Source organism: Amphiura filiformis, unplaced genomic scaffold (genome assembly GCF_039555335.1).
Source record: "Amphiura filiformis unplaced genomic scaffold, Afil_fr2py scaffold_22, whole genome shotgun sequence".
Taxonomy (NCBI): Eukaryota; Metazoa; Echinodermata; class Ophiuroidea; order Amphilepidida; family Amphiuridae; genus Amphiura; species Amphiura filiformis.
In genome coordinates, this window is record NW_027305486.1 from 1515125 (window position 1) to 1659303 (window position 144179).

Here is a 144179-nt window from a genome sequence, read left to right on the forward strand (position 1 = left end):
GACTGTGAATATAGCACTTGGGTCAGGCTAGTCATAATAACACAAAGTGTTTCCATTTAAGAATCGCATAAAATAAGTATGTAAAACATTTTCACTTTACGCACTCAGTTCTTTGATATAAATACCGTTACGTTTTAACTGTGGCATTAATCATATGCAGGCTATTTAAAAACCTTTCTCGAACCATGCAATTATATTTCAGTACGGTAACCTACTTTTTCACAAAAATAAAGATCACATTCGAATTCACATCAAGGTTCACAATTTCTTTTTTATTTACACTGACGATGAAAATGACAGGTAATAGAATAAATATCAAATGATAACCTATAGGTCTGTTTAATCCTTTTGTTATGAAACATTGGAATTCTAACAAAGAATAGTTTGCACTACCTCCCAAATGTGTTGTTTCCTTGAATCATATAGCACGGTCAAAGGTCAAGATCAATAGAAACAGCGACCGCTGGCGTCCTTATAATATTGCCGTCTATATAGGCCTACTCATTAGTGGGCGTGTAGGCCTACAATATATGACTCAATGGGCAACAGCGTATCATTAGGTCTATGTGTACCATAGTAATAGTAGGTCTAACGAACCATTCTTGACAGCAGAAACTATTCTTTATTTGAATTGTCACAAACCACTGAGAAAAGTTTCATCAAAATTATATAGAGTAGGCCTATGTTTTGACGACTGTATAGAGCCCAGGAGCTATAGAGGCCAAAATTTAACTTGGGATCTTTTTGCTCGTGAAGGATAAGTTGTACATAGTTCAAACTACCGGTACACATTTTCTGAATCTGTGTGACAAGAGGTATATTTGAGTTTGAGCAGTTTTGAATTTTTATCCCAAGGTAAACTTTGACCTTTATATATACCCGAATTGGCCAAGGAGGAACATCCAATTTGGCATCTATACCCCAATCTTACTTTATACCACCCAAAGAGCACAACCCCAACTATAGTTTCTATATATAGAAATTAACACTGCAAAAACAAGTGTTTATATTTAAACACCATATTGTGTTTATCAGAGCAACACTTAATAAACACATAATTCATGTTAATGGTCCAACACTAATGTTCATAAATTAACACTTGGTGTTATATTACAAACACTAATGTTTGTAATATAACACCAAGTGTTAATTTATGAACATTAGTGTTAGAAAAATTAACATTAGTGTTATACCATTAACATGAATTATGTGTTTATTAAGTGTTGCTCTGATAAACACAATATGGTGTTTAAATATAAACACTTGTTTTTGCAGTGAATACACTGTTGCAGCCAAACTAAAATGGGCGTTCACATTGACTTCCATTTTTCAACCATTTCTTGTTGTATGGAGGGGGGGGGGGAGATTGGTACCACAATTTCGAAAAGTATACAAAAAGTCCCAAAATTTCAGCATTTGAGAGCGTAGCGATCAAAAAAATCAGCTTATTTACGCTTTTTTGGACAAAAAAGGTCAAAATTTTGGGAAGTCCACTTTTTACAAAACCGCCCCCCCCCCTGGAAAAAAGTCCACTTTTTCAAAATCAGCACCCCTCAAGTGAAATTCTGCGTACGGGCCTGTGTTCTATTGTCACCACTAAGCCCTCTTTTCAAAAGTTCTTAACAAATTTGTGATCCATTTGTTTCTATAGGCCCTTAAATTCACAAAATATAATTATTTTTCTTCAAATTTTTTGTATCTTTTTGAAAATCTTTCAGGCCCTATGACAATGTTTTAGACAACTTTTAGTTTTAGACAACGTTATGATCCCATTTTTTGGGGCGTCTCTCAGGAGACCCCCTTTTTCGGCCCTCTCATCCAAAGAACCCATTATTAATGCAAGAAAAAATTACATTTTGGTGTATTTTTTTTGTTTTGGCTGCAATTCGATGAACACGTCCCTATATGTCGCGTAGCTAATAAAAGAAGTTTAAAATGACCTATGTCGCCTAATTTTGCCATCACCAAATTCCCGATAGCTGTAGTGCCGAGAAACAAGGGGCGGGCGAACCTGCCCCTACGGCGAATACTCCCCGCTCTCCCCTATGTCATTTGTGGGTTTTTTCAGATGGGAGTAAATTGCAGGTGGAAGGGGGGGGGGGTGCAAAATCAACATATTTTGCGACTAAATCAACTGGTATAGGCTACGCGGTACTCGAAACATGTTTAGTATTTATACAGTCATGTTCGCATGCAAATGAATGCTAAACACATCGTGTGCAGAGCGGTTACGGTGTGGTTTTGCCAGGTCTCGACACCCCCAGCAAACACAAAACGTTTAAATGTCGGGTTGGGTTATAGCCTAATAAAACGTTTCAATAACATTCATAAAACATCACTTGAAAACTTGATGAAAAATATTCAAACGTAATGTTATTAATTGTGGTCAAAATACTTAAATCCTTGAATTTCATCAAGTCTTAACATTCATCACGTCTGCTTAAACACTATCTTGTGTTAAAAATATAAACATCTTCATATTTCTAAACGTGTTTTGGTGTTTATAAATTAACACCCCTATACCTTCACTGTACAAACAAGTGTTTATGAAGTGTTAAAGTGTTATTAAGTGTTGCTCTGCTGTTTTTGCAGTGCAATGGTAGAGGAAATGTCCAGAAACGTACGTTTTGACTGGTCTTGATGTTATGAAATTCTTATTGTTACTTTGCATAAACGTTTGACAAGAAACGTTTTGCAATAACATTTTGACAATATTTTAAACATTTAATTTTTAAGTGTTTTTTTTTTCATATAACGTTTAATAAATGCGTATTGGTTTGGTCAAAAGGTTATTAAAACATTTTGACAAAAACCAAAACGCGTTTATAACCATGATAACGCTTTGTGTTTGCTGGCCCCACTATAATATACCCCTAAAAGGCAAACTGGATAAACAGTTAACATGGTTAAAGTGTTCACATTTCATTTTTGCACACGCCACTGTGTATTCATTGTTAACATGGTTAAGGTGAGGCCCCAAACTGCATTGAAAGGTTTTAAGGAGTTTTTCAAAATTTCTAGCGTGAAAAGTAACAGCCATGGCCGGATTTACATTTTTGCTGGCCGACACCAAGGCACGGCAGCATGACTGGCTATCCGCATGCGCGCGAAAAATTTGTAATTTTGAAGCTAAAAATGGTCAAATATGGTTGAAATTGGAACAAATTCGCGCACAACTCACAAAATTGAGCACTTTTAAAGCTCAAATATAATGGTCAAATGAATCACACACTTATAGACATCACTTTTGGCCCCCTCTAGATCGTGAGTATTTAGATTCGTGACCCCTGGGCCACTTAGCCCCGTGGTAAATCCGGCCCTCGTAAGAGAAATCAGAATCAGTGGCGTATAGCCAAGATCTTGCCTCCCCCTTCGTGCCACGAGGCTCGTCCTTTTCGTAGAAAATATATTTTTTTAAAGCTAGCTGTCAAAATGTTAAAGGGCTGTTTACATTAAGGATCGGATAGCAACGTTCATTGCACAGTATTTTTGGTGGGACATGAGTAACGAAGCTAATAATAGGTACTTAGTTAAAGTGTATGCAGCTGGGATGAAAAGCCGTCGATCATATGAAAATTTAGACCGTTCGTATTGAAGATAGGCTTATAGATTTTCCCCCCAAAATAAACATTTGGGTCTTTTTAAGGAAAAAATGTATATCTTCAATAATGAAAGGTCAAAATTTTCAATTTATGGTCGGCTTTTCATCCCAGCTACATACACTTTAAGAACATATCATTAGACTTACCGAAGTTTACTTCGAAGACTGTTAAATATCAAAATTTAATAATTTGCCATAAAATGGGTATTATATCATCGCGAATCATAATACAAAAATTGATATCAGAAGGACAATCCTCGTATTCAGAATGCAATTCGATATGTCTGATGTGCTCTCCGGTCCCACAAAAATACTGTGTCAACCTGAGACGAATATTCGTCTCAGGTGTCAACGTTGCCATCCAATTCCTTTAGGAACCCCAGCAAACGCAAAATGTTTTCAGGACGTGTTGAAAACATTTCGTTTTGATAACATTAAATGTCGGATTGTATCAAAACAAAATGATAGAGCTGTCAAAATGTTATTGTTAACTCTTACAAACTTAGCAACTTTTAAAAATGTCATTGGAAAAACGTTTTGTGTCTGCTGGGAGGTCAATCCATCTCTGGTTTCTGGTCCGACTGTTCAGTTGCGTATCAAGCGCGAGCGGAGGACAAGTTAGTGATGGTTGGTGGTAGGTGAGGGTGTCAAAATGACAATTATTTGCTTCATTTTGTCGGGCCCTTTTGTTCTTCCTTACCTTTCCTCAACGCTACTACGCGTTTTTATTCGTGTACGTAGAGACACCTATTTTTTCAAACAGTAGTTACGCCCCCATCCCAACAATCCTATGGCAATTGACGTATTTGTTTGCTTGGGTCTAGTAATATGCTGTACTCCCATCAAAATTGTGGCGGGACTAGTTTTCCATTTTCCAGTCTTATCAATGAACTTTTTTTCTCAAAAAGACTTATCTCTATATATGCCTGAATTTCAATTCACCTTTTCGCTAAATCCCATAAGCCTTTGCTGGTATATCTGAGATGTCGTCATTTGATGTTATCGTTCGAAGTGCGCAGTAACGATGTGCGCATATCGATGTGACGACATCAGAGGTCTACCTGCAAAGGCTTATGGGATTTACCGAAAACGGTATTTAAAAAACCCTGCTATGAAATGATGTCACCCGCGATATAAAACTGGCAACTTAAGTCCTTCTGCAATTTATGGAATCGGGAGATGTTACAGCGTACCGCCCACTCCTGACGTCCCACAATGATCAAACGTACCCTACTGTTATACACTCTTAGAAAAAAGGGGTTCTTGGATGTCCTAGGTAGAACTCCAAGAGAAATGATTCTCGAAAATAGTTGTATCTGACCTTTATAGGTCTTGGAACTGGTTCTAGCCTTTACAGAACACACTTAAAACCAATTTTGTAAGAGTGTATAGTTGACAACAAAATCACAGCGTCAATTAATGGAAACGGATCCCTTTGACATGTTTCTTATAAAAAAAAAATCGTTTTCTTCAACCGTTACATAATGCTCATAAAAATATATAGTGTCTATATCCATAAAATGTCGCTATTACCTTCATGTAAGCATACTCAAGAGTTAGCTTAGTATCAAGACAGCTGAATATTACATATAGGCTACAGGCTACGGAATAAAGCTGTCTAAGCCATAAAATGAAGTCTTGGCAATAGGCTAATTTCGTGTATGCTTACATGAAGGACAGATAGACAAAAATGTTTCTGAATCTCAAAAATTGTCATCATCAGTAAAAACAGACAGAATGTAGAATGTCTCTTTCAGCACGTGGTTCAAACTCTTGTAGCAGGTCGTCCAGGTCATCTTCTAAGTCTTGAGCGTTTTCAAGCTGGAGGGAAAAAAGAAAGAAAACTGGAATTAAAAGTTAACTTCGGGGGAAATGGTTCAAACCCAATTCAAAATTCGGTGACACTTACGCGTGATTAAGATTCTTGGAAACTAGCTTTGCGAGAAATATGGTCGATTCTCCTGCAAGACCGTGGGGTGAACATTATTCACGCATTTTGATTCTATGTTTAATGCCCGGGTTTAATGCTCCACGAAATATGACGAGTTCTTTAAAGGCACAAATTGGAAATGCTTATTTCCCAGGGAAACAGCAGGCCAGACAGTAACAAAAGCGTATTATATTTAGGATTTTGTTTGAACTCGGATCACCATGCATCATTTCCATTTCGTGAGATCTTCAGCACCTTGCACGTAAATTAAAATAGCGAGTCTAATTAATTTAAAATTAACGTCTCAGTTTTGAATTGTATTTTTTATTTTTGCCACTTTTCCACCAAATAGAATATTCTTATTACCAATTGGCACAACTCGTAGATCAGGAAAGCCCCTAGTGTGGCCTCATCGTGGTTATCCTGGATCTCTATGTTGATAACATGGACGGGAGTTTGGGAGTCTTGTTCTCTGTTGTTGAAATCTGCAGATAGAGAATAAAGGAAAACATAAAAACAAAATGAAAGCAACTTGTGACAAACAATGAGTATCGTAATTAGAGGCGCCAAAATATTTGACTCGAATATTCAGTGGCTCACTGAACCCATTTAATGGATCAACGAAAGGACATCTGCCTTATATGGCTGGACAAGGGACGCAATATGACATTAACAAGAGCAGCAGACGAAATAAAGAAGGACAAGACAATACAAAAAGGACAAGACAAATGTAAACATGACAAAATGGAAAAGAAAATGAAAACAAGGACAGGACAAGAAAAAGATAAACAGGACAAAAATGAAAGTAAACAGGACCCCGGGGACAGGAAAATACAAAGGTAAACGGGACAAAGGACAAGATTGTACACAGGACATAAAGGACAAGGCAATGGTAAACAGAAAAAGGACAAGGCGAGGATAAAAAGGTCAAGAGCGTACATCAGACTTAAAGGACAAGGTAAATGTAAACAGAAAACGGACGGCACAGATAAACGTGATAACAATGTGGACACGACAAAGATAAACAGGACAAGGGCGTACACAGGACACAAAGGACAAGGTAAAGAGAAAAGAACAAGGTAAAGATAAACACGACAAAAAGGACACGACAACAAAATCAGGACAAGAGCGGGACAAAAATGTCATAGTCTGTGTTACAGACCGTGTATCTATATTATCCATAGGGAGAGAAACTAGGCCTACTGGGAACCACACACTCTCGGAAACCACAGTGGTGACTCGCCGCGAGCCGCTTCGCGACTGGAATTCGCCGCTCACCCCCTTGATCGCGAGTCCGACACTATCTACAGCCTGTCTCAAAAAAAATTGTGCAAGTGAAAAGCGCCCTCTGTGGCAATTAGAAAATGATGTTGTGACATAATGCTAACATCGACGTCAAGGGCATAGTCTTAGCTCTCAAATGCCGTTTAGTCTGTTCAATTTGCTTGTTTTAATCTCGAGATATGCTTACTTAACAACGAAAGGGTAAAATCACAATTGTGCCACTTTTACTAGGGAAGAGGGCTGTACATGTAAATCAATGATAGCATCAAGTTTATCAGGAGTTTCTTCGTGAACTCAAAAGAATGCATCAATTACACAACAATACAAAATTGTTTTTAATGTTTTATCATGATAAAGGTATAATGATTCTCTTTTTCCTCTTACGACAAATTAAACGATAAATAAATATTTCACATCCTGCTGTAAAATTAAATACATGTGCATGGCAATGATTTTACCATGGCAAATACTGTTCTTTTTGTCATTCAAGACATGTTAAAAGACAAACAAATATTACTCACTTATGGGTTAATGAACTTTGACAAGTTCATGAAATTTGACAAATTAATTTAATTAGACAAAATAATGCACGCGCGCTGGTGTTGATGCGTCTAATGCACGAACCCCGAAAGGGGGGGGGGTGCATTAGACGCATCAACATCAGCTATCATTCATTTACATGTACAGCCCTATTCCCTAGTAAAACTGGCACAATTGTGATTTTACCCTTTCGTTCTTAACTAAACATATCTCGAGATTAAAAAGAGCAAATTGAACAGAACAAACGGTATTTGAGAGCTAAGACTGTGCCCTTGACGTTGATGTAAGTATCATGTCACAACGGTATTTTCTAATCGCCAAAGAGGGCGCTTTTTACTTGCACAATTTTTTTTGAGATAGGCTGTAGAGTCAGTCTTTGACAAAGACTATAAAGCCAAGACAAAGATAAACATGACAAAAAGACACGACAAAGATAATCAGGACAAGACAAATGTAAACAGCACAGAAAGGACAAGATAAATAAGATATCTCACAGAAGACGAGCAAGACAGAAGATACAGACAAATGAGCAAGACAAAAAAAACACCCAAAGGCTTTACCTTCTAGAACTTGGTCATAGACTCTCTCTTCTACTGTGATAACCACATCAAATTGTTCCTTGCAGTGTTGAAATTTCTCTGGTCTTGACTTGATTCGCCTGTTTCTGTCCAGCATGTTCAGGATGCCATTCTGTGTATATCTGATTGCTCTGGTTAAGGAACTTTTGACATTATTTGATGTACATTTTCTTATATACTCTCTGAGACAAAATGCATGCAGGACACACGCACCCCACACACTCTAACACCCCCTCATACATAGACCCACGTCTACAGTGTAGACTCTACACCTACCTTTGATCAAATAGGCATAGGCTACTTGATAAATCACGAAAGCCTTAAAACACGTCTTGGTAATTGTGTCTTGCAATGAGACATGTCTTCAACAACAGAAACAGAATCGCGTGTGAAACAAGACACAAAGTCACGCATCTACGCACATGACGCAAGAAAATGTCTAAGAACGGTATCAGTTGGAAGCCGATTCTAAAGACACGTCTTGATTTTGTGTCTTCTAAAAACGGTGTCAGTTAGAAGCCGATTCTAAAGACACGTCTTCATTTTGTGTCTTCAGGCTTGACATGATTGCTGGAAGACAATTGTAATGTGATCAAGTAAAATCAGTCGGAAATATTGATTTATAGATATTGCTAAACAAAGGAAATAATTTCTTTTGTTGCCTATTGTTTTGGAAACACTTAAAATGTTCATATGTTAGGAACTAAAATGTTCAATTGCAATGGGGTTTTCTGCAATACGGGCATCATTGACGTGGCGTAGTCGAATTTTGTTCAGCTTGCGTGAGGATGGGGATTCAAGGATTACAAAAAAAGAAAAGAGCCTAACATCTAAAATATCACGGCGGCCAGCATCCCAGGGTGGATGATAGATGGATAGGAAATGAGTAAAAATCCTCGAATTTCTCCGATTGGCGGACCAAAATGGGGTTCCGTGGCCCGTCGTCCCCTGTCCTTATGTTTAGTTCCTAACAACCCCCCCCTTTTTTTTTGGCCATAAGCTATAGTTCCTCAAGACCTCACATTAATATCAACTAGAATTTCAGTGGCGTAGCGCGCATGGGTCATCATATTGGGGGAACCGACCATGTTTGGGGCACCAGGTCTGATGGGGGGGACACAAGCCATTTTTGGCAATTTTCCTACGTTTGGTAAACGAGGACTGGACTCAAGTCAAGCAAATTGCATCCTATTCGGTAATTACCAAAGTTTGAAATCGCTGGGGCCACGTGCCCCCCGTGTCACTATGACGCTACGCCACTGAGCCCCTTTCTGTAATTTGAACTTTAAAATCTACAATACACGACATTGGAATCTTACAATTTGTACCGTAGTATCATATTCATAAAATCATGCTTATGCGCAAGCATGAATGATGATATATATGCGCTAAGAATAAGTGTGTTTATGTAAATTATTTTGATACTATATAGTAATAAACACCTCAAAAGAAATAAGTCCCCCTCTGAACATGTCGTCATAACATCGTAAGGTTTCGCTTTGTACCAACAAAACTAACTTTGAAATAATTATATGACTGTTTACTAAGTGCTGTGTGAAAATGAGAGATTTCCATGACTTCAGGGCTGAATGAGCCTAAATTGAAGACAACAAGTGCCCTTTCCAAAAGTCACAAAGTAGGCCTATGCTTGTTAACTGCAAGGCGTATTGGGACAGGAATGGAACTGACCATCTTACAACTCACTGTGCTGAACTCTGCACCAAGGGGATATGCATGGCTGAATGATCAAGAATCGATACACATTACAGTAAATGTTCACTTGGTGAGGATTTTAAACTGCACTCAAACACATGGGGTTTTCCATTAGTAACAAGCCATGAATCAACTTTTGTGACAAGCATAGGCCTACTTTGTGACTTTTGGAAAGGGCACTTTTGTCTTCAATTTAGGCTCATTCAGCCCTGAAGTCATGGAAATCTCTCATTTTCACACAGCACTTAGTAAACAGTCATATAATTATTTCAAAGTTAGTTTTGTTGGTACAAAATGAAACCTTACGATGTTATGACGACATGTTCAGAGGGGGACTTATTTCTTTTGAGGTGTTTACATCAAATACACCGCCAATTTCTCCAACAATAAGTTATCGCACAACATTACTAATTTCTCCAATTCGAATAATCAATTTCTACAAAATTAATATGAATTTGTATTGGCGCAAGGTGAAATAAATAAATTCTCCAAGAACAACGGCATTAATTTCACCACCACTATGAATAAATTTCTCCATCACATTGGATAAATTACATCGTGCTGGAGACATTCATTCATTGTGCTGGATAAATTAATACTGGCATTGAATCAATTATTTTGTTTGACCAAAAAAAATCATCTTGTAGATTTAATCTAATTGCAGGCTGAACGCTAGTCAGTCGATGCCTATTGTTCAACAAGACCCACTCGGTCACTTAATTAGGCGCTTGAAACGATCGAATTCGGTGTTGAAATAAGCAAAATTTTTAGTTACACCTTTTCACGCAATAATTTTCTCGGTCAAATGAAAAGCAATAATTTTCCTTTCGTCGGTAAATGTCAGAAGAAAACAATAATGCTTGGTACTGTACCGTATATTTTTTTTCAAACCCTGGTGTAAAATTTAGGCTTCTAGTGTAAGATTTTCGATTTTCACAGGCTTCATTTTGCCCCGCGAGCTTTTTCTGGGGTTAACGTTTTTGCTTTTCAAAGTAACATAATTCGCTGACGAAAGATATTTCCTAACTTTCTAAAGCACACCATAATGGGCTCTATGTCATAGTTTTGTCAGAATTTTGGTTTCGATTGCACCATTTCAATTCCGACTACCAATTTTGTCAAAATCAACTCGCGAATGTACCCATGTGGATGGATGATTTTGCAAGCCACAATAAAAAAATATCGATTATTTCTGCTGGTTACCGGTATATTAGAAATGAAGCACTGGTTGGACATTTTGGGAGTCGCAAGTGTAAAAACTTCGGTGAAATCAATACGGATATTCTGACAAAACTATAATATATAGACCCACACGATGTGCCTTTTTTTATACAGAGGTGGGAAATATCCTTCTTTAGCGAATTATATTAGTTTGAAACGCTAAAATATCCGCAAAAAGCTCGCGGGCGCAATTAAGGTCTATAAAAATCAAAAATCTTACAGTAAAAGACAATTTCATGCCTAATTTTAACACCACGATTTTTTAAATGTATATCCAAGCACTATGTTTTTAACTGACATTACTGAAGGATAAAATATATTGCTATATATTTGACCGAGAAAATTAATTTCAACGCAAAAAGGTGTATTTCTGAATTATGCCGATTTCAACATGTATCGATCGACTTTTTGCGCGACTATGCATAACAAAAGAAGCTGTGACCAGCGTTCAGAGTGACTGGAGAAATTAATGTTTTTTAAAATTGTGTACCCCAAAATTATTCGCGTTTAAGGGATCTAGAATGAGCGTTTATGGCGTTTCGACAGTATTTTTTGTGGGACATGAGAGCACCTCAGACGTATCGAATTGCATTCTGAATACGAAGCATGTCTTTCTGATATCAAATAATTTTCATTTTTGAAATTCACGATATAATACAAATTTTATGACAAATTATTAAAATTTGATATTTTTCAAATTTTTGATATATAACAGTCCTCGTAATAAATTTTATAAATCTAAAAATATATTCTTAAAGTGTATGTAGCTGGGAGGAAAAGCCGACGATCAATTGAAAATTTTGACCTTTTATTGAAAATATGGATTTTTTCCCCCAAAAGACCTTTTTTTTTTTTTTTTTTTGGTGTTTTGGAAAAAAAAATCCATATCTTCAATATGAAAGGTCAAAATTTTCAATTGATCGTCGGCTTTTCATCCCACCTACATACACTTTAAGTATAAATCATCAGATTTATAAAGTTTACTTCAAGTACTGTTAAATATCAATTTTTAATGATTTGCCATAAAATGTGTATTACATTGCAAATTTCAAAAAATCAAAATTATTTGATATCAGGACATTCTTCGTATTTAGAATGCAATTCGATATGTCTGATGTCCCACAATAAATACTGTCCAAACGTTCATACCCCTTCACTTATTGAAATTATTCGATATTTGATTGAGATTATTTATGTTTCGGCGGTCATTTCAGTGGCCCCTTTTCTGTTTCTGTTTGATTTTTTTTTTTTTTTGGACTTCTTATAGACCACATGCCCAACATTTTCACTTTACTTCTCCCACTGATGCCTATACTTCTATTTGTTCCACTGAACTACTTGTCCCACTTACATAGACCCCTACCTTTGCACATAACTTGCCCCAGCCCAGTGCACTTAACTTGCCCCGCTGATACTGCACCTTACTTGCCCCACTGATAGATTCCTACTTTTGCACTTTACTTGCCCCACATAGACCCCTACTTTTGCATTTTCTTGTCACACTGATTTATCCATACTTTTGCACCTTACTTGCCCCACTGATAGATCCCCTTTTGCACTTTACCTGACTCACTGATAGACCCCTTTTACCTAGCCCACTGATAGACCTCTTCTTCGCACCTTTACCGGCCCCAGTGATAAAACCATTCTTTGGAAATATTCGTAATTTTGGGGTTTACGGGGAGCATTTGCCCCCCCCCCCCCCCACGGGAGCCGCCACTTCTTGCCGTACTGATAGACCCTTTACTTTTACACTTTACTTGCCCCACTGATAGACATCTACTTTTGCACTTGACTTGCCCCACTGATAGACACCTACTTTTGCACTTTTTCTTGCCCCACTGATAGACACCTACTTTTGCACTTTATTTGCCCACTGATAGACACCTACTTTTGCACTTTACTTGCCCCACTCATAGACACCTACTTTTGCACTTTACTTGCCCCACTCATAGACACCTACTTTTGCACTTTATTTGCCCCACTGATGATAGACATCTACTTTTGCACCTTACTTGCCACACTGATAGATCCCCTTTTGCACTTTACCTGACTCACTGATAGACCCCTTTTACCTAGCCCACTGATAGACCTCTTCTTCGCACCTTTACCGGCCCCAGTGATAAAACCATACTTCGGAAATATTCGTAATTTTGGGGTTTACGGGGAGCATTTGCCCCCCACGGGAGCCGCCACTTCTTGCCGTACTGATAGACCCTTAACTTTTACACTTTACTTGCAGCACTGCCAGACTCCTACTTTACTTGCCCTACTGACCTTTTGCACTTTATTTGCCCCACTAATACACTCTACTTTTACGCTTTACTTGCTCCACTGTTTAACGCATACTTCAACATTTTACTTACCCCACTGATAGACCCCTACTTTTGCACTTGACTTGCCCCACTGATAGACACATGCTTTTGCACTTGACTTGCCCCACTGATAGACACCTACTTTTGCACTCACTTGCCCCACTGATAGACACCTACTTTTGCACTTTACTTGCCCCACTGATAGACACCTACTATTGCACTTTACTTGCCCCACTGATAGACATCTACTTTTGCACTTTACTTGCCCCACTGATAGACACATACTTTTGCACTTAACTTGCCCCACTGATAGACACCTACTTTTGCACTTTATTTGCCCCACTAATACACTCCTCTACTTTTACGCTTTACTTGCTCCACTGTTTAACGCATACTTCAACATTTTACTTGCCCCACTGATAGACACCTACTTTTGTACTTTACTTGCCCCACTGATAGACACCTACTTTTGCACTCACTTGCCCCACTGATAGACACCTACTTTTGCACTTGACTTGCCCCACTGATAGACACCTACTTTTGCACTTTACTTGCCCCACTGATAGACACCTACTTTTTCACTTTACTTGCCCCACTGATAGACACCTACTTTTGCACTTTACTTGCCCCACTCATAGACATCTACTTTTGCATTTTACTTGCCCCACTGATAGACACCTGCTTTTTCACTTGACTTGCCCCACTGATAGACACCTACTTTTGCACTTTACTTGCCCACTGATAGACACCTACTTTTTGCACTTTACTTGCCCACTGATAGACACCTACTATTGCACTTTACTTGCCCCACTGATAGACACCTACTTTTGCATTTTACTTGCCCTACTGATAGACACCTACTTTTGCACTTTACTTGCCCCACTCATAGACACCTACTTTTGCACTTTATTTGCCCCACTGATAGACATCTACTTTTGCATTTTACTTGCCCCACTCATAGACACCTACTTTTTCACTTTACTTGCCCACTGATAGACACCTACTTTTGCACTTTACTTGCCCACTGATAGACACCTACTTTTGCACTTTACTTGCCCCACTGATAGACATCTACTTTTGCATTTTACTTGCCCCACTGATAGACACCTACTATTGCACTTTACTTGCCCCACTGATAGACACCTACTTTTGCACTTTACTTGCCCACTGATAGACACCTACTATTGCACTTTACTTGCCCCACTGATAGACATCTACTTTTGCATTTTACTTGCCCCACTGATAGACACCTACTTTTGCACTTTACTTGCCCTACTGATAGACACCTACTATTGCACTTTACCTGCCCCACTGATAGACATCTACTTTTGCACTTTATTTGCCCCAATCATAGACACCTACTTTTGCACTTTACTTGCCCCACTCATAGACACCTACTTTTGCACTTTACTTGCCCCACTCATAGACACCTACTTTTGTACTTTACTTGCCCCACTCATAGACACCTACTTTTGCACTTTACTTGCCCCACTCATAGACACCTACTTTTGCACTTTACTTGCCCCAATCATAGACACCTACTTTTGCACTTTACTTGCCCCACTCATAGACACCTACTTTTGCACTTTACTTGCCCCACTCATAGATACCTACTTTTGCACTTTACTTGCCCCTTTTGCACTTTATTTGCCCCAATCATAGACACCTACTTTTGCACTTTACTTGCCCCACTCATAGACACCTACTTTTGCACTTTACTTGCCCCACTCATAGACACCTACTTTTGCACTTTACTTGCCCCACTCATAGACACCTACTTTTGCACTTTACTTGCCCCACTCATAGACCCCTACTTTTGCCCCCCTGACAGACACCTACCGTACTTTTGTGCAGAAACAAGCATGGGTGGCAAGGTATCAAAAATGCAGAGAACATAATCATTATGGATTATGCAGATCAAATTGCAGGGAACATAATTGATTATTATGGATTCTGCAGACCAATGATCAATTAATTTCCCGGGTGGTGTGCATGTGGGGGTGGGGGTCTTCAACCAATTTTGTACGGGGATGTGCCACGCAGACTTTCGACTTCGGATGCTCTCTATATCTACTTTTTGCTGTTTTTACTACCCATCAGTAGTATAATACCTATAGGCCTACCATGAGTATTCAGTACACCAATTTTCAACAAAAAGCACCCGTACCAAAAAATCACACAAATTTGCCATAATTGGGCGATTTTAAGTGCACCTTTGCCAGAATGCGTACAATGGGGTAATGGGGGGAGGGGGTTGGTCTTCAACCAGGAAGAGACCCCCCCGGATTGATTTTATCGGTCAACAGAGGGCGATGTTACCGTTTTTTTCTAGGTTGCAATGAAAATAAAATAAGATTATATTCGGGCATGTCGTCAGTGGCGGCATCGGCACCAGAATTCTTTTTAAAGCGGAAATTTGAGTTTTTACGATCCGGGGGAAAGAGTTCTCACTGAGTAATGCCGTTGTTGACAACAGCGATCTCGTGATCATGTGTTTAATCCTTTTAGAATGCCTATAGTGTATACCGTAAAATGGGGTAACTTTGGGCACTTTTCAGAGATTTTAAACCACTGCTTCCAAACAAAACCAATTATAATTCTAATTAACTCTTTTTTGTGACATTAGGGTTCCCTTCTACACCTTGAAGTTGAGAAAGATTTTTAAATAATTTTGTAAGGGTGCCCTAGGGGTAAAGTTACCCCACCTTTGGGGCAACTTTGGGGGCAACTTTGGTCACAGTACATGTATTACATTCCATGAAGGAAAAAAAATTAAAAAATTGATCTTCGTTGTGTATGGGCAAATTGTTGTTTTTTGTGACATTTGACCCCTTACAAAATTAATCAAACACACACCCTTGCTCACAAATATCGATTTTTATTTTCCTGAAAAAAAAATGCTCATTTTTGGTCAAGCCTGCTTTTTTCGTAATTTTCAAGGAAATTAGACATGAGTGACTATTATTTCTTCCAAACATATTTCTTAACCAATTGACACCAAATATGACTAAAAACAATATTGCTGTACAAAAATATGACCATTTAAAAAAGTATATTTGACCGACCAAAGTTACCCCGCTGACCGAAGTTACCCCATTTTACGGTACTTAGCCTATTGATTTGCGAGTTGGCATGGGGATTTGAAACTGAACTGATGAAATATGGTGCAAAATGGAATAAAGCCGTGTATGCGAAGCGCACAAAAATGGGCACTTTGGGGCTAAAATGACCAAATATGAGGTCTATTTGGTCAGAAACCCACATTAAGGGGAAGGGGTTTGTAAATCTCCCGGGATCTAGGCCTACACCTATATCGGGTAGTCTATTAGTATTAAAGCCTTAATGTACGATCTTTTTTTTCAGAATATACCTTTTTTTTTTTTTTTCAAAACCGATTTTTTGGCATATTTGTAATACTTACACAAAGTCATGTTCCAACTTAAATCTATGAGCAAACTGTCAAATTCGCCCTATTTGTAGTAAAACGAGATGATTTTCTGTTGGTCCGACATATTGTCATAATTTTCAGATTATGATAACATGTCGGAACGATCGCAAATCTTTAACTCCTACGAAGCCGCTTTGGTTACGCTCCCTCCACATATGAGAACGTAACCAAACTGGTTGCGTATGACTGAGACTAATAAACTCTGAGGCCGCGCTCGCCGACCAAATCAAAAATGTGCGAGATATTTCGAGTGATCGAGGTGAAGTTTATGATGTTGTTTCTTTGCAAATTCCCAATGTTTTTCGAGTCCAAATGTATTGGGAACTTTCATGATTGCATATTATCCTTTTGGAAGAAAAAACAGAAAAATCTAAAAAGATCGTACATTAAGAAAACGTCAATGAATCTGTGTAACCATATTACAAGATCTTTTGTGTCATGTCACTTGGTACCTAAAATTTCGAGTCAAGTATCTAGGCAGGGCCTAATTATTCAGAATGACACCGAATTGTTTTTCGAGGGACGGTGCATGTGCAGCGCGAGCTGCTAAAGATTTCGCCTATTTTTAAGGGTTATCTAAAATGGGGACCAGAAATTTAGTGGGAGAGGCAAAGCTAAATTTTAGTCCCCATTTGGCAATTTTTAATCCCATTTTAGGGCCTACTCTTTGCCGTCCCCATTTTCTCCCTGAAAATTGTATGCCCCTGGTTCATATTTGTTTACCAATTTTGCAATATGTATCCCTATTTTCTAGAAAAACAAATGGACTTCAGGTTACAAAATTGACGGTGCTTTTCGCAGGTAGCGCACAACTTTCAAAAACATGTACCGGTATAGGCCTATACGAATTTTTGTTTTCATAACAGACCTATACGCAAAAAATCTTAAGCGACACATTCCCCCAACCTCAAAATTATGTCGGGCGAGATATCCGAGGTATTCAAATTTTGTTTACTGCCTTCTATCAGGAAAAATAAAGCTTTAATATATTTTTAGACAAACGTCGACAGGCATAGGATTCTGTTGGTTACGGGCTACGGCTACCATTAGTGGTTCATTGGTCACTTTCTCAATTTAAAATTCACCCCGACTTGCATAAATATTTATCGTGAAGTTCGTAATTTTTCAAACATTGATTTGACTGCCCTAACAGTTCATAATATCGAAGGGTTACGTTTCTCAGCCCGGGCTTCTTTGGGCAAACCCTGCACGATTTAGCCTTTTTTCTATAAGTTCAAAATAAGGGCAACATGGACATTGTCCACACTGTAAAAAACAACTCATAACACTTAATAAACACTAAAACACGTTTATTTTTATATTTTACACGTAAAAGTAAAGGCGGCATTGCATAGATAAAAAACACCATAACACGTTTTTGTGACAAAAATAACAACAGCCCAACACGTTTATATCACCGATATAAACATGTTTTAACATGTTTAAAAGTGTTCAATAAATCCGTCTGTAACGTGCTAATCATATACAACGCCTCCTATACTTTTACGTGTAGAATATAAATATAAACGCATTTCAGTGTTTATTAATTGTTATCCGTTGTCTTTTTTTTACAACAAAAACCTACCTTCATATTGAAACTTCAAACCTAATAAAAGATAACAGGCTATTGTTACTTTTTGAATAACTTACTTTTTTGTTGTCATTGTTAACCATGTTAACCTTAATTGCACCTCCAAACTTCCGATCCCGGGCTTCCGATCCATATCCCAGCTCCTCCTGGCGTCTCGTCTATCTTTCATAGCTCATACCATCATGCAGATGAAATCGTTTCTCGTCTCCAGCATCTAATTCTATCGGAACAGCTTGGTGTTGATGGTGTTCAGTCCTACCTCGTCTGGAGTTACTGCTAAAAGAAAAGTCCCCAACTTTTTCTGCACCACGCATCATGCAGTGAAGAAATGCAGCGGCGCATAATACTTTTTATGGCCTTTTCCACGCGCCCGGAAACAGAGGACGAACTTGATTTTGGATGTATCGATTGAATAATATTTGAATTGGCCACGTCTATACGATGACGCCGCAAAGCACTAGAAGTCAGGCACAAAAATGAAATGAAAATAAAAACACACGAATCTGGAATCGCATAAAACCCGAATTTAGGCAAAATCCTGAGATAACGCATCTTTAAAAATGTCAAGAAAGAAAATGCTAATTCCAAACCTATTTCAGCAGTAGGGCCTAGTCACAAGCATTAACTTTCAATTGATGAATATATACACGATGACGCCTGTCTTAAATATGTTAAAGAGGAAGTTCAGAGCAGTTCTTCTGGGGTGAACAAAACCTGCCTTGTTATCAAATTTATCAATGACAATGTTATCTCTGAATTTGACGGGTGATCATTGATGCAATAACATTAAAACATCCCTTAGCATCTGTCAAATTCACAGATACCCTTGTTACTGATTAATTTGATAACCAGGCAGGTTTGGTTCACCCCAGAAGAACTGCTCTGGCAGGGCTTCTACTTTAAAAAGGCGATAGGATCAACTCCACTCAGACCAGAACTGACCATGTCGTTTTAAAAATTGCAGAAAGTGCGAATCTTTCAGGTAAAAAGGACACACACAGTGAAATTTTGCAAGGCGCATCCTTTTAACCATGGAAGTTTTTTTCTTCTTTATGAACATTGGATTTGAGAACTGTCTTGAGAATTATTATGAAGAGTCAACAAATGGGTACCGTATAGTTTTTGAGAAGAACCTTCATGTAAATGCACGGGTTCCTCACAGAATTGGATGTGTTTGATAAAAAAATGGTTCTTCACAAAACATCTATTTGATAATAGAACCAGTTACCTTGTCGGTAATTGGTTCTTTAAACCATTTAGAACTAAACACTAAAACTTATTTTATACACTCACTTTATAAAAGGTTCCGTATACAACGGACAAAACCAGCACTACTAGAATAAAAGGGGTACTTCATGATCCGCACAGCCTCGTCCCTCCAAAAAAAGATTATTTACTTCACCAGAAACCTAGGACTACATGTTTGTATGCAAAAACTTTCTTGTAGATTTGTTTGTTTGACGAAGATATCCTTTTTTAAATTTAATTTTCCAGCTGTCGATGCATAACTTCCAACGCCTGAATCAACTTGAAAAAGCCTCTTTTTTCCTTGGATATTCATTGAACCATGGATATCCTAACGAGTATGCTGAAATCATGAAGAGCTATGAAGTACCCCTTCAATAACACAATCAGGGTGCATTTCGTTAACATTTACGACACACTGCATTGTCTTAACTTGACATCTAACCCCATCGATCGTATCTCTACCACAACTAGACGCATTGTAAATGTTGGCGAAATGCACAAAAACTCGCTTAAGTTCCAGTGAAATTTGACCAATTTGGAAACTTCTAGTAAAATAAGGTTACACTTGATTTCTACTAAATATTGCCATGCAGAAATCACGTCAAATTTGACTCTAATTTGTGTCAAATTAGACTAGAAATCTTATAGTGAGATCATTATTTTACTGGTACACTCTCAGAAAAAAAGGTGCTACTTAGAACCTTTTTTTGTCCTGTATTTAGAACCCTAAGCAGTAATAAGGTTCTAAAAGAACCTTAAAGGTTCTATAAAGAACCTTAAAGATTTGAATAGGCCTGGGAACATTCTAATTCATTCATTCAGGGACTCATCACAAAGTTAAGAAAGGTAAAACGTAGTGTTAACCTTTTTTGGTACTAAAAAATCATTTTCTTGGATAAAAACCTTTTTCTGTTCTACTAAGAACCCTTTGAGGTTCTTTCTTTAAGATTCTTTAAAGGTTCTTCAAGCTTAAGGTTCAACAAAGAACCTTTTTTCTTGGCTACACAACCTTTTTTGGTTCTACAAAGAACCCAACTGAAACCCAATGGGGTTCTTTGTAGAACCAAAAAGGTTCTGTAGCCAAGAAAAAGGTCTTTGTAGAACCTAGCTTGAAGAACCTTTAAGGAATCTTAACTAGTAGAACAGAAAAAAAGGTTTTTATCCAAGAAAATGATTTTAGTACCAAATGGGTTAATACTACGTTTTACTTTTCTTAACTTCGTGATGAGTCCCTGAATGAATGAATTAGAATGTCCCCAGGCCTACTTAAATCTTTAAGGTTCTTTATAGAACCTTTTAAGGTTCTTTTTAGAACCTTATTACTGCTTAGGGTTCTACATAGAGGACAAAAAAAGGTTCTAAGTAGCACCTTTTTTTCTGAGAGTGTAGTCAAGTTGGGCTGGACCTTTTAGCTTCAATTAAATCCCCCTTCTGATGCATCCAGAACATTAAAATCAAGAAAACTGACCATGAGTTTAGGAATTTCAAATGAATGCAACATTTCCACTTTTCCAGAGCACTAAGAATTTTAAGTTGATTGATAAAGTTTTTCTGAATGATTCAACATAACCAACGTAGGCCTACATTGTACATGTCTACCCTTTATCAGAAATCATGTACCGGTCTTTGGACAGCAAGTGAATTTGAACATGTCCAAACTGATGGCTCCCAAACAAAACAAATATCAAACAAATAAAACCAACAGGATGTATTGAAGAACACCATTATAAATTCCTCACAAAGAGAAACTCGACCCTTATAAATACGTCTATAATTGACAACGAATTCGGTATAATTTGAAAACACCCGGGAAACACCCGCATATTTTACAATTTATGTTTAAAAATTGAACTTTCTAAATGCAAGTTTTAAATTCCGTTTTTTTTTCTCTTTAAGGGGGTACTACAACCCTGGTCAATTTTGTGCCTATTTTTGCATTTTGAGCAAAAATAAGCACAAAATTGACCAGGGGTGTCAAAAGTTTTTTTTTTAATTTAAAACGCTAATATTGAACGAAATACATGTATACATGGTTTGTGAATACGGTTAGTATAAAAGCCAATGGTGTACTTTACGGCAGTTTCTTTTTGTGAGGTCTTTACATACATGGTACCTGCTATCAAAAGGCATGCTCCAAAAATACTAAAAATAGTGATGATTTCTTCAGAATTTGTTTATAATAACTTGTGTCAAACTACAACTTAAACCGGTGGGGCCTATAAAGAACTCCTTAATTTTCAATTTAGTAGACGACTCTCGATATGCATGTGGTACTAACTCCCAGCAAACACAAAAATATTTTTAAACAAGTCTGTTTTGATCAAAACGTTTTAATAACTTAAATATTTTTAAAACATTTATAAGGAAAACCATTACAACAGTTCAAAATGTTGTCAACTTATTGCAAAATATTTTTGGCAAATATTTTGTCAACACTTGATAAAATTTTGTTACAGTATTTTGCATCAAGTTTTCAAACATATTTTCTGAACGTTTTATACCATTTATATAACCGGCAACATTTAAGTATTTCCAATGAGTTTTGTGTTTGTTGAGCTGTTACTTTTAGTCTCAAAAGAAATTAAGGAATTTTAAACTATATATTCTATTTTTTTGTTTTTTTTTTTTTGGACACTGTTAAAAGTCCGATTTCCAACAATCACAACTAGACAAAAAGTCCGGAAATCCAAACTTCTCTAGGGGTGTGCACTGTGCATCTATTTTCTGGAATAGCCCAATACTTTCTTTGGCCAACCCAAAACTAAAACTAAATGTTAGCGGCAAACTGCCCATTTTCGTTATATTCACAGTGATGCATCACTTTCCCACGTCAACACAAAGCTCATAGGCTGGACCAAAACTTTTTCTGAAGAACTCGAACTATTAGGGCATACCTTTTGGGGGTACAAAACATTACAATACAATATCAAAAGAAAACAAAGCCACACTACTATTTCAAATTTTACCAATTTTATTTTTGATAAGTTTCATCTCATTTTGTACAAAATAACAGCAATCTGTGCTTAAAGAGGAAGTCCCACCAGAGCAGTTCTTATGGGGTGAACCAAACCTTCAGGGAGCGAATTGTCCTTAATCATGTTTAGCAAATGTTGCCAAACACATGACCCAGGCGTGATATATAAACATAGACATTAGCTAAGTTACTTGTCAATTGTCACTGATTTTAATCAAATTAAAATTTGATAACCAGGCACGTTTGGTTCACCCCAGAAGAACTGGCGGGACTTCCTCTTTAATATTTCAATTAAACATTACTGCCACCCTGTACTAGGATTATCTCAGCTGTCTGCTAGATATCTGCTAGTAAGTGTGGCAGGAAAGGAAGGAACCATTCAATCATTTGCCTTTACAATACACATTTACAGCTCTAGTTTCAAAGTCATTTAGGGCACAAAATATTTCAAGAATTAAGCTTCATTCAACCGGGAACTGCCTTTTAAAATGAGCAGGGGAGCTGTTAAAAGCTCCCCTGATATCTTCAAAGAGAGCTGCAAGAGAGTTAATGTGAACTGTTTACCATTGAGTGAATCACTGTGGAGAGCTATAAATCGCTGTCTTAAACATGCTAAATGAGACTTAAGGAGAGCTGTAGGGGAGCTATTCCTCTCACTCCCCTTAAAATGTCCCTGATTCAACGTATGGTTACTTCTTGTCACACAATATTTATTAGTATTTTACATAACACAAATCATATTAATCCTGACATCAAAGTTGCTGTACATGTACAGTAGGGCTGCATGGCAGAATTGATTGCTTCCTTATCATTCAGTATTTCAGTTTACTACAATTTGAGCCGATTTGGATTATGCCTCTCCAAAAGTCTTAAAAAAGAAAGAAAAATAATCCAGTGTAAATAGCCCGATATTCACTTTCATCCAAATTTCAGCCACATACTAATTTTTTACCAATTTGGCTCGATTCCCAAACCAATTATTTATTTTTCTGTGAGCATGTGACTTCATTCCATTAAAACTTGCTAAGTCCTGAATCATTCATTACGGTTGTCTACAGGTGTCCTCTTAACGCGGCTGTGTACTCTAGCCATTGTTTCTTTCTCAAAATTGAGTTTTTATGATATGTTTGTACCTTGTTATGTTTTTATAAATACAAGGAATGAAAATCCAGATTTGTAAACTCCAACTGCAATATTTTAAGGATTTTATTTCACTATTCCACTCGTGTTTGAAATTGAAAAGGAAAGAAAATCTTTGTTGTACCAGCAAGGTACACGCGCAAAACAACTCATCGCGTTGCGTGTCGCGCAATTTGTTAACGCTACAAATACGCTGACGCATACGCTGACGCTTATCTGCATGCGCGCGCATCTTATGGAAACACCACGGAAGCACTGATTTCACAAAAACCTAGTGGTCAAATGGCTCCGTTTTAGCTGATAAAATGTGGGTTTTTCAAGTTCTTTCCCCGATTTAAATGGCAAGTTATGAATGGATTTCGCTCAAACTTCTCAAGGGGCTGTGGATTTACCCGATGTTTACGTAATATAAGTTACAAAAACGAAAACTGTCGCATTCTCCTGTGAGATTCGATGAAAGTGCAAAATGTGACCACTTTAAACTTCAACGGCCATTATTTCAATGTTCATTTTCTCGGTAAAATGACGATTTAGGTACACGATAACTCAATAAATACAGCATCTATAGGTAAGCAAATATGATCATCGTAAAAAGCATGATCCACTCAAGAAACGGTTTTCTCATTTTTTTTATATTTTGGTCTATTTCCGATTTTGGGCATCATTTTTTGCTAATAGGCGTTTTTGAATATTAAAAAGTTCATTTTGATGCCTTATATGGTCAATATCTCAAAAAATAAAATAAAATATTTTGGAAAGAGTGTTTTTTTGTTATGATGTACCTAACAAATATTGCCAAAAACTCACTTTTTTGTGATTTTCTTCAAAATTGTTGTTTTTACCCCAAATCTGTATTTATATTAAGATTTATTGATGTCTTGCCTTCATAAAAATGTATACTTTTATATGTTTTATGCTGAATAATTACAAAGTTATTGCACTTTTACTACATGCATGTCTGAGAGTACACAGCCACCTTAATAGAACCTTATTAATTTCCCTTGGATATTAATCACTAATTTTGTGAGTGAATTTGTACAAGTATTTGGGCTTTAGAAAATGTTTTCAAGTATTGATAACCCAACCTGTGCGGAGTGTGGCAGTGGTTGAAGAATTTGGGTCAGTAAAGACACTTTACTCTTTGCCGTCCCCATTTTATCCCTGAAAAATTGGGGGTGCAAAATTTGCCAGGCTCCCCTGGCTACGCCCTATGGGTCAGGATTTTGGCACCAGCCCTGAAATTAAATCTTTGAAACCATTATGATTTTTTTTTCCTTTGCCAATTCTTACAGTTGTGGACTAAATTTCTAACCGTTGCATGATCACAGTCTTGTGGCAGATTTGCTGTAATTGTACCATTTTACCAAATTGAATGGCTTGTTGGTTTACAGGCCTGGAAAAAATGTTTATTTCCTAGGAATTAAGACAAATTTCCCTCCTTATCAGGATTTCCCACCATTTCTATATTCTTTATCTAAAAAAGAAAAGCATACTTTCCCCCAGATTAATTTCCCAGGAATGAGATTCTTAAATTCCCATTTTTTACCAGATCTGGTTGACTTTTTCCTGTCAGTTTGTACTCACCATTTCTTACTTCTGCAGAAAGGTTTCTTATAATTCGACATGTACAAGACAAGTGATACATCTCAACAGAACTACCATGGGCTATTCCATTTAAAACCCACACTACCCCTGTGGAAGATTTTGGAAATATCCTCCTCAGAGGGAGTATGAATTTCAAATGGAATGAACACATTGGGCAGCTCCTTTTGAAATGCACCCTCCCTCTGTGGAAGATTCAGGTTGAATCTTTCTCAGAGGGTGTATGAAATTCAAAATCTACCGGTACCTAATGTGTTCATTCCATTTGAAATCCATACTCCCTCTGTGGAAGATATTTCCCAAATCTTCCACAGGGGTAGTGCGAATTTCAATTGGAATAGCCCAATATAACTGCCTGCCCTACCTTTTCACTATTTCTCTCGCTCACTCTTTCTAGGTACCTCTCACATGTGACACTTCACAGTAAAACTTTTATCACAATTTGCTTTATGACCTCAATCTACATTTAAAGCATATTATTAAAGTACTATAAAAGTTGCATCACTTACCGTTACATAAAAAAAAATGTATTCTCCAATTATTGAAGAATGCAGAGCAAGAAGTACCCCCGGGAAGTACAGGTCTAAGTTTTGGGTAGGCGTTATACATGAAAATGACAGGTTTTGTTAAATGTCAACACCACAACTTTCATTTCTAACTAGTACAGTTTCTGAATCCAGCTTTCAATTTCATTCAAAATTATGGACCCAATTTTTTAAGAACTTTGTAACTTTCTTCACTTGCGTACTTCGTCCACTGCAGTCTTTAATAATTATACTTACATTACAAGCATACCTACCTGTACAAAACTGGCATCTCGGCCCTACATCCGATTTTAAGATGGAGGTCAAGACTGGGAGAGTTTGGATTGGAACTATTAACTCCAGCATTTTTTGGCAAAGGCCAACAATGTAATGGAACATTGTTCAGCAAAATATTCAGGAGGTACATTGTCCTGTCCATGGCATGAGCGACATGGCCATGGATGCAAACATGACAGAGTCCATGTACTCCCCCTGGTCTAACCTCTTTGACTAGGGTTATTTTACATGCATGTTAAATTGTTAACGGACATCTTGATTCATTTATACTTACGCTGAAGACATTCATTAACACCTCACGCCCATGGTGACTAACAACCACTGACTTTTACCAAACAAACCTAAAACAAAACAAAATTTTACATAACAAGCCCAGGTAGCTCAATTTTACAGTGGCAAGCAATAAAATTCTGTGTTTTTATGGGATACAAATCCTTATCCTTCGACTTCAGTTCTCTGTACATCTCATCGTAGGTAGTCTTTCCAAACTCGTAAACGTTAGGTTTATCCGGGGCTGATCCAGGAAGTTTAACGTTAGCGCCGGTGCCAAAGGATTGCACATTGAAACCCTTTTTGCTGAAAGAGAAGCGATGACAATGAGACAAAATTAATAAAAAGTTTCTTTTTCTGGCATCACTGCACATGCAGAGGCATAGATTAAATTTTTAAAGCGTACTAGGGTACTATCTGTGATAAATCAGAAATCTAAAAATTATCAAAAACCTGATTTTTTGCATTTTAAACATACAAAATAGGCCCCATTTTAATGTTTGCAGCTGGTGGCAAACCAGATGACGTGGGCTGGAATGCAAATAGTCTACTGTAATAGACCATTTTAATTTATCATCCCCTAATCCCTTTGACCATGGAAAATCAATCCTGTTCTGATCCAACAGCTCGGCTCTCCATTTCTCTGGGCAGGGCAGTCACTGGGGGTGTGTTATGTTTTATGCATGGAAAAAATAATGGTATGAATTGTTTATCAAAAAAGGGGAAATGCAGAGCAGTCTAGAATGCAAACCGATGAATGCGTGCCTGTACCGAGATAACCCTACAGGGTGATGAGTACAGTACTTAAGCAGAAGCAGAAGTAGTGTGCGTATTCACAGCCGGGGTCCAGGGGCCACTGAATTTATACACGCAATTACTTTTAAAAGACCGGAGGAGGGCCGCCCCCTGCTTTTACCCCGGGGGGCTGGCGCCCCCAAAGCCCTCCCCCCAAACTACGCGCATGAACTTGTGCTCATGCTCCCAACCCAAAGATAAACCCAATCTCAAGCATTCTCTCGGTCGGGCTGACGTCACACAGTGGGAAAATCCTCAACCAGTGTGCGCATGCACAGCAGCTAAAGGGAGTATCCCATCATGCATTGCAGTCTATCTGCTTGCTCCATAGCAAATGTATATAAAATATAAACAAGAGCCGCTTAGATATTGAGAGCTATGGATAGTTTCACAATACTTTAGACTTAGAGATCATAATTTTTCAAACAAAAGTGTAAGCTCCCCTGATATAAGCGAGTAATTGAAAGTTGAAGTGAGGGATTTTATGTACAGTTTCTATGGCATGTGCAGTTCTACTATGGTACTGCAGAGCATGTTGGGAACTTGGGATACACTGCTGTGGTGCGCATAAAAAATTCATGTGCAGTTCCCCCTCCTCAAGCTGGTTGCTATGCGTGCTACTGCTCTTGTGCAAAGGGGACAATAATATTAATAATAATAATAATTTAATCTTATATAGCGCATTTACAAACAAATCTCAATGCGCTTTACAAAGCATGGATACATAAAAGCATAAACACATGGCAACAATATTTAAATATACAGCATTAACCCTAACCGCCTAGGGGCTTTGTGGCGACGGGAAGGGAAAGAAGGAAAGAATAAAGAGAGAAAAGAAAGAAAGAAGTTGTTTGCTTTGGGTGGGATTTGAACCCGAGACCCTCGCATGCCAAGCACTCGGTCGGCGACACTTTGCCACGGGTCTTGGGCTTCACCAGCTAAACCGTGCCTATACATGTATATCACTTAGGGCGATTGCGTCATCACACCATGTGAACAGCGCATAATATATCAAGTAGTATTTTGTAGTATTCAGGAGGGTTAGGGTTAAGGAAGCCTATAACCTAACCCTAACCGCCATGGGGCTTTTTGGCGACGGGAAGGGAAAGAAGGAAAGAATAAAGAGAGAAAAGAAAGAAAGAAGTTGTTTGCTCTGGATGGGATTCGAACCCGAGACCCCTCGCATGCCAAGCACTCGGTCGGCGACACTTTGCCACGGGTCTTGGGCTTCGATGTCATTCTAATCGCCCCGATCCAGTGTTTAACATGTTAAAACTACAACTTACAAGCATGACACTCACTGATAATTAGTTTTACCCATCATAGTACTACAGCCTGGCACTACTACTGCTAGTGGGTACACTTTAGGGGGCTGTCATTTTCTTTGGAAGAGGGTGGGTCATGAATATACTGGGAGGGGGGTCATAGAATTTTTAGACCAAAAACAGGGGGGGGGGGGTTATAATTTCTTACACCAAAAATAGGGGGTTATTTATTACAATGACAATGCCAATGTAAAAATATTAAGGGCTGGTGGCCCACAATTTTCGCGCGCATTCTTTTATAAACTTGTATTAAACAATTACCAAAAATGCACAAATCACAATCTTTAGTTAAACTCTAGTTACATAATTCAAAATTTTTGCACGCTTTGGCTTTTGCACACCTTCTTTACCCTCATGCCCTTGTCAGTTATGATCAAAATTTTTACGCACTCCATAGTTTCTTCGCATTTTGCGCGCTCCACATCTTTAATAGTTCCGTCGGCATCGATGAATAATTTGTTGCAAGTCTGTGTAGGCGGATGGGGGGGGGGGGGGGGGGGTCATAAAAATTTTAGACCCAAGATTGGGGGTCGTAAAAAATTTAGCCCGTGAAAGGGGCGAGTTTAACGTATACATACATGCAGCCATAAAAAAATACTCGGCGGGTAGTCACCGACATTCATGACCCCCCCTCTAAATCCAAAGAAAATGACATCCTCCTGCACCATCTTGTCCTTTCAAAGTTTCAATAAAAATATTCTCGATTGAAATCAATTAATTGAATTATAATACAATTTTCTATTGAAATGATGCTATTTTTTTACCTTAGAAGATAGTGGGCCTCCATACTTCTGTTTTGATTACTTGAACAAACAATTGCGATTTTCAACTTGGGCATATTGGCAAGTTTTAGACGCTCTCTTTCAAGAAAATAAACAGATCAATGGACAAATATCATAGATATCTATTTCGTTCACAAATGTGGTTCGATATGGTTTGAAAACGCTTGATTTCAGCGGATTTCCGTGAAGTATTCTCGCGTTTCTGTAACAAGAAAATCCCAGTGCGTCATAGATAAGATAGGTCAAAGGTGAAAGCAATCGGAGTTTAGCGGAAAATTCCGGTTGACCATTCGGGTTTGACGTCATAGACAAGTCCATTTCTTATAATAGGTAGAAATAAAAAATTAAAGATTTACCTGAGATTTACTATTCTTAGGCATAACGTATTAAAATAGAACCACGTGAAGTTTCAATACATTTTACTTCTAAAATTTTGAATATAAATTGAAACGTCACCTATGGTCTTTGTTACCTCAATCAGCTTGTACTTTTAACTTGTCAGAAATATTACCAGGGTGGGTACGCTACTATTTACCTTTTTATTAAATTGGAAAAGTCCATAGCGAAGATAGACGAATATTCCCGAATTACAACGGAGATTACCGTGAAGAGCACGCAGGAGGAAAATGGTCGCCGTACTCGCGGATCTGGACAACTATTTCGGTGGATTTATTCGCAAAACACGGGATTCTTTTCAGTGATGCGTGGACCCCTCACAGGTAAACTTATTTTTAAATATTTTCTGCTGTTTATTTTTCACAAACCAAGCTGTTTTATGGCTTACAAGAACTACAAATTCGTATTTTGCATTGGGTTGCGCTGCAAGGCTTCAGCTCATGAGCTTTTCCGTCTTTATTTGTTGGGGTTGGCCACACATGCGCTATCGCGCTACGCATCCTACAATTATTTAGGGGTAGGTTAAGCAGCCTTTAAAAAAGGGCAATGTTTCATATTTCTTAGGGAACCAGCTTATTTGATGCTTTTATCAGTATGATCTCCTGAGCATTTTGACACCAATTTCATCCAAATCGACCAAAAAATGAGTTGGTGCTGGCCAAAATTAACAAGACAAGTTACACTACAGGGCCGGTCTGTAGCGTCGAACAACTGGATACAATCAATATAATGACAACGTACAGTGGCGTACCGTGGCCGCCCCAACCCGGGGCTGAAGAAGAAACAATTTTGCCGCCCTTCCTTAACATCCCGAAAAGGTTGACCCAATTTTTTTTCACGGTCGTTTGAAAAAGTGAAGAGCAAAAAAAAAAAAAAGGCTAATTTTTAGGCGCTAGCGCCTCTAAAAGCGACCTTTTTCAAATTTGTTTATACTTTTTCAATTTTGGCGCCTTTTTTCTTTGCTAATTTGTTTTGCCGCCCTTCGTTTTTGCCGCCCTGTTTTTGCCGCCTTCTTCTTATTACGCCGCCCTTCGCTTTTTGCCGCCCCCTACTTTTGACTTTGGGGCTAAGCGCCTCTAAGCCCCCAAAATACGTGCATGACGTATGGAAAAATATATTTTTGTAAACAATTTGAGGTCATTATCAAATTGATATTTTGTACAATTTGTACAGCTATCGAATCTACCCTATCACAAGCAAAAGTACCTGTAATGCTGTATGTAAAAAGTGCCCTTAAATACTGGACATCGCCAATATATAATTAAAATGACAAATTTGGGCGATCCTGACTTTTAGACCACCCGCGCTATCGAGGTTTAATATTCTAACAAGCTTAAACTAAAAGTTTCATCTAAGGAGTCAAGCTTTAAACTATTTAGCAAAAATATCCAACAAGCTAAAAACGATTTTTTACCCGTTTTTTAACAAGCTAAAACCAATTTTTGAAAAGAAGCTTAAAACGTCAATTTTTTCATCGTAAAAATCATCTAAAAAAATCTTAAAAAATACAGTTACCGTACCTACCTAATATTGCTAATCTATGTTTCCGATGATATCCAAGAAGCTAAAATATTGTGAAAACGGGCAGGGCTTTGAGTAATGAGGGAAATTTCGGGGTAAAATGTATCATGTTTTTCGAGAAATTCGCCATTTTGAATAAACAATGTAAATGCAGAATTGCGTCACGCAGTAAAACGCGCTTGAAAATGCATGATACGCTAGCGTAAATTACCGTCAAAACGAGCGTACATCAAGCGCTTGTGCTACGCGAAAACGATGTCTGTAGGTCAAAAATTAGCGAAGTTATGGGCAATGTCTGTTTTTAAAAAACTGCACTTTTCTGCGGCCATCATTGACAATACCGTACCTTACAATGACTTGCTGTACAAAAAAAAGCATGTACCGTAATGCATCATTACATTTTTTACCATGATGATCCATTTTACACAAGGGCGATTTTATTTTATGAAATCTAACTTTCACTGCAGTTTCTGGTGTCCAAATTTCAAATTTTTGTATTTCCCTATGGGGATTACACAAAAGCCATTGACTGTGAGCTACTGTGGTTGCAACTTTTTGGATTGAATGTCGCCCTCTATAATATAGCAATGTGGACATGTCTACCCCAGACAGAACAAGTTTGTATCAATTGGTTAGTGGGTCACGGTCTCCCAAGGTCATCCAGGGGTTATCTGAGTTCAAATTACTAAAAACTGTCACATGGGCACAAAACTTGGTGGGTACAGTCAACACTTAGAGTCAAATTTTTGGAAGGTCATTTCAGGGTCATCCAAGGTCACACAGGGGTCATCTGAGCAGCATTCGAATTAAGAAATTTTTTGAGGTTGTCCTCAACAAATGTTTTGGTTGTCCAAAAATATTTTTGGTTGTCCGAAACTTTTATGAACTTTTATAATGCTTTAGTTGCAAGTTTAAAAAACAGTACACAGCCGCCAATATTACAATGTATTTACTTTCCCCAAACTCATGTTGTTGCTAATAAAATTAAAAATATATTTGCCCAAGCCAGCTGTTTACATTATAACCGAATACCAATACATGCACATGGCCAAGGTTAGGTATAAAATATTGGCTACAATTTTAGGGGAGTTTTTTACTACAATCACCAACATTTTTTGGTCATGATTTCTTCTGAACATTTCAAGATTTATGCAATGCATTTTATATTAAGCTTACTCAGTAACAGCGGTGCACATTTTTGGCTCCAGCGAAGCGTTTGGAGCCATAGGCATCAGAACCGTAGGGTTACACATACAGTGTTGGTTTTTATGCTAAGGAATTTTTTGTGCTTGGTTTTAGGTTTTCAAATTGGTTTCTAAGTTTTGCTAAATTATTTTTTAATCGATTGCACTCCCGATAGAGTTGAAATTCAGTTGAGAAAATGTGATTTTTTGGTTTAAAAAAGCCACCATAACGAGTTTTTACTTGGTTCCCTGTGTGCTAGAGATTATTTTGGTCTGTATTTAAATTTAAGTTGCGTGAGAATGGCGCAAACCAACAGAAGTTTAACATTAAGGGTTTTCCGTCGTCACCCGATTCGCCTCGACTATTGCGCTTCTTTTCAACGCTGCGTACTCATTCGTCGTGCTTGGTGTTATGTTGCAGACATCGCAGAGAACGATGCGTGTTAAAGCGTGTCAATGCTATTTTTAAGCACCGGCGATAACCAGGGCCACAAAATAAAGAAAACAATGTTTGCTGAGCGCAAGAAAAGTGTCCGCTTAAATATAACATGTAGGGGGGAAGTGGGGCAAATTGGTCCACCTAATGTCCCATTTTGCCCCACCAGATTTTACTCGCTATAATACTAATACCCGCAACTTGCGACAAGTGACCACTACAAAACAAAATGTACATCGCCAAGAGTCTAGTAGACTTACGTTTCATTAAAAATTGGTGCCGGTCGGCTTCCGCTTCATTATTTTATTATGTGTCTTTACCCCACTGCAAGATTTTTTCTGTAACAGAGGCTGGGGTAAAATGGGACAGCTGGGGTAAAATGGGACGCCATTGATTTACTATGGGACTTTTTTTGTTGGGGCAAAATGGGACAGTTTGAGTTAGCACACAGTAAATCAATGGCGTCCCCATTTTACCCCAATTTGGCATATTTCTAAAAGAAAGCTTTTCTTATAATTTTCAAGAAAAAAGTTACAATTTTGTCTTATTTAATTGAAAGGGTAGCTTAGAAGTTATTTTTAATTTGAGAAACACTAATCCGGACCATTGATTCAGATATTGAGCCACAAGTCGTGACCTCTGCTTAGACAAGACAAAAAAATGGAATACTTATTTTGATGTGTTAAGCTTACGGCCCTCAGTTCCTGTTTAATGAAGAATGGTACTTTTAAACGGTTTGAAATATAAATAGACATTATATCAAAGTTATTTTGTTGCAAAAATGGGCAAAATGTGACTATTTTAAGGTATAAAAGTATTTCCGAAATCACTGTCCCAAATTACCCTGTGTCCCAATTTGCCCCAAGTTACCCCTAGGCCTACAAACCAAATTTTGCCAGCGTGCTTCCACTGATAACGGACCTGGACCCCTCCTCCAAAGTAGGCTTACGACAGTAGGGTCCAATGGTATGAAGTTATAGGCCCACCCAACAAACACAGAATCAAGTTGTTGTTTTTAAACATTAGGCCTAAACGAGTGTTGGATAAATTGGTTAATTCGTTTTAATAATATTTTGGCCTAAATGTTGGGTAACCACACCGCAAGTTTATAATCCAACATTTAAATCTTTAAAGCATTTTGTGTTATTGGGTAAAGGCCTACTACGTGCACTGAATTCATAATGCATGCGATATAGACAACACCATCAAAACTATTCAATTTCAAAAAAATGTGTCATACATTTACAAAAATAATATCATAGCCTAATAGGTCAAACGTTTTTCTACAGCTATAGGCAACCCAGTGTTTAACTTTGCTTTAATTGAACTGCTTTGTGATATGAATCCACCTCGAAATAATTCCAGTATTAGGCCTATAGTTTTTGTGACCAAAAAGTTTTCCTCTCGATAAACGGCACTAAGCATGCTAAGTAGGCTTATGCCTATAATAATTGTAGGCCTATTATAGTCAAACACTTCCGCCATGGTGTCAAACGCTTCGCTTTAACATGTTTAATAAATCCTCTTTTTGGTCGATCGAGTCAGGTGAACATGGTGAAAGCTGAAAATTCCTCACTTTGTGTAAGTTACTAACTTGATAACTCTTTGGTCCAATATCTTTGCAGATTGTAGAATGGGAGTCTTTCTTACACCCGTTTATGACCAAAATACACCAAATTAGTAAGAATATTAAGGCAAGAAATCTTAATAATCGACATCATTAGAATAATTGTTCCTATTATGGTAACTTCTTAGGTAACTTTTTATGCCTCCACCGGAGGTATTATGTTTCCTGGTTGTCCGTCTGTCTGTCTGTCTGTCTGTCTGTCTGTCTCTCTGTCCGTCCGAGCTTGCGAGTGCAATTTCTCAGAACTGGTAAGACGTACAGTGATGCAAGTTGGTGGAGGGATGGTTATTGGGAGTCTTCAAATTATAGGAGATTTTCGCATAAAATATGGTAATTAAGTACCTAATTTGCATAATTTATGCGTATATGCGTATTAAGCAAAATACCTTGTGAACAGATTATCTGGAGATCCGTATAGGGTACAGTGACGTAACTTGGTGGGAAGTAGCGTGGCCAGATGTTCTCGAACAGATTAGATTTTCAGTGCAAAATATGCTAATTAAGTACCTAATTTGCATAATTTATGCGTATTTGATGCGTATCAAGCCAAAAAACCTTGTGAACAGATTATCTGGAGGTCCGTATGGGTTACAGTGACGTAACTTGGTGGGGAGTAGCAGGGCCAGAGGTTCTTGACCTGATTAGATTTTCAGCACAAAATATGGTTATTAAGTACCTAATTTGCATAATTTATGCGTAACAAGCAAAATACCATTTTCTCGGAGACTAGGGTCGACGCTCCTCAAACTTGGTGGTGGGTGCATCTTGACCCTAGACAGAACAAGTTTGTATTGGTCAGTGGGTCAAGGTCACCCGAGGTCATGCAGGGTCATCTGAGGTCAAATTAGCAAAACTGCCGTATGGACATGAAACTGGGTGAGTACAGTCAACATTTAGAGCCAAAATTTTGGAAGGTCATTTTGGGGTCATCTGAGGTCAAGTTACTAAAACTGTCGTATGGGCATGAAACTTGGTGGGTACAGTCAACATTTAGAGTCAAATTTTGGAAGATCATTCCAGGGTCATCCAAGGTCACCCAGAGGTCATCACTGGTTAAAATGATATGCCTCAAGGAGGAGGCATTGTGGCCGACGCTTTGCGACGAGAACCGCGCAAGTCGAGAACCGCTCTAGTTTTACAGTGAAAACTTTCCTGCGTAAACAGACAATTCCTTTTTTGTGGCCATATGCGTAAACGAACGCTTATCCGGCATCAGATCGCGTGTATACCAGCGCTTGATACGCACTTCAAAATATCCATGTACGCAATTAACTACGCATGGTGTCGCAGAAAAATGCATTTTTGACCTATTTTGGTCAATTTACGTGAAAACAAGGTCCGGTACCCCCAATTTTTTTTTTTGCGCGATTTACAGAGCTTTTTATTTTTCATAACATATATAAAATTTAAAAAATTTGATCGATACAATTTTTTTCTACAACGCAAAAGGTGGTCTATTTTGAGAAAATTGATGATTTTGCCATTGAAGTGTACAGAGATTTTTGGAAATGTACACCTCTTTTAAAACGGCTGTAGCTCAAAAGTGAGGTCCGGCACCCCCATTTTTTTTACTGATTTATTATCTACACATATTAATGCACAAAATATGTCAATTTAAAAAAATTTGATCGAATGGTTTAGTTACGACGGTAAACCCTTAAAATGTCTTAAGATTTTAGTACTCTCAGGTTCAGATTCAAAAGTTATTTTGACTTTCTTAACTTTTCTTAAGGGATCCAAAATAAGCGTTTATTGCGTTTCGACAGTATTTTTTGTGGGACATGAGAGCACCTCATACCTATCGAATTGCATTCTGAATACGAAGCATGTCTTTCTGATATCAAATAATTTTCATTTGTTGAAAATCACAATATAATGACAAATTTTATGACAAATTATAAAAATTTGATATTTTTCAAATTTTTGATATACCAGTCCTCGAAGTAAATTATATGAATCTAATGATATATTCTTAAAGTGTATGTAGCAGGGAGGAAAAGCCGACGGTCAATTGAAAATTTTGACCTTTCATATGGCCGTGCGTCGTGAATTGGTAAATTCTCAATAGGGTGGTGTTGTTTCATATTTTAGTAAAAAATGACTTATTTGTAATAAGCAAGCACCTTTAATCATTTCTAATGCCATCAAATTTACATTCATTTTAAAGCCTATAGTGTACTCCTTAATTTGATACCAAACATAATATTCTGAGGTTTTTAATTAAAAAGTTGTAAGTAATTAAGTAAACGAAGACGCAGGGTGGTGCAATTGGGATACGGAATTGGGATACGGCACCATGTAGTAAAGTCTATGGGAGAAATGAGCACTCTAGCCTGCTCATCAAGGTTTTTCTATATTACAACAATGAATAAAGTCTTTAAATAAGATACTGCCTAAAGGTAGGCTTAGAGACAAAACGCAATCTCGCATTTCACGCCGTGAATCTCGCTTTTTAGTGCTTTTCTCGCTTTTAAAACGTTCATTTCTACCACGAAAATCTATTTCTGTGGCGCATGGTTGCAGAATTCGACAACCATTACAACTGATAAGCTTTAAGTTTGACCCGATTTTCCAGCCTGATTTTGCAAAAACGATCCATTTTCTGGCAAATCCAAGCAACATTGCAAGTGATATTCTTTATTTACTACACAAATCATTCAGTATATTGACCTTTTAAGCTGATTTATGAGGCAAAATTTGTGTATTTTTGGTCACTCGCCGGCGTCAGTTATGCTCAAGCAATGCAATGGTTAAATTCAGAAATAGAGGGCAGTATTTTATTTATTTAATTGATTAATTAATTTTTTGATTTTTGCCAATTTGGGGCATAAATCTCGCTTTTTATAGCATTTTGTTGTTGCCATCTCGCATTTTTTGGTCAAAAATTATGCTTTTTCTCTAAGCCTACCTAAAGGCCTAGAATGTACTCTTTAATTTGGTACCAAATTTGATGTTCTGAGATTTGAAATAAATAAGATTTAATTAAGTAAACGAAGATGCCGGGTGGTGCAAAATTGGGATACGGCACCATGTAAAGTCTATGGGAGAAACAAGCATTCATCAGTTCATCATGGTTTTCTACATTACAATGTAATGAATGAAATCTTTAAATCTCTACTTTTATACTAAAGATCTATTTGTTTTGTAATTAATTAATTAATTTTAATTAATTTTAATTAATTAATTTTAATTAATTTTAATTAATTAATTTTAATTAATTAATTATTTAATACAATTAATTAATAAATTAATTAATTTTAAATTAACACGGATCTTGGGACACCGAAATCTGAAGACAACCATCTCAGGTTTTTTTTAACTGCCATAAATCAATTGTAATTGATTTTAACAGGCCTGTATTAAAGTCATAATGTACGATCTTTTTTCAGAATTTACCTTTATTTTTTTCAAAACCGATTTTTTGGCATATTTGTAATACTTACACATGTTCTAACTTAAATCTATGAGCAAACTGTCAAATTCGGCCCTATTTGTAGCAAAACGGGATTTATTTTTCTGTTGGTCCGACATAAAGTCATAATTTTTTAGATTATGACTTTATGTCGGCCACTTATCGCAAAACCGTAGTCTCAGACAAAATTAGCTTGATTACGCCCCTCCACATGTGGAGGGAGCGTAACTCAAACTGGCCGCAGAGGAGACTAACTCTGAGGCCGCACTCGCTGTCTATAAATCCAAATAGTGCGAGATGTTTCGAGTGATAGAGGTGAAGTTTATGATGTTGTTTCTTTGCAAATTCCCAGACTCAGTACACCGGTCGATCTTACCGCTTCCGATGTTGATTAAGATACTTCTTGCATCGATCCCGAGATGCGGAAAAACCAATAGTCATTTTGTCCCACATAAATGAATAAATAACAAAGACCCCGATCCCCGGTGGACTCACCCAAAAGGTGACGCCACACCATATGATCGTCCCTTATCCTCCTTGGTCTCCGACTGACACAGACGTGCCTATCGATTGTTCATAGCACTGTGTATCAATTTCCCGACCGAGGCGAGATATACGGTTGTAGTTTCACACCTTAGGTAAAACCAAACCGGTATTGTTCGGCTGAGGATAGTTTTGACGGCATTTTCTAGCTTAAAAGTGACAAAAACAATCCAAAACTTAGCTACATATCGTGCCTCCGCTTGTATACGGGACACACGAGCAATTCAAAATGGCCGCTCGTTGACGCCATTCATTTTGTTTCCCACGTAAAACAACCATTGCAGCCTGTAAGTTACAATAGATGTTTGTACATACACATTGTATTTCATGTACGGTAGGTTATTGTTGCTATGTTAGGGTGATAACTCTAGCGTTATGTCTTCATTACCGTCCGATAAGACGAGTTAATCAGATATTCATACGGTGGGGATTGGTAGGGACCCGCCTGACATTTTAGTAATAAAGTTAGCCAGTCCTTACTTTACCACTAACGTTAGCGACCAGCCTCCGTGCTCAGGTTTGCTTACTGGGCTTGAGTCGCGTGTTGGGGGGGGGGTAGTGCCCCCCTCCCTTTTCTCCTCGCTTCGCCTCGGCCCTGTCGGGCTTGCCCTTCCCTGGTGACGGAGTGGGACCCACACCCGCTCTGTTTCACCCACAGGGAGTGCTCACGATCTTCTAGATGTCTTTCTTTTGCTTAGGACTCTCCGAGTTCCAGCTTGACGATTGGGATAGCTCCGTCATCGCCATAAGACGAAGAAGAAATCTACCAAGGGCACTGGTAAGGTCGACACGGTGGATTCTGCTGTGACAGCCCCTATGGGTCATGGCAGGTCTGCTTAAGGGGCTCCGTCCCCGGACAAGCAGGCGGTTCCTTCGGGACTGCTAAGCGCGTCCAAAGGCTCAGCAGCCAGCGAAAGCACTGACTATACGTCGGAGCAAAGTAGCAGGCAGCAGAGCGGTAACCACCAGCTTAAAACCCTAGCGGGTTTTGCAGCAGGAGGATACCAGTCGACACGGTAGATTCTGCTGTGACAGCCCCTATGGGTCATGGCAGGTCTGCTTAAGGGGCTCCGGTCCCCGGACAAGCAGGCGGTTCCTTCGGGACTGCTAAGCGCGTCCAAAGGCTCAGCAGCCAGCGAAAGCACTGACTATACGTCGGAGCAAAGTAGCAGGCAGCAGAGCGGTAACCACCAGCGAAAACCCTAGCGGGTTTTGTAGCAGGAGGATACCAGTCCTCTTGCGAAAATCCTCACGGGTTTTTAGCAGGAGGACACCCGCCTGTTGCAGGCATATCTCACGGGCTCAAACAGCCACAGTAGTAGCCAGCGACGGGCAGCATGCAAGGGTACCCGGCTTGCCTGGGTTGAACCCTAGCATGCATGGGTTCAGCAGAGACGATACCGCTGCTAACGCTGTGGGTGTAGTCTTAGCAGAACCAACTGGGGTTGTCACACGGCAGCGCCCATGGCGGGACCGCCGAGTGATACCCTGGGCCCTAGAATAGCTGCTGGCTGTCCACAGGGACTGGCTGGCGATTATTCAGGGGTTGGGCTCGCAGTCTCTCACGGGACAGCGACCCAGGTGCATGCGGTGGCAGCTACAAAGACGAGCTACGGCTTGACTTCAGTGGTAGCCGCTATGCACCGCCCATAGCTGCCGTGAGTGGTCCGCCACACACAGCGACCTTGGGCGGCTCTAGAGGGTAGAGTAAGTAGCTTGAACAGCCTAGCTGATCAACAACCCACTTATGTCCTCGAGAGCCAGCGGAGCGTGGGTGATCCATTATCGTCAATGGATCAATTACCCTCTCTTGATCGATCACTGTCAAATCAACAGAGCATAGCTCCATTGATTGACGCTGCCTATTCAGGTGGCGAGGTGATTGATCGGGGTATGCACGCCAGCTACCCGTGGTACTAGGCAAGCTCCCTCTAGCCAAGGGACAGCCGGTATAGCGGGGGTACCCATACACACGGCTTAATCCCCTTGCGGGGAACGCAGTGAGGCATGGGTACAGTGGTACACAGCCGGGAGCCCTCACGGGCACCTACGCTGGAACCACGCATACAGCGGTACACAGCCGGAACCCTCACGGGTACCCATGCTAGTACCAGCGCCCGATACACGCCAGCACACAGCTTGATCCCCAAACAGGGAACGCAGTGTGGCGAGGGTACAGCGGTCCACAGTTGGGAACGCCTCACGGGTACCCACGCTGATACCGCAAGACCGGTACCGCAGCACCGCTTTAGTCGCCACAGTCTCTGTGGCAACAGGGGAGGCGGTGCTGGTACTGCAGTACCATGGGGTTACCCTGGTGGCGGATCCTTTCAGGGTCAGCTGCCGGCTGGGTATGCCCCGTGGTACCCGCCGCAGGGTGTTTCTTCCACGGCCTAGCACCGTGGCAAGTGTCGCCCAGCGATGGCCACGCAGTACCAACATCAGCTGTGGACCAGGCCAGCCGGCATGGGGCTAACCCAGCTCGCTATCAGCGTATGCCCCGTGCTGCTAGCGCTAGGACGACGGCTGCGAGAGCATGCGGACCCAGTGGTGCCATGGCGGATACCTCAGGGTCTTGCGGGAGTACTCCCTCTTCTGCTGGCAGGTAGTCGGCGAGCCACACAGTGGTTATGCCTTCTTACCCGCTTTCAGATGCCCGTCCTCAGTTACCGCCATCATCGGAGCATGATACGGATACTGTGGGCGAGGGAAAGGAGTCGGAAGCTGAGTACGGTAGTGACATCACTACAATCTCCTTCCCCCGCTGCCCCGCGAGGGGAGCAACAGCACTGATCTTCCTCCGGACACCCCCTAAGGGGGAGTCCATGGAGGAAGACCAGGGGATCCTTTCAGTAGGATGCTCAGCTGCTGCTTCCTCACAGGGGACGCCTGCACTCTCATTCCCGGCAAACCTCACGGGTAGATATCGTGGGGGCTGTCGAGCTCAGTAGAGCTATGACGCCGCTGCTTGCACGCTTCCTCTGCGTAACGCGGGAGGACCACGGGACCTACCTGAGGGGATCCGAGAGGGACCCAGATGTCGCAAGCGTATCACGCCAGACAACATCTGAGCTCTTCCGCGAGGTGAGCCTATTAGCGGTGCTAACAGCTAGCCTCAACGAGAGCTCCATGGGCCTAGCCCATAGGGTGTCCACTCAGCGCGGGATGGGGCCTGCCACTCCAATCGCTCAACGCGATGGAAAGGCAGGGTCCTTTTTCTTTTGGATGCTTCTGCGCCACGGTGGAGGACCGTGCAAAGAAGCTACCAACGGAGCACTCTGAAGAAGTCGGAAACTGCCCTTACCATGGGTAGGAGCTCCGACTTCAGCAGGCCGTGCACCACCAACAGTACCCGAGCCCACTACCTCTGCAGCACCCATTTCTGGGATGCGCAAGGGTAGGACGGGCACAGCGGGCAAGCCCCGAAGAAGAGCCAACGCTCTTCCAAGGGAAGCTAGGCAGAGCATTCCTGGGGGCTCAGCGGTTTTTCCACAGGGGATCTCCCAGTGGACGACCGCTTATGGCTTTCGCCCAGAGGTGGGAAACCATCTCTTTGAGCGCCTGGGTATGGTCAGTGGTGAGTGGGGGTTACAGACTGGCAACCCAGTCTCCCCACATTCGTCTGCACATTTCAGAGGTCCACAGTAGTGCCGTCAGACGGCCCCCAGCGTCGGGCACTACTGACAGGGATCACACAGCTTCTCACGAAGCGGGCGATTGTCCCGGTCTACCCCCCGTTCTGCGGGTGATCTTGGAGCCATTGGCTCCAAGGAAGACCGGCGACGGGGCCCCATCCGAACCGCAGGCTGTTGAACAAGTTCTTCAGGCCCAAGAGGTTCAGAATGGGGACTCTCGCCGGTGCTAGCCTGCCCCATCAGGGGTATGGGAACAGCATCGCTAGATCTCTCGGACGCCTATCTGCATCTATGCCAAGCGCCTCGCAAGATCGGAGGCATCTGCGCTTCTAGGTACAGGATCAAAATTACCAGTTTTGATACCGCCATCCGCCTGTCCATCTCTCCCAGGGTGTTTACACTCTTGGTCAGAGCGGTGGCAGCGTACCTGAAGCACAGGGGTGTCAACATCAGTTGCTACCTGGACGTTTGGCTCATATACGGACGCACTCCACTGAAGACTACGGGTCTCATGGGGTTGATAGTCCGTAGGGTGCGGGACCCTGGATTTTTGATCAGCTCAAAAAGTCCAGCGTGGTCCCGACGCAGACACCACTATTTGTAGGGGCTCAGATCACCCTCACGGAGGGGTTCAAGGTGCTCTCACCCGAGCGGGTGACGCGAACATGGTGCGTGGGCCTGACTCTTGGCCGAGTCTCGGGCAAAACCCGCTGTGGCATGGATGAAGGTGGTAGGCCTAATGGCCAGTATGGTAGACCTCGTACTGTACTGCCGCTTCTACGCTAGGCTTACCCAACTACACCTTCTAGCCTGCTTGCAGGCCCAGTCGTCACCAATATCCCTCGCGGTTCCGTTGTCGGAGATCGCGCGAGAGGAACTCTGGTGGTGGACCCATCAGCCCAATTTGACCCAGGGTGTCAGGTTTCCTGCACCCCGGTATGTCACGTAGTGACGACCATAGCGCCAAAACGGGGCTGGGGGTCCACATCCACGGAGACTCCGCCTCGGCCTATGGGGGCCATAGAGACAGAGTTTCACATCAACCTCCTCGCTTACGAGGAGGTGATCGTGGAATCACATACCGTTGTCCTGACGGATAGCACAACCGTGGTAGCCTACCCCAACAGACAAGGGGACTCCGGGCCACCACGATTGAGCCTGCATGCACGACACCTGATAGGGTGGTGCAAGTTCAGGCAGATTACGATGAGAGCGATACACATCGCGGCGTCACCAGCATCCTCGCGCACAATCTGTCACGAGGAAGGGTGTCGGGACCAGTAGGATGGTGCCTTGCTTCGCAGGTCGCTCAGACGATCTTCAAGGGGATGTACCACCCCTCGAAAGATCTGTTCGCATCTCATCGCAATCATCCACTGCCGGTGTACTGCTGAAGGGTCGCGGACCCCCAGGCATTCACCGTGGACGCTCTGTCCATCGACTGAGGAGGGATGACGGCTTATGCAGTCCCTCCGATCTCACTACTCATGAGGGTGGTGGCCAAGATCGGGTGGGAAGACTGCATTGTCATTCTGCTAGCGGCAAGGCCGCTGGCACTCCCCGAGGTACCAGATCTACTCCGGATGCCCGGAGCGGAGGTACCCAGTCTATCACTAGAGCACCTGCAGTTAGCTGCATGGCCCTTACCAGGGAACGCGCAGCGGAGGGATACTTTTCATCAGAAGCTGTTTTTCTCATCGCCGGGCTAGACGGAAGTCTACCCTCCGTGCGATAGCCAGAGTCTGGCTCCATACTACGCTTGGTGCAATGAGACAAATAGCTCTCCCGCTAGAGCCTCTGTGCTGCTAGTTCCGGAGTTTCTGACAGAAAAGTTCCAAGCAAGACTTCAGCGGGCCACTGGGGCCAGCTATAAGTCAGCTGTCCTCTCCATTCACCGAGGTTTCGAGACGGGTCGACTATCATAGCCGATGGTTACCTTATTAGTCTACGCCTCGCCGGTATGTTCAACGAGTGTCTGCCAAAAAGGAAAGTGATCCTCCTAAGGGATCCCAACACAGTCTTAGATTACTTTAAGGGTCACCCTTTTGACCTTCCGTCCAAAAGCGGCGCTTAAATACGTAACTCTCAAGATGGCTTTCCGGTTTGGCGTTGGCTTCGGGACGGCGGTGCTGAGTTGCACACGGTCTCGAGGTTAGCTTCCGTATTCACAAACACTGGAGCGACACTGTTTCGGGCGCTCTGTTCTCGGGGCTACTGAACGGGCGCGGTGCATACCGACATTCGCCCCTCTCCAATCCCCAGGGTTGGGCAAGGTTCGGCTGAAGCCAAAGATAGGCTGGGGTGTCCGATAAGGCGCTGCAGCACTATTTCTTCCGAACACAAGCCTTGCGAGGGACTCACGACCGCATTCATCACCCTTACAGAGTTTTTCGCCCAGCCGCTGTCGCAATGGCTGGTCCAGGTGTTGGTGGAGTCCGGGATCGCGAAGGTTTCGCGTCCCCACGACCCACTCGACACGAGCTATCTCATCATCTTGGGTATACCGCTCGGTTGTCCCTTGAGGAGATCTAGCAGGCGGTGTCCCGGAAGCCACCTTCGCCTTCTCTCGATACTTCCGCTTACGTTAGTAATCAGAGACGGGCGGGAGGTTTACCGACATTGTTCGGGCGATCATAATACGGTGGTGTACGGGTACCAGGTTTTCAGACTATACAGAATACTCAGCATGGTAAGAACCAGTGTCGCTATTCTTAACCACCAAACTTATTAAGTAAGGAGGTTTATGTCTGTGATCGCGTGGTCTTTTTTTGTTTTCCCGACCGTTGGGGGAAAATATTTTCTGACCTCGCGAAAACCATCGTTACCCGCTCCCGATCCCTGATCATATGCTGACCAATCTTGTACCTCCATCCGTCGGTTACTTGCTAGATCGATCTTTCAGATGTTGATGCAAGAAGTATCTTAATCAACATCGGAAACGGTAAGATCGACCGGTGTACTGAGTCTAGTCCCAAACAGAAATGTTTGGTAGACTCATAACCGGTGCGATCTTACCTTTCCGATGTTGATTATCCCGACCCCGCCACCCCTACAAGTTTGGTCCGAGTAGGGGATCCCAAGTCGGATAAGGGATTTATCATATGGTGTGACGTCACCTTTTGGGTGAGTCCACCGGGGATCGGGGTCTTTGTTATTTATTCATTTATGTGGGACAAAATGACTATTGGTTTTTCCGCATCTCGGGATCGATGCAAGAAGTATCTTAATCAACATCGGAAAGGTAAGATCGCACCGGTTATGAGTCTACCAAACATTTCTGTTTGGGACTAATGTTTTTCGCGTCCAAATGTATTGGGAACTTTCATAATGATTGCATATTATCATTTTAGAAGAAAAAAAGAAAAATCTAAAAATTTAAAAAGATCGTACATTAAGGCTTTAAATAGCCATTTAATTAATTAATTAATAATAAATAAATAAATGCTACAGACCAAAATTTAATATTTGCTCAGCCTCGTTCATAATATTGGCATTTTAAAATTGGACATTTAAAATAAATATGCACACATTTATATTATAAATGATTATATTTTTTATAATTGCTCACTGCAGAGACTGTCTTTTGGAATTTGCAGGAGAGCATTTAATAGCTCTTCTGGAGCCTTCAAGGAGAGATGTTTAGAGCATTTACAATAAGGAGAGAATGATCAACTAAAAAAAGGAGAGCTAAAATGACTCTCCTACATGTATATCAGATTTAAGGAGAGCAGTAGAGAGTGATTGCTCTCGCTCTCCTCAGAAGGCAGTCCCTGTCACTGCATGTGAGCTATTAAAGAGTGTCAAGAGTAATAAAAATTCACTTGAATTTGGATAAAAACAACACAGAGCCCTAAACAGGCAACCTCTCTGGATAGCATATTTAGCAACAGAGCCTGAAAGTATTGCTAGAAAGAATCTGAAGTGAGTTAAACTTGTGGTTAATACCCATGATACCTGCAGTTTTTACATAAGTCAACAGAAGAGATTAGTTCTTTTAATTTTTTAAACTGAACAAAATTTACGTCTTTTATGTCGGCAATACTCGGCATGTTTCAGTGTACTGTGACATCACACCACAGAAAGTAGGCCTACCCTATTTAGGTGTAACCTTATCAAAGTAAACATTTTTAGGATGGTTGTTGCTTGCACTTTACAGATATATTTTAATGTTTTTAAGAATACACTAAGATTTTAGTATAAAGAGGCTCTTTTAGCAATTCAAGTATTATTTTTGTATTTTCCTCAAATTTTGATGGAAAATTTTGTAACGTGTCATTCCGTGTATCAAAAAAGTACATCAAGTAGGGGTAACCCTATCAAAGTATACATTTTTGGGTGGGCTAATGCCTCTACTTTGCACCAATAAGGTTGTTTTTTAGATACATGCAGGGGTCGCGCTAACCTGCGTTTCTGCGCGTACAGCGCATATTTTGAAGTTTGAGCGCATATATTCATTTTTGCATACCAGTTCAGGGGTTTTCATGCGCGCAGAAAAATGACAACATGTGAAAGAAAATAAAAGCTTCGATCTCCAATATTTACGGCCCGTCCAGAAATTATGTAACATAAAATGCAATGTAACATAAATGTTCAAGTGAAGTCGCCCGTAGCATTGTAACATAAATTAAAAATAGAAATAAAATACACACCGCCGCATATTTACACAGATTGCGATATTGTCTAGAATCACTGCTGATGAGTTATTGCAGTACTGAATGATGACACGTACGTGAGTTGGTAATTTCTAATTCTAGGGATCGGAAAGAAATGCTTGGCAGGTGGTGTGTAGAGATATGTCATCGGTGAAATACTGACGCAATGATATCGGCCGTGAAAGAAAAAAAAATGACAAAAATTTGCCCTTGAATTATGTTTTATAGTCAAAATACTCCACTAATTCAGTAAATATCATGATATTTGACCTAAACTTGAACTCATTTGCAATGAAATGTCATTTTTATTGAGTAAAGCATAGCTTCCATGTGCTTGCAATGGTGTTGAATTCTGCACTTTGCCGACATGGCCGAAGTTGAACTGCGTTTTATGGAATTCTGCGAACTTTTATGGCATAAAGCAACACTTTTATTAAAGTACACTGCTTGGGAACTTTCTTAAAAAGTGCGATAGTTGGTTAATAGCGAGAATCGCGGCATGAAAAGCGTGAGATTGTGTTTTTTGCCGGGCCTTGCTTAACTATGGTACAGGTAACACATCATTTTTCATTGTAACCAAAATCACAAAATCTGATACTGATATATTAAAACGGTACATTCAATACTTGACAGATTAGAGAACCCCTCATTTTAGGATTTGAGCGCATATTTTTAACACTTTCAGGGGGTTCAGGGGTTCTGAGAACCCCTGGTTTTAAAACCTAGTGCTACCCCTGGATACATGCTATGGTTTGGATGTTACATGTTTTTCAGGAGGTGCTACTTTTTGACAACTTTTTCATGCATATTTGGATTTTTACCTGATTTAGACTTACCCCTACTGAAAATTGGATGCCATTTTTGGAAAGATTGGACTTTTTCCATTCAGAAAATGTTTACTTTTGCTATGATAGGATCTATAATTTGGAAGTTATGAATGTTTGAATACAAAATGATGCGCGATCCTAGAAATTTACTAACGAAACGCAAAGGACTACCACTTCAAGACACACGGCCATATTGAAGATATGGATTTTTTTCCCAAAAAGACCTAATTTTTTTTGGTGTTTTGGGAGAAAAATCCATATCTTCAATACTGAAAGGTCAAAATTTTCAATTGATCGTCGGCTTTTCATCCCACCTACATACACTTTAAGTATAAATCATCAGATTTATAAAGTTTACTTCAAGTACTGTTAAATATCAAAAATATCAATTTTAATGATTTGCCATAAAATATGTATTAAATTGCGAATTTCAAAAAATCAAAATTATTTGATATCAGAATGACATTCTTCGTATTCAGAATGCAATTCGATATGTCTGATGTGCTCTAATGTCCCAAAATAAATACTGTCCAAACGTTCATACCCCAGCCCTTAACTATTTCTTTACAATTTAAATTTTAGAAATATTGAAGGAATGTAAAAAAATAGTCATGAAAAATTGAAAATTGTCAAATCTTGAATAAATCGGAACAAAATGAATTTCCTAGTGGACTATTTTCCTTGCGCAAGTGCAAATTTTTGCTTTTTCGGTAACGCGGTTAATTTTATCTCCCAATGATGTCATGCGTAATTATCCAATCAGTAGGCCTACAATGTACTGTCCTTAGAAAATGAGCCCCAAAATGAACCAATCACAGACATCGTAATGAACAGTCTTTGGCAGTGGAACAAGTAAACAAACAACAACCAAGATGTCTGCCTCCACATGAGCACACGTATGACAGATGTCGCCGGCGAAATTGCATCACAATAAGTCGTCAACATGGTTAAAACAAATGAAATTAAATATGTCAAAGGACAGATTGTTATCCTATTTGGTAAAAATATCCCAAAGAGAGATCGCAAGGTGTCTGGGATACTAGGAGTAGGAGCAGTACTACCTCTACGATCGATGCAACTTTCAGAAGTCGGAAACCACTCATCAGCCATGATCATGGAGTACATCATGGGTACATGTACGTAAAACCCGGGACGTAAACATGGTTAAGTCATACTGTAGTATTACTAGCCACTGAGTGTTCAAATTCAATCACCAAACCAAACATCCTTTTTCAAGGCTATAACATATCAACAACAAAAAAAAGAAGATAATTACGACGTCCCAAATATTTTCTCAAACATAAAAATAATGCCCAAAGACAAGTAATAATAATATAATATTGAATAAATTATGCCCACATTACATAACGCCTATCTGTCTGTCAGTTTACTCCAGAACTCTAGTTTTGAATTTGTACACGTTCTTACGCATTCCATGCTAGAGTGCTTTGCTATAGTTTTTCAGGCAGACAGCGGTGCAATTTTTTGCAGTTTGCACCGGAATTTGGATGAAATCATGAAAGTTATTTCGATGAGTCAACTGCATCTTTTGAGCAAGATTTGCCTTTTTGAAATGTAATTTTAGCAACATTTTTGATGCAATCGCCTGTTGTGATCGGCTGTGTTTACTTCTGAACTTCCATTGCTTTACATGGTGTCATTCTTCAGCGAAGTCGACTAGATTTTGAATGCAATGGTCTCTAATCTACAATGTAGAATGTGAAGCTATCGGTGAGCAAATTCTTGGCTGGACTTCTCGAGCAACTGTAGACCGCTTATTTTTTCGGAGACTAGGGGTCGCGTGTTCCTCAAACTTGGTGGGTGGGTGCATCTTGACCCGAGACAGAACAAGTTTGTTTTAGCAAATGGGTCAAGGTCACTTGAGGTCATTTGAGGTCAAATTAGTAAAACTGTCATGGCAAGAATTAGAAACTTGGTGGGTACAGTCAACATTTAGAGCCAAATTTTTGGAAGGTCATTTCGGGTCACCAGCTGAGGTCAAATTAGTAAATACTGGTGACCCTAAAAGGTCATTTTAGGGTCACCAGAGGTCACACGAGGTCAAATTAGTAAAAACTTTTGGACGGGCATGAAATTTGGTGGGTACAGTCAATATATACATGTAGAGCCAAATTTTTGGAAGGTCATTTCGGGGTCAACAGAGGTCATCTGAGGTCAAATTAATAAAAACTGTTGTATGGCATTGAACTTGGTTTGGTTCAGTCAACATTTAGAGCCAATTTTTGACAGATCATTTTGGGGTCACCAGCGGTCATCTGAGGTCAAATTAGTAAAAAATGTTGGACGGGCATGGCAGGTACAGTCAACATTTGAGTCAAATTTTTGGAAGGTCATTTTGGGGTCACCAGGGGTCATCTAAGGTCAAACGAGTAAAAAGTGTTGGACGGGCATGAAACTTGGAGGGTACAGTCAACATTTATAGCCAAATTTGGAAAGGTCATTTCAGGGTCACCAGGGGTCATCTTGAGGTCAAATAAGTAAAAACTGTCAATGGGCGTGAAGCTAGGTGGGTATCGTCAACATTTGGAGTCAAATTTTTGGAAAGACATTTGGGGGGTCAATAGGGGTCATCTGAGGTCAATGTAGTAAAAACTCTCGGATGGGCATGAAACTTGGTGCTGGTGGGTATGTCAACATTTAGAGCCAAATTTTTGGAAGGTCATTTCAGGGTCACCTTAGGTCATCCAGTGTCTATCTGAGGGCAAATTAGTAAAAACTGTCATATGGCCATGAAACTTGGTGGGTACAGTCAACATTTTAGAGCCAATTTTTGAAAGGTCATTTTGGGGTCAACAAGGGTCATCTGAGGTCAAATTAGTAAAAACTGTCATATGGGCTTGTAAAATGTAAATACAGTAAAAAAGTTGTGGCTGCGTAGGTTTGAATAATGATAAGTAAAAGAGTCCAAGAGCAGAAATATTTGGTGTCAAACCACATTTGTATAGATTTATTTGACCGTAGCAAAATTAAACAATTTTGGTCATAGACCTTTGTCAAGTGATCTATGACAAATGTGGTTTGACACCAAATATTTCTGCTCTTGGACTCTTTTACGTAAAATGTAAATAGGTGGATACAGCCAACATTTATAGCCAACATTTTGGGAAGGTCATATTGGGTCACCAGGGGTCATCTGAGGTCAAATAAGTCAGAATTGTCCTATGGGCATGAAACTTGGTGGGTACAGTCAACATTTGGAGGGTCATTTTGGGGTCATCAGGGGTCATCTGAGGTCAAATGAGTAAAAACGGTCGGACAGGCATGAAACTTGGTGGGTACAATCAACATTTAGAGCCAACTTTTTGGAAGGTCATTTTGAGCCAACATTTATAGCCAAAATTTTGGGAAGGTCATATCTGGGTCACCAGGGGTCATCTGAGGTCAAATTAGTCAAAACTGTCCTATGGGCATGAAACTTGGTGGGTACAGTCAACATTTGGAGTCAAATTTTTGGAAGGTCATTTTGGGGTCACCAGGTGTCATCTGAGGTCAAATTAGTAAAAACTGTCGGATGGGCATGAAACTTGTTACATGTAGGTATAGTCACTTTTTAGAGTCAAATTTTGGGAATGTCATTTCAGAGTCACCAGGGTCATCTGAGGTCAAATTAGTATTAACTGTCATGAAACTTGGTGGTACAGTCACCATTTAGAGCCAAAGCCTTATTCAGACATGGCCTACTCGCCTGTATATAATTATATTTTGATCCGTTTTGGCCCATTTGGACTCATTTCCAACCATTTCGATCCATGTCGCTAATTCCCTAAATTGATTGATGTATCATTGTATGCTCTGCAAATGGGATAGCTACCAATCTACCAGATGTACCTGTTGGGGGAATGTGATCTGTCACATTATACTCAAATGATTTCACCTGTTGCCCATTCGACTCCAAGAACAATTACTTTCACTGTCACCAAAAAGCGCAGAGCCACAGCGCCATTGGTGCTCTTGTTATGGTTGTCCTTTGGACAACTGCCTACAGCATTTTTGGTTGTCCGACATTCATTTCACTTATTTCGAACACTGCATCTGAGGTCAAATTACTAAAAACTGTCATATTGGCATGAAACTTGGTGGGTAGTCAAATCAACATTTAGAGCCAAATTTTTGGAAGGTCATTTTGGGGTCATCCAAGGTCACCCAGGGGTCACCTGAGGTCAAATGACTAAGAACTGACATATGGGCATGAATTTTTATTTTATTTTTTTAAATTCGAGTATAATCCCACCCCCAATTGTGAAAAATGTTCACATAAAAAACGGGTGGGACTATACTCGGACCAATACGGTACTTAAAACTGTTGTATGGGCATGAAACTTGGTGGGTACAGTCAACCTTTAGAGCCAAATTTTTGGAAGGTCATTTTGGGGTCATCCAAGGTCACCCAGGGGCCATCTGAGGTCAAATTACTAACAACTGTCATATGGGCATGAAACTTGGTGGGTAGTCAACTCAACATTTAGAGCCAAATTTTTGGAAGGTCATTTTGGGGTCATCCAAGGTCACCCAGGGGTCACCTGAGGTCAAATGACTAAGAACTGACATATGGGCATGAAACTTGTTGGGTACAGTTAACATTAAGAGTCAAATTTTCGGGGTCATTTGAGGTCACCCAGGGGTCATCTAAGGTGAAATTACTAAAAACTTGTATGGGCATGACACTTGGTGGGCGCAGTCAACATTTAGAGTCAAATTTTTGGAAGGTCATTTCAGGGTTATCCGATGTCACCCATGGGTCATCTGAGGTCAAATTACTAAAAACTTTCACATGGGCATGAAGCTTGGTGGGTACAGTCCACATTTAGAGCCACATTTTTGGAAGGTCATTTCAGGGTCACTAGGGGTCATCTGAGGTCAAATTAGTAAAAACTGTAGTATGGGCATGAGACTTGGTGGGTACAGTCACCATCAGCCAGGTAATTGTGCACAGGCGGGAACCACCAAAGTTTAGGGGTCAAAGGTCAAATTTCAATATTGATCCAATCAAGCTCAAATCAAACAGGCAAATCACAATGGGTTGTTGCAGGTTCATTTACTTCTACCAAAAGTAATCGCGAAAGCAGGCGGTCGCAAAAAGCAGGCGAGACTTGTGGTTTCGAGAACTGCCTTGTTTCTGTGTTTGATAATTGTTTACAAGTGTTTCTATTTATTTTTACATTCCATGTTACTGTCATGTTAAAATATAACAAAAATCAAGCTTTAGCACCACTGTATGGCTTTTCAGGGGGAGGGGGTGTCAAAATGACACACCCCTATTCCAGCCACAATGATTATTCTCTTGATTTGAGAGTAACTTGGAAAGTCAGGATAAATGAAACCAACTGTAAAACAAACAAAAACTAGAGTCAATAGAATCTGGGTACACAGCGAATAGCTATCTGGCAACCATATTTTTACCTTTTGACCCCAAAGTAAACATTGACCTTTGGGGTCATAAATATTTTTTACATGTTTAGAATGTCGTAAGAATCGTTCCTGTTGAATTTGAGCTCGATTGGGCCAATTTTAAACATTTTTTTTGCAAATTTGACGTTTTGACCTCCTTAATGACCTTTGACCCCAATATAAAAAAAACCTCATATACACCGAGAAAATGCATTGTTACAGTTTAAATTAAAAAAATCTACTATGCTCACTTATGGAAATAAAAATTCTTGAAGTTATTTAGCTTAAAACCGGAAATGACGTCTAAATGACCTTTGACCAAAATAATAAAAATACCGTGCATGCATCAGGTAACACTAATGCATATATGAAGTTTATGTCACTCTGGTCTGGTTACGTTTTGAGATAAAAAAAAATGAACATATTCGATGATTTTTTGGTTTTTGACCGGAAGCGACCCCTTAATGACCTTTAACCCCAAAACTGTAGACACCCCAAAGACCCTGGCTGTAGCAATTCATGTGTGCTAATGACAACACTCTGCTATGTAATTTGTAAAAACAGTGATTTTTTGAATATTTTTAGATTTCAGACCGGAAATGACCCCCTTAATGACCTTTGACCTCTTATCTGTGAACACCCTATAGACACCGACCAAAGTCAAGTCACATGACTTAAGCATGTCACCATCACATGTAATTTGTGGAAAAAGATACATTTTAGAGTAAAAATCACATTTTTGCCATTGTGAGCAGGTCAAAGGTCAAATGGAGTTCAATGCCATGTCACATGTGAGTGGTCAGTGGTGTTTGTGATCAAGTATGGTCAAAATCGATCAAAGCATAACAGAGCTAGGGCGAAACGTGGCAATTCACGCAAAATGTCACGAGTTGCCAGAAGAAACAAAGAAAGAATTGGCAAGAGACAGAACACAGCGAATTTGCAAATTCGCTATGTAAATACAGAAAGAGAGTTATTGCTAAAACACAAAAAATACAAAACAGATCTTGTGTTCCTAGTAACATGAGACAACATTCTTTCAGATACAAGACTAGAAATTCGTACACCTTAAGTTATTAGTGATCAAAATTTGCTGATTTTAAGCATTATTTGTGGCTGAACCACTCTAGGGGCCGTACAATTCTGTAGGGGGTCTAGAATTTTTTTTTTAATTGCTTATACTAGCATTGGCACATGGTTAATTAATTCTGATATAAAATTGGATTGATTGAGCCCATATTTATTGGTCGAGCTATGAGTTTTAAAATATTGGACGAGACATAGTCGAGTCCAATATTTTAAAACTGATAGCGAGACCAATAAATATTGGGCGTAAAGCATAAGGCCATGTGTTTTGAGCTCGCCACCCGTAGCGTTACATCGCAAATATATAAATTTTTACACCAATCAAGTTTCAAATTAGAATATCTCCACAATTGTCAACCCTAAACTAGCAAAAGTATACATTTTTGGAAAGCTGAAGGCATAAGGAATGTAATAATACATATTTCAACTCATTATACAGGGTGACCTTGAAGTTATACAGGGTGGAATAAAAAAATTCCGGATACAAAAAGGGTTACTTAATGCATTGCTTATTACTAACTTGCAGTAATAAACTGAAAGTAAATAACATCTATTTAGTTAGAGGATAGGGGAGCCTACAGACTTTGGAAGATAAAAAAAATCACAGCTGTTTGGTAATCTCGAATACAGGGTGTCCCAAAGTATGTTAGAATTTTTACAATTCATCATATTTTGAACTGAATCATTTTACCCCTAACCCATACAGGAAAAGTAAGTCCATATTTAGATTCCTCATCAAATTTCCTATCAGAAAATGTATACTTTGACTATGATAGGTTAAGTAATAAATTTTTAAAGCAACTTTTAGATTTTGAAGACATCCGCATTACTTTCTACAGTGTTTAATATGAAAACGGGTGGTTTTGTATGTAAAAGTTTGAATTTTATAGACTAAACCAATCATTAAGAGTTCAAAATGATTAAAAACAATTAGCAGAATTGTTTAGCTGTAAATTAAGACCAAAACCAAGTTTATAGCCCTGTAGCAGTGAATTTATTCAAGTTACACACGTGAAACGTCGCGTTCCCATAGAGTTTGTGTGTACCGCCCCCTCCGCTTCCCCCTCCACCACCCTGACTGCTCGCAATTCAATCGACCACAGCCGTTAGTTGAAAAGCTATATTGTTCATATTTACAGGTTATTTAGTGGTATTATTTAGCTTTTAAATGAGACCAAAACCATGACATAATCTTTTTTTTTATCCTGAGCTATGATGAATTGAACAGATCACAATTTGAAAATACGTAACACCACCACCCTTTTTGGGTGGCGAGTTCAAAACGCGTGGCCATAAAGCAATTTTATCATTATGTTTTGGATCCAATATTTTTACACACTTGGATCTGATCCATCAAAACATAATGAATATAATTAGGACCTACATTGTATATAAGTGCACTGTGACACAAATCATAGGTCCTTCAAAATCAAAAATAATTTGATTGAATAGTACAAAGTGCCGATTTTGACCCCCCCCCTCCAAATCCCAACGAAATTCTAAAATTGATCTTTTTTGGCATTATGCATTTCAGACACAGCCATTGAGTGAACACATTCAACAAGAGGGTCACAAGTGATTCAATTAAGAAGAAAATGCCCATCAAAGACAGCACTTTGTCATTTGGACCACTTAAATTCCCAAGATCGCAAAACTTTGACAGCCCGCCATTCGCAAACGAAATGGATTTCTTGTGACCTCACCTAGGGATCCATGAAAGGTACCCCTGAGCCAAAGGAGAGCAAAATTCAAGAGGGTGGGTGTACACTCAGTCTGTTTTGGCATGGACTGACCCCAAAATATTTTTAACGTCCAAATTTTGTCTTTAGCCTGCACCCCATAGCGCCCTAACGATATGCAAGTCTCACAGATTTCTAGTACTAGGTGCCAATTATTGGGCTGTGAGTGTGGTCTAGGAAGCTGTTCCATGTCAGTGCATTTTGCTGCTGTGTCAGTTGGACAACTGCTTTGTTACAATATGTGTTTATAGAGTATTGAGGCAATCCGGTGTGTAATTTCAAAAGGTTAATTTTGATGGACAGGATTTCAAGATATGACCTTGTGAAAAAAGTTTCTCTTTTGGCTTAGTGTACATGTATACCGCAGAGCATTAATTTATTATGATCATTTTGTACCGCAGAGCATTAATTTATGCAACAACAAGCTACAAATCTGAAGACTTGTAAAACGAGGTTTTCCATTGATTAATTAATTTTATGATCAATTTAAAAGCTGATGAACTTGTAGGTTGGTGGATGTGCGGACAATTAGAAAGTCTATGGAAAAAAGTTCTTAACAATTCGATGACATACTTTCCCCCCTTTATGTTGAGTTGAAAACTAAAAAATGAAGTAAAGATGCGACTATTAAATGTTTCTAACATCGTATTCCACCATGTATCATTTTTTATCTACACAGATTAATCTCTAAACCAGAGTGATTTAATAATAACCAAGCCAATACTTCAGTATGGAAGGTGGAAGTGGTGGCGCTCCTGGAGGCGGTGCTGGTGGTAGCGGGCAAGGATTCTTTCATCGCCCAAGGCTGCCTTACTACCAGAAAACACAGGTAATAACTAGCTCATGGGTCGTCTATCCTTCATGTAAGCATGCACAAAATTAAGTCTATTGCCAAGACTGGATCATTTAGACGACTCTATATAATTGGGTGTGTCCTTGTAAATCTCAGGTTCTCAATTTTCAAATTGATGTTAAAAAAATGTACCTTACAACCTTCAGGTACTGACCTGTATAAACCCATGTTTTGATGAATCCAAGTGTGTAAAAATATTGGATCCAAAACATAATGATAAAATTGGATGCTTTATGCCCAATATTTATTGGTCTCGCTATGAGTTTTAAAATATTGGACGAGATGAAGTTTTAAAACTCATCTAGCTCGACCAATAAATATGGGCTCAATCGATCCAATTTTAAATCAATCTTGAGTAGCTTAGTTTCTGAGCATATTTTGTGTACATGGTAGAAACATGTTACAGAGCAATTAAAAAGCCTATCATATGGAGAGTATTTGTGCTCATAGCTTACTTAAGGTGTATTACAGTTGATGTCCTTTCATACCGGTTTACAAGCTTGTGGTTAATAATGCTTGTTTAACCAGGTTGGTCCGTGAGGGACACATGCTAATCCATGGGAAATTCTTGGACCGTTCCAAGCTCATACAATAAATGCACAAGCCTGGATAGCCAGTACAGGCTAATAAAGATGTATGCTGGCCAGTGGCCCAGATAGCTTTGAAAAACAAAGCAAGAAATGGAAGAAAATAGCAAAACAAAGGAGGAGGCCACTTCCAAACACAATTGGTTCAATTTTACTCTTAGCCCTTATACTTTGTGAGAAAGGAAATTGGAATTCCAATCTCAAACCCCGATGCAAATAGGCCCAGTCAAATGTATTCAAAGTTATGCAGATGAAGACAAGAATATTACTGAATGAATAAGTGTGGTTCTATAAGTAAACGTACTGATGCATACTCTGAAATGTTAAATATGATGAATTATCCCCCACCCAGTTTGAGTTTAAATTACCTGCCTAGTGTAAATCAAATAGCACAATTTTAACACTGTTGCCTTCATGCATCTTTCAGGTGTACAAGCATCACCATTACTTGAACAGACAGTCCCACGGTGATGGCCAACCATCCAACGCCACCAACTTTGATGGCAAGCGTATGCGCAAGTCTGTCAGCAGGAAGACGGTGGATTATAATGGAACTGTTCTGCGCTTGCTAGAGGTAGGTAATCTTGTCCAGCAGGGGTTGTTGCACCTTTGCTCCTGAGCAGTGAGGCAGTATCGGATATTTATTTTTGAGGACATTTAATGTGTGAAATTCAGAATTGCATGCAGTCAACCACAGACCCTGAAGACTCTGAGACAGTTATGATGACAGCGGGCGACACTTCTGGTCAGAAACTGTTGCCTGGTTACATGTTTTTTTATCTTCAACAGGCTACAGTATGGGACTCACAGGGGTGGAGCAATGCCCATCACTTGCTAAATTTCGCCCTTGGTTGTCAGTAGAAACATAACACAAATACATGTCGTCCATGGGCAGGAGTCTTTGGCCCTTGAACATGTTTAAAGCAAAACCAGCAATGTAACCTATTCGCAGTTTTGTTTTAAACATGTTCAAGGGCCATAGACACATATGAGGTTTTTCCTGCCCGTGGAGCGTGGACGATGTGCAGTATAGAGGGGTAGGGATATTCTTCAGTGGTTCACTTTTGTTTGTACATGTAGGCCCATCCATTTGAATTGTCAAATATCCTCTTATGTGTAATCCTCAATAGCACTTATTCAATGGGCAAAGACACTTGGTGTACATTGTACATAGATGTAGGTTATGCGCATTTGTAATGCATGCTGCCCTTCCATGTTATCCTTGATACAAGTCCCTCATGTTACGTTGAATAAAGTAACTATAATTGCTGAAGCTGAAAAAAAACTGAAATAATGCAATCGGATGTATTGAAAATTATGCATATGAAGACAACAATTTTACTGAATGAATAAATAAGTGTGGTTCTATAGTAAACGTACTGATGCAAACTCTGATATTTGCCCATAATACTCTCCCCATTCTTTGCTTTTGAATATAGCCTACCTTACTTTGAATAAAGTATCTATAATTGCTGAAGCCGAAAAAGAACTGAATCTAACCACTAAAAATTACCACTTTCTAATTATGTTTCTTGTATTTTAGAGGCGTATTTGGCAGAGGGACCAGCGAGACCAGAGGTGGATGCAACCGGACATGTCCTACTTGCACGAGGTAACGCTTCCCAAGTAAAAAGGCCGTTTCTGTGAACAAGTTACAAAATTATGACTGCCTTTTTCCTTAGGATAGAGGTGCTATTGAATCTTTTAATTACCGTACTTTGAAAAGTACTGTATCTACAACTAAATAACATGGCAGATACGGCAACATGATTTGGGAGGCAAATTTATTGAAATAATCTGCTCCCCAAGTAAAGTGTAACATTGGCTAGCTTTTACTTGGAAAGGCAGATATGTCACCAATCAAAAGAAACCTAGAAACAAAACCACAAGCATGCATATGATGACAAAATTTTGGCTGAAAACAGCTGTTGAATTAGTAAACGTCCTGATGCATGATATTTATTTACAATGATGGATTGCTCTTTGACTGCGAATCAGCACATTGATTTCGATAAAATATACTTGGGTTGTCTCGTCAAAAATCACTTTCAAAATGGGGGAAAACCCCAAGTTTATACTGGAATAGATGGGACCTCCCTCTGTTTTGAAACACAACCCCATCAATGCAGCAACAACCAAATTAGTGAGAACATGATCAACAAATAAAGTTTGTTGCCACTTGCCCAGTCTTCAGCGCTGTGGTAAATAACACACACGTCTTGTTTTTTGTTTGTAGATGGGACCACCCTCGTCTATGAAACACAATCCCATCAATGCGGTGGCTACCAAGTTTGTGAGAATGTCGACGAATAAGGTTCGATGCCCAATCTTCTGTGCAGTGGTAAGTACTATTCAACCATGTTCACCTCGAGACTCAAGGTCATCAGAAGGTACGCGTAGTACACTTCAGAAAAACTATTGACGATAAACCTCGTCCAACGTGTGTGTGAAGCGCTGAATCTCACAAACAGATTTGCTCATAATTGACCCTTGATTGAAATGGAAAACAGAATTAACATTGAAAGTGTTATTGACTTACTACTTATATTAGAACTACATGTAGTACTGCATAGTATGGATTTATGGTCCCACCCAATTGACAAAAGCGCCTGTATCCTTGTGGTTCTTCCTAATAATAATACAAGTGGCCATCCGTTATTTCTTAGGAAGTGTTAGCAACCTTTACAACACTAATACATGTGCAAATGAAGACAACACTGACCTGAACTTCATCATGTGGCTTTCAAGTAAACGTACAGATGCACATCCTAATCCCCATTTGCTTTGTAAAATGAAACACAGTAACGTCGTAAAATTTAATCAAATTTCTTTGCCTCTGGTTGCCTTTCAGTGGACACCTGAAGGCAGGCGTCTTGTGACAGGAGCTTCCAGCGGGGAGTTCACCCTGTGGAATGGGCTTACATTCAACTTTGAAACTATTTTACAGGTAAGTTAGCTATTGAATGTAAATTTTCAGAAATGGATGAATAATTTTGTAACCGCTGTGATAACCGTCTTGTTTGATATCCACTTAGTTTGCAAGAATGAAAATCCATCATAGTCACTGCACTTACTGTATGATACACTGATGAGAGAAGTTGATTCTGGCAACCGAATCTTACGAGAATCATTGCGAGGATATTTTCTTTGATTCTCGTCAAAATCTAGGCCCTGTCATGTGTCCATGTGGATCTTCCTTATAATACAAGTGCAAGTGGCCATCTATTATTACATAGGAAGCGTTAGTATAGCAACACTTAATTGTACATGTGCAAATGAAGACAACACTGACCTGAACTTCATCATGTGGCTTTCAAGTAAACGTACAGATGCACATCCTACTACCGACTTTGCATTGGAAAACGAAGCGTATTCTCGACGTGGTAAATTCAACCATTTTTGCCCAATTTCTTGCCCTCTGGTTACTTTTCAGTGGAAACCTGAAGGCAGGTTCGTACCCACACTGCTTCATCAACTCCCTGTTGTCAAGAGTCAAAGAAGCAGTGTGGGTACGAGCCGAACAACCGTCCCTCAACAGGAGCGGGGGCGTTAAAGTTAATCTGTCACATGGTTGGGATAGGGTCATCAAGCAACTTCCTCATCGATTGACCTCGGATGACCCTAAATCATCCACCCAGCTTAATACTTGTATACTTTTACTTTTATTTTTCCATCATCCTTCTTTTTTCCCTTTAATATCCCACCATGTTAGGCGCATGACTATCCTGTACGGACGATGACGTGGAGCCACAACGACCTCTGGCTGCTGACGGCCGACCACCTGGGCTACGTCAAGTACTGGCAGTCCAACATGAACAACGTGAAGATGTACCAAGCACACAAGGACAACCCTATCAGGGGAGCAAGGTACGAGGAAATTCCTCACGCCCCGGAGGCGCTGTATATTAATTGTTACAGAGAGCGCATCGTAGATGATGCTGTTCTTTTTGGTGTGATTTGGTATTGGTTATGTTTAAAATTCATTTCGATAAAATTTATTATTGGCGACAGATTAAAAAACGTAAGGCTCAAAAATGAAGTTAAAACGGAAAATAACAACACTCATAAAGTTTTAGGTTGCTTTAGTACACACTGTTTAGATTTGGGAGAAATAATTTCAAAAATTATATTTTGGGTGAATAAACTTAAAATACTAATAATTTGCAGCTCGTATGTATTTTTTTTTACCTTTGGAGAGAAAGTTTAATTTCACCCAAAATATCTGTGTATATTGTAGCATTGCAAGTATCCATACATCATTACGAGAGTTTATTTTGTAGCCTCTACACATCCAAAGATACCGTGTTCAAACGGGTAGATGCCCAACGGTTATAATTGTTCGTGTGTGTGTAGTTGCTGACATTGTGGCTCAGGGTTATGTTTGGATAGTTGTATCGTAAGTCATAATCTGCCCCCATGTATGCAATAAATAAAAGTCCCTGGCCTTTCCCCAGTCCCAGACCTTGTCCTACATTTTTTTTGAAGTTGAGAGATTAATAAAGATTTGAATTTTATTTATTTATTTTTTTCAATAAAGGCAATGCCCGTGATGATTGAAAGTTATCAAATAAAAGGGCAATTTCAATCGAGATGATTGAAAATTGCGAGGAAATTTTGAATAAAGATGAATTGATTTAATAAAGGCAACGCCCATGATGAAATGGCAATGATGAGCTACGTGGATGAAATAAAGATTTTGATCAAAGAAAACCAGACCAAATTGTTTCATGTCTACATCATTTAGAGTTGTGTAGACTAACTATAGGCTCCCCTCCCAGGAAATATTGCCCCTAAAATGTGGGAAGTATTGATGTGGCGGTATATTGCATTGGGATATACAGACAACACAATTTAAACAAAAACATAAGCTGAACACTCAACATGTAGGCATTGAGGTGAGGCATCAAGTTTGATTGTTCACCATGGCTCTCCATAACTCGCACATATAGGAGAGGGATTTTGTATCTCCCCTTATTCGGAGCAAGATTGAATGTTCCCCATGGGTCTCCATAAACTTGTCATAGGGAGAGGGATTTGTAGCTCCCCTTAATGTCATCAACAAATCACAACATAACAATTTGATTCACTCTCCTGATAGCTCTTCCTGAACATCCTCAGGATATTGATAGCTTGTTTTTACTTGTCTTTAAACTCAGGCCTGCGAGATAATACTGTGGAATTTGCAAAAGTGACTGTACAGTTTGTTATTCTGACAATTAAATAAAACCTATACATTGTAAATTCAGTCAGAAATAGGAGGTTTGGGCAACAAGTTTAGCTGAGTAAGATCAGAACTTGGTCGAGAAATGCATGCATGTATGTGTCAACAATAGTTATTATTTTAGGATAATGCAATGCATTAGGAATATAGAAGGCATAAAACTCGAAAGGAAGTTGTCACTTATTGATTGTCCGGTGTCAGGTTTTTTTTATGGTTCATTTTGCAAACGTTTCACAGAGAAGCCAGAATAAACGTCCAAGTAGATTTGAGAGATGTCAAGGAATCATCACAAATGCAAATTATGTTTCCATAATGTACGAAATCGATAACAACATTGGAAATATGACAAAGAAAAATAACCAATAACTTTGTTCAATTCCCATGCAAAATACCCCACATCAAATGTAGTTTTGTCCTAAAAGTGAATGATTGATTTGCAAAAGATACATCAACTATGAAGGGTTTGCATACTGTGTTCCCACTTCACTTCCCAGAGGTAAGATGCATAGCTTTAAAGGGGGTGGGGTGGAGATATCATGATAAATGTCCCATGTAAATAATGAACAAACCCAATTAATAAGTTGAAAAGGTTCCTAAGTAGTAATGAGGAGAGTCAACAGGTTAGTTGATACAGGTCTGAGCTATCATTTCAACTTTATGCTATAAATAATTCCTCCCCTTCATGATGATTTCAAAACAACTTATTTTTACCCCTTAGGGAGTGTGTGAGTTCCCACGCTTTACTCAGTCGCCCCTTGTTTACAGACCCATTTGATAAGATTGACAACTAGAGTGAACACAAACCTCTATCCTTTAGTAATCATGATTTCTATAAACTTATTGGTCAAAAATCCACTTAATAAAATGTTTCTATTACCTCGTAAATAATATTTTCCTTATTACCAGCATTCTCATGTGTGATAAACTTAGAGACATGCAAGTACTTAACGTGCAGTATGGCTGCACTGTCATTAAAAGTAGCAAAGATTACTGACCTAAAATCCTTAGCCAAAGTTTTAACAAGATGGAATGTACAGAATTCATGTTCACCAAAGGATAAAATGTTTACGCCCTGCTTGTTATCACAAAATACAGGAAAATATGTATGGCCTGGTGCAGTATTCCATTCAGCTTTCCGCTTCATGGATATTCAGCACCCAGACCATAGATATTTTCCTGTATTTCATGAACAAGCAGGGGGTAACTAATAGTGTTCTGAGGATACAATTTGTGCCCAAAGGCTAGTTGCCAAGATATGATTTTTCATTATTGATTGATGTTACCCCTTGTTCTTGATACAGAACTCCCTTGTTCTTGATACAGAACTGATTAATTTATAAGATGGGGTGCTTAAGGGGTTATTAAATGAAATAATCACATTCACTACTACTAAAATCACAATTGTCCATGCGGTCAGATAATATAATTTCGCAAAAAATCCTGAGCCTCTGTTACAGGCAGCCCGTCAACACCACAAGATGCTGCAAGCAGTCCTTGAATTTCCAACAAAGAGCTGTCAAGCAAAGACTTCATGCAGTACAGCTACCAAGATGAAGTTTACCAAGCTGATCCAAGTGAAGATCAAGACTACACAAATCTAAGCAGTTTGCAGGTTTGGAAGGTTCATTATATATAATACACTCAGAAGTAAAAAACCACCAAGTTAATGTTTTCTGAACACTTGTTAAATAGTTTTTAAGAAACAAAATCCTGTTAAATTGCTTAAGTCAAGGTACAAATAGCCCAGAAATCTTGTTTCCATTTTAGCTAGGAATTTTAGCTGTAATTCTGGAAAGGGTAGCGAAGTGAATTTTGGCTTAATTAGTTTCCGTCGCTTTTACTCCTATTATATTTGCAGGGGCGTAGCTAGGGTTTGTGGGGAAGGGAAAGGGTGTGCTGGTCTCCTATTACCGGTAATACCGACCAAATTCTATGTGCGAAAATATGCACAAGCAGTCTCATGACTATTTTTGATGAATCTTGACTTTCACCGTTTAGCACGGTAATGAGCGATTCATGTACGGCTATACATAAATCGGTAGATTCGGTGGGTATCAGCACATGTGACCCCCCTGCCCCTGCCTAGCTACTCCCCTGTGCATTTGTAACCAAAAACATTACTGGTGATACCGGAAGTGGTAGCCTGGCTGAAAAATTGTAAAGATGACTAGGAATTTTAAAGGGCCCATAAAGTTAGGGCTCCATTTGGGGGTGCCGATTGTGAATCTTTTTATGTGTACTTGGTTGAAAACCATACCTAAGAATTCCTCATTGTAAGGATACCTGAAAGGTGTAGATTTGACTTGTGACGTCATTGCCAGGCAGTTTGTCGGCAATTCCCATTGTTCCTTGCCTGGGAATATCTGCGCACATCATACTTTGTTCAGGACCTGTGCTTTTAAAACTCCTGCCACATCACAATAAGGCTATTGAACAGTGTGGTGGTTGTGTGCAGTTCACTCAAGCATAATATCAATATACAAGTCCCTTTCCTTTGTTGATAAACACTTGACATCATTGTTTATCAACAAAGGCGACACTGCTGCACTGTTCAATGGCTTTCTTGTACTATATGAAATATGGTGGGCGATTTAGAATGCATATGCCCTGAGCACACTGCAGGGCAAAGAACAATGGATATTGCATAATTTGTGCGTAAACTGCTGGGCAATGACGTCACATGTCAAGTGGTCTATAGTTTGGCTCACTTGCAACATACCGTTCTCAAGTTAACATTTAGAGAAAAGGCATAAATTTTGGAACCTACCCAAAACTGAAGTGCTCGGATTTTAACAAAACTGGCCACACATAATTTGTCACATAAAAATATGTTTTAAAGGATTTTTTGGCAGGCAGGGCCCTTAACTATAGAATCCACAACTTGGTTCCCCCTAACGCTTTTTGAAATAAATCTTTAAAATATTTTTCGAAATGTAAAAAGCTCATTTGTTTTACATGTGTGGACCAATTTATAGCGTCACATATTGCGTCAATCACAGTTGTTCATCGTGTAAAATAAGAGGCTGTTTTAAAAAGTTGCACCGGAGTCCAAGCAGTCAGTTCAAACATGTGAATAGGCCTGGCCTACTGTAGTGTTCGAGAGTTGACTCTTATGGACTTTGATGAAACTTTTAAAACGGTATCTTTCTTACATAATAAACCATTGTGACTGAACGCAATAGTATGTGATGCTATAAATTGGCCAACATGTGTAAAACAAATAAGGCTACACATACCTTGTACAATTTATCATTGCGTAAAATATTTTAGGTTTATTTTAAAAGAGTGTTAGAGGGGGAACTTATAAGTTGTGTATCCTATAATAAAATGATTAGCATTGTAATTGAATTGCTAGGAAAGGTAAGTTGGGTTGAAAGAAGAAGTCATATTAAAGTGAGGTAAAAAGGAAATAATCATAGAAGATTAATCCTAGCATGAGGATATACTTTTCTTCAGTGAAAAAGTATCGAGGTAGATTTTTTAATCCTTTCAATTCATCCCTATCAAAAGGGAGACAGAATTAAAGGATGGTCTCATGGTCTGATCAACAACCTCATTCCCACTTCATCAAAATGTATAGTTTTGTATCCGTGGAAATCCCATATTTTGCTCTGTGACTTATGTGAAATGTTACATGTAGGATGAAAGACGGTTCAGATTTTGTATTCCAAAATATGTTTATAAAGTTAAGGGGTCAATCCACTTATTATCCACATGGGGGTATTGTATTAGGCAGTTGAATTCAACTATCAGGCTATTCCAGTTGTAATCCATATAACCCCATATGGAACACATGACCAAGTGCAAGTTTAAAGCAATATTATAACATTTTCAAACAAAATAGATTAGCATTTCTTTGCCATAAAATGTTAGCTTTTACTGTCAGATATATCCCTTTTATTTTTGAGCCGAACAACTACGGCAAAGCAAAGAAAATTGGAATTTACTACCAGCGCACATAAAATGCCAATACGTACTACACTCCTTTGGTCATGTTGTGGTACGACCCTTTGTTGTGTATATCACCGTCCTGCACGCCGTGACGTACTGTGTGTTATGAACATCGTGTATGCGTTCGACTAATAATTCCATCGTAATAATAAAGCGCTGATCAGCCTTTAATTCAAAATCACGGATTTTGACAAAACTACAGCACTTAGAGTCTTGATTTTTGCAGGGTATATTGGTTTAATAAAGTACAATTTAATCGTGTAAAAAAGAAATTTTAAAAATTCAGTGAGGGCGTCTTCCTCAGCAAATGTTATAATATGGCTTTAAGGTTGTGTCTTCCGCAGGGGGGTGTATTGATCTCAACTGGAATAGTTCATTGAGCCTCTAAATGCACAATTCAGGCTCTCGTATAAACGATTGGAATACTGAACTTCACAGCTGGGGAGTGGAAGTGGAGGTGGTACAACCATTGGGAAATGGCACATATTGAAATGAGACTGTCTTTAACTTGGCTGGCAATAATCTCGGATCCCATTATATTCTACTTAGGCTTCAATGGGAGTCTTGAACCTACCCTCCTCAAGCTGTTCACCTTGGTTCGCTCTTCAAAAATTAGTTTCAGGCAAAGATCCACTCTCTAGCCAAAAATATTAGGTCAAGATTCACCTGATCTGTGAGTGTTAGGTCTGTATAAAAGCATAGCAATCTACACAAGGGTGAAGATTAGTCAAAGATTTACCTTTGCGATTATTTGTTTGGTTGAAGATTCACCGCATCTGATAATGCATTGGGCCAAGATTGACCCTATGAATTTGTCCAGCAAGGTGAATTTGACACATTTTCTCCAACAAAATAGTGAAATCTTGAGGAGGGTAGGGTCAAGATTCACATTGACCACTACATTAATGATCACTCCCACTGCTGTAGAGGTAGTAAATCTATTTTATACTTAAAAGTTAACTAGTATTGGTCATGACAGAGTTAGAATTGGGCACAAATCTGTGAATTGAATACCTGAGTGGAAGAAGGGCCCAACACCATCAAAACTGTTTTTGAGATATGATTTGGACAAGGTTTATAGGCAGAATATTTTCATCTTCAGGGGACCTTTAATACATGACCATACAATATTGCATACATTCAAAATTATATCTGGTGTTTCAATGGCAACGGTACAGGTCTTAATACGAGCTGGAGTTGGGCCCTTCTTCCACTAATATACTTCAAGTGCCAGTTCCGCAAGCAGATGTGTTATAAATAGTTACAGAAATTTGGTAATTATCCATTAATTGCACAAGTAGAAGCATGTAATATGTTAGCAAGAAAGTTTATTGCAGTGAAAAGCAGATTTCATGGACAAGCAAAATTTTTCTCTTACCCAATATTTGTGGAAGAAGGGCCCAACTCCATGAAAACCATGATTAAGTGTACATGGAAAACTATTTAGAGAGTGGATTTTGGCTCATCATTCACACACAAGGAAGAACAATCTGCTGGCAATAAAATGCTGGGTCTAACTCATTTTTATAAAAAACTTGGGAGTTGGGCCCTTCTTCCACTCAATTGATTCTGGCGTAGATTTGTGTCACAGATTTGTGTGTTCACAGATTTGTGTGAATGAAAGTTGATTTTCTTACATTTAAGCATTTTCTCGCAATGTGACAAAATTGTAGCGCTGTAAATGGTGTGAATCTTTGATATAAGATACCCTTTAAATTTCAATCCTCCATTGGGATAATGGGACATTCCATTTGAAATCCATACTCCCCCTATGGAAGACATGGCCTTAATCTCCCACACAGGGAGTGTAACTTCAAATGGGATCACATGAATGGTGACTCCATGTGAAATCTACACTCCCTGTGTGTGTGGAAGATTAAGATCATGTCTTCCATAGGGGGTGTATGGATTTCAAACGGAATAGCCCAATGGCAAGGGGATCAGTGGAAGGAGTTGAGGTGAGGTCCAATGGTCACCAAAATTATAGGCTGTTCCATCATCTCTTAGTTTGGCCAACAGAGGGTTCCACTTATTGTATTCAAACATTTCTATAAGATTCAAGAACTGCACTCAACTATAATTTGTACCCTGATTCATGCTGAAAGTGCTTTGAAAGGAATGAAAGTTATAAAAGTTCACAGGGGTGATAATTACGGAAGAGGCGCTATAGACAAATCCAATTTCACACATTCCTACCCCTCAATGGCAGCCATAGCTAGGTCCCCGCTAATCCATCCCACCTAAAATGTGAAATGACACAGCCTTGGCTGGGATTTTAAACTGCATTCCATCACCCGTGTTATACGTAGACAATAGAATGATAAAAGTTTATACATAGTACAATAGAACATCGATTTCTAAGCGGCTTAATCCCACCCATTTGGGCAGTCACAACACCAGTTTGGTGCGGCGGGGAGCCAGTAATGGCCAAATGAATTTTAACCATGACTTGGCTCATTGGATTCGTCTATTAAGTTTTGCCAAATCCTTTTTACAAATTAATTTTACATTTATTACTAGCCATCCAGGGCATTATTTTGCACAAGTTCCAATGCATACATTTGACGCAAGACCTATGCTTAAAAAAGATTTGGCAAAACATTATGGGGTTTATACAGTACCATAAATTTGGAGTTGCATGTAGAAATTAAGATACCTGTATAGTGTATACAAAATTAGATGGTAGGAAGTTTACTTTCATAAGATTGTTTATTGGGAATATTGTGTAGCAATTTTAAGATGTCAGTTCCTTGCAGATTACCACTTCGTGTTCCAGTTCCAGTGGTTCATCTTCAAAATGCAAGACCAAGATATGAAGCAGTTCTGTCAACAGGTACAAGACAAGCCATTTAATTTATGGATATGTACTTAACTGCAGAAATGAAGCATCAAGCACATTGCAGATGAATTGTAATTCCTCCACTTTGCATGTTGAATATCAAGACAAACAAGCATTCTCTAAAAAGAACAATGTCATAAAGACACTATTTACAACCAGTGTACTGTATTATGCAATATATGAACAATGATTTGCAAGCCTCTGATCAGAACTCCACAAGGAGTCTTTAGGAGGTCAACACCAATGCAAGAATAAGACAGTTGAAAATGCTTCTGAAAGATAGCAGAGAGATTACAAAATGAAACAGATTGTAATATAATGTGGACTGTCAATTGGGAACTGCACCTTTGGTTAATCAAGTGGTTTTGAGTCGAACTTCTTCCAGGGAGACATCTTAAACAAGTTTAAGACATCTTAAACAGGTTTTAAGACAGGAAGGTAATTGTTTAAAGCAGGGGTTTTCAATTTCTGAGATTGTGATATATATCAAAACCTGGCATTGCAAGACTTGACAGGATTGCTTGGATAATCATGCATCATAAATCTACTCAAGGTTATGAGTGGTCTGACTTTAGAAATAGGATCACTTTCTGAAACAGTTGAGAACCCCTGGTTTTAAAAGGTTTACATTTCGTGACAATCAGAGATTGCAAAGAGATGTGTGTTGCAAAGAGTCATGCTGATCTACAAGAATGGAATGATCACTTTGGTGCCAGGAAAGCTGATACCTACCAAAGTTGAAGATTATTTTTTTAACAGTTACATGCACCAGTGTAACATTTTGCATATTCTCTAGGGTGTCCAAAAAAATTCAAGATTTGGTCATGATTTCGATGAATTTCTGAAATTGAGAAGAAGTGTGCAAAAAATGTGTGAGCAGTGACATAATATGCAAGGTGCAAGTAAAAGAGAAGTAAACTGAGCTGAAAAAGAAACTTACAATTTTTCACAAGGTCATATCTTAAAATCCTGTTCATCAAAAGGAACCAAAATTACATACAGGATTACTTCAATACTCTAACACATGTCAGTAACCAAGCAGTTGTCCAACTGACACAACAGCAAAATGCACTGACATGGAACAGTTTCCTGGGCCACATTCACAGCCCAATAATAGGCACCCAGTACAATAAATCTGTGTGTAAGTGGAATAGTGTGGAACAAGGCCTGTTTCTTGAAGAAAGTGCATGAAAAGCAGAAAGCAGCCCATTCCACAATATTCCACTCACTCTTTGAACATTATCACCTGTGTAAGTATCTTGACACATTCTCACTGAATTTTTGTGCTGGGTGCCAATTATTGGGCTGTTAATTTGATTCAAGAAGCTGTTCCATGTCAATGCATTTTGCTGTTGTGTCAGTTGGACAACTGCTTGGGTACTGACTTGTGTTTAGAGTAGAGCATTAAAGTAATCCCTTGTGTAATTTTGGTTCATTTTGATGGATAGGATTTTAAGATACGACCAAGGTAGCAGATTTGCCATAGCATTAAGCAATGTGCATGGTAATCTTTTTGATTTGATCTGAAGTCCAGTGTTTCCCAATCAATTTTAGATAACAGCTTCTCAAATTCTTCAAAGACAAGAGAATATTACACAATTGATTCATTTCAGGATCTTGATAATATTTTCAAGAACTGAGTCTTAAGTGCTTAATTTTCGAAAACCCGTCTTCAATTGGGATCGAATTCCAATTACATCAGGTCAACACAGATTTTAGCCAGAAATTTTATGTTTCCCATTGTTGAAAGGTTACATGGACCTGGAATGGCACGGAGAGATTACACAAAGTTCTACCTTTTCTGTTAAGAAAAAGAAAGAAAAACAAAAGTTCATTAATTGTAAATGAGGCAGTCATGGTACCAAAAGCAAAAGTGGAATTCACACGATTCTTTAAGAGCAACCCTTTATAGTCCTAAAGGTCATTAGTCTGAAATGGTTCAATTTTGGGTTTAGGGCATTTTAGGTTAGGATTAGGGTTAGGCTAGCTAGGGTTAGAGTTTGGATTAGGTTCAGGGTTATGTTTAGGGATTAGGGTTATTGGATTAGGTTATATGATAGGGTAAAGATTACCTAAGTTAGTGGGTTTTCGGATTAACGATCCTTCAGACTTTCAAACCGGAAATGATTCCCAGTTTGAAGTTTCATGGACTGCAATCAGGTACATGTACAGAATACCAGTCAAAAGGAAGAAAATGTTTAACCAATAGACTGCAGGGCTATCTCAAAATGAGGCTCTACTTGGAAAGTGTGTGTTGTTTCATAGGCATGCTTCTATCAGCGCAAGAGCATCTGGTAATTCTGGTTGTTTGTGTAAATACATGATAGAAGAGCGCGAAGAACAAAATTGTACTTTTGCACATGCATTAGCAGGGAGAACGTCATTTGTAGAGGAAGATTGCAAATTTGTGTAAAAGATCAATAACACTAGGAACTCACAAAGGCGAGAAAGTACACATTTTCGGCAAGAAATGGCGAGTAAAAGGTATGGTAGCCTATTAAAAAAGGCGAGGAATGGCGAGGTTGAGATAACTAAATTAAGTCTTGCTCAGATCCTGGGCAAGTTTAGCGAGGAAAGGTGAGATATGATGTGGAGAGGCAAGGTACATCCAGCACATCCAGACCTGCCACAGAAATTTTGTCCGGAATGTAAGTAGCACCCAATTAACACCATTGTTATCATGTTGACTCAATTGGTCATAACCAGTTTTATTACACTCAGCCGAAGAGCCCTGGAAGGTTATGACCAATTGAGTCAACATGATAACAATGGTGTTAATTGGTTGCTACTCAAATTCCTAACAAAATGTCTATGGCAGGTCTGGATGTACCTTTGCCATTCCTCGCCAAACTTGCCCAGGATCTGAGCAAGACTTAATTTAGTTATCTCAACCTCGCCATTCCTCGCCTTTTTTTTAATAGCCTTTATAGCCTACCTCGCCTAGCCTCGCCATTTCTCACCTTTGTGGGTTCCTAGTGTAAGGTAGACTAGGCATGCATGTATTTGCCCATTTACATCAGATTAATTGTGATGGTGAAATCCAGTGCTCCCCACTTGCACATTGAATAGAGGTGTTATTGCATTCTGGCCCAGCTGTAGTTGCAAATTAAACCAAAGACATGCATTTGAATGATCATGCCCTATCTGGGTGACTTGAAATGCTTGGGCTGCTTTAAAGCACAGCAAATGGGCAAACAGGCAAATTTATAGAATTACATCAATTCCTATGAGTAAGTGCAGAGTATGTCAAAGGAGTGCATAGAGCTCGAGTAGCTTTATAGAGTCTTGTCTTTGTTAACATAACTAACAGATAGGATTGTGTTATTGGATAGGGTAAGGGCTAAAACATATTTCTTGAAGGTAACGCTGATATATGGTTTTCTTAGCAAATCATGAAACTAAATACCATATTGATTCCATTAACCGCTCATATCATTATAAGCACCCACCCAGCTCCTTTCAACTTGCAAAACGTGATACCATACATGAGCATTTAAAGGAATGAATATGGTACATAAGATTGTAATTTTGTAAAAAGCTTGTGTAAATGTGAACTTCTGTTAATGATCGATAATTTGTACAATGTTTGGTGGTTTACTTATTTTCTGAGTGTATTATATCCCCCTCCAAACCTGTAATTATGTGCTTTAATAACTCCCCCAATTCATTCCTATCAACTAGAGCAAAATTGATACAATGTTGCACCGCTATTCCTAGTACAGTATTAGTAAAGCAACATTGTATCAAGCTCATGAAACCCAAATAATGTTGACCAATGTTTTACAATTTGTACCAAACACAACAATGCAGTCTATGATCTCTCCTGTATATACAAATAGTTTCTGTCCGACGGACTCCAAGTTTGCAACATGCTCCGACGACGGAACGGTGCGCATCTACGACTTCCTGAGATGCCATGAAGAAAGAATAATGAGAGGTTAGTGTCCGTTTTATTTATCTGAAAAAGACGAAAGTTGGCCGATTATAAGTAGAACATCCCACAAATTTTGCAATGAAAAATAAGTTGGGATTTTCTAATATATTTCAGGCAACTTTTCGAAATACTCAATCAAAATCAATTAATTTGTAAACAACAATGCATCTGTAAAAGGGAAGCCACCATCGATAGGAAAATTATTTCTTGTTGCAGTTAAATCGGTGGTGAACTTTGATGTGCATTGCTCAAGAGCTATTGATTGGTTTTGGTTGTAAATGCATCACAATATACATAATTATATAATATGCCCATAAACACCCCCACACACACACACCCCCACCCACACACAAGCTTTTTATGCCCATGTTCCACATACAACCAAAGTTTCGAGACGTTCTTTGCTTAAAACACTGTATTGGCAGTGGTATGTCCTTTGTGAATGGGCACAGAGTACAGCATATTATTTCCCCCGTTCACAAAGGACATACCACTGACTACCCTATACAAATCCATTCACATGTACAAATACACACACTCAACTCTCTCCCACACACACATTCACAATAGCCCTGCAGGCAAAACTGTCAAACCGCCCTAAACAAACCCGACCCCTTCAAATTGGGGTTAATTTATGCTGAATGATGTTTTTGTGCTACAGCCCACCAATATTTGGCCAAAATGATTGCTAATTTTTAGATCACAATATCTCTGTAACCATGGTAACCAGTGGGACAAATTAAATTGTTTAATATTGGTGTATTTGGAAAAGTCATTTCATGAGCAATTCACATTTAACATTCATTTTGATGTTGGTACAATTTGAAGTATGATGACCTTTACTTGACCCTTTGGATCACATAACCTTGAAATAAACTTTTGTGAAAATGATTTCCCACATGTTTTCTACAGAATATTAAGAATTTGGTTGGTATAATATTGAAGTGCTTTCCAGCTCTGATCAAAGTTCATCTCAAGGTCACATGATCCACAAGGTCATCTTAAAGGTCACATGTTCATCATACTTCAAATTGCTCAGATGGATTACTCATGAAATTACCTTTCCAAAGAGACCACTACCAACAGATTATTGACATGTTGTCATTTGAAAACAAATAGGATTATGTTGGCCAAAATCGCAAACAAATGCGGAGCTGTAGCGAAAAATTATTGGTCTGATGGGACCAAAATTTTTGCACACCAAATTTGAGCCTATTTGAAGGGGGAGGAGCTTAACACACCCGTTACAACCAGCCCTGACGTGTACGTACCCCACACACCAATATAACCACCCCTACCTACACACACACTCGGAAACTACATCAATACTACCAGACTTTGCATGCACCCCACACTCATAACCACCAATACAACTCCAGACCTCACACATACACATGCTCCCACATATTCATAACCATTAATACAACCACACACCTTGCATGCACACACCTACACCAACATACTCATGACCATCAATACTACCACAGACCTCGCAAGCACACCCCCACACTCGGGACCACCAATACAACTAGACCTCGCACATGCACACACCCCCACACCACACTCATAACCACCAATACTAGCACAGACCTCGCAGGCACACTCACACATTGACGCACTCATATAACCACCAATACTACCAGACCTCGCAGGCACACTTCCACACCAACACACTCATAACCACCAATACTACCACAGACCTCACAGGCACACACCTACAAGACACACTCGTAACCACCAATAGAACCACAGACCTTGCAGGCACAAGGCCACACCAACACACTCATAACCACCAATAATACCACAGACCTTGCAGGCACATGGCGACACCAACACACACACTCATAACCACCAATAATACCACAGACCTCGCAGGCACACCCCCACATCTACACACTCACAAACTACCAGAGACCTTACAGCCACACCGACACTCATAACCACCAATACTACCACAGACCTCGCAGGCATACTCCCACATCGACACACTCACAAACACCAATACAACCACAGACCTCGCAGCTACACTCCCACACCGACACACTCATAACCACCAATACTACCACAGACCTTACAGCCACACTCCCACACCGACACACTCATAACGACCAATACTACCACAGACCTTGCACACACATTCCCACACATTTGTAACCATTGATACAACCACATACCTCACATACACCCACCTACACAAAACCACCAATACAACTACAGATCTTACATATTCACACCCACCCGTATGCATACCCCCTCACCTGCAAACGCCTAAACCAACACACTCGTAACCACCAATACTCCCACAGACCTCACAGGCACACACCTATATACAAGACATACTCGTAACCACCAATACAACCACACTCTCACACCAACACACTCATAACCACAGACCTTACAGGCTCACGCCCACCCAAACACACTCGTAACCACCAATACTGCCACAGACCTTGCAGGCACACACCTACAAGACACACTCGTAACCATCAATACAACCACGGACCTCACAGGCACACACCAACACTCACAAACACCAATACTACCATAGACATTACAGCCACACTCCCACAACGACACACTCATAACCACCAACACTACCACATCACACACTCACAACCACCAATACTACCACAGACCTTACAGCCACACTCCCACACCAACACTAACATAATTACCAATACAACCACAGACCTCGCAGCTACACTCTCACACCGACACACTCATAACCACCAATACTACCACAGACCTTACAGCCACACTCCCACATCAACACACTGACAACCACCAATACTACCACAGACCTTACAGCCACACTCCCACACCGACACACTCATAACCACCAATACTACCACAGACCTTACAGTCACACTCCCACACCGACACACTCATAACCACCAATACTACCATAGACCTTACAGCCACACTCTCACATCAACACAATCACCAATACTACCATAGACCTTACAGCCACACTCCCACACCGACACACTCATAACCACCAATACTACCACAGACCTTACAGTCACACTCCCACACCGACACACTCATAACCACCACTACTACCATAGACCTTACAGCCACACTCTCACATCAACACACTCACCCCCACACACTCACAACCCCTAACAACCACCAATACTACCACAGACCTTACAGCCACACTCCCACACCAACACTCATAATTACCAATACAACCATAGACCTTACAGCCACACTCCCACATCAACACACTCATAATTACCAATACAACCACAGACCTTACAGCCACACTCCCACACCAACACACTCATAATTACCAATACAACCACAGACCTTACAGCCACACTCCAACACTGACACACTCATAACCACCAATACTACCACAGACCTCGCAGGCACACTCCCACATCGACACACTCACAACCACCGATACTACCACAGACCTTGCAGCCACACTCCCACACCAACACACTCATAATTACCAACACAACCACAGACCTCGCAGCTACACTCCCACACGTGACACACTCATAACCACCAATACTACCACAGACCTCACAGGCACACTCCCACATCGACACACTCACAAACACCAATACTACCACAGACCTTACAGCCACACCCCCACACTCATAACCACCTATATACTACCACAGACCTCGCAGGCACACTCCCACACACCGACACACTCATAACCACCAATACTACCACAGACCTTGCAGGCACACTCCCACATCGACACACTCATAACCACCAATATACTACCACATGCCTCGCAGGCATACTACCACACCGACGCACTCATAACCACCAATACTACCACATACCTCGCAGGCACACTCCCACATCGACACACTCACAAACACCAATACTACCACAGACCTTACAGCCACACTCTCACATTAACACACTCATAATTACCAATACAACCACAGACCTTGCAGCCACACTCCCACATCAACACACTCACCCCACCACACCCCTCGCAGCTACACTCTCACACCGACACACTCACAACCACCAATACTACCAGACCTCGCAGGCACACTCCCACATCGACACACTCACAACCCCTAACAACCACCAATACTACCACAGACCTTACAGCCACACTCCCACACCAACACACTCATAATTACCAATACAACCACAGACCTTACAGCCACACTCCAACACTGACACTCATAACCACCAATACTGCCACAGACCTCGCAGGCACACTCCCACATCGACACACTCACAGCCACCGATACTACAACAGACCTTACAGCCACACTCCCACACCAACACACTCATAATTACCAACACAACCACAGACCTCGCAGCTACACTCCCACACGTGACACACTCATAACCACCAATACTACCACAGACCTCACAGGCACACTCCCACATCGACACACTTACAAACACCAATACAACCAGACCTCGCAGCTACACTCCCACACAGACATGCTTATAACCACCAATACTACCACAGACCTCGCAGGCACACTCCCACATCAACACACTCACAAACACCACCAATACTGCCACAGACCTTACAACCACACTGCCACACTGACACACTCATAACCACCAAAACAACCACAAACCGTGCAGGCACACTCCCACATCAACACACTCACAAACACCAATACTGCCACAGACCTTACAGACCACTAATACAAATACCAACCGTACACACCCTACACCCATAACCACCAATACAACCAGACCTCAAACGTACACACACCCTGCACCCATAACCAAACCTCACATGCATACACCGACACACTCACCCCCACTAATACTACCACAGACCTCGCACCACACACTCATAACCAGTAATGCAACCATAGACCTTGCATGCATTCATCTACTGTAGATGATGCATGCAAGGTGTGTTACACCCCACACTACTAATTACATCCACATACCTTGGACATCTACACCTAACACTTAAAACATCAATCCAACCACAGACTTTACATGCACACCCCACACACTCCCACACTCAAACCACTGATGCAGCCACATATCTCAAGTATGCATTATGCACACATACTCAACACCTTACATAATTAGATTGAGCACATAGAGTGCATAGCAAAACAGGGTCATATTGTAATTATCAAATTTGAAGGTCCTTGATTTGTATTTCAGAAGTATGCATGTGGATCATATAAATTGTAAAAAAAAACCCATTGATTTGGAATAATAAGCTTTTGGAACTAGATAAACTTGTGGGTCGTTGCATATTGCAGAATTTTGAACTTCTGGAATATCACACCTGATGAATTACAAGATGTAATTGAACATAAGTTACTCCAGGTATGTTTAAAACACATGCAAACCGGTGTCTACCTAGAAATTAATTGAGGTTTGCTGAACCAAATTTTATCTTATAAAAACATTCACAGCCTATATTAGGAATGCAACATGCTACATCAGCAGCTTCAGTGAGTTTAAATTTGTATTGCTATGGTCGAACTAAAGGGAAAAGTTACAAACAGCAATAAATATAATTAGCATCTGTCAAATGTATTAATCTTAACATCCCAGATACAAACTCTCTATCCCAAAAGGTGAGTGCATGGGTGGCTATATAGCTAACTCACCCCGACACCCCCCCACACACACCCTCACACCCCTGTTTGTAAATGCCGTCAAACGAGGACCTTGACTTTTAACTTTCCTCTCTTTTGCTAAATCCTATCTAACCGAGGACGCACACATCAGCAATTAATCGACATACCATGGACCTCATTTACACACGTTGCGGGGATTGGATACTTACAACTGTCTGTGGACCTGTCCATAACCCCCCCCCCAAAGGTGTTTTTATGCTATTTGAGATCTCCTGGTAAGGTCAGTTCAACCGAGGACGTCCTCGGTTACGCCCTCGGTTAGGTGTGCATCCTCGTTTGTGTAGGGTGTGTTCTGGTACGGGTCTTCATATGCTGGCATTTACCAATGCACATGCACACTTGTGGCAAATGCTGCATCACAGACAGTACACCAAACCCCTTCTAGTTATTTGTAACAAGTGGTTACTGCAGATGCAGCATCAAACCTACACACACTCCTACATTTTTCTACTATCAAACATGGACGTCAGGTAAAAAGCCTTACACCGAGGACATCATCTGACTGAACACACCTGACTGAACTGCAGCCAACCATGGACCTTGTTTAGCGCTGTAAACAAATCCACCCACCCCAACATGAACACCTGCATAAAGTAATATACAATTCACTTTTAGGACCCAGGCTATCCCTTAACCTTTTCCAACACGATTATCAGCTTTTGCTTTGGATTTTTGACACTTGTTTACTACTTGTGTCTGAAATCTAGTTTGCATCTGCTAGCTTATAATTAAAAGGATAACGCTATAGAATTACAAGTACTTTTTTGCAGGACAAAATAGTAATAAAATGAAGTATTAGAAGGTTTTCTCCTAAATTCTAGTTTTACTCTCGAAAATTGAGATTTCTTTACAGTGCACCACCAATCAACAAGAAAAACTTTTTATGTGACTAGGATCAGTGTATAGTGTTTCAAGTCACAATATATAGGCTATGAAGCACAATGCAAAATATTGGAAATAAATCGAAAGCTGCTCTCAATCTTGAGTCGTAATATCTATACTTAGTAGAGATATTACAGCTTAAATAAAATGTCATATTTTGTCTTTCATACACTGCTTTCGTCTTAACCAATAACAGGCTATGTTAGCACATCTATTCTACTAATAAAGGTACCACAAACTGAATTTTAAAATTTAAAAAAAATTTCTGAATGAGCTAATCACTGAATATAGGCCTTTAAGGACTTCATAAGTGTTTTCATGATGCACTGCAAGTTTCTGTATATTTAGGCTGTGCTGCAACACCTTGGGAAAATATAAATATGGAGCCATGGGTGTCAATATATTCAAATCAAATTCCCATCTTGTGATCCAGGTCACGGTGCAGACGTCAGAGCGGTTGACTGGCACCCACAGAAAGGCCTCGTAGTCTCAGGTAGCAAAGACAACCAGCAACCCATCAAGCTATGGGATCCCCGCACCGGCAACTCGTTGGCAACACTGCATGCGCACAAGAACACAGTGATGGGCTTGAAATGGAATCAGAACGGCAACTGGTTGTTGACGGCATCTAGGGATCATCTGTGTAAATTATTTGATATCAGGACAATGAAGGAGATGTACGTATTCAGGGGCCATAAGAAAGAGGCAACAGGTAGGTGCATTTGAAATTTCATTCAGAATGAATGTCATGACAACCAGTCAAAACAAAATTTCTATTGACCATGGTATGGATTATATAGTACTTTTTACCTAGCTTCCTTCCCTATTTGAATGGCAATTTGACACAAGATGGGGGCTCCTGTAATTGAATGCTACCTGCTAAAAACAATGCTACCCAACCAACAGTTCCCCTGCACCCCCCCCCCCAAAAATAATAAGATGGATGTAGACCTATAATAATCAGGGTTGGCCCCAATTTTTCTGCCACAGATAATTTCAGGGGATGTGTGAAAATTACCCTTAAAGTATATATCAATTTTGACACACAAGTGGAATTTTTGCATGAACTCTGTTTTGATGGGAGAGGAGCAACTGGGGTAAAGCCATAAGGCAGACGTGGTGGCAGCAAAATTGCCATGCCCCCTGTGGTGCCACCACTGAGTAAAATAGGTATTTGTGCCGTTTAGTTCAGTATAGAATAACAGAATATGGAAGAGCAGCATATAGACTGATATTGGACTCTGTCGTGTTGACATAAGAATTTTGAAAGATATATTTCTTGCTATTTTTGTTTTTGCAGCAATCTCCTGGCATCCTATCCATGAGGATCTGTTTGTAAGCGGTGGGTCTGATGGCTCACTTCTCTTCTGGCAAATCGGGTAAGAGTTGATTTTTTTTAGATGAAAAAAAAAAGACTTCTTCTCATAGGGGTATCATATCAACTTCTTGTAGCACACAATGACTAACTGCATTGGCTGCCCAGAGCACAAACGTGTCAATTGTCTTTGTTTAACCATGGCATTTAACCCTTTTGTTCACCAGGCAGCTAATGCATTTGTGTGCCTAGTCCTAGCAGTGGATATTTGTGTTTTTCGCATACTACTGTGAATTGATATAAACCAGACTATAAGCTGTATAACCATATAAGCTGTTAAGTGTTTCACCAGGGGTGGGCAACCTACAGCCGGTGGGCCGCGAGAGCATCTAGAAATGTTTCTGATTGTGTTTTCTTTAAACCCAATAAGCGAGGTTTTTGAACAAAAGTACCCTTAGTTATTAGCCTGTTATTGTACCCATTGTGTAAAGTCGCTTTATCGCAGAATGTCATGGTCTACTTTCGCCTATACTTGAAGCGTGTGAGGCCCACATAATTTGGTAACAAATATTTTTGGGCTTATGGGTAAAAATGTTGTCCCATCTCTGTGCTACACAATCTGCTAAGTGCTGATAAAAACCATGATTTCAATAAGAGATTTGTTCTGCAAAAAGAAATAAAAAATAATATCATCCCCTGGAGTCAGTATAAAAAAATAAAGAGCTATTTGTAGTTTTTTGAGTATCAGAAAACCCCACTTAAATCTATGGATTCTCTCTACTTGTAATAGTATTGGTCATATGAATTGTTTTGACTATTATTATTTATTTTATAACTATTTTTGTTGTAGCAATGACAAGGAGGTTGGAGCCATTGAGTCAGCTCATGACAGTATTGTGTGGAGTCTAGCATGGCATCCGCTGGGTCATATACTATGCTCAGGCTCTAATGATCATTCTATGTAAGTACTGTAGTGTGAAAACCAAAGTTACCCACCCAGCCTGCAGGTGTGGCGACCCTAAATAAATTTGGCATAACTTGCATTTCAGGTGATTATGTCATTTACAGGGTTACAGGTCAATAGTCCGAAGTTTGTTAGTCCGAAAACCCATTTACTTTTATTCCCTAACCCTTACTCTAACCTCAAACTTCAACTTCACCCTAACCCTAATCATGACCTCGTGCCCTAATCTTAACCTTAAACATGACCCTGAACTCTGACCCTAGCCAAACCCTATTCCTAAGACTAACCCTAATGCTAACCCTAACCTTATCCCTAATAATAACCTAAAATGACCTAAATCGTAAGTTTAACCCTTTTCTTTTTGGACCAATAAACCTTCAGACAAATGGACTGAAAGGTGCTTATCAACTATGTTATGAAATTTAATGCACAGCATTATTCCAATTTTGGATTTGTGGAATCAATGTCACAGCTAATACAGCTCACACCCCATGCTGGTTTTAGTGTGATTTAAACTATAAATTTGTGACCAATTGGAACTGAAAACAAATGCTTTTGCATGTGTTCATCAGAAAAGCAATGAGTGTAATTACAAAAGAAGTGTTGGAAACTATTAATATTTGAAAAGCGCTTGGTTTTGTAAAAAGTGAGTAAAAGAAAGTATAGTTTATGAAATTGATTAGATTTTCTGATTGACAAATTATCCAAAATTACTCACTGTTGTGACACTTTCATAAAGTCTACTTTGTAGACATTAATCTACAATCTTACAAATGCATCTATTTCATAGTAATGAAATTTTATGAAGAATATAATATCTGTTCATCAATATAATTGTAAAGGCTTAACTAATCTCATGTGTTTCTACTTGCAGCAAATTTTGGGCACGAAATAGACCTGGTGACAGAATGAGAGACAGATACAACTTGAACACACTACCTATCGGTACTGCAGAGGAAATGTTGGAATATGGTACGCTATCATGTTTAATTCTCTACCAAGCATTTCTATTAAAGGAGTATTTTGTGATCCTGGCATTCTCTTTTTGTGTCATTTTTCAGTAGATATTCACGAAAAAAGCTTATTCCCAAAATTTCATTTGATTCCAATTTTGCATTTGCGAGTTTTACTGTAAAACATTTTTGGGGGCAACTTTATTTCGCGAATCGTCAATAAGCCACATTTTCGCGACAATTTAATTTTGCGAATCAAAAAAAAAAAAAAATTAGAAGCTTAAAATGCACTGTATTCCCTGTCAAAGTTTCCTCCCAATTCATAACCTCAATTTTCTTTATTTTCGGTTAGAATTTTCATCTTACCTTTCCCAACAATGTTGCAATTGATTTAGAAACGAAATATGCCGGTTTTATTCTCGGAACTTAAATGCAAACTATGAAGAAATATTTCTATTTGCGAACTTTGACCAACACGTTTTACAATGGAGACTGCCATTTTGGATATATCCCACCATGCCTGGAAACATAGTTTTGTTTTAAAGCTTGATTTTTTCCTCCTACAACACTAAACAATAATATTTTTATCATTTCTAAGGTGTGAAAAAAATATTTAAAAACATTCAGAAGTTATTTTGACACAAATGATACGAGGGAAAGGAAACTTGTGCCAAAAACGTCAGAGTCACTATTTTCAAAGCACTGAATGTATCAACACAAGCAAATCAATCCTCCAGCAAGAATACTTGAAAATAAAGTTTTTTTGAATTTATATGATCCTTCATTGTCTTGATAAACGAAGTTATGTTAATGATGTTACAAGGTAAATGACTAACAAATAATAATTTATGCCATAACATTACGATATTATGGTTAAAAATAGTAATATTCAAGAATTAATTGGTTGTTAGGGTTGCCAAATTCATGAAATTCGCACCAGTTACAAGTGTATTTTCACAAATGTAATTTTGCGGCAATTTAATTTCGCGAATTGGAGGTGCTCGCGAAATTAAATTGTTCGCGAAATTAACTTTTTTACAGTATTACACTGCTCAATAGCCAGTGTGTTGTAATTTCGTTCTGGTGTACCAGAACGTAATTCAAATTTCACTGTATTTTTGCTATTCCGAATTATTAATCTGCAAGAACATTTTTGCACATAAACATTATGTAGCCAGAGATTTCTAGTGGTATAAAAATCTGATGCTGTGGATCACAAAATGCCCTTTGAAATGATGATGATATATTTTAGAGTCCAGGTAAAAAGCAGTCCCCTAATTTTGGGTACACATTATGTAAGACTTGGTTTCCAAGACCCGTTCTATATTTTTCCATTTTTCCAAAAGTTTGTTTACCAAAAAGACCTATTTAATGAAAATCTGGCAAGCTTTGTCACTTTGGCCAAACAGAAGATGAGAAATTTCAGGAACTTAAAAAAAATAATTGCACCTGAAGGCTTTTTTAGCCCTAATTAAGTGTTTTCCTGGCTCTCATACAAAAAGTAACCTGATCTGTAGTAGTCAGGAGTTGGGCACCCTATTCCTTTTTTAAAGGAATTTTTATTATTAATTGTTCTAACCGTAGTGGATTCAATGTTTTTTCCTTGTTTTGTAGATGATGATGCTTCAGCTGGACCAGTAGTGCCAGGTTTGGGATTAGAGTTTGGTCTCCCTGAACATCTCAAGAAAGAAGATGGTAAGTAGACATATGTGATGCGATCAAGCAAAATCAGTCGGAACTCGGAAAAATTAAATTTTCAGTTTCTTATAGGATAGTAAAAAACATTTGCAAAGCTGCATTTTGCAGAAAATCCCATTGAAATTGAACAACCAGTGCCAAAGATATGAGCAATTAAAGAGTTTCCAAAACAATAGAAAACAAAAGGAAATATTGCCTATGTTTGGCTATATCTCAGAATCAATATTTCCGAGTTCCAACTGATTTTGCTTGATCACATCACATATGATCTATAAAATTTTTAAATGGAAAAAGTATAAGGATCACAGTGAAGCACAGTGCCACTGTCAAAGATTTACTTGGTTGTTCGTGCCATGAAGTGAAGAATGTGTCCGGTTTTGGGACTATACCTAGTTTTACATCAAGTTAGGTAGTGACTTACGGTTTGCGTATGCTTGACTGACACACGCTTTTGTGAATTTACGCAGACTTAAGTTGGGTCTTTATTGACGTGTGAAATAACACAAAATGGTCATAGTGTAGTTTACATTTGTGATGTTGGAACATGGAAAAAAGAATGGAAAGATGGACAGTTGCCATATCATGTGCCACTTTCGGCACGTCTGCAGGGGGTTTGCCAACCTCTGGTGTAATATTATAACAGAACCAGAGAGAGCTGGTTTAGGATTGGTGTTGCTTTCTTGGGAGGAAAATCAGGCAGTAACCCATCTTGTGATTCCAACTTGGGCCAATTAAGCTAGTCCAAAATCAAGCAAATTTAAGAATAGTATGTGGAGTACGCTAACTAAAGCCATACACATCAATAAAACAAATTTCTAAATTGTCTAGCATTTTGACTAAGTTTCTAACATACTTCTCCCAAAATCAAAGATATGATGTAAAAAATAAGACTTAAGATTACACCATATGTATTAAATGCTATGGCAAATCTACCATCTTGGTTTTATCAGTCAAGGAGACCAATTAATGTACCTCCATCATTCATCGGAAAGGGTCCGAAATCGAGCATTAATTTGCGTCTTAATAAGTCTTAAATGTTTGTTTTTTTAATTTTGTACTTAATCTCACAGAAGAAGAAATGGAAGGACTTGATACCTCCATCCCAGGTTTGGATTCCTCGGCAGAAGAGCTTGCACGTCTCAAGCCACAACCACAACGTAAAGTCCCCTATGCCAAACCCATTCCAGATGAATTCCAGAAAGCGTGGGACAAATTAAAGGCACCTGGTATCGCACCACAGGTGAGTGAATCCGAGTTGACATTCATGGATTTGAACTGTTGACCTGTACAGGTCATGTCATTTCATAGATTATGTGAGAAGCTTAAATACACAAAAAGTACATTTATATACATTGATCAACACTGCTGTTTTCCGCGTTTTTTGCCAAATATTTAGAGAATAAAAGATATGAATTTTTATTGTTACTATCCTCTACCGTGTGATAGACGACAGGCAGGTCCAATATTTTGAGTAGTGGATGCCGGCGCACATTCTTAGTCATATATTATTTTAATAACCAACCACTGTTTTTTTAGCAAAAATTACCGTCATGAAAACCTTTTTCTGAAATGAACGAAACTTGTTTCCCTTTTTAGTTGCGCATACTGCGATCTCATTCGCGTATTATTATAGAATGCGCTACATACACACTTAGACAAGCGTCTTCTACAATGACGCAGTTATCTACCATGTGATACACGCCATGAAGAAGCCAATGAAATTCAGCGCTAACAAGCTAAGCCACAGCCACTGACTAGCAGCTCAAAGCAAAAATACCTAATGACAATTTTTTAATGACTTATTTTATCCTTCACTCTTTGGCAATTTATAAACAAATTTAAATTTTTACACCTTCGCTGTGATCACTGAATAGGTCTTCGACTTGGTAATTCAATACAAACTTTGTTTTGCTACTTTCATTTTGTTTCTAATGCTCTGTATGATCCTTATCTTATATTTCAGGGAGCAAAAGGTGGTCCACCTCATATGAACAATAAGGCACCACATGGTAAGTGCATGAAATCAAAGACTTTTGAGTCAATTCTTCATGTAAGCATACACAAAATGGTCCTATTGTCATGACTTCAATGAGGACTTGTACAGTTTTATTCCTTAAGCTGTATTCGGAATAATTCTATTATACCTTGCGCACAAGTATAACCCTAATCCTAATCCTAACCCCAAACTTAACCCTAACCCTAAAAAATTGAAAACACATGGTGCGCAGGGTAAACCAAAATTGTACATACTCTTCCTGTCTTGATCATAGGCTTATATGAAGGTAATACCAAACTCTTTATACTCCATCGCTGAGCGACGAGCGGTTGGTATTTGACCAATTTTCCCAATGCAACAAAAAATGTGCTACCTTCGAGCAGCGATATCGATGGAGTTTAAATTCAACTTTACAATGTTCAAAACCACATGAAATTCTTGCTATTCGCAATAAGGGCGCCGCCAGCGGTTCGCGATGTAATCGTGATGTATCATGGGAAAAGGTCGACATCGAAGTCCGCGCAATACGAATATTACCATGCTATTACATAGGAACACGTGACAGTATTTTTTAGTTTGTCAATATAAAGGTGTTACACGCTAATCGATACTCAATAATACTTAATAATGTGATTTGAAATGTGCACAATTAATTTTTCTATCGATTTGCGTGTAATACCGTTATATTGGCAAACTAAAAATATTGTCACGTGTTCCTATGTAATAGCATGGTAATATTCGTATTATGCGGACTTGGATGTCGACCTTTTCCCATGATACATCACGATTACATCGCAAATCCGCTGGCGGCGCTCTTATTGCGAATAGCGAGAATTGAGGCTGAGAATCCAGACTCCCTATACCGCCCTGTATATTGGCACTGTCAGCTATAATAGCTGGTATTCAGGTTCCTGCCGACCAAAAACATCCAAAAACAATTCTGCATGATAAATACTGAATTGTTTGTGTCATCCGTTTGATGCCACCACAGTCTGTTTTGACATGAAGCATTTTACAACAGTGCCTGCTGTGTGCGAGTATTGCATACAAGCAACGATTAGTCCCTCAACGATTAGTCCCTATATACAGTAAGCCAAAAAATTAAGGTACCAGTTACATTCACAAGTGTATATCCTAACCAAAGTCGGGCATGTCATAATTGGAACCAGCAGCCAATATCCGCATCTTTTAGCTCAAATTTAAGACCTCATTCGTTGAAATTGTTCAAGAAATAAAGACACGGCGATCCAAAAATCCAAGAAGATGTCAATTTAAAAGTTGCAGTTTGCTCCATTGCATGCACCATTGATTTGTACACAAAGCGTTCGCAAACAAGAGACTAGCGCTGTGTTTCCATTGATTAGCATGTTAAAACTAGCGTCATGCTTTCATTGGTTAGAACACAAAAGTGCAACTTTTGATTTTGTTTCTTCATTAGGTTTTAGATCACTGTTTCTTTATTTCTCAACCAATTTCAACAAATTAGGTCTTAAAGGAGTATTTCATGATCCTAGCATCCTCTATTTATGTCATTTTTCATTAGATATCCACGAAAAAAACCTATTCCCAAAATTTCGTTCTGGTGCACCAGAACGAAATTCAAATTTTACGATATCTTTGCTAAACGAATTAATAATCTGCAAGAACTATTTTGTACATAAACATTATGTAGCCAGAGAAAAGTGGGGGGATGAGGCTGTGGATCACGAAATGCCCTTTTAAATTAGAGCTCAAGAGTACAGGTATTGGCTGTTTGATTTAATTTGGACATATTTGTCTTTATTTAGAATATACAGGGGTGAACACAACTGGTACCTTAATTCTTTGGCTTAATTTATTATACTCTGGGCAAAACAGGAATACCCACAATTCCCCATGCCTGAAGAAAGATGGCAGTGAGTTCTGATTCTCCTTCTCTACTTTTGTGGTTCACGATAATGCTTCATGGCTAAAAGGGGAAAAGGAAAAAAGTTTGAAATCAAAGAGACCGGGATAGAAACAGCACCATTATGTAAACTTCCAGTGAAATACTGAACAAAATATTTTCCTTCACTATATTCCTGTATTTACATCAGCATGTAGAAATGTATTATAATCAGATGACATGATTATATAGCAGCTTTCAGTGAATTATTCGGATGCTTCTTTTGAAAACTAGCCAATTTGAAAATCCATAATAGTGTAGGCCATATGGTAATGTTGCCACTCGCTGGATTTTTGGACCTAGGACTTACTCCACTGCTGCGCTGGATAAATTGGTTCATTTTGGCATTAATAGTTCATGATTAATTGCTTCAAATATGTCAGAGATGTTAAATTAATTTTCCCAATTTTATGTGTTTGCATTTGCACAGAGAGACCACCAAATGACCAACGCCATCATCCACCTGGCCAACCTCCTCAAGCTGGTATGCCACACATGGAACAGAGAGGGCCACCTCATGGGCCGCCTCAAGGACCATCACATGGGCCACCACCACATGAACAACAAAGAGGGCCCCCTGGTAGACCACAAGGCCCTCCTCATGGACCGCCTCCCGATGCACATCACAGACCGCAACAAGGGCCTCCGCAAGGACAGCTACCTGACCCACACCACAGGCCACAACAAGGGGGTCCGCATGGACATCCACCTGATCCGCATCGAAGACCAGAAGAAGGTCCTCCTCATGGGCAGCCGCCTGATCCACACCATAGACAAGGGCCTCCACATGGACAGCCATCTGACACACAACATGGTCAAGGACCTCCACCTCATGGTCAAGGACCACCACCTCGTGGTCAAGGACCTCCACCTCATGGTCAGCCTCCAAGGCATCCAGGGCCAGGTATGCAAAATCCAAGAATGCCAGGTGGCCCTGGTATGCGGGGTCCCCGACCTGTGCTTCTTGGCCAGCCATCTGAACCACATATGCCTGGAAACCAACCCAGGCCTCCTCATCCACGGTCAGAACAAGAGCCACCACCGCCACGCAACAAAGGTCCCCCATCATTAATGTCCCTTAATCTAGACACACCAAATAGAGAACAATCGCCAGCTGATGAGGATTTCAGACAAGGTCCTCCAGTTGATCCTGCTGAGGGACAAGATGTTGATCTTAGAAAACAATTTGGGGGTGGCGGTGGTGGTGATGTGGATCTCAGGAATAGATTCCGAGATCAAGATCACAGAAATCCACAGTTTCCACCAGGACATAGAGAGGATAATGGCAGGTTTTCAGAGGATGAAGATTTCAGACACCAAAGATCGAGAGACAGTCCATCAGGTGGCCCCCTGCACGGGGACCGAATGGTGGTTTTGATCCTTTTATGGCCGGCGATACAGATTTACGCCAGCAGCAACATGGAGGACCACCTGGGAGAGAGCAATCTCCCATGGATCAGGACATGAGACAAGGTGGTCCACCAGGAAGAATACCGCCCAATAGAGAAGAATTCCAAGATTTGGACGACAGGTTTCGAGGAGGAGATGCAGCTCCACGTGGAGACACAGACTTTCGGAGATTCCCACCAAGAGATGAAGGTGGTTTTGATCAAGATCAGGATATGCGTTTCCATGGTAATAATAATAGAGGTCCACCACAGAGGGGTCCTCCTCCTGACCAAGGAGCCCCCATGGATGTTGATCTAAGAAAAGGGCCTGGAGGACCTCTGCCACCTGAAGGTAACAGACCTCCAGGACCAAATCAAGATCTTGATGAAAGAAATCGTTTCGACTCAAGGGATGAAAGAAGGCCCCACCATTGTTGGATCCCAATGAATTTCAACCTCAGAAACGACATTGGGAAGAAGGTCCTGGTAACGATTTTGGAGAGGAAGGTCCAGGTCCTGACGGACCATGGATGGGTGATGGGGGAATGGGAGACAGGGGTCGAGGTGGACGAGGAGGATTTCCAGGGAGGGGAGGCAGGGGCATGCCTAGAGGTGGCCCTGGTGGGTTTGGGAGGGGAAATAATGGTCCAGGTTTTCGTGGTAACAATAGAGGGAGAGGAGGACCACCTCTTCGAGGCATGAGGGGTGGAAGGGGTAGGGGAAGAGGTAGATGAGGTTTACTGTACTCTCTCTTTGTTTCTTTTTTGTCTTCAAGTACGGTATTTGTACATTTGGCTAACAAGTATAATTCGGTTTTTCAAAAATCCATCTTTTTCTCAGTTGTTTTTGACAAGAAAATATATTTTAAAGCAAGTGCAAATGAAGAGTTCAAATGCCAAAATTGATAATTGAGATATTGCAACCAACATATTCCCTAGAATGCTGGCTTGAAATTGACACCATAAATTCTGACATAAAAGGTTGAAATTATGACCAAAAGTAGGCTAAGGTAGTGCATATTTTCTCATTATTTTCTTCATGGTTAACCAGTTATATTTGCCGTTATTTCAAATTGAGAAAACTGGATGTATCGGTTTTTGCATTTGAACTCTTTAAATGATTCATGGGAATATCAAGGGATCTGATAGCAACGTTTGCACAGTATTTTTGTGGGACCTGAGAGCACATCAGACACATAAAATTGCATTGTGAATACTTTTTCTTTTTTATGTATTTTTTCTTGTCACCATTTTGTACAGTCAAACAAAAACCGTGCAATTTGGTAATTGGCAGCTTGACTTACAGTTGGTTCCTGATTGAATGTCATACTTGCACACATACATGCTAGCATTTGAATTCTGAGAAATATATCCTGTAATGGGCTATTCCAGTTGAATCCATACACCCCCAGTCCCCCTGTGGAGGGAGTGTGAATTTCCAATGGAATCTCCCATTCAGAAACTTGATTTGTAATCTATACCTGACAGGGTATATAGTAAATGATTGATGTCTATCAATTGTGACCTGAAAATTTTCATTAATGCATTGCAGTAGTGTTGTCATCATGTTCTTCATATTGTGCAATATGCATGTAGCTTTTTGAGTGCTTTGGGCTATTCCAGTTTAAATCCATACACCCGATGGAAAATGTGACCTTAATCTCCCATGCAGGAAGTGTGAATTTCAAATGGGGTTACCTGAATAGGTGACTGTATTTGAAATCTACAATTAATCTAAGAATTAAGGTCATGTCTTCCATAAGGGGTGTATGGATTTCAACTGGAATAGCCTTTCGTATTGTGCAATGAATGTGCATGTAGGTTATTGAATGCCGTAGGCTATTCCAGTTGAAATCCACACACCTCCGCGGAAGACATGACCTTTTAAAATCTCCCACGCAGGGAGTGTGAATTTCAAGCGAGGTTACCTGAATAGGTGACTCTACAATTAATCTAGGAATTAAGGTCATGTCTTCCACAGGGGGTGTATGGATTTCAACTGGAATAGTCCATTGAATGCTTTGCAGCTGTGTCAGGCTAAGATATATCAGATTTTTTAAACAGTAAGGATATCGTGATTTCATCAAAGTACTGTAGAATGCAATTAATAGTAATAACAGTTCACACACATTGTCAGCAGGTGTAGTGATTGAAATTTGAAAATTAACTGGTTTTTTTAATCTGTCTCGTTTCAAGTTAAGAGTAACGCTATGTTGAATTTCACAGATTCAAATCACACGCTACCCTAATCCCATGGGCGTACATGTCATGTATGCACACGTAGAAGGGTGATTTCCCTTGGAATTGGCCACTGAAATCCAACAAGGTGTTTTTTGGGGTTTTTTTATTTGTTCGGATTGTGACAACCCTGGATAACCCAAGAAAGCCTAGTATTGAAGCTTATTTCCATTGGGGTCCATTTGAACACCGGGACGGGTTGGGAACAGTCAGGGGTTAACACCCTACTCTTTTCGAAACTGGCTGCGAGATGCATGTACAGGTATGGCTCTCTGCACACGGGACAGACGGCTTAACCTCACCACCGAATGACGGACAACATCACTGAGACAATTACCCAATTCTAAATAAACCATGGGGAGAGCAGAAGTCTGAATTTAATCTACAGATGTTGCCAATTAATTTCAGACTTTTTTTTTTCCAAGTCAACATCCCAGCAAATCGCCACCGCCGGGAATCGAATCCGGGACCTCATGCACTAAAGGCAAGTACCCTAACCATTGCGCCACGCTCTCCCTGCGCCACGCTCTTACTGTCAACTTGAGACAAGACAAAGTAAATGTTGATATGTAGAGGTATCATGACATTTGATGTTATGCATAATTTCAAGAGCTGGGTGCAACACTGCCTTATTTACATGTATTTTTGACCATGTACCATGATGTAGAGGAAAAAGGTGAGTGAAGATTTGGTCATGCTATTATAACCGTGTGATGAGGCCTTGCTATACTGGTTTATAGACCACTTGACATGTGACATCATTGCCTGGCAGAATGCATGCTAATTATGGCAATTTCCATTGTTCTTTGCCCTGCAGTGTGCATACACATAGTAGTTTGCTTAGGGCATGTGCATTTTAAATCGCCCACCACATTTCATAATAGAACAAGAAAGCCAGTGTAGTGGTTCATTGAAGCATATCGATAGACCAGTCCCTCGCCTTTGTTTATAAACAATAAACTTCGAAAACAATGGATTGTGGTTGTGGAAGAGATGAGGCAGATTGAGGCTTTTGTGTTACTGTAAAGAGAATTTCATTCAGAAAATTTGATACCAAAATGTAATTGCCAAATATGGAGATGAGGGCGAGGCAGTATTATGCTGAGTGCTCGATTTGATGTGGAGTATTATTATTTCTCTTGCAAGTTTGTCAAAAAATTATACTTTTGAATTGGGTAAAATCATGCAAATATCAGTGAGTAAGGCAGAAATACATTGTGATTTTGTGCTAGCCCTATATGTTGTGCTTATTACACAATGATTTGGTTATAGGGGTAAATGTTGTGTGAAAGGCTATTAACTAGCTATCTATAGTCAAACCTCCAAGTAAAATGAAAAAGTTTGCTATAGCTCTTCTCACCTCTAGATTGGTTGTGACATCACTGAATGTTTTAGGTTGCGTAGCCATGTAACATACATGCTATTCTCAGAATCACAGTATAATACGCTCGCGTAAATGAAGCAAAATTAAAACAATGTCTTTAACGTACAGACGTTTTTTGACGTCACTACCAAATAACCAATATGGAGATTAGAGGAACTAAAGTAGAAACTTCACAAAAAGTAGCACAGCCATTTTGTATGCCTGTAGCATCAGAACTATTAATCATATGTACATAATATAATTATATTCACATAGATAGAAGGATGGTTTATTGAATTCAGGTATTTTTCTTTAAAAACACTACTGTGTTGTTAATATTGATCGATTTTGGATGATGGATGAAAATGTGTATAAATAAACCGCCGTTCTTTCTACGTTAAAAATATTGTGAATGCGATTAATAATTGTAAAGCTATAGGCATATTTATAATGGCTCTGTTACTTTTTGTGAAGACTTTTATTTCATTTATGTTGTGAACAAAAATTTTTGTTTCATAGTTGTGCAGCCATTCATCAATGTGATCTTGACCCTACCCTACTCCAGGATTCTCCAAGTTGATCAACGGATGATTATGATAATTATTGCCCAAGAAAATAAACAGATGATGTAAATCTTTGCCAAACTGATTGTTAGATTTGGTGAGTCTTGAATAAGTCACATTTTTGGAGGGGTGAATCTCTGGTGAGTCATTGTCTTTTCCTGGCATTTGCCTATAAGGAGAGCAAAAAAATTAATTTTGGTGAACCTTAACCTATCAAATGTAACTTTTTGGCGGTGAATCCAGACCTATCGTGTAACCAAGTGTGAATTGTTGACTCATCTTGGGCTACTAATTAATTTGATACTGTTACGATGAACACTTGAGTAGGGTAAGTTTGCCATTGATGACTGCATTAGATTGTCAGTACTAATGAATTAAGTTGCAGAGTTTGGAGGTGTGCAGCACTCTCAGTTTTTTCCAAATTCAAATGCAACTGAAGAGTAATGATTGAAGTAGCTTCAGCTATTCCAGATGAAATTCATACACCCGAAGACAGCCTTATTATTCCACACAGTGAGTGTGAATTTTAAATGTGTGATTCCGGTCACTCCACACAGAAAGTTGTGTCAATGATAACACACAAGCCCTTTACATCCTAAAATCTTTCCCACAATGTCAAAGCATGTCATCAAACACAAATTATGATCCGTTAATTGGCTGCTATTAAAATATTCACGAGTCGTGAGCATAGTCATGGGGAGTTGAACTCAGACATACACAAGAAAAGTTCCCGGGTATTAACGTTTCTGACAGATGCCATTAGCTAATCAGAATCGGCATTCTGGTGTCCATTATGTATGTTTTTTTTCCCACCACCAGATTCAGGTACAGGGTAATAAAAATGGAAAAAAAAGAAAAGAAACAACATTTATACAGTACAAATGGCTGAGTGGAATCAAACTGGCAGCTGAGGAGACTAGGCTTCCATTTGGGTGTATGGATTTCAAAGATAACAACAAAGCAACAATGGTACATGAGTAGGCCTATTGTACTTTCCCATGTGCAAATAAAGGTGTGCGTTTGTAAATGGTTCGGGGTGTGGTAGTGCATTTGTGTGAGCTACTCACAGATCAGACGTAATTTGAATTGCTTCTTGGCAAGACGCACTGATTACATTGAAGGAGCAACACAAATTCTTATTTTATCATAAAATGAGCCTAACACATTTTTTAGTAAAATGTGCAAAGTTGAACTGAATATTTTAATGTTGCTTTCAAATTATTTTGTTTAATTTTGATCAAAAGTTACTCTTCATTCCTTTAGTTTCTTTTAGTTACAATTTATGATTTCTTTATATGGAAAAGAACGTTGTTAATCAATTATTGCATATATTGTGAAAATGATTTTATTGATTTCTAGAGTTGTATTATACCTAAAGTCTGGTATTACATTATTAATCGTCGTTGAGCAGGAAAAACCTCCTATATGTCATTGGCCCATGAACCTCTTATGTAACCTGTTAGCAGTTTTGTGTTAAACATGTACAGGGGCCACAAATACATAGGTTTTTCCTGCCCAACGACGTAGTATTAGGGAATGATTTCCTTGATTTAAATAATTTGCATATTTTTATACTGTGTTTATGGTCTAACAACACTGTACAAATTGTAAGTGAAACCGATGGCTGGATAATAAATTTGTATAAAATGTCTATATTTTGTGGAATTGCTTTTGATTAGAGAAGTAATTTATTGGTAGGATCAGTATTGTAAGTTTATATCTTAGAGGGGGTGTATCACCCTCAATGCACTGTGTGGTCATGTTGCCATGCATTTGTGTGAAACTGTATAACTTGCATGACCAAAGCCACTTTGAAATTATGAATACTTGAAAAATTGTGGGAGCTCTCGAGGTGGCACAAATTTACATGGATTTAAGAGCGTCGTGTCTCTTGGTGGTTGTGGTCATAGCCTTGTGGTTTTACTAAATGGCACAGTACAGGGAGGATGACGTACGTTTACGATACTGTTTCAAGAATTTAGCACTTGATCAACATATTGGTACATACCACTTAGTCCTGTAAAGCACATGCAGCAAGTTGTGAATATTAGTTTATGATATGTACATAAATTTATTTACAATTTATACAACTGCAACAACTGGAATATACTTTAATACAAACAAAATTCTTCCAAGTTTCAAAAGTAAACAAAGTTGATACATTCTTGCAAACAAAACTTATCCCCTACATGAGGAACATGAAATTGAACCATCTTCAAACTAAAAATTAATTTGGCATCAAATTGCACAAAAATAACGGCATTTTGATAAGGCCAGAAATTTTTTGATTGCCCATTGATCCCTTCCGAAGGATAGGGTCAGGTTTTTTTAAAATTGTTTTTGAAGGTCACAGCCAAAACATGTTTGTCTAGTTAGCTTAACAAAATAGCCCAAATAGGTGTGAGTTGAGATATATCTCTACTGTGTATACCATTTATTTCATATTTTTAAAATAGTGTAAAGAAACTGTTTTAAAAACTTTTTAGTAATAGTATGTCAACATTTTTGGGAAAATAACCTTTTTCTGGAACTTCCAAAATTATGGTCGTTATTCTCTTACACAGTAAAACCAAAAACGCAATTTTTTTTTCAGATTTAGCATTGGTCGGATGAGAACAATCAAGCAACTTTTTCTTTTTTGCCTAAGGAACAAATGTTATGTAAGGGTAGCTGATGACATCCGATTTATATTTCAAAAATACTCATCCGATTTATAGTTCGACAATACTAATTGTGCCGGAACTACTTACTGGCCCATTAAGTGTTTCAAGTACATAAATTGGACTAAGGATTTATTTGGAAGCATGATCTAAATGTTTAATTCAAGGGACTCCCCATTTTTATGAACTAATGCACTAATATAAACTGAGCTGAAAAAGAAACTTATAATTTTTCACAAGGTCATATCTTGAAATCCTGTCCATCAAATTGAACCAAAATTACACAGATTTACTTCAATACTCTACTCTTAAAACATGTCAGTAACCAAGCAGTTATCCAACTGACACAACAGCAAAACGCACTGACATGGGACAGCTTCCTGGCCCACATTCACAGCCCAGCCCTGTTTCATGAAAAAAGTGTATGAAAAGCAGAAAGCAGCACCGCTTTATCATCTGTGCAAGGATCTTGTGTGCATTCTCACAGATTTTTTGTCCTGGGTGCCAAATGTTGGGCTGTGAAAGTGCAGGAAGTCCAGGAAGCTGTCCCATGACAGTGCATTTTGCTGTTGTGTCAGTTGGACAACTGCTTGGTTACTGACATGTGTTTTGAGTAGAGTATTAAGGTAATCCTGTGTGTAATTTTGGTTCATTTTGATTGACAGTATTTTAAGATATGACCTTGTGATTCACAAGTTGTAAAAAATTATAAGTTTCTTTTTGAGCTCAGTTTAGATTTAGATTTTGCAATTTTTGCCCATTCAGTTTCACAAATGACAAAAACAAAATTGTTAAACAGAGTGATCCTATGACATTGGGTTATTCCATTTAAAATCCCCAATCCTCTTGTGGAAGGTTTTGGAAGTATCTTCCACAGAGGGGGTATGAGTTTCAAAGAGAATGAATTTATTTGATAACTTCCATTTGAAATACTCCGGTTGTGGAAGATAAAGATGTTAAGCCATAATACGGGGAATACAGGTTTCAAAATGATTAACCCTGTTGCATTTGAAAAACATACTCCCCCTGTGGAAGATATTTCCAAAATCTTCCACAGTGGTAGTGTGGATTTCAACTGGAATAGCCCATTCTTTGAAATGTCCTTCGATTATGGAAGATCACTTGTTCAACTCATAACAACACAATTCCCTTGGATGAGTCCTCAATTTACTCAAGGGTACATATGAGGTTGCCCCCCAACTCGAAATATGGCGGCAAAATTGATCATTTTAGATTAATCAAAATGTCACCCAAGCCTAGTCAGAAAATGTGAACAAACGAAAAATGTGTCATTATTTTTTTTGGGTTTTATGATGACTATAAAATTTAGATCGACTTTTGTGAAGCATCGAAGGTTCAGTGAAATTGTGCATGAAAAACTCCTAACATTAGAAATACCATACCGTAAAAACTCGACAGTTGGCATATGTGCTTTACTATCGAGCGCTTATAAAACATGCTCCATCCTCAAAAGTGTAAAAGGGTTTTGAGCAAATCAGCGAAACACATAGTTATATACGAACAAGTAAACCTGCAAATTTGTGTCTCAATCCCATCAGCTCAGTTGGTAAAGCGCTGGACTTGGGTACAATTTCATGTTTTGAAAGCGCTCAATAGTAAGCACATATGCCAACTATCGAGTTTTGATCTTTTTACGGTAATGTGGAATTTGAATTGAGTCTACATCAGACTCATTTTACTGGGTCATATCACATGTATACAGGGTGTACTTAAAATCAGCTTGCCCTAACAAATCTGTTGGTTTCTTTCAAAGTATTTTTATCCAAGATGTAAACTTTAGAAATATGTCACATGCTATTCCTGAAAAGTCTACCTCAATTGACCAAATAGGCTATTCCAGGTGAAATGTGTACAACCCTTAAGGATAATATGGCCTTAATCTCCTCCATAGGGTGGGTGCTGCAATTGAAATTTACATCCCCTGTCCGGAAGATTAAGGTCATGTCTTCCATTGCGGATGAAAGGATTTCAAATGGAATCGCTCATTGCTATGTGCATGTAACATTGTTTCAACATAACACCATGATGGCTGACTGCAGATGCAGACATGCAAAAAGGCTTTTCAATCAGATAAGAATCCATGCCTTGCAAAGTATTTGGTCAATGAAGTTGGAATTTACATGAATAATAACTACTGATACATCAGGCTCTGTGGACCTGGGTCATGGCTAAATTAACCACTTTTTTTTTAAAATGTACATGTACAATGTGCATGAGGCACACTTTGTTTGGGGCCAATTAGGCTATTCCAATTGAAATCACACCACCCCTGTGGAAGATTTTGGAAATATCTTCTACAGGGGGAGTATTATGGCTTTACCTATATCTTCCACAACTGGAATGAGTATTTCAAATAGAAGCTACCTAATTGACTATTCTATTCAAAACTCTTACCCCCTCTGTGGAAAACTTTAGTATAAAATCTTCCACAGGAGTAGTGTGGATTTTAAATAGAATGGCCCATTGTAGTATACGTGTATGCTACTACAAATAAGTAGAGGCTTTCATGATGGGAATCCATATCAAGCCACAAGGTTTCATTTAGGGGTGCTGCTGTTGGATTGAAAAAGTTGTTGAGCTTTGTTAGGACAGCGACTCTTAACTCTGAGTCACACTGACGAAAGCTTGACAACTTTTTCAATCCGTCAACTGCACACCAGATGAAACTTAGCTTCTTTTTAGGAAATCATGATGCACGTTGAGGCACGCTTAATTTGGGACCAACTGTAATATCATACAAGAATGTATGCGACTATATTCAAAGATTCTCTATATATTCAAAGATTGACAATAATAATTATGCCTCTGTCAAGTCATCATTAAAGTACAAATGTAAAGCAGGAAGAAACTCGTCATCATTCATGCTCAGTTTATAGAAGTCCTCATCCTCGTCCACAACACCATTCTGTTCTAACGTCATATCCATGTTTAAATTTACGCTATTATACTTCCAAGTGTAACTGGCTGCGTGGTAGTTCCATTTCAGATACCTATCCAGAATTTCTGTCATTATTTCTTCTGAGCAGACCTGCAAATATCAAAATGTAAAGAAATTGACAATTTAATTATTTGAAATAATTCACTGCCATATTGTAACATTTACTTCAATGTTTTACAAAATTCTGTTTACAATTTATAGTACTTTAGTAGACTAATTAAAACCTGCCAAAATTTTAGATGCAATAGTTGTGTCAAAACCCAAGATTTTGAATCTCGATGCATACACGATATTCAAAACACAGTACGGACTTGCACCCAGTGAATTTCAGCCAACAAGTCTCAGTCATGTCTTTTGCAATCAAATATTGCCCTATTTTGTGTATTTTTCTCAAAAGTAAATGGAAATTGGGGGAACTAAAATGAAAGTTTTATTTATAGGATGGGTATTTCAGGGACTGTCTTTTAGAATTTGCAGGAGAGTGTTAAATAGCTCTCCTGGAACCTTCAAGGAGAGCTGTTTTTAGAGCATTACAATAGAATGTAAGAAGAAATTGGTCAACTAAGGAGAACTAACAATCACTCTCTTATATCAGATTTAAGGAGAGCAGTAGAGAGTGATTGCTCTTGCTCTCCTCAAACTTAGGCAGTCCCTGGATTTTTTTTTCAAATGTTCCCTTTTTTTCTCACAAAAATAGTTCACATGCAGGCCCTTTATGTTTTCAGAATCTTGTAAACGTATCCTAGCTGTCTAAATAGCTATCACCACTAGCCTTAGTTACATTTTCTGAAAACATAATTATGAAATTGGAAAAAAATGTCTTGTCCAGTAGTTCAAAAACTCATACTAGCTTGACCAATACAATTTGTGTATTAGGCTCAATCCATCCAATTATATATCAACCTTCTACATACCTCAATAACATGTTCCTGTGAAGTTAATGTGTTGATAATCTTAACAAATCTGGTCTTAGCTGACAGGATACCAATGCAGTAGGATTCGTCTTTCCACCATGGTCTACCAAAGTCATTCACCCAGTCTGTTCTAGGACATGCAGGTGGGATATGCACAAACCTCCCATGTGGTGTGTAGGGGAATTCACAACCAGTTATTGGATCTATATGCCGGCGTATCTGTAATAGCAGTAAACGTTTATGGATTAATTAGAATTGTAAAGCTGTATTCAACCTTCAACAATTAAAAATTATCTAATTAATTTTTTTTTTCAATATTCATTTATTTAAAATTTATTTTGGCTTAGAAAGTTTGGGTTAATACTGGTACAGGCAATAATGTTACTAACTCCCGATTTTTATTTCAGCACCATATGTGTTTATTTGGTTATTTTTTTATTAAGGTATTTATACTCAATTTATCCAGGATGGATATTGACTAATATTATTCCCACCAAAATACCTTTTTTTTTCAGTGGCCTCTACAATCTTACAAGCTCCATTCACATGTCTTGCTAGTGAATTGAAGCACCTACATGTACATGTAGAACCACTGGAAAAAAAATAGTATGTTGATGGTGCCTTCTACAATGAACTTTCAATATAATTTATTTTATTTTGTTAGTTTTGGCTTTCTATCCTAGCAGAATCCTTGAAATTGAAACACTTCCATTTCACACAAACAGGCTGTAATGTAACAGGTCTCCAACATTACAACAATAAAGGGGAGGCAGTGCCAGACACCAGTTCCCAACCAACCCAACGCAATTTGATTTTGGGCCACCAGATAGGCAATGCCAATGCTTGGATTGATATGGGTATAATACCAGTTACCAAACATCTATACTGCGCAAAAAAGTATTTGTTCACTTAAAACAAAAGTAATATGGTACTGTATCTTTTAAAAGACAAATAAAGTAATCAATAGATGGATAATTATGTTTTGCATATTTTGACAGTTTGACACCTCATCCGGTACAATGCAACTTTATTCCCTCAAGTTTAATATACCAATTTGAATGTCAAAATTAGAGCATTTCAAAAATGACATTTGGGGCTATTTCTTTCTTTTAACAAATAGGGTGATTATAATTCCCACCAGCTGTAACGGGTCCGGCTCATCACAGGGTGACAGATCAACAGCCACTATCATGTAAATATTTGTCACTTTTGAAATGCTCTCTTTCTTCATTCATATTGGTATTGTTGGGAAAATTGTGCCGAATGAGGTATCAAAATATGCAGAACAAAATCATCCATCTACTGACTACTACAGGGTGTCCCAGAATGATCTATACCGGAAAAGTTGAATTTTTCTAGGTATGAAGGGCATTATTAATGTAGTATTGTTTTACATTCTAAAATCTACAAATATTTAGCTTTCTTAGAAATTTTAGATTTTTGAAATTGAATGTTTCTTATAGAAGTTACAGGACATTGCGTAAAAATGGTGAATTTAGGGTTTTCACAAAACAACATTTTTCCGAGTTTTATCATTTTAAATGCCGGCGAACATGGATTTGTCATGAAAGTTTGGAGAATATTTGTCCTTAGTGTCGTAGAATTTATTTATATCCACAGTATATTGGCAAACCGACAGCTACGTAATGGAGAAGATTAAAATTGACTGTAGGGACCCTTGAGGAAGTTATATTCTCTGTAATAATGACATTTTTGGGTAAAAATTGTGGTAAAAATTACATAAAAAGTATGTTTTTTAACCTAAATATCTGAAATCATATTGAAATGTTTCACTTAATTCCATATCAAGAATTGTTCAGCGTTGTACGTCTACATCTGCGCCAAATTTGATGTATTTCCTATAATGGAATGTATGATTTCTACAACACCCTGTATTTGGTAATTTACATACTTTTTTTAAGATACTGCTATTGTTGTGTGTAGTAAATTATATTAAATACATGCGGTGGCACTTTGTCAAAATAAAGACCATTGTGATCTAAGGCAGTGACTTCAGCCCGGATTTTTTCCTACCCGGATACAAATTCCATACGGATTACCCGAATTTAAAAAAAAATTATTTTATTTATTTTTTCTGCTTTGTAGTGTCCCTGGACCTAGAGCTAAATGCAAGGATCATTCATCGTTGACTTATTAAAAAAAAAAAAATTGTAGGCCTATGTGTTTTGAATAAATTTGTACTCATGTCTTAATAGAGTATGACTTGAGTACAAATTTATTCAAAACACATAGGCCTACATTTTTTTTTTGAATAAGTCAACCACGAATGATCCTAGCATTTAGTTCTAGGTCCAGGGACACTACAAAGCCATTTTTTATGTTTTTTACGGGTACCCGGTTACCCGCCCGAAATTTACCTCGGGTACCCGAATATGTCATTATCCGATAGTTCGCAGCCTTAATGTGATTCACTAATCAGCACTTACATCTTTAGTTTTCTTGTCAAACCAATGAGAGATGTCTTTTCCTGCACACGCTATAACTGGCTTCAATAACACATCACCTGAACATTGAAAACAAACATTAATTATTATTATAATGTTAAACAGGGCCCAGCAATAATCTAGAATTGTACATTCAACATAATTGATGAGGCAAAACTTTTCAGCATAGAATGCAAAATATAAGGCAACAGGGTCTTAGGCAGGATTTGAAGGTTTGGGTGCGTAAATTCAAAAAACTGGGTGTGTAAATTTAAGATTTGTGTACAAAATATGCCATACTTGTGGGCAAAAGCTGGGTGTGTATTTACAACCGGGGGGGGGGGTACTCAGTACAAACGTCCATACGGGGATGTGCCGCAAACATGGGTATCAATGACCCCTTTTTCAAAGCCTATTTTGGTATATGAATGGGTCCTTTTTCAAAATTTTCTCATTTTTTTCGAAAAACAGCCGCCATTTTTTCCTTAATCTAGCAAAAATTTAAAAATTTTCCCAAAATTTTGGGAAAATTTGTAAAAACGAAGACAATTTTGGTTCAATTCGGCCGAAAATTTTGACTTTTGGTATATCAATGGGTCTAAATTTCTTGAAAAATTGGTATATTTATGGGTCCACTTCCAAAATCTCAGCGGCACGTCCCTACCAAAACCAAACTTGAGTACTCCCCCCCCCTCCGGATTTACAAATTTGGGTGTGTCAAACACTCCCTACACGGCTGGCTTCCTAAGGCAATATAACAGAGCTACTGCAATTACTGTCAACCTACATGTACTTATATCCCGGGGGCACTTCAATATGAAATGGATATAGGTGTAGGGCTGGCACTTTCGCACTAAGGGGCATTCGGTGAGAGCAAAATGTAAAAATATGGGGTCATTGGGTGAGAGCATGATTTTTGGCATTCGGTGAGAGCAAAATGTGAAAAATATGGGGTCATTGGGTGAGAACATGACCTTTTTTTTAAATGGAATCTTTGGGTGAGAGCCGAAAAAGCGCCACAGAAACCTCAAAAATTGAGTATTTAGTTCTAAATGGCTTCAAATTTCCTTGTTTTTTTCAAAATAAGTAACAAAATCCATGATAAATGAAATTTGCTGTTCAAATTGGACTTGTAAGGGTCTTTGGGTGACAGATCAAATGGAAAAATAGGGGGTCTTTGGGTGACAGAGCATGGACAGAGCATGTGTTAAGTAAAAAAATATGGGGTCTTTGGGTGACAGCGATGCTGAAAAAGGGGTCTTAACAGCCCTACATACGCGTCACCTCCAAAGTTGGAGTGCCCCCGGGACTTATATATGTACATCACATGGTCCTATATTTTGCAGTTAACCTTTGACGAGTGCGTACTACCGTCAAGTTGTTGCAAAGTCAGAGCTAACAATGCGTACGGCACAAAGTTCATTCATAAATCTCCAATTGGCAACAGCAGATCACCTCACCAGCAGCTAATCAGCTCTGACAAATTGCATTTTAACGCAACAATACACAATGTACCGGCGCACTTAACCAAGCCCCTGAGAATTGTCAGTTTAAAAACTGAATTCAGCAACTTTATTTAATTTCAGCCTGTTTTTGGTACTTTTTGCCCAATTTCACATGCATTTTTTTATGATTTTCAGGTTTTTTTTAGGAAAGTGCAGTCTCATGCAGGTACTAAAAATGCGCTCAATTGTTAAAGGTTTACTGCAAAATATTATGTTCCTGTAGAAAAAATATTAAATTCGTGAACATCGTGTAACATTCAACTACGCTTGTTACTCCGCGACTAATCATGCTAACTACACGCGCGTACAACGCTACCGTACTCTACGTGTCCATATTAGCGAGGCTATCTGCATACAACTGCTTACTAAGCACAGCCACGCAAAGAGTACCGTATGTTCCACGATGTACACGAATTTGATAATTTTTCTATAGTGTTAGTTATTATAATATACCATGTCCATGACCATGTCAATTGTCATGTACAGGATGTATACGTAGACAATTTCAATTGAATGAACACAGGCTCACAGCTGCACAACATGAACAGTGTGATGATCGTCCGCAAGACTGTGTGATGAATGTTCGTGTGTGTGTGACGCAGAAGTGAATCTGACCATGCCCATGGCATGCCAACTCAAGTTGTAACTTATGACATTCTGAACTGAATTACTATTTTCCAACTCCAGTCCAACCAAGCCAAAAATGGCATGGTCATGCGTTTCAGGATCTGGATTAAATCGAAAATAGTTATATACGCACAGACATGACAGATATGAATGCCGTCGGATCGCATACAGCTGTTTGCAGCTGTTTTCATTTAATTGAAATTCCCAGTACAGACAGAACTTAGAACTAAAAATTCATGAATTGCAATGTAAAACTAGAATTTTATTTATTTTTTTAAGCTTACCAGAATATTTCTCTGCTAATGGAGTTAAATCGTACACTTTTCCCAAAAACGACACCCAGAGGTCTTTGAGAGTATTGTGCACTGATACCTCATTTGGTGTATAATATTTCGGACGCATTTTAAGCGGAAATATATTCCTCTCTCAAAATAAAATACACGTCAACTTCGCATCGGCTTCCCGTTGCTAAGAAATTAGATTACCCGGATGTTGGGATATCCCTTTGTGTGTTTGTTTTAACATATCACTACATTTCTCCACTTAGGGATTCCCTTATTTTTCTTTAAAAATATTATTGTGAAGCTAAATTTATTCCTGAAAAACAATAAACCTATTGCTTGACATCCTAAATCAATCCATGAAATTTTAACATCAAGTACTGTTACTTTTACAGAATGAATTTTATTTTTATTGAATAAATTTATGGTACCGGAAGTTACGACCTCGAGCTCATTTTGGAGAAAGCCTGGAAATGGAGAAAAAATCATAGCACATTTTTATTTTTAGCAGCCTGTGCACTGATGTAACCTGCTTTTCTTTATTTTGAATAGAAGGTGAGTAAAATATAATGTGTCTTCAACAGAGATGTTGTGGAAATTTGGGCTTTGCTAAATAAATCATGAATGTTGACTGTTCAATTTGTACATTTTTTTGGTAAGCTTAAAAATAAATTAAGGCTTCAGCCTTAAAAGGGCATTTCGTGATCCACAGCCTCATCCCCCCATTTTTTTCAAAATGTTGAGATTTTTATATCACTGGAAACCTCTGGCTACATAATGTTTATGTACAAAATATTTCTTGCAGATTAATTCGTTTTAGACGTTTAGCAAAGATATTGTGAAATTTGAATTTCGTTCTGGTGCACCAGAACGAAATTACAACGCATTGTCTTTGGAGCAGTGTAATACACATAATCATGCATAACTCGCTAACGCAAAATCGGAATCAACTGAAATTTTGGGAATATGCTTTTTTCGTGAATATGTACTGAAAAATGTCAATAAAATAGGATGCTAGGATCACGAAATACTCCTTTAAATTAAAAAAATAATAAATTAAAAATGAAACAAAATACCGTACATCTACATGTATAATTTAATTATAATATTATGCAGTAAACCTTTGACGAGCGCGTACTACAGTGATATTGCAAAGTCAGAGCTATTACCAGTTCCAATTCTGTTGGTCGGACATCCGGGCATGATCAAGTCATCAGAACCGGCTGACAATAGCACTGGAGTGAAAACAACATTCGCATTCACTGAACTCTGGAGTGTATCACAAGCTATCAGTATCACACTATTAGAGAGCTTGCGGAATGAAGTTACTTTAACTGGAACGGCAACTTCAGAAATATCGATTGGATTTCTTGCTCAAATTTACTCCAACGCGAACGTATGGTTGGTTACTGCAACAACAGCGTCTTGTCGCTTAAACTCGGGACATGTGTATCAATGTGCGTTCAAAAGAAGGGCATGTGTAAGAGCTTGTAACAACTACATCCAAATGTCTCTCTTTTGTTTAGTCAAGTGGTTATTAGTCCCACTTCAAGACAAAAGACTCTACCTTATGAGCTTCGTGTAGTATATTGGAATACGCCCATCCCTACTTATTATAATACGGACCTGATATCGCCCAAGACGTTGCCTTCGACCTTTTGATAATCACTGGACTCTATACCATTCTGGTAAGTCCCACCTTAAATACATAATATTGGCGACGAGAATCATTTTTATGGAACCTACAGCAAAGTTTCAGGTGACAGAACTGTTATAGCACCTACGGATAACTTGGCTAACGTACGACGGACATTTTGGGACTTTAAAACAGTGATTTAAGATCGCGAACTTTTGACTCGCGAGCAGACGACACACGACGTAATTGCAGAATTTTGCACCGAAGAGTTTAAGCTTACCAATCGACGATCTACTCGACAATCACGATGTCACGAAGGCCAATTTTTGAGGAATTTAATGACCACGATGGCGACATTGAGTGTTATTTGGATAGATTATCACAATATTTTATCGCTATGGATATTGCTGACACGGAAGATAAGATGCCAAAAAGGAGAGCAATACTCCTGAGTAGCGTTGGAAATAATGTCTACAAAACCTTACGGGATGTTAGCTACCCAGATCCGCCTCACGGTAAGACCTACAAGGAATTAGCAGACCTGTTAAAGAAGCATTATAGACCACAACGTTCAGTAGTAGCAGAAAGATTTAGATACAGATCGTGTAAACAACAACCTGGTCAATCTATCAGTGATTATGCTACCAATTTGAAGAAATTAATTGCTTCATGTGAATTTCAAGGAGATCAGTTGGAGCAGAATTTAAGAGATCAGTTCATTTGTGGCTTAAGATCTGAAGATACGATAGAGAAATTGTTGGGTCCTCAAGCAAAGGATTATAATTTTGCTCAAGCGGTAGACATGGCAATAGCTGAAGAAGAGGCAACGAAGAATGTTAAGGATATCAGCGGTAAAACGCCATCAACGGTAAACAAAATAGGACATGGACGTGGTAACAACAGAAGTTCTGGAAGTGGACGGGGGAGATTTAGACCCAAATTTGGTCAACGGAAGTCAACCAACACGGACGGCAGACCTAACGACAATGGGAAACGCATAAGTGTTACAGGTGTGGCTTAACTAATCATTCCCCAAATGAATGCAAGTACAAGAACTTTACATGTTACAAAAGTAATCGAGTAGGACATTTGAAATCAGAATGTCATGCAGCGTCAAACTACCATGCAAAACAAAACACAGTGCGCTACGTAACAGAAGGCGATGAACAATTTGAAGATTTTCGTGACACTACTTTCACCATTACGACTACAGGCGATAGTGACGACAAAGCGAGACGATACACGCATGATGACGACAAACAAGATAACGCATAAAGACAGTGTAAATTACACATCGTCAAAACCAGTATTCCTACCAGTGGAAATTGAAGGAGTGAAATTACAGATGGAGTTGTACACGGGAGCAGGTCCGTCGATGTTCAACATCAAGGATTATCTGAAGCATTTCAGTAATTTTTCATTGAAACCAGTGTCTCGTCCACTACATGCTTATGCGGTACACCTTTGAACTTGGCAGGTGAGATCAATGTTGATGTAAAGTACCAAGATCAACACGCAGGATTACTTCGATTAGTTGTTGTAGATGCAGACAGCTATGCACCACCATTATTTGGTAGAGATTGGCTAGTGGAGATAATCTTAGACTGGCATAATTTGTTTCCACAACAAGGTCAATACAGTGTCAAGAGTTCATGCACGGTGCCTGAATTGAAGCAGAAGTATAGTGAGGTATTTCAACCAGGATTGGGTACAGTGAAAGGTATGAAAGCAACACTTCATGTGAAGGAAAACGCAGTTCCAGTATTTCACAAAGCACGACCTGTACCGTCGCCCTCGTCCAGCGGTAGATAGAGAATTACAGAGAATGCAAGATGAAGGTATTATCGTTCCTGTAGATTTTAGTGAATGGGCGACACCCTGGTTTGCATACCAAAGCAAGGCGGAACGGTGAGATTATGTGGAGATTATAAAGTTAAGCGTCAACCAAGCGATACATACAGACGAATTTCCAATGCCGGCGCCAGAAGAAGTATTCAGCAAGATGGCGGGAGGTGAGAAATTTACCAAAATTGACTTGAAATGTGCTTATCAACAGATGTTGTTAGATGACAAATCTCAAGAATTGGTGATAATATCCACATGGAAGGGATTATTCCGCTATACACGGTTACCATTTGGAATTTCCTCGAGTCCAGCCATTTGGCAGCGATTCATGGATCAAGCTTTGGCAGGATTGGATTTCACATGTGCCATGAGGGATGACATTTTAGTATCAGGAAGAAACGACGAAGAACATCTTCACAATCTGGAGAAAGTACTTCAACGACTGCAGAAGTATGGATTACTGAGTAAAACCAGAGAAATGCAAGTTCATGGAACAGCAAGTGGAGTACATGGGTAGAAGAATCTCAGCTCAAGGAATTCAGCCTACGGATCACAAGATCAAAGCTATCAAGGACGCACCACAACCGCAGAATGTTACAGAAGTGCGATCATTTCTAGGCATGGTGAATTTTCAAGCTCAATGCGTACCTCATCTGTCTACGGTGATACATCCACTGAATGAACTGTTATGTGATAAACCATGGAACTGGACAGGCGCTTGCACAACAGCTTTTGAGACAGTCAAGAACATATTGACATCTGAAAAGATACTGACACACTACGACCCACGATTGCCGTTAGAGTTGGCAGCGGACGCTTCACCATACGGTGTTGGAGCGGTGATCATGCATGTTTACGAAGATGGATCACGACGACCTATCGCATATGCATCACGAAGTCTGGACAAGCATGAGAAGGGTTACGCTCAACTCGACAAAGAAGCCTTGGCAATTATGTTTGGACTCAAGAAGTTCAGAATGTACCTTTACGGAAGAAAGTTCACAATTCTGACTGACCACAAGCCTTTGGAGCGAATACTAGGACCAAAGACCGGTATACCAACATTAGCTGCACAACGTCTGCAGCGATGGGCTATTACGCTTTCAGCATTCACATATGACATCAAGTACATCCCAGCAAAGCAGAACACGGTAGCAGACGCCTTGTCACGTCTAACATTACCAGTGATAGAGAAAGAAGAAGACACAGTATTCAGAGTAGAAGACAAGATGTTGGAGAATTTACCAATAACGAGCAAAGAGATCCAGAACGCGACACAACGTGATCCAGTATTGTCAAGAGTACTAGAGTTTACTAGAACTGGATGGCCACAGGAAGTAGACGATTTACGTTTGAAACCCTACTTCAATCGCAAATACGAGCTCTCAGTAGAACAAGACTGCATATTATGGGGCCTAAGAGTGATTGTTCCAGCAAGGTATCAACAAGATATACTGCAAGAGTTACACACAGCGCACCCAGGTATGGTTCGAATGAAGGAGATTGCACGCAGTTGGGTTTGGTGGCCAAACATGGACAACGAAATTGAAGAGACGGTCAAACTGTGTTCCAGTTGTCAACAAGTGAAAAACAAGCCAGCAGTAGCACCTTTGATGCCCTGGATGTGGCCTGGAGCACCATGGCAGCGAGTCCATATAGATTTCGCTGAGAAAGATGGACAAAATTTCCTAGTCATTACAGATGCATACTCAAAATGGCCAGAAGTTACACTAATGAAGAGTACGACAGCACAAGCGACAGTTAAAGTGCTACGAGAATTATTCACGAGATATGGGTTACCACTTCAAATCGTAAGCGACAACGGTCCGCAATTCAGGAGCGAAGAATATCAAAACTTCCTGAAGAAACAAGGAGTAAAAAGTATAAGAGTATCACCATATCAACCCTCTAACAGCGGAGCAGCTGAGCGAATGGTACAATCATTCAAGAAAGGTATCAAGCGCAGCTACAGGAATATACAACAAAGATTGGACAACTTCTTAATGACATACAGATCTACCAAACACGCAACAACAGGATGCAGTCCAGCGAAGCTGTTTATTGACGAGAAATCCGAACACGACTATCGCTAGTTCGTCCAAATCTGCAAAACGAGTCATCAGTAAACAAGCAATGCAGAAAGACCATTATGACATGCACAGCAAATACAGAGAATTCTTTCCTGGTGAGACAGTGCTGGTGAAAGATTGTAGAAAGGAGCAAACATGGTGGCCTGGTACCATTGCAGAGCGGTCAGCGCCTAAGTCGTACATTGTGACGCTTACGGATGGAAGAGTATGGAAACGACATGTAGATCACTTACGGAGAGGAGATGTGATGCCATCGCGACAGGCTACTCAAAGCAATTTGCTACCAGCTACAGAGAGTAATTTGCCACTAACGCCGTTTCAAAGATCAACTCAAGGGAATGGACTCCAAGAGAAACGCGAGTCAAAATCTTCCGACTCAAGTGAAAGCACTAGTGACAAGACACCGGTAGATGTTCCAAGTCCAGCGATAGTACCTCGCGGAACTGTTCCGGAAGCAGCAGCTCAAAGAAATGCACGTCCAAGTCAATCATCAGTGCCACGTCGTTACGCAGAGGAATACCGACCTCATGCGGAGACTAATTGAGGAGCTGTAACAAGGTCACAGAAGAACTATGTATTATACGTTACGTTTTAAAAGTTGAGTTAGCCAAGTTACGCGTTTCAAGAACATTGTTCTACAAGTTTGGAGTTGAAGTTATAAACTGTTTGTGTTACATTACAAGTTATAAGAATTTATGAACTTTGCTACATACAACGAATTACCACGGATCAAGCTAAGAAAGGAGGAGTGTAGTATATTGGAATACGCCCATCCCTACTTATTATAATACGGACCTGATATCGCCCAAGACGTTGCCTTCGACCTTTTGATAATCACTGGACTCTATACCATTCTGGTAAGTCCCACCTTAAATACATAATACTTCGTTTGAGTAAACATGAATGAACTCGCGATACCACTCAACATGGATTATGTCGGGACCCAGCGTTAATCTCCTTATCATATTATTTTGAAACTAGCTATACGTTTCAATTAATATTCTTCACGATAGTTATAGGCCTATATATAATATTATTTAATAAAGGCTCGTCAGCTTTGTCAATTTCATATTAAAATTTACTATGCAAAGCCTAATGAAATACATATTCTTTATTTCATTCCCCTCCTTCTGAATCTCTCTCCCCCTTCCCCTGTTTCCCCTTCCTACCTTTTCCTTATTTTCCCCTCCTTCTCCCCTCTATCTGTACTCGCTCTCTCAAACTTGACCCTCCTATATTTACCCACTCGCACTCCTGTTTTCCCCTCCCCAGTGATTTTGTCAGGGTTTTTCTGTTAGGAGGCGTGGGCGATTCTCAAAGGAAAGGTTTTTACAAAAATGGGCTTAAAATGGCAGAAAAAGGACTAAATCGTAAAATATCACGGCCAGCATCCAAAGGGAGGGTCAAGAAGGAAGACAAGATGTCCCACGGGGGAGCCCCCCCCCCTTGGCTACCAGCAAAGCACCTCCCTGTCCACTTCCAATGCCCTCCCTCTCCTCCTCCTTACCCCCTCTCTTACCAGACACAACCTATGACATGTTATATATAAAAATGTTATGCACCTGCTTTACTCTTCCAGAAGTATCGTATACTGCTGGCTCAAGTAAAACCAGACCATTTTACGGGAACTTAATCCCCTTGGCGTTGAAGTCAAGCTAAAAACTTGGTTCCGCAAACTGATTTGGTGTACGCCATGAGCACACACAAAAGTATATATCAAGTTTGACGTTTGGAACAAAAATTATTTTGATCTAAATCAATCAATAATTTTCAGCAACATGTAGCATGTTTTTTACCCAACCAACTTAGATTTCCAATAATTGGTCTATTAACTGGATAATACATAAGTGGTAATTATGTAGTCTATGAGGAAATAGGCAAACTATTGTTCTAAATTATGACGTATTTCATCATAATTTACGGCACACTATAGATTCTCGCGTTAACTTTAACTTCAAGCGGCTTTAATGGCAGAGTGGTTTTGAATACATAATGATCATAATCCTCTATAATCCTCTAGACGTTAAAGTTTGTGGTTAAAGTAACTTCATTCCGCAAATAAAAATATGCGATAAGTTGTTTTCACTCCAATAGTGAATGGATGTGACGTGACCCGACCGCTCCGACCGGGAGTTCTAGTTCCAACTAGACTGAGTTCTTATGATACATCTTCTGAGGAGCAATTTCAGACAATAGCTTGGGATTTGTTGGGCAGAGGTTATCTATTGAATCCTTTCATGACCACTGAAGCACATAGTCAAGTCTGCCAAGGACACTTGACACGAATTGAAAGACATTTTACAATTTGCTATGTATACATGTACATCTCATTCCATGTCAAATCACCCAAATAAAATGTAATTTTAAACCTGACCTCCTTCAAATTTGTTCTAATTTGGTATACATTGTACAAGGTGATTTTGGCTGACAAAGCTGAAATTTCAAGTTTGAGCTCAATCGGACTTACAGTTCTCCCGCTACAGGTGGGCCATTTTTTACGATTTCTGCGAAATATGGCGCGGCGGCAGATTTTTCAACGACCATATCTCCGCAACCGTATGACCAAATGAGCTGAAATTGGTGTCATTGGAAAGCTAATGTCATAAAGAATCCAAATCTGGCATTATTTAATAAATACGAGCAAGTTAAAATTGTAAAACCTTTTGCCCTTGAATTTGACCTTGAATTTGACCGTGTGGATCACGTGACACCGAAACGAAAGTGTGTTCAAATTATACCCCCATATGTTTTCTACAAAATATAAACAAATTAAATATATAATATTTTCTGTTTTCCTCCAAGCTTCTCTCAAAGTTATGCAAAACTGTGATTTCCTATTGAAACACACAGTGAACTACAATACTGAACTTTGCATACTGACTATTCAGTGCTAAGTTCAGTATTGTGGTTTACTGTGTGCTTCAATAGAAAATCACATTTTTGTCTAACTTTGAGAGAAGCTTGTAAGAAAACAAAACATATTATACCTCTAATTTTTTTATATTTTGTAGAAAACATATGGGGGTGTAATTTGAGCACACTTTTGTTTCTGAGTCGCTGTGATCCACAAGGTCAAATTCAAGGTCAAAGTAAAGGCAAAATGTTATACAATTTTAACTTGCTCAGTATTTATTAAATAATGACAGATTTGGATTCTTTATGACATTAGCTTTCCAATGACACCAATTTCAGCTCATTTGGACAAACGGTTACGGAGATATGGTCATTGGAAACTCTGCCGCCGCGCCATTTTTCGCAGAAATCGCAAAAATTGGGCCGGCCGTAGCGGGAGAACCATAAGTCCGATTGAGCTCAAACTTGAAATATCAGCTTTGGCAGCCAAAATCAACTTGTATACCAAATGAGAACAAATTTGAAGGAGGTCAGGTTTAACTCATTGGGTGAATTGACATGGATAACTCTATTTTAAACTCATATCTAATCCTCGGACCTAGCCGTATCTCTATCCCTATCCACGAGCCTAGCCCTATAAAAACCCTATTCCTAATGCGAACCTGACCCTAATCAACAATTCTAACACTAATCAGCAAGCCTAAATCAATCTTAATCTGATCTGATCGTGCTAGGACAGGCTACAGATACGAATCTCCAGATATAGTCCTAGGTTGTGTCTCCAAACAATTACTGTATTTCCTCGTATAGTCGCCCCCCTCAAATAAACGCCCCCACCACTTTTTTCAACCATGATGTTTAAAAAATGCCGATATTTCCATGCTATCTTGTGTAGCTTACCAAGTTGGCAAAAATAATTGGCAAAAACCTGCTTCGGAAACCCGGAAGTGAACCAAAAGTCAGTGTTTCTAGTTCATAGTTTGTCATTTTAGTGTGACTTTTAAGCTTACCTAATGATTTTAACGAGAATTGTCGTGCTAAAAATGACCTCTAATTTTCTTTTTTTTTTTAATACATTTAATTTCTTTGTGCAATTGTATGTAAACATTATGGATCCCAAAAAATCAATTTTCCTGTGTTTTTTTTTACAGTTTAAAAAAATATAAATCATTTTATTGAGGAGCTATCACCCAACTTGTATGTACCATGGTGAGTGAAAAAGGAGAGTCAAGAGTGAAGCTAGAGAGCTGGTTAAACCAGACTATGAGAATCAAGATGACGGATGGAAGAACACTAATTGGGTCATTCTTGTGTACAGACAAAGATCGCAATGTCATCTTAGGCTCATGTGAGGAATATGTACAAGCACAGGGTAAGTAGTCCATTATACTGGTGGTAATTGATGTGTAATAATATAATAATATGCATTGAGTGATCTACAGACTCCATCCCTGAGGCAAAAAAAAGTTTGTCTCTGGCATAATCCGGCCTGAAATGTCCAAAAGTAGCTGAAAAGAACAAAAAATGGGCCATTTTGCCGGAAGGTGGGGGCCCCTGAGATTCAAGGTTGGAAAACCAGAGAAATACTAACTATTTATTTTTCATAAACAAAAGGAAATTTATAAGTCTTTACCTCAGAAGTTACCACTCAAAAAATCATACAATTTAGATGTCCAATTATACCTTGCAGTGAACTATGTGTAGTACCTGTGGGAGGGGGTACTCAGTACAAAGTCCCATACGCTGACATGCCGCAACTTACCATGGGTAACAATTTTGACCTTTTGGTATATCAATGACCAATTTTGGTATATGGATGGGTCATTTTTTCAAACTTTTCTCCTTTATTTCTTGTTGGAAAATATCTCAATTTTGCCTCGCTGTTTAATTTTTGAAATTTCCCAAAAATATTTTTGGGAAAATGTAAACTAATCTGACAATAATACTTGTGTTAAATTTGGCTGATAATTTTAACTTTTGGTGTATCGGTATATTGATTGGTCAAAATTGCATGGAAAATATTAATGGGATCACTTTCAAATTCACAGCGGCATTATGGCATACCATCCCTAAACCAAACTTGAATATCCCCCAACCCCAGTGTGGTTGGCAAATAAACCATAAATTCTAAACATTTTTGTCTAATTCCTTTCTAATTTTTCATCAGACTCTGCAGTGAAGGAAGAACCCAGAGTACTAGGGCTAGCCATGGTCCCAGGCCACCACATAGTCTCCATCCAAGTCGACCAGACCAACCAAGATGCTGTATGACTATATGAAAAGCTCATCTGCTCACCATCATCTGCGTGCAATACACTGTAAGAAGAGAAGACTGCAAAAAAGGCTAGTGTGATGATAATAATGTGTTACCAACTTTGATTTGAGATTTCATGAATGTGGATTCAGTCAGAAATGGAAATATAGACTTGAAGATACATTTTGTATCATGCATAGATAATTAGATATCGATGTACTGTATAAGCTTACTCAAGAAATTTAGCGTAAACATGGATGACCAAATTGATATAACAATGGAGTTATTTTTTTGCCACCAGGCTTATAACTTATGTTTCATTTTCAATGGGGTAGCATAGGGCAGGCCTAGAAATCCATAAAAGTGTTAGACTGGCCCCCAGTCTCGGTTCAGTTTCATCTCTGGATAATGTAACAATAAATAATTACATAATGCCCTATGAAAAAAATGCCAAAGTCCTGTAACCCCCCTTATTTTCTTCAATGCCAAAAACCCATTCCTCTTCATCCACAAATCGACGCCACTGATTACACACACAGTCAACCATGCAGCAATATAGAAATATACTCAGTATTATAATTGAACGAAAGTCCATTGAGCGCTGATTCCTCGACTGGTCCAATCTGTTAGAGATCTCCCTTCCAAATAATCATTCAACAAAGCACGGTGATTCCGATGTCAATTCGAAAGCCCGCCCCAGTTTCAATTCAAATATGGTAGCACAAAGCTATGCCGCGGGATGCGACGTAAGATCGGATGGGACACTTGTCAACAACTGAGAGGTATTGAACTCAACTGGCACGCGTCTGATAGACCCATGGTACGCGCAATAATAAAAGGCAACCACTCGACTCGGACTTAGGCCTATTGTCCATATTGCGTATATTATCGCGTGCGGTTTGCAAATGTTTGTACATTATTTAGCTGGGGAAGACTCTTCAAATATCCCTGCGCTGCCAAGCTCCGTTGATTGGTCGGATACAATATCGTTGTTAGTCGCTTACACAAACGTTAATGTAGTGAAAACATGGACGTGGTATAATATAGAAAGATTGCGTGACCCCAAATCTGTAAAAGTGAACTCCCACAAAATGCTGGGAACTGGAAGGCAAATTGCTTACAGACTGGCAGGGTCCATGTATTGGGTTGATTTTTAATGCTATGTAATCTACATTACCAGTCGTTCTCCATGGACCAGAGGGAGGGTCTATAAAAGTGTGTGTGAATCCATTCGCAAGAGAATTTTGCAAGAATCCTTGATTCGGGCAAAGTTAAGATGGCTGCGATTAAGTATCGTCTACCACATGCTGCCAAAAATAATGATTAAAAAATATAATGCTATCTATCAGTCACCAAATCAAAGTACGGTAATGGTTGATCGAAAGTTTCACATCTTTTTGACGCAACCGAACAGCTGTTTTTGCTATTATTGTACAATATGTTAAATGTTGTGGGTGGGTTACTAATCCTTAGTGCAACATGTCTATTACGCTCCCAGAGTAAGCTGGTAACCATATGCATGTGAGTGGAGAGGTTAATTAAATCTTGGGGCTTGAACCCAGGATATCATTTATGACTCCCAAAAGGGGCAGAAATGAGATTAATTTTAAGGTGCAAATCACAAAAGTTTGGTCAATTTTGTCTCCGTATTTTGCACCTCCCCCACCTCACACACGGTCGGTACTCTACTGTTGGTGATTTCGGTTGTAAAGTGCTCTACAAAAAGTAAGAATGTTATTTGCCCTGCAATGATTCGCAGAATTGAGATCTTGTCAATACATAATGCTCCTGGTGCATTAGGATCAAAGTTAGTGCTTAGGGTTGTTCTCCCGCAGTGCTATGTGTTGATGATATCTCAATATTGGGCAATGGTTCTCATGCCATTGTGAAAATGGGAATATTTAAATCTATTTAATTTAAAAGTTTTATCACATACTGGAAATTCTGAAAAGGATGGTGGGTGGATGAGCTTTGAATACTTAATTGTTCTTGTAACCCGTAATTAGAAATATTTTTGTTCTGGTAGCTGGAGTAGCTCATGTAAATATTAATGGTCATTTGTATACCAATGTTTTTTACTCTTGCCAGTTTGTTCTTATGTATGGGGAAGGCTGTATATAATTATTTTCTTGGTTCTCATCCTCTCCCGCCTCAATATCTTGGTTTATTTTTAGTAGATTTTTAAATTTTCCAAAAAATTCATTCAGGAAAACTTTATACAGATAAATAAGTTAATTAGAGAAGATCATTTTCAAGTCTTTTGTGGTACTCTGGGGAATTTATCCTGCAGAATCTAAAATGTGGAACTTCTTGTTTTCCTTGAGCAGTTGGAAAAGACCCAAAACTACTGCTAGTTTTACAATTGAAGAAGGAAAAAAAGTGATGGATTCATCCTCCAGGTGGGAACCAAAAAAATAATTCTATGTGGCCTAACAAGAAACTTTCACCACGAAGGTAACTAATTTTGAAATACATGTATCAGAGTACTGACTTCATTACTAGCCTGACTACTAGGAGGCTTTAAACCATTTACCACTCATGTAACAGTATGTGTGACATTGAGTTGCTCTGACCTCCCTGTAACAAAATAAGAATAAGTATACTCGTAGAATTGCAAAATCCTGAGGACGTATTGAATTCTTAAGGGCTGGGGTATGAGCGTTTGGACAGTATTTATTTTGGGACATTAGAGCACATCAGACATATCGAATTGCATTCTGAATACGAAGAATGTCATTCTGATATCAAATAATTTTGATTTTTGAAATTTGCAATTTAATACACATTTTATGGCAAATCATTAAAAAGTGATATTTTTGATTTTAACAGTACTTGAAGTAAATTTTATAAATCTGATGATTTATACTTAAAGTGTATGTAGGTGGGATAAAAAGCCGACGATCAATTGAAAATTTTGACCTTTCGTATTGAAGATATGGATTTTTTTTCCCAAAACACCAAACAAAAATAAGGTCTTTTTGGGAAAAAATCCATATCTTCAATATGAAAGGTCAAAATTTTCAATTGACCGTCGGCTTTTCCTCCCTGCTACATACACTTTAAGAATATATCATTAGATTTATATAATTTACTTCGAGGACTGTTATATATCAAAATTTGAAAATATCAAATTTTTATAATTTGTCATAAAATTTGTATTATATTGTGATTTTCAAAAATGAAAATTATTTGATATCAGAAAGACATGCTTCAGTATTCAGAATGCAATTCGATAGGTCTGAGGTGCTCTCATGTCCCACAAAAAATACTGTCGAAACGCAATAAATGCTCATTTTAGATCCCTTAAGTTGCCAATATCGAGATTATGTACTGAAGATTTTTGAATGTAATAACAGCCTGTATGTACCTTAAGATTTTTGGCACTTGTCCGATAAGGCTAATGAAAGCTGATTCAAAGTTTCCTGTCACCAGCCCACATCACTTTTTAATTTTGGCCATTTGAAACTTTCATTGTTTTCCTGAAACACTCAATTATCTGAAAGTGGAGATGGAAATATTAAAATCGAAATGGCAGATATGCTCTGTTGATGATTTTAGCAATTTGACCTACTTAGTTGTGGGTATAAACAGGGTTGTCACTCGCCGGACGGTGCCGACGGCACTGTCCGGGTCGTCCGGCACTCACAAAAAAAATGTAATTTTTTTTTTTTTTTTTTACATTTCGGAAGTGGATGATGATATTTCATCATAAAAAGAGCAAGAAAAATTTTTTTAGTGGGTGGTACCCTCAAAGCCTATTCCCCAATCCCTAACGTTCACTAAAAAGTGCGAGGCGCGAGAGCTTCGCTCGCTACGCTCGTCGCCTTTTGGTCCTGGTGACAACCCTGGGTATAAATAAACTCTGGACATATTAGTTATAGTCAATAATGGAAATTGAAGGATTCCTGTGTTGAGTTCTTTTTGGTGATTACAAAAACTGTAAATTTCTTTTAATTTCTAAGAAACTGGAATCTTTTTGAGGCAAAAAAAGTGATGCAGGCTGGCAACAGGAAACTCAACATCAACTTTTAAAAGATATATCTAGAAATATTGCATGTGAAATATTGCTATTTTTATGGGAATTTTGCTTATCTTCCAAGGAAATACATATTTTTTTCTAAACCTGTTTACCAACCCGACAGCAAATATACCAGCCATTGACTGTTGGGCTCGGTTAATCTCATTTCTTGTACCTTTGTCCATCTCATAAAGGGCATAATGTCAACACAGAGACCAAGTTGCATTTAATTTTCTAAATACTGTAAAAGTGGTAATTTATGCACACTTTGCTGCTTTTGAACATGTGCTTGTTTTGATTTCATGATTTGAGCTTTCTGTTAGAGCTTTTTTTTATAGAGACCTATAGTCCATAATAAATGCACATATTATACTCTGACCAACTCGTAATAGGCAGGATTCATAATATCGTGGATTGATATAGAATGGCATACACACAGCTGGGCGTAGCACCTACACGAACTGCACTTTCCTTATTGCGTGTTTGGACTTTATTGACTCATCTGGCTGTATATTTATAAGTATGCCTGGACCAGGAGCTAAAATGAGTTCCTGGTCCCAAAGATGGCCCTTGGTCATATAGTTCGCAGTTTTAAATACTGGACACATCAGGAGCCAAAACTGGACAACTATGGGGTAAATAAAGCCTTGGTGCCTGCTTAATATAAGCTGTATTGAGCGCAAAAATGAATGGTCGCAAATATGTCCACTTAAAAAGTACACGGTAGTGCATTTCCAGATGTTGGGATAAAGGGGTTGCTGAATACATATGTATATATATAAACCAATCTTTCCCATTATTAATAAACACACAAGCAACAATTTGTAAACAGTAAAGCAACAGGTACATAGGAAAGGGGATATATACAGAGGTCCCTATGATGAGCCTAACATTTTTTGTGTTTTAAAATGTAAAATTAATTTTCATGTTTGTTCAAATTGTTTCTAAATTTTTTTTTTTTCATTTACCATCAATTATATGATCTTGAGTACGAACTTGATATGATTAAAAAGAAAATGTGTAAATTACATTTTTTACTGAAATCGTACACTGTGATGAATGTTGTATTTGTTTTACAAAGCGTACCTACCTAACCTTCTAACCCTCTAGATTTAAGTTAACTCTTAATTCTTTGATGTAATTCGCAAAGTGAAAAACAGGGATTATTCCTATTTCTGGAAACTTAAAATATAAAAAAAGGTTATGTATTTACATAAATAACATTATATAGCATACATTCAAATCTGTAATTCTTGACAATAACATACTACATTGTAAGCCTCTTCTGAGTAATGTAAATGCTCTGTAAATCAAATAGGTTTTTTTTTAAATCCCAGCAAATTACTGCTTGTTTAGGATGCGAGTTTGGTAGTGACTTAGGTGCATGTGCATCACAGCAGCTAAAGGGAGTATCCCATTATGCTTTGCGGTACCATAATAGAACTAAATGTGCCATAGAAAATGTACACAAAATCCCTCACTTCAACTTTCAATAACTCGCTCAACATCTTGCGAATGGTAGTGAGCTTTGGCAAAAATTGCATTACTTGAGTTATGTTGTAATGAGGGCTGAAACAACAACACTTTTGTAAAATGTACATAACCCATTAACAACAATAAATTAAGCAAGTTTTCAAAGCATATGATTTGTAGAATGAACTTTTGCAAAACATCAAAGTGTTATTTTTCAATAATATATTGATTTAGACAATAAAAATCGATTTTTCGGCTGCTTCGACCAACAATACCGCATGATCTACCCTTAAATCAGGGAGCTTAGACTTTTGTTTGCAAAAATATGACCCCTAAAGTATTGTGAAACTATCCATAGCTCTCACTATCTAAGCGGCTATTGTTTATATTTTGTATACATTTGCTATGGGACATGCAGATACACTGCAATGCATGATTGGATACTCCTTTCAGCTGCTGTGCATGTGCATATTTCGCTGGTTGCAGTGTCCAAATGATGCTAATATTGTTTACAGTAGCAATATTTGTTGGCATGCTTGCTCACAGCTTACAGCACAAGTACTGCCAAACCCACGATTTGGTAGCCCTATTGGGCAACTTTTGAAGATTTCCAACACAACTTTTGACAGTACAGTAGTAATCAATGGTTAAGAAAAAAATTGGGTGACTTTTCAGCATTGGCTCCCACAACTTCCGGTAGTGTCCTGTACCCATAGAAACCAATGGTTAAGAGAAAAGATTGGGTGACTTTTTGATTATTTGACCCACAATTTGGGCTGAAATTTTTTGGTAACCCTGCAGTACTGTCAACCAACCAAGTATTGCTACTATGAACCAACCAAGTACTACCAAGAACCAACAAAGTAATGCTACCAAGAACTAGCCAAGTAATGCTATCAAGAGCTTACCAATAACCAACCAAGTAATGCTATCAAGAACCAACCAGAACCCTGGCCAAGAACCAACCAAGTATGACGCTGCAGGAACCAATCAAGTAATGCTACCAAGAACCAATCAAGTAATGCTCAAGTAATGTTCTGAGCGTGGCTAACATATTCAGCCTGCATGGCATGGGAGCCAAAAGTCCACCCATTGATGTGAATCATAGCATTCATCCACATCGTGGCCTCATAATTAACAGTTTCCTTAAGGGTATACGATGTATTGTTGGTCAAAGCAGTAGAAAAAAAAAGCAGTTCACAGCATCTTGCGAATGGTAGTGAGCTTTAGCAAAATTACATTGCTCAATTCATAGCGAGCATGTAGAAGAATTCAAATATCACAGATATACTTTTGTAGGTCATGTGGTTCTTGAGTTATGTTGTAAAGATGGCTGAAACAACAACACTTTTGTAATTTACGTACATAACTCATTTACACAACAAAAAATGAAGCAAGTTTTCAAAGTATATGATTTGTAGAATGAACGTTTGCAAAACACCAAAGTGTTATTTTTCAATATATTGATTCAGATAATGAAAATCAATTTTTTTGGCTGCTTCGACCAACAATACCTCATATACCCTTAAAATCTATGCATTTAAAAGGCATGTAAATGAATAAGATTTATATTAAAATTTTATAATTTTTACTTCAGCATTTTGAGGGCAATTGTTTGCAAAAAAGTTGAGTAGCTGCAAGTATTATTATATTAAATACCAGGAGTGCATGTCTGCACACATGATATTAGTGCATGATATGATAACAACCTTTTAAAGAATGGTGTTTGTTTATGGATATAGATTTATTATTAATATCAATTTTGATTATTGTTTACATTATTGACAGATAATGTTATATTCAATCTATACGAGGGTCATTCAAATTGTAGCTAACTGCTTCTTCAAACTAGGCAAGATTGGGCTATTCCAAAAAATAGGTGCACACCCCCTATAGAGGAGTAAATTTTCAATCAAAGAAATGTCCAGATTTCCAAGTCTGCTTTCTGAAAACGACTGGAATTCCAGTTGCAAATGTTACTGGAAAAAGCTTGGAAATCCAATCAAATGAAGGAAAAATCACGGAAATGTTAAAAATGAGCTCTCAAATTGAGATAAAAGTGGTTTTCCAAGTAAAGTGTTTGGATGCGAGCCGTTAGACCAATAGGCCTATAAAATAAACGCCGTGTCAGACAAAAGTCTTTGAACATGGCAAAAGTTCGAAGTCAGCAAAAATTATCTATTGTTCTGCCGGATTTTTTTGCCTTTGGGCACTTTAAAAGTCTGGATTTCCAACAGTCACGACTGGACAAAAAGTCCGGATATCCTAACTCCTCTATAGGGGGTGTGCATCTATTTTCTGGAATAGCCCAATACATTTGAAGCTATTTGAATGTCACCCCTACACATGGTTGCAAATGTATGTTGATACCTTTTCCAGATTTTTGCAGAACCAAAATAAGATTTGATACACCGGAAACGGTAAAAAGTCATAAAACATTTAAATGAAAATAATATGTGTGTATCCCTCTTACGAGATTAGCTCAATATGCAAGTGATATGATTATGCTACAGATTATAACTCAAATAACATTAAATGTGGAACCAAATATCAAGATAACCAGTTATAAAAATGCATTTTTTATCTTTAAAAACTTACCATCCCAGCATTATCTAATGGTTTTTCAGAGCATGAGAATCAGCTTGGGGACCATTTGTATGAAAATTGCTTTTAAGTTTTGTCTGAAAGCTGAAAGTTAAAAATAAGGACACCCAACCACTATTTGCCACTTGCTATTTTCAAATTAGATTCCATGGTATTTAATTACCAAGGTACCATTTCCATAGCAGGTTTAATATGCTTCCAGTTAACCCCCTTTCCCCAATACAGGCAATTTCTACATTATAAATGTCTTTTGGGCATTTTAAAGAAAAACACTAAATTTAATTACAGTTCTTATCTGCTCTTATCTTTCCTTTGTAGCAACAGTTTTAGTTGGAGTGGTACAGACTTTTTTTTTGGACGTAATTTTCAACTTGTAGATCCTGTGAATAATTTTCATTTTTCCTTTTGTCAGCTTCAATTTAAGGGATCTGGAATGAGCGTTTCGACTTAATTTTTGTGGGACATGAGAGCACATCAGACATATCGAATTGTATTCTGAATACGAAGAATGTCTTTCTGATATCAAATAATTTTCATTTTTTGAAATTTACGATATAATACAAATTTTATGACAAATTATTAAAATTTGATATTTTTCACATTTTTGATATATAACAGTCCTCGAAGTAAATTTTATAAATCTAATGATATCTTCTTAAAGTGTATGTAGCTGGGAGGAAAAGCCGACAATCAATTGAAAATTTTGACCTTTCATATTGAAAATATGGATTTTTTCCCCAAAAGAAATAAATTTTTTTTGTGTTTTGGGGAAAAAATCCATATCTTCAATACGAAAGGTCAAAATTTTCAATTGATCGTCGGCTTTTCATCCCACCTACATACACTTTAAGTATAAATCATCAGATTTATAAAATTTACTTCGAGTACTGAAAAATGTCACAATTATCAATGTTTAATCATTTGCCATAAAATGTGTATTACATTGCGAATTTCAAAAAATCAAAATTATTTGATATCAGAAGGATATTCTACGTATTCAGAATGCAATTCGATATGTCTGATGTGCTCTAATGTCCCACAATAAATACTGTCCAAACGTTCATACCCCTTCCCTTAAGTCATTTGAAGGGACTAAACTTAAATTTGGTCTACTTATGTGTCGTTTGTGGATAAATGTACAGATTTCCTCCGTTTCCGTTGTCCTGAATTCTGGTTTCATTTTTACTTCTCTTACAACAAACGGAAAAAGATATTATTAAAACAGAATTTTGTCATCAGCTAGAAAAGACCATTGGGCATTATCATGGAAAATATGACTGGGCTGCAACTTGTAGAAGCTGGGATACGAGGGTGGTACTTTTTGCGTGACCCTCGTATGTATAGAAAACTGAAGACTCTTTCTTGCTTGTTTCAAATGTTCATATGAGTAATTCTAAGAAATATAGATCCAGAAGGAAAAAAAAAGTTATAAAAAATGTTTTGAATTTAAAGGTATGCATCCCAATTCCCAACAAACACATTTTTTTTTAAATTAATTAATTTATTTTTTCAAATGTTTTATAATTGTATTATAAGCATGGTTTGGTTTTAGTCAGCATATTTTAATGACATTTATGGTGTATTCCCATGTTATAAAGGTCATAGAAAAGACGGCTGTCATTGAAGAAGAGTAAACCACCACAGCGACAGGAAGACTCAAGACGGCCGAGTAAACGGCCTCGCCGTCGTCATCATCCTCATCGACGCAACTGGCAGAAAAAGCAAGCGGCAGCAAAGCCCAAAACAAACGGCTCTTTTCAGAGCCACCAAAACTTCTAAAAAGATAATTGACAGTTGTTATATTATTAGGGAGTTAACTTAATAAATTTTAAACAGCTTCTTTCAGAACCACATAGTTTCTAAAAGAGACAGATAAGGTTTCATAACCACAGGAAGAACGGCTCTTTTCAGAGCCACCAAACTTAACAAAAAGACAGATATGATTGGTATTATATCTTTTTGCTTAGATATTCAAAGTATTGTATATCTTTTACACAAAAAAATATGACTTTGGTTACATATAAATATTTCTTATAGAAACCAAGATAAGGTTCAATATATAGGCTATTAGAAAATAAATTAGAATTTCTCAGCAGTAGAATTTCTAATTTAATTATACACGGTTTTAAAGGAGGATTTCGTGATCCTAGCATCCTCGTTTTATGACATTTTCAGTAGATATCCACGAAAAAGCTTATTTCCAAAATTTCAGTTGATTCCGATTTTGCGTTCGCGAGTTATGCATGATTATGTGTATTACACTGCTCCATAGACAATGTGTTGTAATTTCGTTCTGGTGCACCAGAACGAAATTCAAATTTGGCGATATTTTTGCTAAACGAATTAATCTGCAAGAAATATTTGGTATACATAAACATTATGTCGCCAGAGGTATCCAGTGGTGTAAAAATCTCAACTTTTTTTTGGGAAAAGTGGGGGATGAGGCTGTGGATCACGAAATGCCCTTTAAGTTTTAAGACCGCGGTTATTACTGAAAGCATGTACCCTCTGTGCTTTTCGCCTTTTTATAATTTTATAATTATGTTTATGTTTTTATCACTTGCATTCTAATGATACCTGCGTCTTGACTCTGCATAACAATATTTTTTAAAAACCTCATTTTGCATTTAGTTTTTTAAGCCACCTCGGGAGCCACCTGCAGGATCTCATTTTGCATTTAAGTTTTTATTGTGTTGCAAAGTAGCAAAACTTTCTTTATATATGGTGCAATTTGTGCCTGGAAAAGGCTATCCCCTCTTACAACCTATCAACAGGTCCGATTTCTATAATGAGGTGTCACCGGGTTTTCAAGAGATAATAATACCAAATCTAAACACCATGAAATTCACCACATCACGACCAAGCTCACATTGGGCGCCCCATTCCTTTTTTAAAGGAATTTTTATTATAATTTTATAATTATGTTTATGTTTTTATCACTTGCATTCTCCTTTAAGTTCTTGAATGATATCGAAGTATTATTTAAGGATGATAAATATGCACGGGAGTATCACTAACCATGCTAACCTGAAATCTGTCAGTAGGTCACTATTAAGCTACACAGTTCTTTAACCTCAAACACATTAAATTGTGTTGGGTACAAAAACTCACACAGCGTGAGGTCAACTTTTGAGTCATGTTATATGGATGGGGGTTATTGAACTACACCGTTGGAGTCGAGATCATGTTGGTCCATAGTGTATGCATCATGCAACGATCACGCTATATACAGAATTACAAATAGGCATATTAAATTCATATTTAAAGGGAATGGAACACAATGCATTCAGTTGACTCAACCATGGTCACAAAGGTTTATTGTATAATTGAAATGTATTCTTCATGAAAAATTTAAGGGATTTTTAAACATGTGCTAGAACCGAAATTTTTGCCATTTTCATTACTGAGCGGCTTCAATTTTTTTTAAATATCAAAAGCGATTTTATTTTATTTCCTTTCTATTGACAATTCAAAAATCTTTGGCAAGACAATTAGTTAGGTTCAGCAATAATGACTTCAGATATTAAATTACGTTTTCAAAAAAAAAAAAATGTGTTGCAGTAATTGAAATAATGCACGTCGTGCGCCGCGAATCGGTACGGTACAGATTAATGTTAATAAGATATTGAAATAGCAGCAGAACCCGGGGGACGCCTATTTATTTTTGCAATAATAATGGGCGGCAATCCGTTAAACCCTATAGGCCCCTATACCCTAACCCCAATGGTTATCCCGTTTGTGGTATCGACCCATTATCAGAGATACCACTTTTCCTACTTTTGTCTGAATTCCTACTTTTTTTAAAGTCAAAATGTCCGCACTTTTATATACAGGGTTCAAAAGAAATACCCCCCCCCCTAAAATTACAAAACATTTCTTTGCATAACTTGACATACATTTGGTTGATTTGAAAAATTTAAAAACCTGTGAATAGAGGAATCTTTTTGCTACCCTCCCAGCTTTCTTCCTTTTGAAAATCATTTTTGTTGGTCAAAATTATCACATTTTCCAAAATGATGCTTTCAGAAAAAGTTGCACTTTTCAACATCCTATACATGTAATGTACAAAAGCGTTCTCGATATCAACGTGAGCAATGTAAATTGTTAGTTAATTTGTCTTAAATTTTATGTATTCGATTACTCAGTCACTCATGCAATCATCTTTCAGTATAAAACAATGATTCATTGACATGAATTTTGACAAGAATGGGGTTTTCAGTCGGTGTTTCAATAATGGTAAAATCACTAGAAATAAGGTTTGCAGTGTGATGCTTATTTCCTTTGCTGGCTATAGAAGAGATGAAAAATTTACATGCAAATTGTAGACTGAAACAGTTGCAAAGATCTATAGCAACGGCTCTCTTGAAGAAAGGCATACATGACAAGAAGAAATGGCCGACAAAGATTGGAGGTTGAAGTCAGCATTCAGCCAATTAACTGCATGCAGCCAATTTCTTGTGGCCACATCATGACTCATGAGTGTTACACCTTTATCCAAGAAAGCCATCATTTTAAATCAAAATGCAAGATGCTTCAACTGACCCAATACAGGTAAATGTTCACCCTTTTGGTCAAATTTATGCGTGGACAGCTCATTTCTCCTTCCTAGTGATTTTATCGTTTTGAAACAATGCTGATTAAAAACTTCAAAGAAAATCTCATTTTACGCCGAAATTAAGGGATCTAAAATGAGCGTTTATTGCGTTTCGACAGTATTTTTTGTGGGACATGAGAGCACCTCAGACCTATCGAATTGCATTCTGAATACGAAGCATGTCTTTCTGATATCAAATGATTTTCATTTTTTGAAAATCACAATATAATACTAAATTTTATGACAAATTATAAAAATTTGATATTTTTCAAATTTTTGATATATAACAGTCCTCGTAGTAAATTATATAAATCTAATGATATATTCTTAAAGTGTATGTAGCAGGAGGAAAAGCCGACGGTCAATTGAAAATTTTGACCTTTCATATTGAAGATACAGATTTTTTCCCCAAAAGACCTATTTTTTTGGGTGTTTTGGGAAAAAAAATCTATATCTTCAATACGAAAGGTCAAAATTTTCAATTGATCGTCGGCATTTCATCCCACCTACATACACGTTAAGTATAAATCATCAGATTTATAAAGTTTACTTCGAATACTGTTAAATATCAAAAATATCAATTTTAATGATTTGCCATAAAATGTGTATTAAATTGCGAATTTCAAAAACCAAAATTATTTGATATCAGAATGACATTCTTCGTATTCAGAATGCAATTCGATATGTCTGATGTGCTCTAATGTCCCAAAATAAATACTGTCCAAACGTTCATACCCCAGCCCTTAAGTTCTTCAAATCTTTGTTTTGCACTGAATGATGGTTGCATGGGTGCCTGAAGGATCGGAGACAGAAAGGTAAAGGAAAAAACAAGAATTAAATCAACCATAACATTAATATCGAGAATGTTTTGTACATAATGTGGTAAAGTGCAACTTTTTTTGAAAGCATCATTTTTGGAAAATGTGATAATTTTTGACCAAACATTTTGTTTTTTGCAAATGAAACAACTTTGGGAGGGTTGAATATCGATTCCTCTATTCACAGCTTTTTGAATTTTTCAAATCAACAAAACATATGTCAAGTTATGCAAAGAAATGTTTTGTAATTTTAGGGGGGGGGGTTCTTTTGAACCCTAAAACCCTGTTTTGGGCCTTTTTGCTCTAAATTTACGCGCTATTTCAGATTTTTCAGACTTTTTGAGTGGTATTTTGCGACATCTCTGCATTATGCATGTTATGATTGCAAAATATAAATCAATCCCCGGGGACGGCACTTTCTGTCATTAAAGTTCATGATACTGTTTCTTGTCTTATCTATAATATGCCCGTTATAATTGATTAGCCGCCTTACAATCCCTTGCATGAAGATGCGCAGTGAAACAACATGATTATGCAACATGGTATCTATCTCTGGGGGCTTCAACTCAAGCTAACTTACGGGATGTGCCTGCTACAAAAAATGAGATTTCGCCCACGTACTTTAGTGTGATGTTTGAAATATTTAACCATAGGCTTAGGAATCTGGGGGCTTGGGAGGGGGACTCAGCCCTTCAATAATTTTGGTGCAGCTGGAGTACCTTTCAGCCCCCCCCCCCCAGGGGCGTAGCCAGCTTTTTTAGTCAGGGAGGGGGGGGGGAAATAAAATTTCCGGGGCACAGACGAAAAAAATTACGGTTGCATCATACAATACATAAAGACAAAAGGCTTTATTTGGATGATGTGAGCGCGCAAAAATTTGGTATTTGACACTATTTTTGCCCATTATCATGATAGAACGGGCTTTATTTTTACAATATGCGCGCGTAGCGCGCAAAAATTTTGTATTTTCGGGCTGAATTTTGGTAGAAAAGGGCTCCTTGCCCTTTTTCTTTTCCTTTGCCCTCCTGATTTTCTCTTATTTTTTTTTGTCAGAGGGCACTTTTTTCTTTCATTTTTTTTGTCAGGGGGCACTCTGCCCCCGGTGGCTACGCTACTGCCCCCCCCATAATCATAGGTGAAGTCACAAATGTGATAAAATAGAGGGAACCTATATTTTGCAAAATTTTCTGACTCATTGAAAAAACCTCTGGTGGGGAACCAAATTTCAGCCCCCCCACAATGTTGAAAATCTTCCTAAGCCAATGTTAACGGTATTTTACTGCAAAACTTTAAGGCCTACCAATTGAATGGACATTTTATTCAGAATTAATATTTGTGAAGGGCCCATATAAAAATAAATTGTAAAAGTGTCCAGATTTATTAGGCGAGAGGAAACTCTGGAGGGATGGAACCGTATCATCACTGTCACCATTTCAAAGTGAATACCGTAGCACCCCCGTGAATAACTCCGGACCAGCTGATCCATGTGTAAAGTTCGTCTCCATGTAAACAATCTAACTGTCACGCCGAATCATGAATAAAGACCATGATCATGATATTCTTCGTGAAACATGACATTAAGCCTCACTTTTCACACCAAGACGCTGACAAGTAGACAAGCTCGCAAGACGCTGCAGCAGAAAAGCGAAACTGATGTGGTGAGTAGGCCTAAACATAAGTTTTTTTGATAGAATAATTATATAGGGCCTATCGTACTTTGACTTTCAGAAAAGGTCAATAATTATGCTATACTTAATATAATAGACGTATGCATAAAATAGACTAAATTAACTATGTTGGAGAGAATTGGAACTTGATGCATTTGTGGTGAAAGCAATTTTTTTCTTTTTTTTCGCCAAAAAACATGCATTTTTTTCTGTCGCTTTTTATCAATAGGCCTACGTCAAAATCGCACTTTGACAACTGCAGATGCTGCACATTACGAGTTGTGCAGAGGTACATTTCAGTTTTCTGAGTCCAAATTTCTTGGTTTTTGTTGTTGTTGTTTTGTTTTTTTGTTTTTTTTAAACTTTTTTAGTTTGGTACTGATAAATGACTACAATAGTTACTGCCCTTCACCCTATATATAAATGTCGGTTTATTTAGTTTATTGTTATCATTAACTTTTTTAACATGAGTTTCTATTATTATGTTACTATTATTATGCTTAGGCCTATTAGGTGTTGTGCATTGTGCCGTTGTTTAATTATGAGCCCAGAGTAAAATTGGAGAGGGGCTGTTTTGGCACACCGTCATTGACGGGGCATAGGCCTAAATCAAACGCTCATACACACGACAGGCTTACAGCAAAACAGTCAGAAGCGTCCAAATATGCCAAGTAGGCCCCTATAGCGGCTCTGGTATAGCGGTATGCAAATTGGCATGTGAGGTTGGTTGGGAGGGGGGGGGGGGGCATGTTTCCAAGACCCAAGCACGCAGGGGGGGGTCATTGCACATCACCTTATCATTTATATTACTTATCATATTATTTAGGCCTAGGCTGGACCATGGGGCCGGGGGCATGGGGATGCCCCCAGCCTTGCCCCGCCGGTCACTGAAACCAGAAATCATATAAAGTCTCATTTTTGTTGGCTAAAATGAAAAATTTTTTGGAATCCCATTACCGCTCCACCGCGCCCGCACCCACCCCCCGACCAACCCCACTCCCCAAAAAGCCGGTGTCGGCATATGCCGCCACTGTCTGACTGTCGCAATTGGACCATTAATTTTTGCATGCATGCACGTAAAATATTGCTGCATGCTGGGCATTATGCTGCCATGACTAGTTCGCCCCCTTAAAGTAAACATTAATCAGCTACCAGCAACATCAGACATGAATGGTCCAATCCGCCGTCGACCTACTTAATAGTAATCGTATTTATTTACAAGAATCATTTTGAATCCACTAATCACGACTTCTTCACGATAAAACCGCGTGTTGGACTGGGCCTTCCCTTTCTATTATTTTATATTGACTTATACAATTGAAATGCAACCTTTTGCTTATTACATAGGTCGCACGCTTCTGAAATAAATTATCTCTTTTATTGACACACACGCTTTAATAGTGTTTGATAGCAAGATCTGATAAGATACAATGCATTGTTTTATTTGCAAATTATCTATGGTTGGATAAAACAGTACACAAGGAATGATTACTGGGCTATAGTATTTCGCTTTAATAAGTAGGCTAATTAATTATGCAAAATATATTAAGGGTAGACGAGGTATTGTTGGTCGAAGCTTGAAGTAACCTAAAAATCGATTTTCATTATCTAGATCAATATATTATTGAAAATTAACATCTTGATGTTTTGCAAAAGTTCATTCTACAAATCTTATACTTTGCAAACTTGCTTAATTTATTGTTGTTAATTAGTTAAGTACGTTTTACAAAAGTGTTGTTGTTTCAGCCCTCTTTACAACGTAACTCAAGAACCGCAGTGCCAAAGCTCACTAGCTTTCGTAAGATGCTGTGAACTACCAAATCACAACAGTTTAAAATAATTAATAACCTTAAATCATCAGTGGAAGACCTAATAGTTGAAACACTAGTATAGTGTTGTGAATGAGACACTAGAAACACATTTTGGGCCAAGTTTTCCAGGTAGATCCACAAAGCCTAGAAAAAATTTAGCGGTAAGCGCAAAAAGGTCCTATCTGCAATAGCTGCCTACGGCAAGTATATATATTATTAAAAGAGAGAAACATACCTGGACCTGTCTCACCGCGATGAGAAACTTTGTTTCTATCCAGAGACGTAGCCGCCCCAAAAAAGAGCCCACTTTGCATGCGAGGATAGCCTACCGAGCTTTTTGGTCCAAAAGTAGCGAGCGAAAAAAGGGGGTTTTTTTTGTGCAATTTCTTGGTCAAAAAAAGTCTTTTTTGGGAAAGGTCAAATTTTCAAATTGGGAAAAATGTCCTCCTTTTCAAATTCCGCCCAAATAAATCCTGTGTACGTCCCTGTTTCTATCGACGAAGGTATATTTTTCGGTCGTAATGCATAAGATGCTGTTCGCACCTAAAAAAGGAGACAAAGCCTAATTAGGCGTACAGTCTAAAACAAGGGAAACCGGGGTTCGCTCTCGAATTAGGCCTTATAGTCAAACACTTTCAAATAGAGAAACATATTAAGGGCTGGGGTAACTATGAACGTTCGGACAATATTTTTTGTGGGACATGAGAGCACGTCAGACATTTCCAATTGCATTCTGAATACGAAGAATGTCCTTCTGCTACCGTATCAATTTTGATTTTTTTAAATTGGCAAAATAATACACATTTTATGGCAAATGATTAAAAATTGATATTTTTGATATTTAACAGTCCTCGAATTTAACTTTATAAATCTAATGATATGAAAAGCCGCCAATGAAAATTTTGACCTTTCGTATTGAAATAGGCCTATGGATTTCACCAAAACACCAAAAAAAATGTATTTCTTTAAAATGAAAGGTCAAAATTTTCATCCCAGTTACATCATTAGAAAGTTTAGAAAGATTACTTCGAGGACTGCAAAATATCAAAAATTAAAAAATATCAAATGTTAATAAAGATCAAATGTTAATAATTTGTAATAAAATTTGTATTATATCGTGATTTTCAAGAAATCAAAATTCTTTGATATCAGAAGGACAGTCCTCATAATTATTCAGAAATCGATTCTATATACTGTAAAACAAGTTAATTTCGCGAGCAATTTAATTTCGCGAGCACCTCCGATTCGCGAAATTAAATTGCCGCGAAATTACATTTGAGAAAATACACGTTTGTAACTGGTGCCGAATTTGACAACCCTAAATCAACCGATTAAGTCTTGAGTATTATTATTTTTATCTATAATATCGTAATGTTATGTCATGAATTATTATTTGTTAGTCATTTACCTTGTAACATCATTAACATACTTCGTTTAACATGATAAGGATCATATAAATTCCGAAAATAAACTTAAAACTTTCACGTATTGATTTACTTTTGAAAAAGGGAGGTTTTTTATTTTATTTTATTTTTTTTTCAAACACCCACCCATACTTTTAATAAAATATAACAATGTGCATCCAGGGATTTGTTAAATTTTCTTTTGCAACCATAATGGGCCGCAAACCTACCGAAGTAAAAAGATGGTCTTTGGAGCTGCGGACGGTCACAATCAATGGTCTTTTTTGGCCTTGGCCTTCTGGTTGAAAAAAACCCCACAGAAATGTGAGGAATGAACAATTTTAGAGCTGAATGATCGATCAAAATCAATAATCATTTGGAGCACTATTTTGATCGAATTTATTGAGCTGCGAAATCCTAAAGGGTGGTCTTTCCGGGGGAACATAATCCGTATGGTCATTTGTGTTAGTGCCCCCCCCCCCCCGGATTTTGAAACGTCCATCCTGTTCCACGTGATTAATGTTTGTCTACTTTTAAATTTTAAGTTCTCTGCTGCGCTGCGTCAAAAACAAAAACAAAATCATCATAAAAATCGTTATTGTTTATGTTCCAACTTTTGGGGTCTTGGAAACTTGGTCATGTTGGATGTGAAATGAGCTAGGGCTGTGACTGCAAACATTTGTAGCTATTTTTAGGGGCACCATGTCAAATCTTTGCACGTAGCCGGCAAACTACGATCGAGTCTCGAGCGAGTCTCCAGAGAACTGGTAGAAATGTCTATTATACACTAAAACAATATACATACATGATATTTATAGATTGAGACTATAAATTATAATAAAGTTATAAAAAATTATATTAGGCAATAAATCATAATAGGTCTAACATTAAATGGAAGGGTGCATATGATATGGCAAATATAATTATGGGTTTCAACTGAGAACTCCCATTCCCAAGCCCCTCCCCCTCCCCCTCTATCCTACCCACCCCACCCAAGCGCAATTCTACTGTCACTTTGCGGGTGCAACGCTCTGTTACTATCCAAAAGCCTCTAAAGAGTTGCACTGATTGCAGTGGCGTAACTAGGGTTGGTAGCGACCGGGGCAAGAAACAAAATTGGCGCCCCTACACCTCCCCCGAGAATATCTGAAACGCGGGCAATTCTTGAAAAAATTGTGCGCGGAGCGCGCGATATTTTGGAGAAATAAGGCCTATCGCTAATTGATTTGGGTTACTAGAAGTTGTCTTAAAATGTTCTTTCAATTGATTTTGTGATGAAATGAGCGCGAAAAATTTGACTTTCATCCCTTGGAGGTGCTCAGAATCGATGCTGAATTGGTCAATTTGGCGCCCTCTAAAGGTGGCGCTCGGGGCACGTTGAGGGATTGATCGAGGGAATGTACGGTATTAAGTCATCGACAATGCAGTGAAAACACGGAATTGATATGGGAAGTGGAAGGCAAACTCTACACACATGACAGATGCGGAGGGTCTCTGTTTTGGATTAAAGATAGTTTTGGATTAAAGATATCATATCTAGTCTACACATTAATCATGTTAACAGTCGATATCCACGAACCCACAGGAGGGTCTGAGCTGACTTTCCTAACGTTGCATGGTCTCGTGAAATTGTATTCCACAACACTTCCCCTGCACGGTGCACCCATACATGTTATATGATGCATGCCCTCCCCACGCACACCCCTACAACTTCCGTTCCTTCTTTTGTTAGTAGAACATTTCGGGAGGACATTGTTTAAAGATGGTTATTTTCTTCTTTGTTATTTTCATTTGCAGAACCATGGTTCATTTAGCAGCTGCTGAAGATGCAGATTTCATCTGTCCAGTAGACATACTACCCGATGATGTCCTGCTTATTATATTTTCCTTTGTCACACTCATCGACAGAGCAGCAATTGCCAGGTAAAAAGATTGATTGCGATGTGCAGGGTGTCCCCGAAAGAATTGTATTGTCGGAAACCTTAACCTTTTGGGCATTTTAATGCTCGAAAAACACAACACTAAATACCGTAAAAATGCGGTAGTTAGCATAATTATCGAGCGCTTTTGAAAACATGAAATTGTACCAAAATCTGGTGCTTTACAAACTGAGCTAATAGGGTTGAGACACGCATTTGCAGGTTTACTTGTTCATATAACTATGTGTATCGACGATTTGCTCAAAACCCTTTACACTTTTGTGGATGGGGCTCTTAAATGTTTTAAAAGCGCTCGATAGTAAGCACATATGCTAACTATCGAGTTTTTACGGTTGTTGATTTGGTTAAGGAATATTAAAGAGCTACCACATACTTTTTAAATTTTGACAAAGAACGCTCCGTTCTTGAAATATAGGCTATATAAGAATTGTATCTTCAATTGTATCTTGTATTTTCAAACCATTCCACAGTTTCAAAATATATCAATCAATGATCTGTATCTTGAGTACCAATCACCCGCGAAAGGTGTCTACTGATTGATTGAATCCGTGGAACGGTTTGAAATGTGGTATTTTCGGTAAATCTTATATTTTCAACAACAGAGCAATCAAAATTCAAAGCAGTATATGTGATAGCTGCTTTATTCCTCAACCACATCAGTTATTTAGTTGAGTTACCGACGATATGAATGTTACCTAGGCTGCACTCATCACCTCTCATGTCTGTGTATGTGTATGTAGATTGAATACAATACCGCTCTTTTCGAAGACACTTATCGGACAGGTGCGAGTGAAACGTACATGGACTCTGCATAATGTCAGTGAAATTTCCATAGCATTACGATCCAGGTCTATTCGTTGATATTCAATGATGCGATGCAGAGTTACGTACGTCTAGTGCAGGGCAATATATTCAAAAGTTTTCACCTATCACTGTGGTATTTAATCCTGTTACATCACTACTTTTACAGCGAATTATTCTAGCCGATTATACATGGTTTTCGCGATTGCCAAATGTACATCTATGCTTTTATTATAATATCTGATATTTTTCTGTCATTTCATCTTAGGGTCTGTACAAGGTGGAATGTACTTATCAGAACCGGATGCTTATGGAAGTCCATCAATCTTACCTTGAGACAAAAGTTTCCGCCTAATTCTAACACCGTCCTGTGCTTCTTAGAAACATACGCAACCAACTCCTTGCAAACGCTTATTCTACCACACGTCGATGACGACATACTGAGGTACCTGAAAAGAAATTGTATGCGACTAACAACTCTCCGCGCAGATGTCACCGAAGATGTTGATTTGGTTGGGTTGCCAACGTCTTTGAAGGAGCTTCATCTTGCATGGCCATCACATATACACAATATTAGAGAGGAGCTACAGGAAGTGAACGCCAACGAACCAGTGTTATGTATCAAGTGGGGACCATACACACCAATGACGAACCTTCAAAGTCTCACAGTTACGCATATGGTATTTTCCCCAGAACTGTTTCAACAACTAAGTTCTTGTTCCACGCTCAAACATCTCCATATCGACAACTGCTGCGGTCTTGCTGAAGACGGCATTGAGGCTGTAACACGTAGTTTATCACACTTAAAAACCTTCTGGCTTGATATGTGTTCTTATGGCGTCCAAAATTTGAATGGTATTTTGCATCAGATTGTAAGAAATTTGACAAAAATATCAGATCTCCGCATTACATTTGTGCCAATAAATACGTCTTCTGAACAAGAGGAGCAGACGCCAGCAAATTTGTTTTTCAATCAACTAATGAACTGTCGTCATTTAAATCGCCTACATTTGCAAGGTATAACTGGACTCTCCGCGCAAAATATTTCCCGCTTTTTACAGGAATGCCGCCAAATCAATTCGCTTAGTTTAAAATGGTGTGGATCAATCGCAGACGATGTTCTTGCCACTATTTTCAAAAATGGTACGAACTTGCACACAATAGAGTTATTGCCCTGTAGTAAGATTTCAGACGGCGGAATGGAATCGATGTCACATCACCTTGTAGTGCAAAATGTTAAGTTAAATTACTGTCAAAATGTGACATTGCCACAAGTATTGAAAACGGTTGTGACTTTACCGAAAGTGAAGCAAGTTGAAGTTGGAATTTATCAGCAACCTCTGAAGGCATCGAGGGAAGAGTTTGATGCCGTCAAAAAATTGAAACCAAGCTTGACTGTGGATGTGCAAAAATTTTCAGTGTGTATTGCAAAGAAGTAAAGAGCGCTAAAATAGAGTGACTTAACAAGCACTATGGACCACAATGGCCTCATCCCAATGGCATAGTTCAATAACCTCAATGAGACAATCATAGTGCAAAATTTGACTTCAAGTTGCAGGGTACGAGTTTTTGTACCCAATTTTGCAAAGGTCATTCAATGAATGTGCAAATGTATTGGGGTTATAGAATTGTGCCCTGATAGATGAGTATATAGGATCCTAGTGAAGTATAGATGCTAATCCGGGAGATGCTAGTCGTTTGTATATGTACATTTTGTAGGACATAACATTTCTATTAGAGGTTCTGTGCTTGTGGAACGCATTTTTTTCAGGTCCTCGGAAGTAATGTCATGAAAAAACACCCACCGCACACTTTAAATAAAATATAACACTGTGCATCCAGTGATTTGTTTAATTTCCTTTTGCAACTATAATGAGCCGTAATACTACCGAAACCTTAGGGTTACACTGCAAAAAGTGTGTTTAGGAATTAAACACTTTTCTAAACACTATCTTGCACCACATTTTTAAACATGTTTAAATGCTACACATGTTTAGGAATTGATGGGCTGTGTTTAGGAAATTCAGTGTTTAGGAATCAAACATGTAGTGTTTAGGAATCAAACATGTTTAGAAACGTGGTGCAAGAAAAGTGTTTTATTCCTAAAAACCAATGTCAAATTCCAAAACATCATGTGTTTAATTCCTAAACACATACCCATCAAATTCCTAAACATGTGTAGCATTTAAACATGTTTAAAACATGGTGCAAGATAGTGTTTAGAAAAGTGTTTAATTCCTAAACACACTTTTTGCAGTGCGCTGTCTGCACACCCCCATCACGTCAAGTGCCCCCGTGATAGAGCGGTTAGTAGCTATATATCAGGGCTGGCTGCCACTATAGGGTTTAGGAATCAAGCATGTTTAGAAATGTGGTGCAAGAAAAGTGTTTAATTCCTAAACACGCTTTTTGCAGTGTAGGGTTAGCATACTGCGGCTCGTTATGGATGCAATAATATAAATACGCCTCCTAGAGGCCACGATCTTAGGGTAGAGGTAAAATTTTGAGAGGAGCAAATAATAATAATAATCAAATGAAAACAATATAATGATGAATATTCATACATAAATAGAAATTAAACTTACACGCTACTCAACTCACCGGAGCGTTTCATGGTCTTCAGCGGATGTTAATCATTGTATTGCTCTGAAGATTTGGTGTTGCTAGTGATGTTGTGTTCTAAAGGACCTTGACTGAACCGTGACAAATGTTTAAACATTGACCCTGTCTCAGGGCCAACTTCCTGACCCCCCCCCCCCCACCCCCAAATTAAGGGGGAGGGAGGCGCCACTACATCTTCTTGTTTGACGTCATCTATACACCTGTGACGGCATCGGTGTCTCATATCACTAGCAACAACAAATCTTCAGAGCAATAACATCCGCTGAAGACGCCGGTGACCTCGGTGAAAGCGCTCCGGTGAGTGTACCAAATTTGAGTAGCGTAGAAGTTTTATTTCGCTTTCTATTAAAAACAAATAAAAAAGGAAGATGAAGTTGGAAGCTCATCTAATGTGCAATTTCCTTTGGCCCATTTCTAAGCCACAGTTATCCTATTTTTGTCCAATTTTAGCAATTAAAGTACAAATTATCGCGCGTTTCGTGCGCATTTGTCCCCGGTAAATTCATTCGAGTATACCCAAGCACCGCCGGAACCGTCGTTTTATTATTACGATAGAAATATTAGTCGAACGCGTATGCGATGTCAACACACCCCTACGTACACGGCGTGCGGGACACACACACCCCCACACGCCAGAGGATCGTACCATATTACAACCGCTGAAGTGACATGCATTGGCGCTAGTAGTAAATTCCAATTTTCTTTCCTTTACCTCACTTGTTCGGCTCAAAATTGAAAGGGGACATATCTGACAGTAAATGCTAACATTTTATTGAAAATGAATACTAATCTATTTTTAAAAGAAATGTTATAATATCATGGCTTTAAGTTTACGGGATGGCATGGGTGGGGTATAACACTTCAAGCCGAACAGGTATTCAGGAGCTGTTCAGGGTTGGGTAGTCGAGGATTGGGGGGTAGGAGTGGGAAATTATTTTGTCGTACCCAGGGGTCAGCAAAAGATGAATCCGGCCCTGTGCGCATCAGGGCTATAATAGCCAAACAGGGAATCGGCAGAAATGCTTTCTACGCTTTTTGATAATTGAACAGTGTTTGTAAAATATTAAAGCTTACTTTAATAGTAAATACAGATCTAACCAAAGAGTGCGTTAGCAGTGAGTTTAGTGCACGTGTATGTCAGTGCAATATTTCAATATTATCTATTACCGGTACAATGTAGAAAAGATCCATCAATGATAATGGTAACCGAGTTGTGAAAAGAGTGGCCATAAATTGGGCTATTCCAGAAAGTAAATGCACGCCCCTATAGAGGAGTAACTTTTTAATCAAAGAAATGTCTGGATTGCCAAGTCTGCTTTCTGAAAACGACTGGAATTTCAGTTGCCAATGTCGCTTGAAAAAGCTTGGAAATCCAATTAAAATGAAAGAAAAATCACGGAAATGTCTAACATTGCTCTTTGGACTATTTTTCTGTTGGATTTTTTCGCCTTTGGACACTTTAAAAGTCTATATTTCCAACAATCACGGCTGGACACAAAAGTCTATAAATCCGAACTCCTCTATATATAGGGGATGTGCGTCTATTTTCTGGAATAACCCATTATCAGATAGCTGGACCTTTTTACCAACTTATCGTATTCAAATTATAAAAATTATAAAAAGAAAAAGCTGAACATATGTTAAAGGACAGGCGGTGTCAGATTTACTTTTCAAAAAATTCTCGAGCAATTGGTATTCAACAGATGTATTGAATATTGATATATCATTCTGAATAAATAACATTTATTTTGGAACAAATCAGTCTACAATTGAATATATGAATACAAAACCCACCCAAGTCCGTGAGAAGTGATTTTGAGAGAAAAACATGTGTATCATTTTAATCCCTTCAGTTATATTTACCTGGTCAATATGGTAAGTTTTACTTGCAAATGAGTGGGTTAAACTGTATTAAGTATGACGATTAGCATTTCAGGGACTTCGTGGGGTTCATTTTAAATTCTGGACTTGGGTGGTTTTTTGAATCATATACAAAGGCAACAATGTTGGAATGAGATTACCACATATACAAAATAAGGCACACAGGTATGTATAATGTTGATATGCATTCTGCCATGTAATATAAACCACACACTTTCCTTTATTAAACCCATTTTTTTCTTCAAAAGTCACTCTCCAGCAATGAATGTGTTACAAGCGGATTTTTATACATACTGGATTTCAATCAATGTGTTACAAGACTCAAATCATGGACTTGGGTGGTTCTTTCATACATGCTATTTTTCACATGCTCAATAGACACAGAGGATGAATTTGAGTTGTTTTTTCATATATACATATGACATGCCTATGTATAGCAACAATTTCCCATGCTTAACTCAATTTGGCCACAGTATGGACTTGGGTGGGTTTTGTATTCATATATTCAATTGCATGGCTATATTGCATTTGCTTGTGCTTGAGAATAATGAGGCTACTATTGTGATATTTTTAGATTTATCGAAAGCCTTTGATACAATAGACCATACATAAGTAAAACATGATAACACTCCATGAAATGGACAAGTATGAATTTCTTAGTGTTTTTCATGACTGGTTTCTAAACGTAATAGAAAACAACATGTAAATTGCAACATAATATGATATGGCCTCAATAATACATTTTATATGTGGTGTTCCGTAAGCATAAATTTTGGGACCTTCATACCCTTTATCATATTTATATTATGATGTTATTCATATTTCACATGTATTCTATGTCTGCTACCACGTGCAATGCTGATAAAGCCTAGTTCGTCCAGTGGAGTATGGTATCTATGATAACGCATTGTAGTGCAATAATTATAAATGTACGATATAATTTGGAATAGGTCGTTTATTGGTTCCATGATGTAGTAATGATAAGAAACGATACAAATAAAGAAAAAACAAGAAAGACAAAGGCAGTCATAGTGCTAAATAAATAAATAAGATTACTCTCGTAAATCCATATTTCATTATCATTGTTTTTCGAATTATTTATATTGCAGTAATCTTCTTTTTTTTTCATTATACCGTAGTCTAGTCAAGCCTTTTTGTTGACTTCAAACTAACTGCAACATTATTGTTTTCACTGTTATGCATTTCAGAGATACGCGGTGGAAAAGGACAACATTTTCGTTTTGGTATAAAATAATTCAAATAAAAATAGTTTGAATTACTAGTATCTATTATCTAAGTTGTTTTGTTACAGCAAATTATGTCAACTCCCATTGAGGTCTATTAATCTGGGCATATTCTGCTGCATTACCTGTGTAACGAAACATCCTGAATGGTATATAAACTACTCTTTATATGAATGGTGCAATTTCGAAATTTGACCCATGTATGACCATTTCTCGTCAAAAAAGGTGACATCACTGAAAGGCACAACAGGGAAAACAATTCTGTTGCAGTTTCGGTAAATCCCATAAGCCTTTGCTGGTAGATCTGTGATGTCGTCACGTCGACGCACCACCATTACCGCGTACCGCACACTTCACGGCTTTGAAATCTGCAGAAAATGTGCAGTGACCATGGTAACGATGTTCGCTAAACGATGTGCATATCGGCGTGACGTCAAAAGACGACATCTCAGGTCTACCCGCAAAAGTTTATGAGATTTATCGAATGTTGACAGGCACTGCACACATCGTCCACGACAGGTTAAGAATCGAAAAAACTTAATATTTGGAAAAGTTTTATAGACAGGATGTTTGACATCTTCAGGGACCTTTAATACATGAACATACATACATTTGAAATTATATATGATGTTACCATGTCAACGGTACAGGTCTTAATACGAGCTGGAGTTGGGCCCTTCTTCCATTAATATACTGGAAGTGCCAGTTCCGTAAGCTGTTTGTAAATTGCTTAAAATTTAAGCAATTTACAAACAATTTTTATTTTTTACACTTTCGCTAGAATCACTGAATGGGACTTTAAGGAAAGAATGTGTATTTTCTCATATCATGTCCATGCAAACTGTTGCCGCAAGAAGGCCTAGAGTCCCAACGATGGTAGTACCGCTTGGTGCAGATTCTAACATGTGGCTTATTTGCGCGAAGTTCATCCAAATATCGCTGGAAGATAATATCATTGTCGGAGCGATAACCACAGTTCAGAAGGTTTGCTTGCTTGAGCTTTGGCAAGGACACAAGCGTTTCAAAAATAGCTTCTGTCGACAGTTTCTGTCCATCAAATTGTCGTGATTCCTTGAAAATAGTCAATGATTGCAAAGACGGATGATACTGCAATGCTTTTAACCCTATATCTGTATATGGTTCGGACTCGTTTAACAATAGCATCTTTAGATTCGATAGATCACGTGCTATTATGTTCATAATTTCATCAGTTACGCATCTGCAAGCGTAAAGCCCTAGTTCTGTTATGTTAGGCAGTGCTTGGGTCATCGTAGCGAAAGATACCGGGTTAAATAAAGCCTCAGTGACGTGAA

The 144179-nt window shown here is 38.7% G+C and overlaps 5 protein-coding genes and 1 long non-coding RNA gene across 6 annotated transcripts; 3 read left to right on the forward strand and 3 right to left on the reverse strand.

Annotated features, from left to right (window-relative positions):
- Positions 1 to 251: 251 nt before the first annotated feature.
- On the reverse strand, positions 252 to 29420 carry LOC140143458 (RNA polymerase II subunit A C-terminal domain phosphatase SSU72-like). The gene is made up of 5 exons (XM_072165292.1): positions 29161 to 29420; positions 26436 to 26582; positions 7916 to 8055; positions 5898 to 6016; positions 252 to 5422 (listed from the first exon to the last, which is right to left on the reverse strand). The coding sequence occupies exons 1-5, from the start codon at positions 29232 to 29234 to the stop codon at positions 5321 to 5323; spliced, it is 582 nt and encodes a 193-aa protein (XP_072021393.1). The 5' UTR covers positions 29235 to 29420; the 3' UTR covers positions 252 to 5320.
- Positions 22423 to 24775, reverse strand: LOC140143459 (uncharacterized). Its single transcript, XR_011857752.1, has 2 exons — positions 24560 to 24775; positions 22423 to 23508 (listed from the first exon to the last, which is right to left on the reverse strand). It is a non-coding gene; the product is annotated as an uncharacterized lncRNA (long non-coding RNA).
- Positions 29421 to 29750: 330 nt separating the features above from the next.
- LOC140143478 (pre-mRNA 3' end processing protein WDR33-like) lies at positions 29751 to 92290 on the forward strand. Its single transcript, XM_072165311.1, has 16 exons — positions 29751 to 29897; positions 56325 to 56474; positions 57513 to 57659; positions 58629 to 58697; positions 59322 to 59426; positions 59937 to 60032; positions 60798 to 60952; positions 72936 to 73033; positions 79955 to 80233; positions 80822 to 80900; positions 81687 to 81797; positions 82675 to 82772; positions 84368 to 84448; positions 85522 to 85691; positions 86415 to 86460; positions 88802 to 92290. The coding sequence occupies exons 2-16, from the start codon at positions 56376 to 56378 to the stop codon at positions 89836 to 89838; spliced, it is 2670 nt and encodes an 889-aa protein (XP_072021412.1). The 5' UTR covers positions 29751 to 29897; positions 56325 to 56375; the 3' UTR covers positions 89839 to 92290.
- A 6507-nt stretch (positions 92291 to 98797) lies between these two features.
- LOC140143476 (cytochrome b5 domain-containing protein 1-like) lies at positions 98798 to 105518 on the reverse strand. Its single transcript, XM_072165309.1, has 4 exons — positions 105316 to 105518; positions 102903 to 102979; positions 100456 to 100674; positions 98798 to 99631 (listed from the first exon to the last, which is right to left on the reverse strand). Exons 1-4 carry the CDS (start codon positions 105431 to 105433, stop codon positions 99401 to 99403), a joined length of 645 nt encoding a protein of 214 aa, XP_072021410.1. The 5' UTR covers positions 105434 to 105518; the 3' UTR covers positions 98798 to 99400.
- A 227-nt stretch (positions 105519 to 105745) lies between these two features.
- LOC140143452 (N-alpha-acetyltransferase 38, NatC auxiliary subunit-like) lies at positions 105746 to 116553 on the forward strand. Its single transcript, XM_072165287.1, has 3 exons — positions 105746 to 105867; positions 114888 to 115108; positions 115904 to 116553. Exons 2-3 carry the CDS (start codon positions 114943 to 114945, stop codon positions 116005 to 116007), a joined length of 270 nt encoding a protein of 89 aa, XP_072021388.1. The 5' UTR covers positions 105746 to 105867; positions 114888 to 114942; the 3' UTR covers positions 116008 to 116553.
- Positions 116554 to 136070: 19517 nt separating this feature from the next.
- LOC140143469 (uncharacterized) lies at positions 136071 to 142153 on the forward strand. Its single transcript, XM_072165303.1, has 2 exons — positions 136071 to 136301; positions 137388 to 142153. The coding sequence occupies exons 1-2, from the start codon at positions 136141 to 136143 to the stop codon at positions 138556 to 138558; spliced, it is 1332 nt and encodes a 443-aa protein (XP_072021404.1). The 5' UTR covers positions 136071 to 136140; the 3' UTR covers positions 138559 to 142153.
- The last annotated feature ends 2026 nt before the right edge of the window (positions 142154 to 144179 follow it).

Excerpts from the sequence above, each read along its gene's own strand:
- LOC140143458 (XM_072165292.1), bottom strand. The coding sequence starts at position 29,234 with ATGCCCAAGTTGAAAATCGCAATTGTTTGTTCAAGTAATCAAAACAGA. Across the intron at positions 8,056-26,435 it reads AAGTCGAAGGATAAGGATTT|ATATACACAGAATGGCATCC; the intron begins GTATCCCATAAA and ends CAGAGCAATCAG. Across the intron at positions 5,423-5,897 it reads TCTACGAGTTGTGCCAATTG|CTTGAAAACGCTCAAGACTT; the intron begins GTAATAAGAATA and ends TTTTCCCTCCAG.
- LOC140143478 (XM_072165311.1), top strand. The coding sequence starts at position 56,376 with ATGGAAGGTGGAAGTGGTGGCGCTCCTGGAGGCGGTGCTGGTGGTAGC. Across the intron at positions 58,698-59,321 it reads ACATGTCCTACTTGCACGAG|ATGGGACCACCCTCGTCTAT; the intron begins GTAACGCTTCCC and ends TTTTGTTTGTAG. Across the intron at positions 81,798-82,674 it reads GGCTCTAATGATCATTCTAT|CAAATTTTGGGCACGAAATA; the intron begins GTAAGTACTGTA and ends TTCTACTTGCAG.
- LOC140143476 (XM_072165309.1), bottom strand. The coding sequence starts at position 105,433 with ATGCGTCCGAAATATTATACACCAAATGAGGTATCAGTGCACAATACT. Across the intron at positions 102,980-105,315 it reads ATTAGCAGAGAAATATTCTG|GTGATGTGTTATTGAAGCCA; the intron begins GTAAGCTTAAAA and ends TTCAATGTTCAG. Across the intron at positions 100,675-102,902 it reads TTGACAAGAAAACTAAAGAT|ATACGCCGGCATATAGATCC; the intron begins GTAAGTGCTGAT and ends CTGCTATTACAG.
- LOC140143452 (XM_072165287.1), top strand. The coding sequence starts at position 114,943 with ATGGTGAGTGAAAAAGGAGAGTCAAGAGTGAAGCTAGAGAGCTGGTTA. Across the intron at positions 115,109-115,903 it reads GGAATATGTACAAGCACAGG|ACTCTGCAGTGAAGGAAGAA; the intron begins GTAAGTAGTCCA and ends ATTTTTCATCAG.
- LOC140143469 (XM_072165303.1), top strand. The coding sequence starts at position 136,141 with ATGGTTATTTTCTTCTTTGTTATTTTCATTTGCAGAACCATGGTTCAT. Across the intron at positions 136,302-137,387 it reads GACAGAGCAGCAATTGCCAG|GGTCTGTACAAGGTGGAATG; the intron begins GTAAAAAGATTG and ends ATTTCATCTTAG.